General features: G+C 39.0%; 3 protein-coding genes across 11 annotated transcripts; 2 read left to right on the top strand and 1 right to left on the bottom strand.

Moving 5' to 3' along the window:
* The first annotated feature begins 13,202 nt into the window (after window positions 1-13,202).
* On the top strand, window positions 13,203-30,341 carry C5H4orf54 (chromosome 5 C4orf54 homolog). The gene is given in 4 exon segments (XM_036852982.1): window positions 13,203-13,738; window positions 13,740-19,116; window positions 26,633-26,760; window positions 29,856-30,341. Coding segments are annotated over 2 exon segments (5,373 nt in total). The 5' UTR covers window positions 13,203-13,705; the 3' UTR covers window positions 19,080-19,116; window positions 26,633-26,760; window positions 29,856-30,341.
* Window positions 30,342-44,373: 14,032 nt separating this feature from the next.
* Window positions 44,374-101,140, bottom strand: LOC118895527 (microsomal triglyceride transfer protein). 2 transcript variants are annotated; one of them, XM_036852724.1, is made up of 18 exons: window positions 90,948-91,105; window positions 85,006-85,193; window positions 83,353-83,496; window positions 77,637-77,744; window positions 76,324-76,440; window positions 75,908-76,047; window positions 74,052-74,202; window positions 71,746-71,903; window positions 68,589-68,757; window positions 67,590-67,697; window positions 62,395-62,607; window positions 60,687-60,898; window positions 58,438-58,535; window positions 58,210-58,331; window positions 56,602-56,829; window positions 49,642-49,766; window positions 47,219-47,389; window positions 44,374-45,707 (listed from the first exon to the last, which is right to left on the bottom strand). In XM_036852724.1, exons 1-18 carry the CDS (start codon window positions 91,006-91,008, stop codon window positions 45,536-45,538), a joined length of 2,685 nt encoding a protein of 894 aa, XP_036708619.1. In that variant the 5' UTR covers window positions 91,009-91,105; the 3' UTR covers window positions 44,374-45,535. The 2 variants fall into 2 exon arrangements, with proteins under 2 accessions (XP_036708619.1, XP_036708621.1); XM_036852726.1 differs by lacking the exon at window positions 90,948-91,105 and adding an exon at window positions 101,044-101,140 and having other exon boundaries at window positions 44,384-45,707.
* TRMT10A (tRNA methyltransferase 10A) lies at window positions 100,870-126,631 on the top strand. Of its 8 annotated transcripts, none has more exons than XM_036852730.1 (9): window positions 101,255-102,190; window positions 106,088-106,157; window positions 106,393-106,589; window positions 109,720-109,882; window positions 119,542-119,613; window positions 120,683-120,757; window positions 122,678-122,827; window positions 123,714-123,819; window positions 125,345-126,631. In XM_036852730.1, the coding sequence occupies exons 3-9, from the start codon at window positions 106,405-106,407 to the stop codon at window positions 125,608-125,610; spliced, it is 1,017 nt and encodes a 338-aa protein (XP_036708625.1). In that variant the 5' UTR covers window positions 101,255-102,190; window positions 106,088-106,157; window positions 106,393-106,404; the 3' UTR covers window positions 125,611-126,631. The 8 variants fall into 8 exon arrangements, with proteins under 8 accessions (XP_036708626.1, XP_036708629.1, XP_036708625.1 ...); XM_036852728.1 differs by having other exon boundaries at window positions 106,385-106,589; XM_036852731.1 differs by lacking the exons at window positions 101,255-102,190; window positions 106,088-106,157 and adding an exon at window positions 100,870-101,007.
* The last annotated feature ends 17,548 nt before the right edge of the window (window positions 126,632-144,179 follow it).

Here is a 144,179-nt window from a genome sequence, read left to right as displayed (position 1 = left end):
GCCTGCCTCCAAGATGGCCCCCAGTGATCACTCCCTTCTAGACTTCACACTCTTGTGTAGTCCCCTCCCACATCGTGATCAAGAGAATGAGGCAGAAGTACGTGACTTCCAAAGCTAGATCATAAAAGGCGTCCTGTCTTCTGTCTTGTTCTCTTACTCTTGGATCACTCGCTCTGGGGTAGCCAGATTTTGTGTTAGGAAGATGCTCAAGCAGCCCTATGGAGAGGCCCATATAGTCAGGAACTGAGGCCTCCTACCAACTGCTGGTGAGGAACTGGATTTCCTTGCCGATGTGTGAGTAAGCCATCTTGGAAGTGGATGCTCCAGGCCCAGCTAAGCCTTCATGCATCTTCAGCCCTCTCTGACATCTTCACTACAACCTCACAAGAGATCCTGAGCCAGAACACTTCAGCTAAGCAACTCCCAAATTCCAGACCCACAGAAATTGTGTGAAATAATAACCACATGTTGGTTTAAGCCCTTAAGTTGTAGCAGAATATGTTGGTCAGCAAATGATAATGAATACAGTGTCTCATAGAACTTGAAGGTACGATCCTCCCTCAAATCCTAGAGTGCTAATAAATCATCAACTTTATCTGGTTTCTCATGTACAGTTTAATTTCCATTTGAAAATGTTTTCAGAGTTTTGGACTTTCTACCCCTTTCTTTGAGATTTACCAAATTTTAGCAATAAAGTTTAGTGATTCAGAAGTTAGGCTTTGGAAATAGTTAAATCACTGCTCTGCCACCACTTACTAGCAGTATGACCTTAGGAAAGATGTGCCTCAGTTGTCCTGTCAGGTTCATGATTATAAAAAGAACCTAACCCAGAAGACTGATGTAAGGATTACTTAGATAATATATGTAAAACACTTAGCATATTGCTGGCTCATAAAAACTACTCATTAAAAGATATTGATGGTAATGATGACAATGTGATGATGAGGATTATGGAGAAGGCAAAAATCTCCTTGTTTTCAACTTGCAGGTAAATTCATTACAAGGTAAAAGATAAAAAATTTTCATTTCTATATTAGAGCAGTCTCAGTTATTACCCTGTATTTCTTGCACACATGTAATTACATCTATAATAATCATTATTTTATTTTACAACATACCTATTTTTCTAGTCTCTTCACTCCTTTCTATAACTCACAATATAGCAAGTAAGTTGCAGGTATTCTCATGATAGAAGCACGTATTACTGAACCAAGGCAAAATTATAACAATAAATCTAATTTTGGTGTTTATTTATATTCTGATTGATTACTCTTTTTACAGGTAGGTTACCTATTATAGATAATGAAAATGCATAAATTGTTCAACTATTCAACTCTTCATAGAGATTTATAACTATAGCTTTGGTCAAGTGTCTGAAAATTTTGTGGGTTTAGTTAAATCTTCATAGTAGGACTAATTTAAAAAGACACATTAGAGTTCACGTCCTTTAAAGAAGATTGGGCTGTGTTTCAATCTCATGGTTAAATGTGATTTTGGTTTTCCTTTCCCCATAGAATTGGACAAATGCAGAAAGAAGACCTACTTGTAGTGTAGACACTGGTAGTGACAAGTGTCTGTTGCCTTGGTGCCTGTCTTATTCTCAATTTTATCAGCTTTACACTAACTAGGTTGAACTAAACAACCTATAGAGTCACTCTTCCTCCAGATTTCTACTCATTCTCCAACAGAGAAATCACAGCCTACTTTTTTCCCCCCACAAAGGCTATAAAAGATGAAAGGCTTGGCTGAGTCTTTGTTTCAAATGGATATCTAGTATTAAAAGTGACCTCTACCAGCCTTTTATATATCTTTGTGGTATCTTGGGTCAGTGAGTTATAAAACCTTCACTAGATGGTTCAAAAGCATCTGAACTCATTCCCAGGATGCCTGTTATCATGAGAGCAGCAACAGAAGCAACACAAACAACAATGGAGGACTCCTTGTATGCTGGGCAATATTTTAAGTACTTCACACGTTCATGCTTTACCTACTTTAATCCTCACCCTCAACATGTTAGCTATGGTTATCCCAGTTTTCAGAGTTGCCTGGTTTCTCATTGAGAGTATTCTACATTCCACACTCATCAGACACTGGGGAGAGGAGAGCATTCTTATTTTTTCTGTGGAGTCCTCAGCATGGTCTTCTTTATGCTAGTAGCAATGAGAGCTGAACTTTAAAAAGTGCAGCTCTGCAAAGTAAGAACTGAGTAAAACACATCCATTCACAGCAAAAGGGTAAACATGTGCTCTAGAAGTCCATTCTGAGAGGTATAACTGTGCTTAGAGGTTGTGAAATGCAGTCCTCCTCACCCGCCACTTCCACACACACACACACACGCACACACACACACACATACGCACAAATATACACATCCACAAAGCATTCACTTCAGCCATTTCAAATAATTTAGATTTGATTGCATACTACAATATTAGAAATGGAACATGTTTTACATTTAATGGCTTTTTTAAAACTCAAGTACAACATCAAAAGTCCATCAAGTGAATGAATCACTTGATGAATGAATAAAATGAATCATTTTATGGAAGAAAGGCAGCAAATAACAGATAGGAATTTGAAAAGATCAGGGCTCTCTCTGGCTTAGAAAGAAAAACTACCTGCCTTTCTAGATAATCAGATGACCCAAATATGAGTTTCTTGTGACTGTTTTGTTTGTCTAAGTAAGGTTGTTGATATTTATTAAAGTTTTTCCATGGGAATAATATCTAAGGTACACAACTGGTTCCTAATGGGCTTGTTTCAAGCACAGAATGGAAATCAAGGCTTCAGGATAGAACTCAGAGCCCAAATGGTATCTCTGATTGCTGAAGTAGAGAACCATCTTCAATTCAAGTAAATTTGATTTATGCAAATTCAGCCACTCTGTTTGTGGGGCGTGGGAGGCTGGAAATAAAATGTTGTCAAGTGTTCTTCTGCATATATGTTTTTTATTATATACTGAAGAAACATGTGCACTTATAAATTATCTATTGTACATAATCATACAGATTCACAAATTATGTTATACAGGGTTGTACACTCAAAAGCCTGAAATCAGAATTTATGGGCAATTTAAGGGATTTCCAAGGGTAATTTTGACCTTACCTGTCTTTTTACCTTAAGCACAGTCTTAGAAACCCATAGAAGTCCAACCAGCCTGTGGCTCCACTGTGAATTAAAATTGCCGTTTAGTGAGTGAAAAGGCCCAAGGGAAGGATGTCTCCCCAAGTACCAATCCAAATCTCTCTTTGTGTTTTTGATCAGTCTGTGAGGTCTCTTCCAGAATTGTATAGAGGTTGCTTTAGTTACACTAAGACAGTTGGGAGGAAACTCAGGTGAGAAGAACTTTCAAAACTAGGAGAACATGTGTCAAAGTCAGTGAAAAAATGTTTTGTGAGCTCTCATATTAAAAGTGTGTTTTGTTGACACATGAACTTATCTACTGAACAGAAACAGACTCACAGATACAGAGAACAGACTTGTGGTTGCCAAGGTGGGGTCAGGGAGGGATGGAGGGGGAGTTTGGGATTAGCAGATGCAAACTATTATATATAGAATGGACAAACAAGGTCCTACCATATAGCACAGGGAACTATATTCAATATCCTGTGAGAAACCATAATGGAAAAGAATACGAAAAAGAATATATATATATTTATATATCCGAATCACTTTGCTGTACAGCAGAAATGAAACACAACACTGTAAAGCAACTATACTTCAATAAAATATATATATATTTAAAGTGTGTTGTGTTGAGTTAGAAATGGTATTCTTTCCCATGAGTTTGCTTCCCTGGCTGCTAAGGGCTTGAGAGAGGACAGTTCACCAGAGTTAGCCAGAAAAATCCTCTGCACCTATTTCTATTCTTAGGGGCTGTGAGCTTGGTGATTATACAGAGACCAACTTGAGTCTTTCGGAAGGCGGTATATGTTTCCAGGGACTAAAATAGTACCACATTAAAGTCAGGCAGGTGCTCCACTGGGGAATGTGAAGCCATCTCCTCCTAAGAGGCTCTGAACGTTTTTATTAAATGTTTGCAGCAAAATAAACTGTTACTAGGAAAACATGTTGTTATAAACATAAGAAGGGTCTGTGGGCCTGAAATGTAGCTGGCTGATTTCTCCTTCCTTTGTAATCCCACTAAGCCTAGATGCTCCGCAGTGAAAGTTAGATCTCCTTGCATCCTTCATCACCCGTGGCTGCTGGCAGAAAATGGTCAGCTTTTGGAGCTTAAAGGAAACAGTCGTTCTTGATGAATGACCCCTGAGCTGTTAAAGACTATGTTTTGAGAGATCTCTTTTGACCCAGGAAGCTCCTACTTGATATAATTGGCCGATGTACAGACAGCAGAGAATTTTGTTGGACGCAGTGACAGGTTTGATGAAGTGCTACAGCATACTCCAAAGAGGCCTCCTCTGAATTTACCTCATCAGCTGTTGAGCTGTATTATATACAAAAGTCATAATTTTAGGATTTATTCATTCTGAATATGTATTATTTGATAACCGTGTATTTAGAAGTTTATGTTTGCTTTATTTAAAACGGTTTTTTACTAAGCAAATTTTTAAGGTAAACAAGATAACGAGGCAATTGTTTGCTAACTTTTGAGCACTAAGTGTTTCTAAGGACTTTGGATGAAACCGTTTATAAACAATGTGTTAATAATTCCCAGAGATCACAGTGCTCTGATACGTTAGTTATAAATCATTTTTCACTAGTCATTTAAGGAGGATTTTCCCTAAATAATGTTGTTAGCTTTTCTCCAGTTATCCAAAAGTAATAATTAAACTATTGATTGACTGATTGATTCAATAAAGTAGACAAAATAGCATTTACTGAGTCCCTACTCTTCCTTCCGCAGGCAACAAAAGTTCATTGTGTGCCTACTAGTGGCACGACACTTTTTAGGTACTGGGGACAATATTAGAGAACAAAAGAAGCAAAAAAGAAAAGAAAAGAAAAAGAAAGGAAAGAAGGGAGGAAGGGAGGGGAGAAAGAAAGAAAAAGAAAAGAAAAGAAAAAGAAAATCTCTGCCCTGAGGGGCTTATATTTTCCTAGATGTTGGGATTGAAGTAATATACAAGTCAGACATGTTCCCTGCCTACAGAGAGTTTAAATTCTGGTGGAAAAGATGGGCAGTAAATAAAGACATACATTTTATTAAGGTAATTGGATTGGAATGGAATGGAATGGAATATACAAAGTGATGGGATACATGGTCATTCTGAGGCCCACTTTAAATATGATGGTCAGGGAAGATCTCATGAGGAAATGAAGATTAAGCTAAAATATGAAGGATAAGGAGAATCCAGGTATTCAAGAGCCCGGGGGAAAGAAGAAGGGTTTTTCAGACAGATTGATAACCCAAGGCAGGGAAGGGTTGGCTTCTGGAGGAACACTGAGGGAGCCCACCCTGGAAACACAGGTGAGAGCCAGGTTGTGCGCGGTTTGGACTTTATTCCAAGAGCAATGGAAAGGGTTTTTAAGAGAGGGAGTGGCAGCACTCCTTTGCATTTGTAAAAAATCATTTTAGCAGCTGAAGAATGAATTTGAGGGGAAAAGAGGGAGAGCAGTTTGGGGGCCATGTGAGACCTGTGAGGGCTTGGGCCATGCTGGCAGCTCTGGAGATGGAGGGTAGGGAATGGCTTTGGCATATATTTTGGAGATTGATTTAAGATGACTTACCATAGAATGGGATGGGGATGAGCAGAGTAAAAGGCAGGACCAGCTTCTCTACTGATGGAAGTACCACTGTTGAGATGGAAAAGCCTGGGATAGAAATAAGATTGTCTGGGGAAGGGGAAGTGTGGTGCGAACAACCACGAGTTCCCTTCTTGACACGTTATACCTGTGATGCCTATTGGACATTCAAGTGAAAACGTCAAGTAGCCTATGGGGTATAAGAATCTGGAATTGAGGAACAACGGCTAGGCTGAAGGCATAATATTGGCAGGCACCAGCAAATGTAAAGCATTTAAAACCATGGGCCAGGAGGAGATCACCTGAGGAGAGAAGACAGATGATAAGTGAACAGTTAGTCAACACATTTTTACTCCGGACTCACTATGTTCAAGGCATACTGCCTAGTCATTGTGGGCCAACAGATGTGTGAGACAAAGCCTTTATCCTCAAGAAAATTACATTCTGGGTATGAGAAAAAACACAAAAAAGTGAAAATAAATGTCAAAAGAAGGGACAATGTATTAGTCCAGAGAGGGATTTACTATGGGCATTGAGAATAAGAGTCACTTTATAATGGTGATAGTAGTCTAAGGACCACAGGTGGGGGACTGGACCAGGGCTCAGAGGGATTGTGAAACCTCCAGAACCGGGTGGTTTGTACGTGTGTACATATTTTTTCTAAGAAAGAGAATTGTCGAATTGCAATTGTCAAATTCTCAAAGAGTTTTGTAAGTCAAAAAAGATCAGAAGCATTGCTATGGGAGATCAATTTAATCTCGGTTTTAAAAGATTGGTTAAATTATAGAAAGGAACAGAGAAGGAGGAAGGATATTATGGGAAGTGGGGACAGTGCAAGACATAAGCAATGAAACATTCTGAGATACAAAAGTGCAAGGCATGCCTGGAAATTGTTTTAGACTTGCATGATTGGGACAGGGGATTAATATGGAAGAGTGAAGAAACTGAAGCTGGAAAATAGATGGGGATGAAATGAGGGAAAACCTTAAATGAAAACTAGGAGATTGGACTTTCTCCTATAGACCATGGGGAAGCATTGGATTCAATTCAATTAAAAAATATTGAACATTTGATACGTATAAAGCAACATGTGGTGTTCTGGTTGGGAGGCGGAGATGGGAGATACACATGTAGGTAGAGAAGGGTTAAAATTTCCACACAGCATAACAAGAGTTAGCAATAATTAACATTTATTCCATGTCTACTATGGGCGAGGCCCTGTGCTAAGTGCTTTAAGTGGATTATCCAGTTTTAATCCTCACAGCTCTATTGACATGTACCCTATCGGGGTAAAGGGAAATTAAATTACTTGTTCTCAGTTGTACGGCTAGGAGAGGTGGAGTCATTATTCAGACTCAGGCAGTGTAACTCCAGTGCCCAAGCTCTGGAACACTCTGTTGATTGGCCCAAAATATCCTGACTTCTGCTGCAGCCAAGGATGGCCATGACTCCTCGCTTCTCATCAATACCAGGGGTACTGGTGCATCTGGAGACACCCTGGAGTTTGCCCAGGGGGATGTGAAGTGACAAATACTGCACATTTTAACAAACTATCAACTTTATTTCAAGATTTGAAAAAAATATATGAAATTAGATATGGGTATATTACGGTTGTAAACATCACATTAATTTTTTAATGAACGTGTTGTGTTAACGTGTGTACAGAAAAGTGAACAATCGTAAGCATATAGCTCAATATACTTTCACAAAGTAAACACATCCATGTAACCAGCACCGGATGGAGAAATAGAACTTACAGCACTCCAGAGGCCCCACTGGCCCTTCTCTGACACTACCCCCAAAGGTCACCACCATCCTGATAGACTTCAAACGCCAGTGATTCGTTTGTCCTGTTTCAGATTTTTATATAAATAGAATCATTTAGTATGTTCTCTTTGCAGCTGGCTTCTTCCTAACATTACATTTGTGAGATTCATTTATATTGCTGCATGTGGCAATAGTTTGTTTATTTAATCGACATTACTTCTTAAGGTAAAACGTAACTCCACAATAAAATTATTTGCTTTTTTAGGGATCATACCCCAAGTTTTTGAGAATGCAATTTGATCTCCTATTCCCTTTGGTCACTTCGATGACTAAGTTTGAGCAACACAGGAACAAGCACTGAATTTGGAGTCAGGAGAAATGGATTCTACTCCTCCTCCACTATTCATTGCCGCTGTGTGACCTTGGGCAAGTCACTTACAGTCTCTGAACTTCATTTCCTACATTAATGAAAGAAGAAAGTAAACTTAAAAAGTCTCTTTGGTCTTCTGCAGTGAGTTGTCTTTGTTTCCACTCTAAACTGCATTGGCTTAACTTAAGGAAAGTTTACAGAGAAATGAAATTTTTCCAAAATAAATTTTTTTTATTATAAAAGAAAAACTTGTTTGCTGTAACAGTTCAAACAACACTGAGCTGCATAAAGGAAAATTTAATAATAATTGTTCAATCTTACCTTCTTACATATACAAAAACAATGTCAGTTTGGTGTTATACTTCTACATGGTAAGTAATGTTCACTAAGTTTTATTATTGTTTTTGAAGTAGAATCATACTAATAGATTTTTATTCTGTAATTTTCTTTTCATGGAAATTCTTCCAAGATTGGAATGTATGTTTCTCTTCATTTAGTGTCTGAAGAATGGATGTCTGCACAATGAGCTATAGCATGCATGCTCTGTAATCAATCAACCGTCCTCTACTGGTTGATATTCACATGGTTTCCAATTTATTTTTGCTATCACAACACATTGCAATAAACATCCCTGTACATATGGGACCATCCCTGTACTAATGGTCTTATTATGTATGATAGAAACTGTCAGATTGTTTTCTAAAAAGTTGCTTAATTTGCATCTCAGTACTTGAATCTTGAGCAGATTTAAATGTGAGATATGAAGCAAGGAAAGAAATGAGCTCTTAATTTTCATAATGATTCCAAATATTCATAGAAAATAGAAAGCTGAAAAATAAAATACTGAGTATATCTTTAAAGGCTCCGGTTTGAAATTGCTGCAGTCTGAAATCAGAAATGTGGGGAGAAGAAATATTTTCCAAAGTAACACAAAACAGAAACATGATTTTAGCCCCCAAAATGCAATATCAGGAATTAAAAGGCAAAAAGAAATTCCTTTCTAAAGTCTCAGAAATAAGTCATTGATGTTACTCCGTAGACAGACAGCTGAGTTGATTGATGTTTTAAATTCTGTTTCAACACCAACCAGAAAAAATTTACAGTAACTTGTGAAACCCTAAGAAGGCACCTTCCCTGACCTGCTCTCCCAGACCAAGGAGGCAACCTTAGCAACTGCTCTCTCAGGCTCCCGCCTCCTACAGGCTAGGATAACAGACAGCCTTGGGTGAGAAGGACAAACATTTAGAGTTAGGCTCTTCAAAGTGGTCTGTATGCCTAGAAGAAAACTTATTTGTCCTGTCCAAGTTTCACTTTGAGATTGGTCTGGAAGGGATAATTTTTCTTTATCCAGTAAGATCTGAAACACCCAAAACTCCACTACTCCCTCAAGAGAGAACGAGATGGAGACTATTGTCAGGGGCCAAGAGGAAGAAGAAGGGGCATGGGTCTGGGGAAAGGGGGGCACATGTGTAGGGGGCCACTGAGACAGGCGGTGGGCTGGGAGGGACCAGAGAGGAGTAACACCCAATACACTTCCTGACTCAAGGGGAAAAGTAGAGGACTTCTCGCACCACCTCTGCCCTCTGCGTGCCCTGTGTCTGTGAACATTTTATTTCTCGTGGTGAACTGTTCCTTCTTGTCTTTCCAAGTTTTAAGGGCATAGCTAAGAGGTTGCATCTCCAATGTGCACGGCACGCTTCTACGATAACGTGCTCTTCTTTGCACAAGAAGATGGGGCTACTTATTCATCCTCACGGGACATGCTGTTTTCTATTCACAGGGATAGTTTTACACTAATCCTGCCACTCCGTTTCCTTGGTCTCCATGGTGACCAGCTCTCCCGTGTGCAGGCAGCTGGTGCAGGCTGCGGAACAGCTAACTGGCCAGCACTGGGAAAGAGCCTGTGACCCCCACCTCATGGGCTGAAAGCCCAGCCATCAGCTGAGTGTGGGCTTGAGCCACTCGGAGCCAGGTAGTGAGGGCTCCAGCACTTACTAGTTGTGAAAAGTCATCCAGGTTACATGTCTTCACTCAATTCTTTATCCATAAAATGGGAATAATAATTGCCCTTGCATGGTGTTTTTGAGAAGATTTAAAGAGTTAAAGTGTGTAAAACATTTATATCAGTAACTAAATAATAGACACTCTGGCACAACCAGCCAAAAAACCAACCAAACAAACAAACGAAAATGGTGCCTTTCCTTCAGATGTAATTCTTACAGGTGTCAACCTGGGCCAGGAAGAGAAACAGCTGGCTACACTCTGGGCATTAAGCAGTGGCCTGAAGAAAAGAAAAGCCTGTGAAATCAGTGTGCGCGGATAGGCGTGCAGGTGTTTATGGAAAGCCTTACACAAAATTTAAAGTAATCAGTCTCTCTCTCTCTCTCTCTCTCCCTTTCTCTCTCCTGTTGCACCCCAGAGAATCCTGAGAATGTTTCTGTTTGGAAAATCTTTTGTCCAACTCCTAGTTTGAGTCAGAGTTTAAACCTACCTCTTCATTTCTGCTCTTCCAGTCTACCTCTGATAAACTGTTCTTCCTTTCAAATGAGATGTTTGTCTATCATACTATGCCACTGTCAGAGACCTGAAACATAACCATACCCTTTTACCAGTTGCTGGATAGCCTGGCCTTCATTCTTCGCTTCTTTAATCATGTTAAAGGTTTCCCTGCTATGATACATTTCACAAGACTTTCAGGACATGCTAAGAAACTTTCTCTGCAGAGATAAAAATAATGACACGAGTCATTTCCTTTTTGTTGCTCTTTGAATTCCCATATAAAGTTGTCTGCCGAGTATACCTTGCCTCGTCTAGCAAGTATGCTTGCTTAACGTGGGTTAACGCTGGTGGCATTAGTCACTGCTAATTGCTCAAGAGCTGAGATCAGGTAGGCAACCACTGAGTTCATCTGCAAAAAAAAAAAGATGACTGTAGTCATGTTAGGAAATAAAAGGCTCTATGGCTAATGAATGACAAAAATTTTTTTCAACAGAATTGAGAGTATTACATAGTAACATATACTGATCCAGAGCTCTGAAAATGCCAGAGGGCCGAAGTTTGGTGTTCTTAATTGTTTTACTTTACCCTACAATTGGTCTTTGTTTTTCCATGTATGAGTTTCTTTTCTTAAAATCTTTTAATAGAATCTGTCGTACTCCAAATTCTCTGCTTTTTTGATTTTTAAATCGAATTTGTGGTTTGAATTAAACCCCACTTTTCGGAAATTGACCTTATCTAAAAAAGGTTTTTCTACAGATTTTTTCCTACACTGGCATTCACTTAGACAAAAAAGAGAAAAGGAGCCACACCGATATTTTGGAGGTAAGTACCTCTTTTAGGATAACCCTCTCTCTTTGTTGGGGGGCTTTGGCTAGGGGTGCACTCTCTGGAGGAAGCAAAACTCTGGAAGTAAGTTTCCAGAACTCAGGGCATTAGACAATTATGCTTTAACCTACATCCAGGGCATCTGACCTTCCAATTTTGTACTTTGCCAACTGCAAGGCAAAACTGCTAAAATCTGCTGAGTTGTCATGACAGACAGGGCCATATGGAAAGTGCTGGAAAAATTTCTTCTTAGACTATAATTGCCTTGATGGGCAGAAACTCCATCTTCTATTCAGCTGTGGAGTGTGCATGGCCCACAGTGCTTGAGAAAGTGTTCAGGGTTTCTCGTCCAAGGCTTCAAAGCAAAATTAAAATGGGGCATTGAAAACGCTCTACTTGCCTGGAGGAGCCAATTATATTTCATTTCATTTTATGTATACGCTCATCTTCCTTAATCCCTGAATACATAATGTGTACACAGGTTGATGATATAAACAAAACAAAACAAAACCAAGAAACGGTTATGTGGTTTATTTGTGGTCATGCAGGTGAAATTGCCTAGGATGCATTGCTCCCGTCTAATTGAGCATCTGGGTGCCCTAGAGAGTATTTGAGCGTGGAAGTCAGCAAGGCTCTGCAGCATCACGGTTGAGGGTCAAACTCTGGAACTAGACAGCCCGGGTTTGAATTCTGCTCCACAATTTCTTAACAACTCTGTGTTTCAGCTTTCCCATCTGTAAAATCACTACAATACTTGTACCTAACTCACCAAATTGTAATGAGAATTAAATAAATTAATACAGACACATTTAAAAGTGCTTCAGATAGCGTCTCACACATAGTAAACACTTTGTAACTCATATTGTAATTATTAAGGTTTAAAATTTTTATTATCATTAAGAATCCAGGATTTTGTGCCATTACACACAGTTCTCCATAATCAAAACAGTTGATTGCAAATTTAGCAAATCCTCTCTCTCCTTCTAGTTCTTTCGTTCCCTTCCTCTCTCCCCCTCTCTGTTTCTTTCTGTTTCCTTTTCTCTTTTACTCTCTTCATCTAGCGCTCTGGCTTTATATCCACATTGTGATACTTGATATTTCCAGCCTTCCCTATGTCACGTTTTTAATGGCAGTGATGTGGGCAGAAGGGAGTTGTCCTGGGGAGAATGGCGGGGCTGTGCCGTCCACATCCCAAGGATGGGAAGGTGGATGCTTCAGTTGCTAGGGGCTCCCACTCCATACCTCCTCCCACGCCCATCCAGAGGAAGGAACATTTTTCTGTGTGAGGGTTGCCTTCATGTTGGAAGGGGATGGTTGATGGTGTTATTTTTGTTCCCCACAAATGTGAATGTTTAAAATAGTGCTTTATTCAATCGGCATAAGTGACAAATAGACTATGTATAGTGGTGGAATCGGGCCTGGCAGACGATGAGGGCCAGATCTCACCAAACCAAGAGTCGTGGTTCTCCACGGATAGCACCCAAGGGATCTGCTCTGAGGATGGCCAGTACAGAGCCCCCGTTTGGGTTGCCTGGCAAATTCACTTGTACAACTACTGAACTGTTTGAAATGGAAGGATCTCAGAGCCAGTGAACTGGGATTTGGGCTTCGTTGCCATGGGGCATGCCAGTGGGTCACATTTCCTCTCTGAACCTCCCTCCAAGCCGCACTGTACTCATGAAGGGTAAGTGTATTTGCTGTTCTTCTGTGCCTTTTGACTTGGTGCCCTGCAGGTCTGGAATTCAGCCAGTGTAACTGAACCATGAGGCTGCAGCCCAGGCTATATTTAATTGGAGATTTATTGTCTTGCCATGGTTTTGGAAGTTTAAGGAACTTGTTTGAGCTGGTAGGGATTTGAAGTCGTGTCAGTTTTAACCCACGTGCTCCTTTTTAGTGACTATAATTAAAAGTTTATTTGAAGTGTTAAGTTCTAAGTCTTTAAAAATTGCCCCTGTACACTTCGAGTCCACAGTAAAGATTCTAGAAGGGATTCTTCCTATTTTTAAACAAACAGATTATGTTTCATAAAGTAGGACTTTGGGGAAGGAAGGACAGAGTGTTTTATTCCTGTGAAAAGTTTTATTACCAGAACTTGATTGATTTGAGATGAAAGAGAAAGGAAATGCATAGATTTTGAGACAAACTTAAAGTTACCATATGTTCAAGGGAGATTTTGAAGTCTTTCGGAGCTGTCCGTAATTGATTTGAAATGCAATGCTGAATTTGGGTTTTATTTAAGAACAAGGGGGAAAAAAAACATTTAATCAGACTTGGGAGTGAAAGATGGCAGTCAGTAAAGAACAATTTCATACTTGCTAGACATCCCTGTAATAGATTACATAGGACATTTGGTCGATTTCAATTAGAACCCACATGCCTCCTCCACCCCCAACACTCTCTCTTCATCTTAGAGCCTCTTCTCTCTACCCTCAAGTGTGGTTTCAGTATGACTAGGGAATAGATACTAAAAATATTTCTGGAATGACGTGACCCACTCTTACCCCATCCAGGAAAGGAACAAGGCTGCACAAGAAACAGCACATGCTTTCCTTTCATTTCTGGGAGTCCCGGGGTTCGACCTACAGATGCTGCTTCTTCCGTGGCCGATGGCATTCAGACTCCTAGCTGCCGATGGTGCCAGGCAAACAACTGGACAGAAGAGCTCAGCTACGGGAAGCTGGCCACGGTCTCGGCCAGAGCAGCAGCCCCCTGGCCACAGACCACCTCTGCCACCCCATCCAGGAGCCTTCCTTCCTCCCTCAGCCTTGCCTGGGCCCCGCCACAGGGGCTGAAGAACTGGGAGGCGGTGGCAGCAGCGGCAGTGGTGCCTACAGCCTTGGGGCCAATCCAGGCACGAGGGACCCTGCTTTGGGCTACTCTGCAGCCCCTCCGGGGCCAGGGAGGGGCCCAGGACCGCCCCGGTGCTCACCACTGTGTTTTCCTGTCGCTGACACCGAGGCGAGGGCTCAGAATGGAAGGCGTCCCTCCTGAGCTGAATCTGCAGGCCAGGCTGAAGGAGGTCAGGGAGGGGGTGAGCGGAGCTCAAGATAGCCAGGAGCTCAAGCAGCAGCTGCAGCCACTTCTCAAGCCACTGGCCCCCTCCCAGCGAGAAGCGAAATATGTGGAGATATGCACTTCAGCTGGAGTCCAGAGGGACAGTCCCCGGACCATGAGACTTACTCTGGAGCAGCGCCCGGGCGATCAGAGGGGCTCTAGGAGCCCCCAGGAGAAAGCCCAAGACGAACCCGGCAGCCGAGAGTGCGAGGCTCCAACCCCCCAGAAGACTCCTGCCTGCTTGGAACTCTCCAGATCCCAGTTCTCCCGCACTGATGAGGGCAGCACCCTCTCCTCTCCCTCCTCCTCCTCCTCCCTGGTGGACAAAGCAGAAGAAGGTGGCCTTTCCAAGATGGGTGATAGCACCACATCCACGGGGGCTCTGGCCACCTCGTCCTCATCGTTAGACTTTGAGAGTGACAGTGGTGAGAACGCAGTGAGCTGCCAGCCCCAGGGAGGAGAAGAAGGGGGAAACGCAGGAGGAGGAGGAGGAGGAGGAGAGGGAGGAAGAGGAGGAGATGGAACCGAGTGCAGAGACATGATTGCCAAATCTCAGGGCAGCAGGGACCCCCCCCAAAACCAGGAGGCTCACTACATCACCACCCACGAGATCCAGCTGAGCGAGGTAGAGCAGGACACGGATTTCGACGTGGGCCTGGCCTCCCGCTGGGATTTCGAGGACAACAACGTCATCTACTCATTCGTGGACTACGCTTCCTTTGGTGGCAGCGACGAGACCCCAGAGGACGTCACCACGCCGAGCGAAGAGGACGATGACAACAGCTGCTACCTCAGCACCACTCCCAGCACCAACGCCACCCGGACACCCAGCCCCACCGGCAGTGACCCCGCCCGCCCCAGCGCGGGCAGCAGCGGTGGCGACACCAGCAGCACGGAAGTGGGCAGCGGCCCCTCGGACAGCGACCCCACTCCCCCAGCCACGGGGCCTGGCACTGCCACCCCGTGTGAGCCCTTGCTGCAGCCGCTGGAGGCAGCCTCAGCCGCCGCAAGCAGCTGCGGGAGTGCAGCAAGCCAGATCCTCCTATCAATCAAACCGACTTCCCGGGCTATAAATGAGCCTAGCAACGTGTGTGCAAAGCAAAACATTATTTATGCTGCCAAGCATGAAGGCGACATGAGCCTCCGCGTCTCTACAGCTGCTGAACACAATTCAAGTTCACTGAAGCAAGACCCGGCTGCAGCCGTGGCTCAGGACCATGCAAAGAAATTCATCGCCGTCCCTGCTCGCCTGCAGACGCGGTGCGGGGCCATCCGGGCGAAGGAGCTGGTGGATTACTCCAGCGGAGCCTCCAGTGCCGTGAGCGAGCTGGACGACGCCGACAAAGAGGTGCGTAACCTGACCTCCCGGGCCTTCCGGAGCCTCGCTTACCCCTACTTTGAGGCCCTGAACCTCAGTTCCCGGGAGTCCTCCTCGCTCTCCGAAGTCGGCTTTGGGCGTTGGTCGGCCTTCCTGGACTTGAAATGTGGCGGTGTTGGAGCCAGGGTGGAGCAGAGCCTCCTCCGGAGCAGCGCGGCCTCTATGGCTGCGGGTCTGAGGAAGGGCAGCGGGGCCAGGACGACCGCAGACCAGCTCTACATCCAGTCCAAGAAGTCCCAGACCAAGGCCTTGGAGTTCGTCGTCAGCAAAGTCGAGGGGGAGATCAAACACGTGGAGACGCCTCTGTGTTTCCAGAAGCAGGTCCAGTCGGGCTCCCGCGTGGTCACCCTTCTCGAGCCTCTGAATTTACGCAGTGAGAGCAAAGCCAGCTCCGCCGCAGGGCCCTGCAGGGCCACCAAAGGCCCCAGCAAGGGCCCCGAGTCCGTGGACACGGATGATGGCTCCGAGGCCTCCGAGGGCAGCAGGCTTGTCTCCCGAGCTGGCGGCCCCCAGAAGAAGTCCAAGTTCGCTTCCAGTCTGCTCAAAAATGTCATCTCCAAGAAGATGCAGCGGGAACACGAGTTCAGAATGGAGAGGGGAGAAGTCAGTGACACATCCCACCATCACCTCTCCAGCGCCTCCAAGGAGACGGAGGGCCCTCCCCCCGGGGGTGAGAGGCAGCGGGAGAGGGGCCTGCAGAGGCAGAGTTCTCGCCACTCGGAGGCCGGCTCTGAGTACACGGTGGTCAGCGTGTCTGATGCAGGTGGGGAGGGGTCCGCAGCTGGGTCTAAATCCCCAGTTTTCAAAGCCAGTGCCCCTCGGGAGAGCCATGCGGGCTCCGGCCGTGATTTCGCTGATGGACACCCAGTAGAGGTGTGTGAAATTAGAAAGAGTGCGTCAGAGACTGTCAAGAGCACCTTCCTCCGCAGTCAGAACAGCGCATTCCGGTCGTGGAAGGAGAAGGAGGCTGAGAAGCGGCAAGAAAAGGCCCCCGTTGGGAAGCTGAAACTCCCCAAAGGGGGCGACTGGAGGGCTGATCTCGGGGAGATCTCTGCCAGTAAGTCCACCATCATGTCTCGCCTCTTTGTCCCCAACATCCAGCAGACACCCAAGGACAAGCAGCCGGGGAAGCAGGCCACCAAGCACCCTGCTGCCCAGGCCACCTCCACGGCAGTGATCAGGCCCAAGGTTCCCGAAATCAAGATCCGGCTGGGGAGCGTGCAACAGCCAGGCTCGGACTTCAACATTGCCAAGTTGCTCACACCCAAACTGGCCAGTGGCAGCGCCTCGAACCTCCTCAAGACCACTGAGGACAACAGCAGGGCACAGCAGAAACTCTTCCGGGGGGACAGCCTGGAAAAAGTGCCCCAGTTCCAGGTGAGAGATGTCAGGGACAAGTCCAAGGCCCAAGGCCCCCTCCACCAGGTGAGAGACGTCCGGAAACTAATCAAAGCGTCAGGGGACAGCAGTGACAAGGGCAGCGTCACCCCAGAGCAGGGGCTGACCGGGCCCAAACCCAGGCAGCTGGCTCCTGCAGCTGGTGGGTCGGGATCCCTGTCCCCCATGGTGATTACGTGCCAGGCCGTGGTGAACCAGAGGGAAGACAGCACAGACCGAGAGCCCAGGGAGAACGTGGGCAAGGGGGGCAGCAGCAGGGTCTTGAATTCCTCCTCGCCAGAAGGGACAGTCTTGGTTCACAGGGCATCTGGCAGGCTGCCCGTGGCCACCATCGCCCCCAATAAGCCTGAGCAGGGCTCGTACCTGCCCGTGCTCAAGATCGTCTCCAAGGCTCAGAAGACCCCAGAGAAGGTCAAGGAGGAGGAGGTCAAGGAGGAAGGAAAAGGCCCCAAGACATCCCGCAATGCTCTGGAGAAGCTGACGGCGGCCGTGAGGTCCATGGAAGAGCTGTACAGCTTCAACAGGAACGAGTGGAAGCGGAAAAGCGACCCCTTGCCCCTGATGACCGACAGCCACGTCCTGTCGCTCATCGCCAGTGAGGAGCGAGAAGGGGCCGGGGCTGCTGAGCGGGACCCCGACAAGTTGGCCAAACGGCTGGGTGGGGCGGAGGAGCGGGGCGCCGGGCACAAAGGCGCAGGGGTGGTCCTGCGAGGGGGCCCCGTAGAGCGTCTGCAGCGGAGGAACTCCAACCCGAGCGCCGAGAGTGTGTCCGCCCGCGCGGCTGCCTTTGAGAACCTGGCCAGGGAGAGGCCCAGGTCCCTTTATATCCCCCCGGTGCACAAGGATGTGGACAGAGCCCAGCCCCTGCCCCCACTGCCCGGCCACCGGAACGTGTTCACGGTGAGCGCCAGCAGCACCCAGAAAACGGGGGGTGTCGCTGGCAAGTTCCCACAAGGCCCCGCTCCAGAGAGTCCTTCGGCGGCAAAGGGCATCAAATCGCAGGGACTCCGGTCTCTCAAGATCTCTCCGGCCACTCGGGCATCTCTCGAAGAGGCGACCAACAGGAAAAATGGCAGCCATCTGGAAAAGAGCCGCAGCGACTGCGAGAATTACCTGACCATCCCCCTTAAAGGGAGCTCTGCAGCTGAGGAGCTTCCAGGCAGGCCTGGGGCAGGGAGGGAGGGGCCCCCGCGCTCCTCAGCCACCACTCTCTGCAGCTTGCCCCCAATGAGTGCCCGCAGTCAGGTCCCCAGCAGCCCCAAAGGCTCTCAGGTCAGCGGAACCAGCCGGCCAGCTTGGTGCACCAAGCCCGACGACCCCCGGGGGACGGTAGCTGCCCCCGCAGGGCCGCAGAGCCCCGAGCAGCCCCCCACCGCGATCTACCACCAGCAGCTGCTGCCCTTCGCCCTCCAGGGGGCCCAGCCCCAGGTCCTCTGCTTCTCCCCTCCAGGCATGCCTGCCCCGGCGCCTGTGGGCCCAGCTCCGGTCCCCGCAGACCCCTTCCAGCAGCCGCAGCCTCCGCAGACCCAGCGCAAGATGCTCCTGGATGTGACAACCGGCCAGTACTATCTGGTGGACACGCCAGTTCAGCCCATGACCCGGAGACTGTTTGACCCCGAGACGGGGCAGTATGTGGACGTGCCCATGACCTCCCAGCAGCAGCCTGTGGCTCCCATGTCCCTCCCCGGGCCTCCCTTGGCCCTGAGTCCCGGGGCCTACGGCCCCGCCTACATGATCTACCCCGGGTTTCTGCCCACGGTGCTGCCCGCCAACGCCCTGCAGCCCACCCCAATTGCTCACACTCCAAGGGGCGCCGAGCTCTCCCCCGTGGCAGCAGAGCCCCCCAGCAAAGAGGCAGCTGCATCTTTCACCGAGGCCCCTTACTTCATGGCCTCCGGTCAGTCTCCCACCTCCTCCTCCGCCTCCGCCCCAGCGGCCACATACCAGCTCGTGGGGGCCAAGGGCTTTGCCCAGCTGCATGGCAAGCCTGTCATCAGCATCACTTCGCAGCCCCTGGGGCCGCGGATCATCGCCCCCCCCTCCTTTGACGGCACCACCATGAGCTTCGTGGTGGAACACAGATGACGAGCGGTCACCAGAAAGCAGAAGGGCGCAGCTGCTGGTGAGTGGACATCACTTTGATAATCAGGTTTAAGGGATTAACAGCAATCCTATTTCTTTGTGTTTGAAGGGGCAGACTTAACAGCAGCGGAGGCTGTCTCTAGAAATGGGCATTTCGGAAGAATAGAACAAAAACTGCATCCATATTATGAAGGAGCTAATTTTCTTGACAAGCCTCCTTCTCTCCCCACTCCTCAGTCCCACAGCTGGCCTTTCCCCTCTGACCTTTTCAAATTGCCTGAGTGTTTTTCCCACAATGAGTGGGAGGGAAGGGAACCCTGGATCTATCAGGTTAGCCTTGGGTGAAGATTGGCAGGGGGAAGAAATAAAAACCCGGTCTGGATTTTCCGGAGCGAGCTTCACTCTATTCTTAGCAGCCCCAGTGACAGGCACGAAAATCCCTGGGGACACCGTTACTCTGGTTACTCCTCAGAGTAAAGAGAGTCAAAGACTGACATTTTCTTGTTAGGAGGTTTTCTAAAATCCACAGAAAGCCTTCTCTCCCTCCACCACATCTTCCTCTTGAAGCTTCTTATACAAAAAGGCTGTATTTTTAAGCTCTTGTTTTTCTGTTTTCAGACAATCAGAATACTTTTTCTTAGGTGAGTCCAGTCTTTAAGGTATTTTACACACACACACACACACACACACACACACACACACACACTCGGCTTGACCTCCAGGAGAGGAGGAGATTCCGGGCCTGCAGTGACTCCTCAAATGGAGCTGCTGTGTTTGATCCAGTTCGTTCAGACTGAATCCACTACGCTCTGCTGCCGACCCCTACAAGGCACTCATTTTCCTATCTGCATTCTCTCCCTTCATAAAAGATCAACTCCCCCTCGCCCCCTCAAAAGGAAATCAGATGAAGTAGATGTAGATCCTGACACCCAAGTTAATTCAGATTCACAGACAGGAGTCCTGGCTGTAACTACAGTCCGTGGAACTTGATAGGAAAGGTGAGCTTGGGTTTTCTGAACCAGGACACTTCAGGTCAAAAACATAAGACAGGGGCAACCTTCAGATACAGCACAAAGCTGCCAGCACTGTGGGGAGAAATTTGCCCTCTCATTCTCCTGCCCCCTTCACACGAGGAAGGGCTGACATAAATGCTTCTAAGGAGTTTCACTCCTTGGTAAGATCATACTGAACCAAGAAAGGAGAGGAACCCTTTCTATGCTTATATGAAAGAAATAAGCCATTCCTCTCTCTTCTGTACTTAAAAGAAACAGGAACATTGTTTCTTTCTTCAAGGAAAGAGCCTTAAATTAGGAAGTAGGATCATTAGATCAGAGTCCCAGCCTCTTCTCACCAGCTGTGTGTTCTTAGACATGCAAACTATGTAGCACCCATGACACTTGTGTGTCAATAATTTCTACTCCTCAGAATGTATCTGAATGTCAGATGATACAACAGTGTATTGCAAAATATAAAACCTTTCCAAATTAAGGGATTGTTACTATGCATTACATTTCTTGGACTGCAAGACATTAGGCCACTGTTCAAAAATCCTTGGGTCTTTCTGTAAGAATTCAGGTGAAAGCACCTGAAGCCTCATTTTACTTGCAGTCTAGAAACAGATGGTTTCCTTTCCAAGAATTTGCAACAGGCCCTATGTAATGACCACAAATACAGAGGGGGGGGGGGGAAGATTAAAGATAAATAATGTATCTATTGTTCAGTGTAGAAAATAAAGAAATATGCATGTGGAAGAGGCGCAGATTTAGAGAATTCATTTTGTAGAAGGAAAAGAGTAGCCTCTAGATAAAAGCATTTTCATCTTCTGGACAGGTGGTATGTTTACCTAGGGCTCTCTGGGAGCAGCTAATCCTGCGAGGCCTTTGTGTGAGCTGTGCAGGTGCAGAGCAAGGGGAAGGGAGGACAGGAACCAGAGGAGGGAGGAACCGGGCACACGCTCGAATCGTGTCCCTGTAGCAGCTGCCTTTGGCCTTTCTCCTGTCTGCTGAGTCTGGAGAGATTAGGCCTGGAGTTGTTTCCATCAGACACAAATACAAATCAGAGTTTTCTGTACTGGAGATTTGAACAGTGATTTCTTTGAAAGCTTTCCCTTCTTTAACCTTTATTTTAGTCCACAGCCCTAAAGATAGAAAGCGAAAGACTAGTCAGGAGCGAATTATTAGCTTTTTGTGTACAGGCAAAAATCTAATTACCCAAATTCAGGTAATAACTGAAATCCTTATAAAAATCCTTCGAAACTCACCATCCTGAAAGTTCTATGCCACTTTCCAAAGAAAAGTCAGATACATAAAAGAGAAGTGTATAGTTCTTTTCCTTGTGTGAAAAAAATTTAAACATGGTTCAGATATACCAAAAATTACATTGTACACCCCCATCCATCAGTTGATGTTCATACGGATGGTCAGTGGGAGAAGGCTTGGAAGCTGGTTTCAGTTTAAGATTTCCTTTGAAAACCAGACTTATTCCAGACTTTTTCCTTGCGGTAGGGTAGGGTTTTATGTGCCCCTTTCAGCTAGAAGTCACATAAATGGTTTGATCCAAGCACAGCATTTCACAGAGAAGAAAACTGGGGCTTAGAAAGAAACGGTTTTGCTGAGGTCCCCAGAGAGTGAGAGAGCCAGGATGAGCCTGGCTCCCAGCTCCCCGACCACGCCATGCGCTGTTTCTTTGTTGGTAAGAGGCATGAAACACAAGAAGGATGGCAGAGAAGTGCAATGAGCCCCGAACTGGCAGCCAGGACACCTTGGATCTGCTCTGCCTCTCCAGACATTTGTGAAATGAATGTTTGAACGAAAAGCACTAATTCCATCATTCATTCAACAAATGTGAATTACATGTTTACACTCCGCCAGGCACGGTGTACTCTGCAGTGAGGCTATAAACCCACACGTGACCTGGTACCGTCCCACAGTCCAGGAGCCTGCACTCCAGCTGGAGGACACGGACCGTACATGCAGAACTGCAAAACCAGTGTTCAAGTCCTGTCTTAACCTTTAAGATTCCTTCCAGCTCAAATAATAAGTATTTCATCATCTATTTTTAGCTGCACATTGTAACAGGGAGCCTTGCTTTCTCCCCTGTATAGATTTGAGCATAGCTAGCTGCTGCTACTATCGGATTATTCTGTTATGAATTTTCCTCTAGTTTTGCTTTCATAGGTAGGGTCTTTCCTGCTTCTCTTCTTCCTGTGGTGAAAATTGCAGTGCTCCTCAAACTTTGCCAGGTCACAACCCATCTCAGAAGATAAGTAGTAATATTACGTATTTTATTTGAATTTAGTAATGACATCACACATTGTGATAAATGGACCAGGCCGTTCCCAGCCGGTGGCCCAGTGGCCGGTGAGTCACAACTGGAACCCACTGGTAACGCACCAGTGTGCTGAGCACAACGGTTCAAAACTTCACAACTCTCTCCTTTTTTGTTAGGCCTTTTCTGTTTTAGGCCTTTGTTGTTTGTTCATTTTAGTTTTGAAAGTTCCTTCTCCACGGGACCTTTGATGCCTTTTCTGATGAGATTATTTTTGTTTTAGTTTTCTGTCATTCGAGGCATGTAGCTATGTTTTTCCTTCCCTAACATATTCACTTTCATGCTTTCTCCTGCCCAGCCACTTAGATACCATGTTTTTGTTTTAAAATTTGAGACTTGATACTAAATACCGTTTACAAGGGCATAAAGATAAATGTGTAATAATAACAACAGAAAACTTAAATTGGCACCATGCCTGCTACCCAGTGAGTATTACAATTATTTTGTGTCCTTTGAATGTCTCTTCTTTTTTCTGTAAAACTTTACCCATTTGTTTCTTCTTTTCTGAGTGTGCTTTATGTTGTTCCTACATTGTTGGTCTTTCTTTTCTCGCCACCTCCTCAGAGTTATTTCTACCCCCTGAGCAGAGCCCCAAAGATCAGCAACTGAAGTGGAAAGAAAAAGGGGGCTTCAGAGGGAGCTATTTTCGGAGAGTTTTCTAAAGGGGCCCACAGGGTACTTAGATCCTTGAACGCCGTCCCCTTATGTTAAAATTGTAGGAGGAAATTGAGTCTCAGAGAGGTTAAGTGACCCTTCTTAAGTCACAGTGTCCCTCTGGGGCAGAGTTGGGACTCAAAACCTAAATCATCCCAGACCAGAGTCTATTTTCCATTTGCTTCTTTCTGACTGCTTCCCAGTCCCCTTGTCTTTTTCTCCCCAGGGCCACTCTTCTTTCTGGTCCTCCATCTTGGGGTCGGGCCCACAGTTTACTTCCCCTCTTTTCTTCCCTTCCCTTTTATTTGAGAATTTACTTTCTGTACTTTGCTATTTTTTTTTTTTTAATTCCTTATTGTGGTTTCTGCTTTCCCATTCACTTGAAGTTGATTTAGTTTAAAGCCCCACCTTGCTTTTTCCCTTCTCCTCCCTTTTCTGTTTGGAGTCTGTTGTCATCACAGACTGGTCAGCTTCAAGGGCAGGCTTGAAGCTGCGGCTCCTTCACCTGCATTCTCTGCAGCCTTGTGCACGAGACCGGGTGACGAGGCTGCAGGCTGCAAGCTTGACATTTCATTTCCAGCTCATCCCATGATTACATTCTTGAATCAATTCATTTATATCTATTTTTTCCCCTAACTCAATGGTGGCTTCCTCTCCTGATTATTATATATAGCTGCTGTTTTATTTTATTATCTTCCTCATGTCTTTTTTTTTTTGCCATTTCTTTTCTCCCTTTCTCTTTTCTTGGATGGTAGCTTTCCCCATTCTTATTATTTTGTGCCTTTCTCTACAATTTTATTGCCTCATATTTTCTTCTCAACTCTCTACAAAATTAATAAAAAATGAAAAGTAACGTGTATTAATCATTTAGTATATACTAAGATTTAACATGGTACTACTTGATTCTTTAAACGAGTGGGTACTATTCTTATCCCTATTTGACAAATGAAAAAATAACTTGTCCCAGATTAAGAGATCAGCTGAAATCCAGGCCCTTCAAGCTTGGGGGCCCACGTTCTTATTGATGACCCCTAGTTTGCCCACTTTCTCCCTCTCTGCCCTCCCCGTCTCAGTTCCTTGTTGTGAATTGTCCTTCTTCCCTTATTTGGGAAAAAAAGGGAGGGAATAAGGTACGAAATTGACCCTGAATCTGGCGATGTCTAGCGTATACTAAGCCTCCATATGTGTTTTTCTTTTGATTAAAATTTAGCTCTCCTATGTCCCAAAGAGAAACAGTTCCGGAACTTCTAGGGGCTGTGGCTCCCAGTGTGTGTGTGGAGGAGGGGATAATTTTGCGTGTATGTGGGGAGGGGCGAGTGTGGTCTGTCACCTGAGCGTGGGATCCCACTGGATACTGATGGGCTCATGCCTTTCAGTCTAAGAGAAACTGTGTGGCTTTGCCTAAAACCCAGGTATCTGCACCATGAAGTCAGGCAGCCCTGGCCCAAAATCTTCCTCCTCTGGATAAGTGACTTGCCCTCTCTGGACCTCAGTTTCCTCACCTGTAAAATGGGGATACCTCTCGGGAGCGTCGTGAAGATTGAATCGTAAAATCACTGCAAAGGACGTGGCACACGGTCCACGGCATGTAGTAAGAGTTCTATCTCCCTTGGAGACTAGAAGCTCATCAATGCCTCAGAAGCCCCTCATCTCTCAGGGGCCTCCACCAAGGCAGAAAGTCAGCCCTTATTCCTGTAGACTCTCAGGACAGCACCAGGGACCCGTACCCAGGATTGCTTGATATTTCCCCAAACCAGAGGTCATGCCCCCAGCTCTGCAGTCCCCTTTGGGCTGCCTGATCCCCTGGGTCAGGCCAGTTGGCTGTGGTCGGGGTCCTCTAGTATGCCCCACGGCTTTCCAGCATGTTACACAACTCTGGGCATAGTTGGCCAGCTGCATGTGGTGATTTTCCTCTCAGTCTGGGCACAGACCTCTGTGGAGCAAGGGAAAATCTGACCCAACATCCCTGCTGAACTCTGTCATGTGTTCCGGTCCTAAAATCATGGGAAGTCATCCAGGCCAAACTGCCCGGTGACACCGTGCAGTCACTCCTCTCCCTTTACTGACTTCTTCGTGACCCTCTGCTAGGTTGAACCGGCAATTTTTATTATTTCATCCTTAATAGGAATTGGAGCATTTTATTACTTTCAGAGTTTCAAACAAAATCCCTCTAAAGTTAATATAAGTGGAAGCAGTATCCTGCAAAAGAATGAAAAGGCCGTATCTGGACTATGGATCCCCAAAAATGATCCCAGCAGCTGGTAGAAACAGATTTCTCCTCCCTTCCTCAGACTGCTCTCCCCATCCTGTAGTGTTTTCTCTCTCTCCCTCTCTCTCTCTCTCACTGTTTCTCTCTCTCTCTCTCTCTGTCCCCTTTCTGCTCAGAGAGCCCTTGCAAACCTTGCTTCACAATGGGATTCAGCTTGAGTTTTCATTAGATCCTTGCATCCACATTAAAATTTTTCTTTTTAGTCTTCTATTTTCTTCTCCTCCCCCTTGTAATTATATATTTTTGTTCCCGTTGCTACTCCATGTGTCCTAAGGTAAAAAAAACTTTTAAACTTTTTTAGCAAATGAGAAGTTTCCAAACCCACAACTGTCCCTTTCCTCTTGAAAGTCATTTCTCGATATAAAACACGAAAGAGTAAAATCAACGAACCTGAAATATATACACATGAGCTATTCTCTAAACCCATAATTATTCTTATAGACTTCTTTTTCCTTAAGTATATACTTAACACAGGTCAGTTTCTAGATGACAGGATTAAAATATCCTTTGCCACACTACTCTGCATGTAATTGATTAGATAGCTGTTATTTGATACTTCTTAGAAGTTACTTTTCACATGATAGAGTCTTCTAATCCCTAACAAATACTGCCTGTAGGCCACTCTATTTCTGTCTTCATAATATTACGTTCAAATATCAACTCCCAAAGGTTAATTTAAAAATGTTCTTTAGGCAAAGTTCTAATAGATATATATAGAGAAAGAGATTAACAGAAAGAAAGGGCTAATTTTCAGTAAGGTTTTGAACATGTCAATGCTTGTCTTAGAATGGATTTAACTAAGTTATAGGCTCTAACCAGTATATCTCATTTTAAACAAAATGCGCAATATGAAGTTCCACGTAATTTAGGTAGTGACCATTCACTGTAGAGTATAGAGTTTATTCATTTAACTAGATTAACAACTCATGGTGAATTTCAAATGTTTCAATTTAGTTTAAATATCATTTTTGTATATTTTAGGAACATATCTGTTATACTATTTTATCTCTGTTATGGATGGTTTCAGTAAAACTAAATATTTAACTCTAAAATCATTTTTGAATGGTTGACTGTATTTAATTCAAGTTTCAAAGAGAGGGTGCCATTTGGGGCAATTTCTTAAAGTCAGTAGGATGTCTAGTAGGTTCAGAAACACACTCACGAAACACATTTTAAAATGTGAATTTCATCATTATTCACACTGAAATTAGCCAAATAGTTAAATAAAATGTATTTTGTCATTTTTCTTCCCTCTTTAAGAGCGAGATTTACTAACAATCTTTTCCTTGATCATGTTTCTTTATAGGAGCAAGACAGAAAGACGGACGAATCTTCTTGAATCTGAAGGCTGCATTGTAACAGCACTAAGAATTCATCTGGAAACCTTCCTCTACATATGTTATTCTTAGTTTTTGCTTCTTATAAACCAAGTGTGTAAGTTTCTATATTTTTCTGAATAACCCTGTTAAGACAGCTTGTGTTATTTTAGTTTTACGAAGCTGATTGAATGGTTGCATTTTTCCTGCGTAAAACTATTTCTTTTTATACTTTAATACAGAATATAAGCTTTCCCTTCATCTTTCCCTCCTGCATTTGTGACTAGGCAAACAATCTCTTACATGTTCTCATAGTTCAGTCAAAACATACAACAGAGTAGGATTGGTTCTGTTGTAAACCAAATGAGCAAATCAGTAATTTGGATCACAAATCTCCCTGCAGATTCTCGGAATATATCAGGGCTGGCTGGCAGAGTTGTAGCACTTGTTTGGATTTAAATGTGATGGGTCTGCATTTTGGATCATGCCTAGTCATTCTCTTGGTTATGTTTTACATGTTCTTTTATTGGGTTTAGCATGATTTCAAATGTGATTGTGAAAAAGTGGTTTTAACTTTTGTGCCTTGTTTTAACTTTTCCATTGATACAATGCCATGACACTATTTGTTGCCTTAAAATAGAATGGCTTGGAAGACTAGAGAGCCAGTGGTTGCATTTAAAGTTAAGTTCTTAGTTTCAGAAAGGTATAAAATATCTACTTCCCTCAGAATCCAACCTCTGCTATGAGTGTATAGGATTATTTTTCTTCTTCAATGATCCCTCCTTAGTTGTACACTCCTGTCTCTCACGGATTATTTGGAGTCTGAAGAGTGACCTGTTTGGGGCAGTGGAGTAGAAAGTAAACTCTGATTTGGTGGCTCTGATTATCTCCAGCCCTAGCCATACCCATAGCAGTGACCTCGGTTTATATCACTTGCTTCTTATGGTTTTAAGAGATGTCGAGAATCCAAATCACAGAATCTTTCATTGACATTCAATACTGCCTCAGTTGTAGCCCAATTCTGAAGGTTATTTTAGTGAGTGTTCATGGTGAGTTTTGAAGAGTTGATTGAACAGATAAATATTTAGCTCGTCATAATAATGAGTCAATATATATTCAACAAATGTTACATTGGAATATTTCTTTACTTTTTAAAACAATAACTTGAAGGTTCTCCCAGGCTTTTTTTTTTTAAAAGGAATCTCCTCTTATTTACTTATTTGTTCAAAGATAAAGCATTCTGGTAATTTTTTAAAGCCTTTTAAAGCCTATTTTGATTTTAATGATCATCAATATTGGTTTCTGCTTAAAACAGCTTCTTGAAACCACAGAATTTTATACTACTCATAACTGAAGGTGTGAGTAGAAAAACTAAGAGACTGATTTTTGTATGATTTATGTAATCTCATTACTTTGTATTTATGCTTTCCATCTTAGTTGGACTCTTTAAAAAAAAAAAAAAACTCAATTTCACATTCAGGAACTTCCTTAAAGGGATCTTACTCTGAAAAGAAGTTCTGTTGGGTAAAAGGAAGGGTTTGAGGCAGGAATAGTCAGCTCTGGTCACAGTTCAATCAATCATTGGGCTGATGAGCTATGACATGAAGCGATAGCCTCTCTGAGACATGGAACATGAAATATGAAACAATCTCTGTGTTTGGAAAAGATGCCCTTGTGCCATATTGGGGAAAGCGTTATTCCTTTGTCATAGAGGTCTTCTTACCCAAGTACGTCAACAGATTCACCCCAGAACTTGCTTAATTTTTCACCACTGGGAAACTTCTCTTACAGCATCAGCCCTTCCTCATTTTCAGTAGAGATGTGCTGGGTAAGAGGTCACTTAATATTGAAACAAGAAAGTAGACTCAGTCAAAGATCTTAAACTTATAATACTTAAAGCAGCACCATGAAATCTCAAGTATTTGAACACATCTTGTGAAACTCAGATAGGATTTGGTAGGTAGAACCAGAATTGAAAAGACTGTTTTAAAATGACATGTGACTTTTAGGCAAACCCAGTGCTCGTGTCAAGTAGTCAATGGCTTGCCAGGTCTTCAAAAAAAGAGAAATCTCCTTTCCTAGAACATGTGGTAGAGTTCTTACCTACCAAGGGTCTGGGAGGCCCGTGAGCTATTTATCACTATTTATCATTATTTATCACCAGCAGATCTGAGCCTTAAATTCTCACATTGAGGTAAACTAGGACAGAAACTTGGAAAGAAAGGAGAACTTTTCATTTGTCGGTTCTATCAGAGAGGCCGTGTCCTCTGAGAAGCTGCTGTGGATGTAGCAAATGGCCAAGTGGTTAAAATGTGACTTTAAAATAGTATTCTATGAACGCCATATCATCTACTGTTAATTTTATGGTTTTCCATTTCATCAAGCCATAAAAAACCAAATCAAACCTGCCGGGCCATTTACTACCTCTGGTGATAGGGAGGAACATTTTTAAAAACATGAGGTAAATCTAAATCCTCATTTTCGTTGTTTTATTATTTCTTGAGGTTGAATTGATATTTGAATAAAACAGTTGTACCCTTCCTTTTTCAACCAAAGTTAAGTAGAAAAAACCAAGAGTCTATGAAGCCTTCTGACCCATAAAACCATTACCCTACCAGTGTCCTTTTAGCTACTGAACTACTCTTTTATGGCTCATGTACACAAGACCATTACTAAAGCATGTAGCGTTTCCTATATAGTGCCTGGAGCTTGAATCTAATTAGCATTGCAGAGTCTGGCTTTTGCCATTTTTTCTCAGGGTTACATGTGTGACTCAGTTTTCCAGATGAATCACAGGGCATTGTGTGTAGAAATCTTGACCCATTTCCTGTTTTTCCCTGTTGGTTAAATGGTAAGGTTGAAATATGCTCCATTTGAATTGTTTTTGGAAAACTGAACAAATTTGTAACCCGTACGAAAATTTAATTCACCAGAATGTATTTTCTTAAAAAGCACTCACTGAAATTGCCCTCAGGATGAAATGAAGCCCAAATATGCAGTTAGTGACTTAACATATAGGCTCTCTGTATGTCTGCCTGTGTCTCCGTATGTCTGTATGTGTATGGCTCTCTGGATATCATTGAGTAAATAAGCTAAAACAAATTACACTCTGACATCTTTATGATAAATCTTAAATGTTAACACACATTTCAAACCCATCCTTATATCACTAGGAAATATCTAACGATATAAATTTCTTTTTCTTAATTTCAGATTTGACTTCATCATTCTAGCCTCTTAAAGAGATTTAATGCATTTTAATTCTTTTCATATTTCATAGAAATGGAAATCAGTGTTTGCTACAAATTGAATGCTCATGCTACCTGAAATAATACTTTGGAGTGCAGGACAGTGTTGATTCTTAAGTAGATTGACTATAATCTCATGATAAGTATATATTATATGTGCATGAGAAAACACATTCAGTAATAGTCTCTGTTTAAAAACTATCACGGTATATACATTTTCCAATGTGGTGCTTGAGGAGTTTCATTCTACAGTTTACAAGGTGTAGGTTTGCACCCCAAATTCTCAGGGTATGCTGTTTTACCCAAATACTTGAAAGAAAAAGGTGCCCTGTATTTTATCAGTACTGTTGAGGGGAAAAATTATGTGTAGGTTTGTTTTACAAAACTACTTATAAAAATCAACTTCACAAATTATGTTAGGCTTTTACATAATTCCTAAGGAAGTATACATATAGATATGATACATATTTTCAAGAGACTGTTTCTATATTCTTAACTAACTTCTGGGTACTAAGGAGACCTCACAGGTGCATAAAATCATTAATAAAGCATGTAGCATTTGCTAAATCGTACCTTGAGCTTGAATCTAATCGGAATTGCAGACTCTGGTCCTTGGGGAAAAAAAAAAAAACCAAATGTGTCCATCTGTGTCACATGTCATTACAAGGCCCAGGGGAGGATTCTGAAAATTGGACTCATTTGTATGCCCCGTGTCTCAGAAGAGAACTAAATGTTCACAGTAGCATTTGTAAGCTGTTAACATTCTTGTTTTATGTTGCAGCTAGAGCATATTATTAGTTATTTTCCTATTTGATTCATAATGGTGCAGAATAAAACACACACACACACACAAAACACATCGAATTTGATTTCTTTTTTAAAGTTTCCTACTTGCTTTTTATAAGCTGGTATTAATGGCAAAAAGTGCTATCCAGGGCTCCCTGAAATTACTTGTCATCCCTGTATCTTTTTCTAGCAGGTGGTTTTTTCTTTTTCTCCCCCTTTGAAGATGTAGGTTTCTATATTTACATTGAAGTCATCTTATTGTACAGTAAAGACAGTGATGGTTGAAAAGAATGTGAAGACTGAGGAAGTTAGGTCCCAAACAGAGGAGAGTAAATTGTGTGGTAAATGGAGAAAGACATTGGCTAACGCTGAATTATACCCCTGACTATGAAAAAAGCCAGTGGGAAATGGAAAGAACACGGACATTTAAACTGCTCTCAAGATAGAAATCTTGGTGGAAGAGTTCCTGCTTGAGGTCTGATGTGATTCAATTATGGAATGCAGTGAGCATGGCCCCTGGGACTGTGAATCCAGCCCAACAGCTCTGAGAATTACTGTGTCAGTGGATTGCATATGGAGAAAACTACTTAGACAAGGACTCTCTGAGACTGACTAGCTTACTTACCTTTAATTGCCAGCGTTTGTGATTGTGCGATCTTGTGTAATGGTCTTTTATTTTGACTCTTTTTGAAAAAAAAAAAAATGTGTTGTTGGTTTTTTTTTTTTTTTCCAGTAAAAGTAAATGCAAAGAAAACATGCATTCTTTCTCTTTATTTTAACTCAAAAAAACAAGCTTTGGACGTTTTCATTTTCTTCAGTCTTCTAACTTAAATCCTTCCTTTAACGAAAATACTCTATTATAATGTTTCACATCCAGGTTGTATTAGTTTTCCCTTGCTGTGGTAACCACAAACTTAGTGGCTTAAGACAACACAAATTTATTATTTTATAGTTCTGGAGGTCAGAGGCTGGTATGGTCTTTCCCTGTACCCAGAGTATTTCACCTGATCGACCGAAGGCATCTAACTGCTTCCATTTTTAAGTAGCATTGTGAGGGGCACCTACCAGGTTGTGGGATGCTCCATGGACACCAAAGAGCAACCCAGACAACGAGTGTCCCTGAGGGTCCACACTGAGGCCCCCTCAGCCCCCTTCCGAACCTAAATATCTGAAGCACACATTTGGAGACCCACTGCACAGGGGCGATCAGTACTGTAAAATGTCAAGCACTAGTTGAAGTCACTATAAACCTGAAGATCCCCAAAAGACTTGAAACCACATTCCACAAGAACATACATCCAGAATCCCTTACATATGTCCAGGGTTTGGGGGAAATTAAGTTGAGGGCTGTTCTAGGCCTTGTATTTTCCTGACTCACCTCTGGCTTCCAGCTCTTGTTTCCAGTGAATTCTCAAATTCCATTCTTCCATTTTGCCTCAGGTGTGCATTGCTTTACTCTGCATTGCATTACCCCACCAGGCTTCATTGCAGGACACCCATCCCGTCCTGAGTATTCCAGACTTGAGACTGTATATGTGTGGCAGGGTTTTGCCGAAGGCTTAGGGTACATGGGATGGAGATTAGCAGGTGCTCCACCCCACGGGCAGCCAGCTGCATTAGCAAACTCCTTAAACCTGAGCCCTGGCATCTCTGTTCTTATACAGTCCCCTGCCATCTCTGGCACGTGGTAATTTTGCTGGTGGTTGAGTTCATTTGTGCTTTAGCCATCCTGCCTATGGCTAGAGCCCTCTCCCTCTCTTCATCCTCTGCTTCCTCTGCTCCTTAGCTTGCTGGCTCAGAATCCTCTAATTTCCTATTATTTCTTATACAGAGCAATTTAACCACCTAACAAAGCCATACTAAAGCAGATCCACTGCCCTATGTCCAGAACCATCGTTCTAGTTATTGCTGAGTAACAATCCACCCCAAAACTTAATGGCTTAAAAAACACAAAAATCATTTGTTTAACTTGTGAGTCTGCAATTTGGGCAGAGCTCGGCATGGACGTTTTGGCTCTGCTTCAGACAGCAGCGTGGCTTCCAGGGAGAATCTCCTCACGTGACTAGAGAGCTGATGATAGCTATCAGCCGAGAGTTCAGTTGGAGCCAGCCAAGGGCCTCAGTTCCTCTTCAGCTGGGCCTCTCCTTGGGCTGCTTGGGCTTCCTCAAAACATGGTGGCTGGGTTCCAACAATGAGTATCCAAGAGACAGGAGCAGATGCTGCCCATTTCTCACGGCCTAGTTCAGGAAGGGACACGGCATCATTTTTAGCGTACTCTATTTGACAAGCAATCCCAGAAACCAGATTCAGTGGGCAGGGACACAGCCGCAGCTCTCAATGGAAAGAGTGTCAAATAATTCGGAAACTTGTTTTAACCACCATCCTCATTAAGGAGTGTGTTTCAACAGACACTTTTTTAAAAAGGAATTTTAAAGTTAGTTCTTAGATTACTGTAGTCTCAGAGTTTAGAAAAAATCTGGAATGAGAATGGTCTATACAAGATTTGTTGGGTATGCTCTGTGTGTGTGTTGGGAGTATGCTGGAATCTCAGAGGGCAGAATTTCACTGCTGTATTTGCAGCATGGAGGGAATCAATGTTGTTTAGGAATGAATGAATGCCTGCTATATGCCAGGTGCTCTGATTCATGAAGGGGTTCGGATTTCAGGAAGCCTTTAAACATGGTGAGAATGCCTGATACGCTGATGAAGCTCTCCAGTCTAAGCCTTGTCAAATGCACAGAGATTGAAAGAGGAAACTGGCCAGCAGCCACAAAGAGGAGAATCCATGCCAGCGACCCAGCATGGGCCAGGCAGGGAGCAAAGAGGGCTAGGTGTGAAGAGAACCAGAACACCAGCGCAATAGCGAGAGACTGAAAAAGAAAAAGCTGTTTAGTTGTGTAGGGGGCAGGGAGCTGCTGAAGGGCAATAAGGGGAGGGCTGTATGGAGAAGTAGCATGGACTAAACCCTTTGATAGCAAGTTTATCCAACAGAAGTGGTGTGAAAAGATAGTCATCAAAGACACAGCAAAAACGTATATATTATGCTCCTTGAAGGTACAACCCAATCAACAGACTGTCCCTTGAGTGTAATCTTCCCTGAAGGCTTATATACCTTCAGTACTACTGGATAGAGAGGGAAAACAGGTTTTATTATACACATATGTTTATTCCACACAAACACACATTAGATACAGTATTGCAGAATAACATTATTATATATAATAAGTGACATATTATATATTATTATAAAGAGAGAATTGTGAGATAATATATATTACCCCTAGCATGTAGTTGTATTCAAGAAATATTAACTACTACAATATACCTCTCCATTATAACATTTCTGCTCCTGAAAAATTCAAGTTCACTCCTATACAGGTTGTTTAAAAATACTCAAACCATTTATTGGGTTATCTCCTGTTTATAAAAATAGTGAATGTTCTTTGAAGGATATTAGAAAATGTTAAAATTTCTAAAAACTGAAAAGTAGGGAAAATTCTTAATCACTAAACAAAATGCCTCCAGAAATAAATACTTGCAAGTGTATTTGATACTTTACCTGCTATTTTGTAGTCTATTTTTTTCTTCATAAATTTATAAACCTAACTCCTTATCTGCCAGTATTCTTAAAGGAATGATTTTTAGCAGCTATATCTTAAATTTCTTTATATGGCTGTATCATAACAAGTTTAAACAATCTCATATTTTTAAGTACTTAGTTTTTATGGTTTGGGGCTATGAAAATAAATGCTGCAATGAACATCTTTGAACACAAATCTTTCCAAGCATCTCTGATGATTTCCTTGAGATAAAGTCCTCTGGGTAGAATTACTGAATAAAAGGACATAAACATTCTTAAAACTTTTCACACAGATGTCTCCCCACCATCCACCCCGAAACATGCAAACACCTCATTTAGAAACTTTATATTTTAGCACTTTTATAAAATTATCCTGACGATTGAGGGATGAGAAGCTCCTTGTGATTTGCTGAAATACATATTTCCCTGCCGAAAATACAAACTCTTACTTTCAACCCCCCAACAATCCCCCCAAATACATACACACACACACACACACACACACACACACACACAGCTTGCAAACTTTAGGAGAGACCGGTGGTCTTCTTGTGACTTTAAGTGTCTTCCTTTTTCTCAAGAGCAAGGCTCTCAAAGTGTGGCCGCCATCAACAGCGTGCGCTTTACTTGGGAAACCTCACCTGTTTCAATGCAAATCCTCAGCACACTTCAGGCCAATTGAATCCAAAATGGGGAGGAGGGGCAGCAATCTGTGCTTTAACAAGCCCTCCAGGTGATTCTTCTGCACACAATTTTGAGACCCACTGCTCTGGACCACAGGGCACTGGTAACCACCAGCTGACCTCTTTCTTGGAGGGAAGCCAGAAGGCTGAGGTCCTGAGCGGAGAACTATGCACTTCATCCATCACGTTCCTGTGCTCATCCCCAGAGAGATATTCCCCTCCCCATCCTCATTTTCCTCGATGATTTTTTTTAATTAATTAATTTATTTATTTATTTATTTTTGGCTGTGTTGGGTCTTCGTTTCTGTGCCAGGGCTTTCTCCAGTTGCGGCAAGCGGGGGCCACTCTTCATCGCGGTGCGCGGGCCTCTCACTATCGCGGCCTCTCTTGTTGCGGAGCACGGGCTCCAGACGCGCAGGCTCAGTAGTTGTGGCTCACGGGTCTAGTTGCTCCACGGCATGTGGGATCGTCCCAGACCAGGGCTCGAACCCGTGTCCCCTGCATTAGCAGGCAGATTCTCAACCATCGCGCCACCAGGGAAGCCCCCCTCAATGATTTTTTTAACAATAAATGCCTGTTTCAGGGTTTTTGGGAACATTAAAAAAAATAGTGCTTAAGAAATAAAGCAAAGGTACACATACAAACATACACAAAAACAAGAAAAGCAAAAACTAGTGTCTTTGGGCTGCTTTTTTTGAAATAACAAAACATTGGAAACAATTTCAATACCTATAAATAAGAGAATAGGTAAATAAAATGAGGCTTATTAGTACAGTGGAACAGAATGATGTCATTTAATGAATGAATGGGAACCACCTGCATCTGCATGAATAAATCTGAGGAGCAATGCTGAGGGACAAAATCAAGTTGCAAAATGACAGGTGCAGTGTGATACCATTTATATAAACTCCCAAGTATATCAAACAAAAATGTCTATTTTATGACTACACAGAAACTTCCTAAGAACCAAAAGTCTGGATAGAAAGATACTTACCAACTTGAGGAGAGCGGCTAGTTCTATGGAGGGAGGAAGGGAGATCAGGGAAAGACAAAAAAGGGGCTTTAACTATACCTGTCTATTTTTTAAAAATATCTGAAGTCAAGAAGGACTTCTCTGTTGGTGCAGTGGTTAAGAATCAAGGGACCACAACAAGCTCAGTAGTTGTGGCTTTCAAGCTCTAGAGCGCAGGCTCAGTAGTTGTGGTGCATGGGCTTGGTTGCTCCGTGGAATGTGGGATCTTCCTGGACCAGGGCTCGAACCCATGCCCCCCTGCATTGGCAGGCGGATTCTTAACCACTGCACCACCAGGGAAGTGCCAAATCTGGATCTTAAATGCATAGATGTTTTGCCCTCTATTTTCCATCTGAAGTATTTTGTAATTAAGAAAAATATTTTATAAAAAAAATTGTGTTTTGACCAGGAGCTTTTGTGAAATCATGTTTATTTTATTAAATTGCTTATCATAAAAAAAGAAATATTGCTTTTCTTCCTTTTTGGCAAAGTTAATCTAGCCCTTATTGTTTGTTCCTTTATTTTTTTCTTTTGAGGAAAACGTTAGAACACTGGGCCGTGAGGGACATTGCTTCACTATGGAGGCTCTGACAGACAGCAGGCTCTGTCTGCCTCAGATGTCTCCTTGGCCACTCTGAAGGCAGTCGGAGCATCCTGAAAGTTACAAACGTACTGACATCCCTGGGGAATAGCTCAGTAGTTACTGAACACCGGCTGTGCTATGTGAAGGATACTAAGGACAGATACGTGGCCCTGAGCTTGAGAAGCTCACCCTTCATTTGGGAAAATAGGATATTTACATAATAAAAGAACATTTTAATGACATAAGGAAAGAGAGAAGAGCAGGTTGGTATGGTTAATTCACAAGCGGTGGTATATGTAATAAGTGTACCTGGGAAGCAGGTGGCTCAGTGGCTGGCGGTTTCTATGCATAGGAAGTGCAGCGGAAGCTGGGCTTGGGAAGATTCATTTGGGCAGAAGGGCAGGTGGAAGGATGAGAGCCAAGGAACCGGAACAGCCGAATGTTGGTGTGTTTGGAGAATGCACGTGGCAGGAACAGGAGGGGTGCTGTTCGTGAAGACTGGTGCACGTGAGGCTGGAATAAAATGTCGAACTTGAGTGGGGAGAAGAAATTGACTTCCAGGCTTAGGAGCTTAGACTGGATCCCGGGTAGGTAGCATAGTACAACGGTTACATGCTTAAACTCTAGAGGGAGACTCCAGGGTTAAACCCTGACTCTGCTCTCCACCAGCTGTGCGATCTTAAACAAGTCACTGAATATCTCTGTTCTTCAGTTCTCCATACACAAAAGGTGTATAATAACAGTTTCTACCTTATAGGGTTGTTTTGAGAATGAAACGATTGGATACCTATGAAGTGCCTAGAGCAGTACATGTCGCCTAACAGGTGTAATATAAAATGTTGAGTAATAAGGGTAGAGGGAGACTGTGGAAAGCTTTGGTTAAGCACAAATAATTCTAATTTTTTAGGAATTGTCTTCTCATCCCATAAATGTTTTGTATTCACCAAGGCCCCTCAGATTTTATTAAAGAGCTGACGACTTCTTCCCTAATTGGGGAATATGTTAGAACGTGTCCACTCTTAAGCATCTCTTTGTTTCTCAATAATATGATTCATCTCACACTGAAATCTTACTCACGACTGTGTTTACATGGTTGATCTTCAGGCAGATTGAGTGGAAGAAGTATAAAAAAGTGGGGATAGGTACCTCAAAACAGAATGAAGGTGACTCACTTTCACCAACAAAAGAATCAGGTAATTTAAACCTAAAGCCTATTCTGAAAAGAGAACATCCAAACTTTTACATGTAATCCTAGAAGATTATGGCAGGAATCTTTCTAATAAAAATAGAAGGATGAAAATAGCATACAGGTTTATGTGATGTTCCAAGTCAACTGTGAATAAATTAAACTTTTATTAATAGGAGGGTAGCAAAGGATTACTAACTCATTCTAGCTTAACTGTAATCCCGTTATGGAAGGTAAATGATTACCTAATGTACCTCCAGTGGTGGACTTTTTATTGATATCAATTTTTATGTTCTTCTCTAATCTCATCAAATAGCATATGCAATTGTGCGGTAGGCTCTCTGAGAATGTGAACTGTCTGCACACTCAAGCTGAAGACAAACAGACCTGACTCCATTTGGGGGTCTGAGATGTCCTGGAGAGTAAAGGAAACGGATGCACAAAGAAGCCAATTCTGGTGAAGCGGTAGATGAAGAGAGGTAAAGGAATCATATGGCCTCCTTCAAATTTCACCTCCTTGATGATTTTTTCTTTATCTTTCTCCTCTTTATGCTCTCTTAGGATTGTGAACACGTTTCTTTTACAACATTTATTCATTGTACTAAAATTATTTGTAGTTGTATTGTTTTCCCTAATTCACTGAGTTTCTTGAGTTGAGGCAACCCATCTAAATTTTTTTAACCTAGTACATTTCTTGATCCTAATAGACTCTCCACGTTGTAAGATGATTAATTAAAGAAATTAATAAATTGTAGAGGAGAACCCGTCATATAAACTGGGGCTAGATTTCTTCCATTTTCTCCTCCAAACCCCTCTCTACCCTTTCCATCTTTGTCGACAGTCTGGGTTCATAGAAACTCTTGCCCTCTGCCTTGTGGCTGGTCTCAGCCAGTGGGTACCATAGGCAGGAGATCCAAGGGAGAAAAGAAAGTGAAGTCAGGATGTTTGTTTCCCTGGTTCCCTCCGGTGGAGGTGGTGAGGGCTGCTTGTGTGCCTTAATCCAAGGCCATAGGTCCGCATGGCTTAGGCTCTTTGGGTTCCAGTGATCTCCCTTGACCTTTCCTGCTCCCTGTTGTTATGAGCCTGGAGGTGCTGTATCACCCTTGAGGTTTCCTTATATCCTGCCCTTATCTTTCTAAGGTTTATTAAGCTCTTCTCAAGTTACCCAGTTTGGATGTGCCATCAGTTTTATGCAGTGACCCTGTTTCCTACAGGGATCCTGACAGAGAAAAAGAAAGTGACAGTGAGGGTGAAGGTGACTAAGAATACGCAGAAGTTTAGACACAGAGATGATATCCTGCTCAAGTCCTGAAGAAGGATAATGAGTGAGTTGAGATGCAATCTTCTTCCCATATTTTCTTCGTTCTCAAAAATGTTGTACATGTCACTTATGATATGGAGTCCTTCTTACTATTTTCTAGAAGAACTTTCTACTGAAACCTGCTTATTTTAAGGCTGAATTTTTGATTCATTCCATGCTTCCTCATGGAAATACTTATTCTTTTTTCTTGGTAATTATCACATTCACAGAGAACAAAGGCGAAGGAATTTGGTAAAGAAAGGATCGGTGAAATCTGAAGTCAATTTAGGCAAGTAGAGAAATGGATGAAAGTAATGTTTTTACAAAATATGAGAATAATCTTACAATGTGAAAGTAGTGTTTTCATGATAAGCAAATAAATAAGTCTGGTAATCTTCCTAAAACCCATTTTCCTCATGGATGAAAGTCCAGAAAATAGATTCACTCCGTGGAGTAGTCATAACGTAACACGTTGTTTTTTGTCAGGAGTTCTATCGGACCACATATTGAAAGTGAATATTAGTGAACACTTATTAAGTTCTTGCTGTGTACCAGGCGCTGGCGCATAACCTCACCTCATCCTCACAACACCCCATGAGGAGAGGCTCATTTCACAGATGTGAAAGCCAAGAGGCTTGGCAGTTTATATAGCAGGACTATGTGGAAGAGGTGAGATTTCAGATATACAGGAGTGTCTTACTCAGAATCGCCCTCACTACTGTCCTCTCCTGCTTCCCACTTTCCTGGATGCTGCATGGGAGAGGTTCAGATATCCCAGCCATACTGCACCAAGCCCTGAGAGTTAGAGAAGCATGACCACTGTGCTGTCTGACTAGTTGGAAGGTAGAGGTAGAAAGAACACGTAAACAAGCCCCATTTTATTGAAACCGATCATTGGTAAATAAGAACATTGCGCACCACATCTCTCACGTTAAAAACAACATTGATGAAAGTGGAAAATAACATTTATCAAATGCTACTGTGTGCTCAACACTATACTTTACATGCATTATCTCAATGAATCCTTAAACCAACCCAGTGAAATAGGGATTATCATACCTATTTTAGAGATGACAGATAGAGTCATATACCCAAAATCATTCAACCAATAAGTAGTAGAACTGGAATTCCAAGCCAGGCCTCCCTGCCCCACTCCCCTGCTGGACCCACTGTCTCAGCTGACAACCAAATTAATGCAGAAGAAGCAACAAAGCTGTGATCAGTCTGAGTCTGGAACAGACTCTTAATGTCGGGACAGACATCTCGAATTCTGTTCCTCCTCCCTGTACAGGAGTGCATTTAGGCTATTTTGAATGTGTTTTAAGGTTTCAAATAAGTTTTTATGAATTTTAAAATATATTACTTAGTGAAAATAGAACCAGATCATTGCCAAGTGATTTGAGCCTTCCTTTCAGGTTTGGGGGTTATTATTATCCCTCATTACTATCACCCTCACCACCATCTTCACTAGCACCATCATCTTGGCTATGTCCACACTTACCACTTCCATTCAACCTTCAACCTCCAAGTTCGAACCAGGGCAATTAAGAAATAAAAAGAAATTAAAGGTATTCAGATTGGAAAGGAAAAAGTAAAACAATCTCTATTTACAGTTGATGTGATCTTTTATATGGAAAATCCTTCTATCATAAGATATTAGAATAAGTGAGTTCAGCAGGGTTGCAGGATACATGATCAAATACAAAAAAAAATAGTATTTCTATATACTTGCAATGAACAATCTGAAACTGAAAGTAAGAAAACGATTCCATTTATAATAGCATCAAAAATAATAAAACACTTGGAATAAATTTAACAAAAGAAGTGCAAAACTTATACTCTAAAAATTACAAAATGTTGAGAGAAATTTTAAAAGATTTAAGTAAGTGGAAGGGTGTCTCACATTCATGGGTCAGGAGACTTAATATGGTTAATATGGTAATAGTTCTGAAACTGATGCACAGGTTGAATATAATCCTTGTCAGAATCCCAGCTGGCTTTGTAGAAAGTGACAAGCTGATCCTAAAATTCATATGGTAACTCAGGAGACTCAGGATAGCCACAACAATCTTGAAAAAGAACAAAGTAGGTAGACTCACAAGTCCCAATTTCAAAACTTACTACAAAGCAACAACAATCAAGAGAGTGGAGTACTGGGATAAAGATAACATGCAGATTAATGGAATAAAACTGACAATCCAGAAATGAGCATTTACATTTATAGTCAACTGATTTTCAACAAAGGTGCCAAGACAATTTAGTGGGGAAAAAAATCATCTTTCAACAAATGCTGCTGGGACAGCCAGGTATCCTCATACAAAAGAATGAATTTGGGCCCCTACCACACATCATATAAAAAGATTAACTCAATATAGACCAAATACTTAACTTAAAGCTAAAACTATGAAACTATTAGAAGAAAACATAGGGGTAAATCTTTGTGACCTTGGATTTGGCAGTGGTTGCTTGGATATGACCAAAAGTACAAGCAACAAAAGAAAAAATAGATTACTTGGATTTCACCAAAATTTAAAACTCTTGTGCTTCAGAGGACATTATCAAGAAAGTGAGGGCTTCCCTGGTGGCGCAGTGGTTGAGAATCTGCCTGCCAATGCAGGGGACACGGGTTCAAGCTCTGGTCTGGGAAGATCCCACATGCCGCGGAGCAACTAAGCCCGTGAGCCACAACTACTGAGCCTGCGTGTCTGGAGCCTGTGCCCCGCAACAAGAGAGGCCCCCACAGTGAAAGGCCCGCGCACCGCGATGAAGAGTGGCCCCCGCTTGCCTCAACTAGAGAAAGCCCTCGCACAGAAACGAAGACCCAACACAACCATAAATAAATTAATTAATTAATTAAAAAAAAAAAAAAAAAAAAAGAAAGTGAAAAGACATCACACAGAATGAAAAAAAATATTCGCAAATCATATATCTGATAAGGGACTTACACCCCAAGTATATAAGGAACTCTTACCACTCAATAATAAAAACAAATAATCCAATTTTTAAAAGGGCAAAGGATCTGAATAAACATTTCTCCAAAAAAGATGTAATAATATGTAATGGCTAATAAGTACATTGAAGGATGCTCAACGTCATTAGTCATCAGGGAAATGCAGATCAAAACCATAGTGAGATACAACTTCACATCCACTAGGCTGGTTATAATCAAAAAGAAAGATAATAAAATTGTAGTTGAGGATGTGGAGACATCAGAACCCTCATATACTGCTGATGGGAGTATAAAATGGTGTAGTCACTTCAGAAAACAACCTGGCAATTCTTAAACAGCTAAACATAAAGTTGCCATTTGACCCAGCAATCCTACTCCTGGGTATATACCCAAGAGAAATGAAAGCATATGTCCACACAAAAATTTGTACACAAAAGTTCATAACAGAATTATTCATAATAGCCAAAGGTGAAAACTACCCAAATGTCCATCAGCTGGACCCTTGGCAAAGAAAAATGTCGAGACCTGTGAGTGTACAAGGACTTCTGTTGCTGTCAGAGAAAGAGACCTAGAACTACAGAGAAAGGGCAATGACTCTCAGAACTTTGTAGCATAGCTTAAAGCTTTGTAGCCACTGTTCCAGGCTTGTCATTTTCATAACTACTATTTGTATTCTTTTAGCAGCAAATTTTAAAAACCCAAACAATCTGGGAAATATAATGGATTCAGAGAGCAGATTCTGGGGTAAGACTGCTTATATTTGAATTCTAGTTTTACCATTTCCTAGCTGAGAAAAGGTCTCCTGTGGGGTAAGTTAAATGTCTTCTGTGCCCTGGTTTCTCCATCTGTAATTGTGCTGTCCAATTCAGTAGCCATTAGCCACATGTGGCTATTGAACACTTGAAATGAGCTAATCCAAATTGAGATGTGCTATAGGTGCAAATTATATATCACATTTCCAAGACCTAATCCTCTCCCCCAAAATAGAATATCCCATTTGATATGATAATACTTTGGATATAGTGGGTTAAAAATAAATTATTAAAGTTCATGTCACCTGTTTCTGTTTACTTTTTGAATATGGCCACTAGCAATTTAAAGTTGCTTATGTTTATATTTATTAACATTTATATTACAAACCTACATTTGTATTTATGGTTATTTTTAAACAGGTTTATATTTATAAACAGAAGTCAAAATTATCTGTGTTTACATTATATTTCTATTGGACAGTGCCAGTCTACAACATGGACATAATAACGCTCCCTGTTAAATGTGGTGGTTGTGAAAGTTAAATAATTTTTAATATACTTAAAATGCTTAAAAATACCTGACCCTTACAAGCGCTAAATAAGTGTTAGCTTTAAAAATGTATTTGAAGGTGGTCAGGTTCAAAGAAGCAGAGAGCAACTTGCCATGGGCAGTGCCTCTGTGAGAGACAGAGCATGACAGTAGCGCTTTGTAGAAGACCAGCGAGGCTAAATCCTTCAGGTCTGCAAGAAGAGGCTGACTGAGCACAGGGGCTCATGCCAGAGGGTCGTGCAGTTCCCACACAGCCATCTCTGCAAAAGTCAGCCGTCTGGACACTGGTGTTTGAAACAGGTCAACACCTGTTGAAGAGGTCAACAATAAGGATGCCAAGTAAGCCTTTCTGGCTCCAATATGTCATATAAAATGTGAAATATCACCCTGCTCCTCTTAAATTTCTGTCTCATTTATCTAGAAAGGAGTTAATGTTTGTTCTATGCTTCAGGTTTCTTTTTTCTTTGGAGCACGTTAGAGTTGGTAAGTACCATCCATTCTCCAAATAAGTGGCCACATTCGACTCAGCCAGGCAGATAAGCAGTTGGGAAATAGCATAACAGTAATATCCAGGACACTGCACTCATCACTCTTAAGGAAGCTATTATTTTACGTAATAAGTTAAGTTATTATCACAGAAGCAGCTGTGATTTACTAAGTGTCACATGGATGAGGTTCCTTAGCCCACAGCATCTTCAGCTCAGTGCCCTGGATCAACTTGCTTTTGCTGTAGCATGAGTATCTCTACAGAACACTTCCTCCAAGGCCAATGCCACCACCACCAAGAGGACCCCCGAAACCCTCCTGTTTTTATTCCTTTTTCTCTTCTCAATAACATAACAATACATGTGCAGGTCCAGAGTTTTATAAAAACTGGGCTTAGAGCTTGTTTTTAAGCTTGCTGGTCCTTAAGAGCTTCTGACTGCTTCTGCTGCTATTTTCAATAGCGTATTTTCCAAAGGGTTCTGACCACCTATTAGAGCATCTGGCCTGTTCTATAGAGCTTCAGAGGCTTAGCTGTATATGTGTCTGGGCTCAGAAAGTGGCAGGAACATAGAAATATGGTGCTTGAAGTAATGGAAGACAAAAGCAATTCAATAGGAATTCCACATATTTATTTCATCACACATCATTTTAAATTTACAACTAGTGGCGGGCTAGCTAAACTTCCCGTGTGTGTGTGTGTGTGTGTGTGTGTAACGGACAAGTGAGCACCTGTTATCTGTTTTGGGCCTGTCGCTATCAAAACATGTATCTGTTTTATTAGTAAATATTTGAAAATGGTTAACATGGCTCTTTTAATTTGTACAAATAGAGACACTCTTTTCTTGGTTTCATTTTTTAGAAGTCCAAATCCATCAGGTTCTCAAAGCATTATTGAATTCTCTCAGCCATTCTGGCTTTTGTAGACTGCAGTCCAACAGACTGGAACTTCCACCACAAAACAATTGAGTGAAAAATAAAATGATGAACATTTGGGGATGTCCCTTATAAAGGACAGTGGACCACATTATAGTCTCAAAGAGATAAAGCACAAGAAAAAATCAAATAGAGTTCCTGATATTAATATTTCTAATTCTGATATGCTGAGTCTGACATTTTTGTAGGGCAGAAGGGCAGAGGACTGATTAGCTTTCTTCTAGCGATCTGACTACACGGCCAGCAGAAAGAAGAGACAGTACGGTTCATTCTGTGTGCCTCCTACCTCAATACTCAATACAACTAACAGAAGAGATAAATATTAATTCTTGAAGATGGCTGACAAAAGCCATTAAAGGGATAATCCCTTTCCTCCATGCTCCCCCCTCCAAAAAAAAAAAGGTCTGTTTTTTCCTGATTGGGCATGTTTCGTAGAAAAAAGCTGTGTAAGGTTCTACCAAGGGCTTCATATACATTGATTGAAAATTGTTGAAACAAAATTGTGCTCTCCCGAATGTGTGTCTCTGTGTCTTGTTTTTTTACAAACAACAGTTTCTTCTTAGGGCAGAACTATTTTCATAGTACTAAATGTGATTTGAGAGAGATACAATAAAACTAAGAATGCTACTAAAAGTGTCACATAGGTTGGCTCAAAATGACACTGTAGGTAGTACCGAATGATTCAGGCCCAAGCTTAATTATGTGAGGTTTTTCACTGCTTTTTACAAAACTCTTAAATACAGGTAAATATGTAAACACTGTGCTCTCAGAGGGCAAGTACTTAGGCAGGTCACATCGTATCCCTGCCGGGGAGATGGATTCCAGTGAAACGGCGCCATCAGGTTCAAAACCAACCGCTGGAACTACTCTCTGGTTGAGGAGGAAACACCGCCTTGCACATCTCAGAGTTCTCCTGGTGCAGTGGGAATTCAGATCCCGCTACTAGGCTTTCTTTTCTCTTCCGAGAGACATAACCTCTGCCTGTGGACAGCCTTTCATACTTTGTCTCAAATTGCCTGCATAAGAACAATAATAACAAAATTACACACATGTTAAAGTCACCCCACACCCGTCAGAGCCAAGTTATTGAGCGAACACTTGAAGCTTCTGTTTCAAAGCCATTTGAGAAAGGATGTGAGTACCAAAGACGACTAGCTTTCGTTCCCACGAATGGGGTGATTTTTTTCTTCGCATTTCTTTTTACACCAGCAGATACACTTCACATGCCTGGGATATGGGAGTGCTGCTACTCATTCTTCTGGAATGAAGGACCAAATGTCTCTCAGCTTTCTGCAGATGCTGCTAAGCTTTGTAGGCCTTGCTATGTCCCCCACCCTCATTCCAGGAGCCCCACCTTTGGAGTATTCCCCTTTTGAGAAAGGAGCAAATCCAACTGGATTTAAGCTGAGAATGCTGACAGGGAAAGAAACATCCCCAGAGCCCTGGCCCAAGTGAAATGTGGAACCTAACCAGTTAGCCTTGTGCCTGGGCTGCTGGTCACTGCATTTTGACCATTGGAAGGTTGATTTTCTAAAATGTATTAATGGAGGTTTATTCTAGACATGAGTTAATAAATTAGCAACAGCTTAATGTACTATAATCTACAGTCTTTTCTTCTGTAAAAACGTAACCTGCTCATATTTGTACTTACATCATCTAGCATTCCTTACATGGATCATGAAATAAAAAAATAAATAAAGAAGGTGCTTAACTCTGGCCTACTTATCAAAGGAGATAATGTAAAACATGGCTCTCTGTTTTAAGTATACAGATTCCCTTCATGGTTAAGCGTGCACGTCAAGGCGACCTCTACACCCACTACAGAAAAGTCAGTGCTCCCTAGACCCAAAGCACCCTACTTCCTCACTATAGTATTATTACAATAATTGTTACAAAATTCAAAGGGCACAGTGTAAATGAAAAGCTCTGGAGTGGATAAGGTGTTGGGAAAACTACATGGACAGTTATATATTTAGTTTCTGGGACACTAAGTCCTCTACTAAAAGCCTTTTTTTTATAAATTCAAAATCCCAAAATCTTAAGCTTGAGCCAAAACTTAAACCAGGTCAAGTTGCTGTTGTCTGGATTACCTAAAAATTGTGATTCATTTGGGCTCTTAAACCATGGTAAATGATTGTCAGATGTTCTGTTTCGAACTTTCTGTCCAAGAGACAACTGTGAAGATAGCTGATAGTAAATATGCATCTAGTGTTTTTGCTGAAACTGTGTGGCAATTCTTATGGTAAATCAAATCCCTTTGTTGCCTTGATAAATTATTTCTGGGCTAGAATATGATATTATCTCCAGAATCAAATGAACTAGTCATTACAGTTTCTTGGTATCCTAGAAACTAACTTTTTTTTTTTTAGTCTTATCAATTATTCTTTTACTCATTTAAAGAAAAGTCATGTTTCACTGGGTTTTTACCATTTTCCTTTAATTTCTGTAATGGAATGCTCAAAACTGGGAGCAAGTTCCTGGTGAACTGGGGCTGGCCCTGGAACATTCCATAAGCACTGCTTCTCACCTGTACGGAACTCCATCCCTGTCCATCTGCAGGCACACTAAGAAAGGGTACTGAGAAAACTGCACCGTGGAGATAAACTCGAAGCCTCCTTCCGTTTCTGCACCAATTTCCAGGCCAGCTTTCACAAAAGAGGAGTCCACTGTGATGTCACCCGTTATCACCACAGCTACCCTAAGAATTGAGCAAAATAAGCTGTTAATCACATTTAACTGAGCTGAACTAACAGACCACAGGGTCTGAATTTCTCATGCTAATAAATGGAAAGAAACACTTAAGGGACTAATAGGTGACCTAAATGTGCTTAGAATTCTGTTGGTAACCAGGAACTGGTTTATCCCAGCAACTGGGCAGTGAAGTTTTGCCCTACTCCTGAGTCCTCCCCCAGCCTTCAGTTCTAGATGTGGGAATGAAATGTCTATCAGGCATTAATGTTTGGTATGGGCATACCAAGAGCCATGATGAAAACATGCCTGGGACCTGGTCCTGTCAGGAAGTCAGAAATATCTGTGTTAGCTTAAAACAAAGTCTAAGCTCACCCAGAAGACAGTTGATGTTTATAATAATTTTCTTGGTAACTATCTCTCTGTTGGCTTCTATGTAGCTACCTCAATTCCATTTCATTACTTTCTCCAAACGGTCTCTGATGACAGAAGTCTATGGTTGCCAAGATATTTTAAAAATACAGTATCACAAAGAACCATTCCTACAGCATGTATATTGGGTGCCCCAGGAAGGACAGATATCGTAGGTTCTCCAGTGATCACCTAGACAGATTGGACTGACTAAGATAGAGGCTTGGATGAAAATGAAGAGGATAACAATCCTAGTAGAAGACTTACCTCTAGGACTACTCTAATTTAATTGTAGGCTTTAGATGAAATCAGAGTTGTACGTTCGTGCTCTTTTAATAGGCTACTAATTTTTGCTCTGCTTCTCACAGCACACCTGCTGCTATTGCCAGTGTAAAAGTAGGTCAGAGGTGGTATCATTTAAATCCCTGAATCCTTTTCCCTGAATTCATTAAATCCCTGAATACCTTCTCATATCTTACACTCAACAGAGGCTTAAGAGATACTTTTTAAATGAACAAATGGAAAATTGAAGATGAATTGGCTATAATGTGGACACTGGCAGATACTTAGGGATACCGTGTCTCTTTTAAAAAGCCAGAAATTTTTGTTGTAGCTGTTGTTGATTTCCTTCTGAAAATAATTCAGTTCAGTTTAATTTGGGTAAACTTCTGTCTAGAAAATACATCAAAAAGATGACCAAGATGACTGATGCAGTGGGAAGCCCTAAATTATATTGTTTATCACTCTGAAAGCCTCTCCCATTTCTCATTCTTTGGTTCCTTTTAGTAACACTGAGGGTCACCTTTCATGTTAAATGTGCCACCTTTTGATTTTTCTCAATTCCTTCATCCATTGTTCAAAATAAACTAAAAATCTAATTGTAGCACTCCTATCTCACTTCTGCCCCACTGTATTTTTAAATATCCCAAAAGGTAAAAATCGATTGCATTTTCATGTTCTTTTCTTCAGTATTACAACAAACAGAAGAATAATTCTTTTGATTATCACATTGGTTCAAAGACATTGTTTTAAGTTCAAAATAAAACACTTTCATTTGATCTGATGGGTCAATTAGAAAAACTAAAGGAGCAGAGAAAATTCTGTTTAGAAAAATGAACACTAATAAAAACACTTAAGGACTCAATGTTTAAGACTTAGATTCTCACAAAAGTGATCATCTTTTTATTTTTCTCCACTGAAGACAGCAAAAGAGGAAAGATTTTAAATCCCAACAAGAGGGATAAGCTAAAAAAATTTTCTTAAAAGTAAAGTCTTCTGACAGGATTGTCAACTAGTAAAGTGGAATACCAAGAGAAGATGAACATTTCATCCACTATGCAAGCTGTCCAGGGATGTCTTTAAAAGCGAAAAGATCCTTGGCTGAGTCATATTAGGTACCTACCTGCTCATAAGAAGCTATGGAAAGAATGACTTCCCATGGTTACTCCCTACTCTACGATTTAATGATTACAAACAGAAAGCATAGATTTCAAGAAGTCGGAAAGTTAATTCCAAAAACATATCTCTGCATATAGAGAACAGACTTGTGGTTGCCAAGAGGGAGAGGGGGTGGGGGAGGGGCGGACTGGGAGTTTGGGGTTAGCAGATGCAGACTATTATATAGAGAATGGATAAACAACAAGGTCCTACTGCATAGCACAGTATATTCAATATCTTGTGATAAACCATAATGGAAAAGAATATGGAAAAGAACTATATATATGTATAACTGAATCACTTTGCTGTACAGCAGAAATTAACACAACATTGTAAATCAACTATATTTCGATAATATTTTTTAAAAACCTTATCTCTGTGGTTCTTTGCATAGAGTACTATACATATGCTTACCGATTTTTCACTCGGGTTTTAGACTCACGATACCACAGACTAAACTCCATTGAACCTGAAATATCAATAGCCAGACCACCCTGGACATCCATATTTGCCTTAAGTCCAGATTGCAACTGAAGCTCCTAGAAACAAAAATATAGAATAATAGTTAGAAGAAGAAGAATTACAAGAAGGAGGAGGAGGAGGAGGGGAGGGGAAGGGGCACAATTTAGCCAGCCCCTTTCCAAAGGCACATTCAACCTCCGGCTGTAGGTAATACCATTTGAGTTGTGTTAACATTGAAGTCTTTCCCTAGGCTTGGAAACACATTCTAACCTTGATCATGGAAGTAGATTATTGATTTGCTAAATTATTTAGTCAATTAAAATACTAAAGAAGTGAAGTGTCAATTGACAAGGGTGCTTTCTTTCAATCTTTGCCTCACTTTGGGAGGGGCAATGATTCTCAAAGTGTGCTTCCCTGACAAATAACATGAGCATCCGGGGAACTTGTTAGGAATGGAAGCCCCATACCTACTGAATTAGAAACCCTGAGGGTGGTGCCCAGAACACTGTGTTTTAATAAGCCCTCATGTGCTTCTGATGCACCTAAATTTGAGAACCACAAGACTAGGGAAAATGAAAGCATATCCATCAGAAATCCAGTGTGGCTTTGGGATGGGGGTGAGGGTTTGGGATAGATGATCTCTTGAAGTCCTTTACCACTTCTGTAGTTATGTGCTGTGTCAAATATAGTAAACTGCATCCTGCTGGTAAATGAAAGGCAGGATAAAAACTGCCGGTGCAGTATACTACTTCCAGGAATTGCCTAGGAAAGGAATGCTAGGAAAGTAAGGTAAGGAAACTTAACTAAGCCATAATATCCTATTGTTTGACATTTGGAATGACATCAAAATAACAAACAAGACCAACATGAACTCCACGGCATACTCCAGAGGGACAGTACCCATTTACAAACGTAGTCCCTCCTCAGGAATTTTGTAGTTGTCTGAAACTCATTGTTTTATGCTGTTTGCCAGCATTTACCCTTTAAGTCTTGCAATTCTTCGTACATTAGGTGGGGTGATGTTGGCTGAAAAATTCTCCAGCTGGATTGGAATCAGAATACCTTGGGACAGTGTTTGAAATGATAACAGTTCTGGGAAAAAGGCTCAGTACCTTTAATTTTGATATTCCTCCAAAGATCTTAGGTCCACAGCAACTGGCAGCATGACTAACTTCTTTACATAACTGCCCTATTCAGACCAAATAAGCCATGCTTTCACCAACTATTAATGCCGCAATTTCACTTCCTAGAAAGTATTGTGTTGATCATTGATCTCCCTGAATTTTCTCCAACTTTCAAAAAAATGTGGCAAGAAATCTCTATCATAGAACTTGGTTTACTAGAAAAATCTGACTGTGGTATGAAACTACCTTCAGTCTGAAAGACACTTGGATGAAAGCATGAGATTCTCAACGCAGAGCTTGGACCGCATTAGGAGACAGCCCTAAGGATACTTACTGCTACATTAGGTCCAGAACAAAATGTGGTGGTAGTGGGATGCAGGGGTTACCTCAGGCGTCATAACTGATATGAAGGAAGACAAATTATCCTGAGAAAACCACGATAATCATGTCCCAATTGTAACCTATGCCCATGAACTGCAGAACCAAGATGTGAGTTCTGCGTTTGCACTGTTATTCTCATTGTTTCCAAATTGGCCCTATCGTATGCCCTGCCTCAAAAGTACTTCCTTATTTGGATCATATTCTCTATTCCCCATTTGAAAACTATAATCTTGTTAGTCCACCTAACTCGGCAGAGGTCTGTGATGCGGACTTTAGCCTTCCCACTGGCCATACATTACGTGGATGTCAAAACACACCAACTGCCATGGAAAAGAACATTTCACGGCTATTAAACAAGGTGGCTTTTGTGGGGAGAGAGCATTTCCACTGCAGTGTGGGTTTTGAGGAGTGCCTTGGCTTTCCGGGAATATTCCATTTCTCTCCTGCAAAGGGATCGTGGAAGAATTCTTATGCATAGTCACAGAGGAATTTGTTTGCCCCCCCCCCCAATAGAAGGACAGACCACTGACCCCTGTAGAAGGACAAACCACTCTTTCCTTCGTGAAAGGGACTAAACCACATAGTACAGTGGTTCTAAATTTTGAGGGGTGTAAAATAAGTAGAACTAACAGTTTTTGAGCACCTACTGTGCCCCCAAAGCTCTACATTTTGTATCTCATTTAATTCCCATACGAATCTTCCATGGTGGGCATTATATCTGAAGACTGAAAAGAAAAATTAGGCTTGGAGGCTGCATGTGGAGCTAGAATGAATACCCAGACTGTCTCTCGTGGGGAGACTTTTCTACTACCATACATGCACGGCTAGCAGGAAATCATAACTGTCATTTGTCTCCTAGTGTGCAAGGAAGCCTGTTCTGAGAAATACTGCAAAAAAGATAAAGCATAGGCTTATGTCCTTGATTCACCAAGAGGACATATTTATTTAAATTCTTGTCTATGAACTAGAAGAACAAGATACCGGAGCTTTGTATTTGTAGCTAATGTGACCCCTTTGATCTTTTACTTTTGGTCCTAAAGGTGTTTCTTAGAGCTCAGACACTGATATTTTGACAACTCATCCCATTGCTCCCATTCAGGAAAATATGTTCTTCGCTGGCTAAGGAGGATCCCCCTGTTAATCTGACTTTATCAGTCATCCTTCTCTGAAGAGTAATCCAGTTAGCTGCAAAAAGAGAGCGAGAGAGTAAGCACAGAGTAATTCCATCTGCCCTGGTGTTTGTGACAGGTCATCCACTGCCAAAATTTCCTTCAATGTCAGCACTTGACCTAGAGTGGTATGTGCCCCTGAAGCTAGGATGGCATTACTGGAGTGCTCTGCAGAGCTAGGGAGACTCAAACAGCATATTTGTTTAATAAACCCAGATCTGCCAAATACTGCAATCTAAATTACACTGGCATTGGGCTATGTTCAATAGCTAAGGGAAGATCTTTCTCTTAGAATATGCCTGCAGTGCCCTAGCTTAATGAAGACAAAAATCATACAAGATAATCTAGATCAGGGGTTGGCAAACTATGGCCTGCAGGCAAATCTGGCCCACTGGCTATTTTTGTAAATAAAATTTTATTGGAACACTGCCACGCTCATATGTTAATATATCACTTATGGCTATTTTCACTCTACAATGGCAGAGTTGAGTAGCTGCAATGGAGACCATATGTCTCACAGAGCCTGAACTATTTACTTTCTGCCCTTTACATAAAAGTTTGCCAACCCTGACCTAGGTTATTACTTATCTTTGCATCAAGATTTATACTCCGATTCAGACTATTAGGCGTTGCTGTTGGGTAGGTGAGTACATACAGGTGGTACTGAACTGTTATTATTCCTGCATCTTAAAATGTGGACTACTTTCTCAGCACTCTTATGCCTTCTTCAGAGATTCTTTCATTAAGAATACATCTCTCCAGAGGTAATACTTCAATAGAAAAATGCAGTGTAAAATTCTAATATAATTTGAGAACAATTTTTCTTCTGTGACTTTGAGGATTAAGGGGCATGAAACGCATTGCTGGTTGTCCTTCTTTTCATTCATATTAACAGAAACACAGTTTTGTTCAGAGTGTCAATACAACCATGGAAAAACCATATTCACCAGCTTCTCTTGCAGCTAGAGATATCCATATGGCACAGTTTGGGTCAATAAAAGAGGACTTCTTTTTGTAGATGCTTATCTTTTGTAGAAATAGATAGTACTTGCAGGACAGTTCTTGAAAGAGAGTCTCAGACCCTGCTGCACCTTACCCTTCTCTCTTCCTTCCTGGAATGAGGAGTTAGTGCTGGAAGTGCAGCAGCCATCTGATAATCATGAGGTGACAAGCATGAGGTTAAAAACCACAAGTAAAGATGGCCAACCTGAGGAAAAAGAGTCTGGATCCTAACAATATCTTAGGGTTTCCATATCAACCCTGGACTACCTGCTTCCAAATACTTGCTACATGATAAAAATCAAACTATTTGGTTAAGCTACACCAAATTGGCTTTTTTTGTTATACACAGCTATCCTGAACTGTTAGGAGGAATAATAAAGATAGGGAATTAGCATCTAGTTTCAACCAATGACGTTTTGGTGGAGTTTTAGTAAATCTGATATTTAAGGTCACTCCCGGATCTGAAAATCTATGATTTCATAACCAGAATCCAACAAAGCAAGATCCTCAAATTATCCGGCAAAGAACAAAGCTGATAAAAACTGTGAATCATCTGTTCCAGATGCCTCACTTTATGAGTAGCAAATCCTGGTTTAAAGCTATTAAGTAACCGCCCAAGAGCACACAGAAAGTAACTAGTGAAGGCAAAAGTCAAAACTAGGTTATTAGAGATAAACCCATGCACATATGGTCACCTTATCTTTGATAAAGGAGGCAAGCATATACAGTGGAGAAAAGACAGCCTCTTCAATAAGTGGTGCTGGGAAAACTGGACAGGTACATGTAAAAGTATGAAATTAGAACACTCCCTAACACCATACACAAAAATAAACTCAAAATGGATTAAAGGCCTAAATATAAGGCCAGACACTATCAAACTCTTAGAGGAAAACATAGGCAGAACACTCTATGACATAAATCACAGCAAGATCCTTTTTGACCCAGTTCCTAGAGAAATGGAAATAAAAACACAAATAAACAAATGGGACCTAATGAAACTTAAAAGCTTTTGCACAGCAAAGGAAACCATAAACAAGACCAAAAGACAACCCTCAGAATGGGAGAAAATATTTGCAAATGAAGCAACTGACAAAGGATTCATCTCCAAAATTTACAAGCAGCTCATGCAGCTCAATTACAAAAAAACAAACAACCCAATCCAAAAATGGGCAGAAGACCTAGACATTTCTCCAAAGAAGATATACAGATTTCCAACAAACACATGAAAGAATGCTCAACATCATTAATCATTAGAGAAATGCAAATCAAAACTACAATGAGGTATCACCTCACACCAGTCAGAATGGTCATCATCAAAAAATCTAGAAACAATAAATGCTGGAGAGGGTGTGGAGAAAAGGGAACACTATTGCACTGTTGGTGGGAATGTAAATTGATACAGCCACTATGGAGAACAGTATGGAGATTCCTTAAAAAACTAAAAATAGAACTACCATACGACCCAGCAATCCCACTACTGGGCATATACCCTGAGAAAACCATAATTCAAAAAGAGTCATGTACCAAAATATTCATTGCAGCTCTATTTACAATAGCCAGGACATGGAAGCAACCTAAGTGTCCATCATTGGATGAATGGATAAAGAAGATGTGGCACATATATACAATGGAATATTACTCAGCCATAAAAAGAAACGAAATGGAGTTATCTGTAGTGAGGTGGATGGACCTAGAGTCTGTCATACAGAGTGAAGTAAGTCAGAAAGAGAAAAACAAATACAGTATGCTAACACATATATATGGAATCTAAAGAAAAAAAAAAAGAAAGGTCATGAAGAACCTAGTGGCAAGACGGGAATAAAGACACAGACCTACTAGAGAATGGACTTGAGGATATGGGGAGGGGGAAGGGTAAGATGTGACAAAGAAAGAGAGTGGCATGGACATATATTCACTACCAAATGTAAAATAGCTAGTGGGAAGCAACTGCATAGCACAGGGAGATCAGCTGGGTGCTTTGTGACCACCTAGAGGGGTGGGATAGGGAGGGCGGGAGGGAGGGAGATGCAAGAGGGAGGGGATATGGGAACATATGTATATGTATAGCTGATTCACTTTGTTATAAAGCAGAAACTAACACACCATTGTAAAGCAATTATACTCCAATAAAGATGTTAAAAAAAAAAAACTAGGCTATTACTTATGAATTTATTAAACCACAAAAGCAAACTTCCCAAACAAGTCCTATAGTCTGTAAATTTTAATCCAATCCCCTCATATATCCTCAATATCATAAATATAAATCAGAGTGCAAGTGACCACTTTAAGGATTTCCCATAAGATCCTTTTTTAGCAAATATTCCGTTTTTATATTGCTATGCTTAGTGAGGCAGGAAATGTCAAGCCACTAAAGAAAAAAATTTTAAGAATCAAACACTCAAACTCAAAGGTTATTCAGATTAACCCTTTTCTGTTTCTCAAAAAATTCCATGAGGCAGCCCACTCCCATCTCACAGTAACCTGGTCACCTAAATCTTACCACACAGAATATAGTATTGTCGTACCTTAGTACAGTAATGTAAGATTTAGGGGTGAAGCAAACTGAAAACTATTCTGAAGAATGCAGGTCAAGTGAATGAAAGTAATCCTATTCTTTAACAATGAGTGAACCTTTGTAAGGTTCTGTGAACATGAGAATTTGGGGCAAAGAGTCTCCATTAAACGTGTGGTTGGCGTCAGTGGTTGCTTGTGTCTCTACGAATTTGGCAGGGATGATGCACTATTCGGATCTTACCATTGTTGTCATGATGAATGTCATCAGTAACTTGTGAAGCCATGTAGTTCAGCTATTGCCTTCAGAAAAAAATATCATCTAAGCCCTTGTGCCCAGGAAAGCCAAGTGAAGAGATAAGGCCATCTCTTCTCTGTTGAATCCTAGGTTATTTTCTCCATAATTTCTTGTCTCTGTTCACATCGGTACCCCCACCGCCTTTTAGTTTTATTGAGATATAAATGACATTATATTATCCTCATATTATGTTGAGTATTCTTTCTTTTGCCTCAACAGTGAAAAGATGTCTTAATCAGATAATACAGACAAAAGAAAACACATTTACCTGTAGCAAAAGAGAAGAGAAAGGGCAATAATACCAAGAGGGTCAAATGCTTTGAATGTGAGTTCCAAGGTGGGTGGAACTTTGTCTTGTATCCTCCAAGCATGGAGTACATTTAAAGCATGCCTGGTACATTCAGTAAACAGTTGCAGAATGAATTACCTGGGAATGATCTATTAGCAGAATAAGTCCTTTCACCACACTCATAGGGTCGCTAGATGCTGACAGCATTTTGGACATCAAATCACTGTATCCGTTGAAAAAAGTGACAGGTCTGAGCTGAACATCAAAGAGGAGGGCTGACAAGCCAGCATAGGAGTCAAGGTTCTCCTCTCCTTCATCGGGAGTGGCTGCAATTAAGGTCTCCAGTCCTTGGGCTTCAATGACCACCTAGAGAAAATGGATATAGCATTCATGACATTAGCTCCCTGCCTGTTCTGTACGTGATGATGAGCTACAACTAGAACTTTCCCGGGGGTCAAAAACTCAAATATTTGCAGTTGCTAGGCAAAAACAAAACAAAAACAACTCTAGGCCTGAATATGAGTTCGTTTTCTTCATTTAATCCTCACAGCCACCCTTTGAGGTTCATATGATTGTATCCATTTTGCAGATGAGGCCAAAAAAAAAGCTCAAATGGCAGAGGTAAGTCTCAAACCCCTTCTGTCTGACCGCAAAGACCATGAGCTTTCCATTTAATGGCGTCGTCCTAGAGACTCAGTCTCTGCAGAACTGTCATACGTAGTGGATGGGCTATCTTGTAGAGCCCCCAAAAAGAGGTGGAGAAGTGTTGGGACAGTCTGCCCTATGAGAGGGTGTGGAGCTCTCTAAGCCATGACTCACACCTTTCCACATGAAACTTTCTCCAGTAAAAGAAAAGATGATGAACACCATGAGGAGACTCACATCCAGATCTCTACTGCACTCAGGAGTCCTACATACTCTCTGTCCTCCAGACCCAGCACCTGAGCCACTGGGCATTTGGCATTTCAGAATGCGTTATCAGAAAACAGATGGTGATTCCTCAGGACAGAAAGCGTGGTATCCTAACTAGAGTCCTATCAAAGGTGCAGTAATACAATATTGATAAGAACTCAAGTTTATATACATTGCATCATTTTTAAAGCTTAAACAAGCTTATTGAGAAGGCTATAGTTTGATATGCATAAAAACTAAAAAGAAAGTATATTTCACAATTAGGAAGCCTTTAGAGATTGTCACCACGTTTGGGGTAAAACTAAAGGGATGGAAGTCAGCTAGTTGTCAAATGCCTACACTTTATTCTTTTCTCTCTTAGCAATATTGAAAAAATATAGATTGACTCTTTGGAGAACCATATTCTATTATGAAAGCTTCTATTATGGGGAATCAGTCTCTTCATAGAAACACCAAAAGAAGGAAATATATTCTATAAATAAATATCTGGAGCTCCAAGGAATATATCTATGGATAAAAATAAAATATTTTTTAAAACATACATGAGAAATACTGGCATGACTTCAATTTTGTGACTATGTGTACCTTTGAAAAAACTATGGATGTTTGGCAAGTTCAGTGACTCAAAACACATAAGTTTTCAAGTTCATGTTTGAAACTCTCTCTGGGACTGTAAACCATACAGCCTCTTGCAGATGATGGAATCATGGGCGACATGATAGATCCACCATTAATTTACACGTTCTATAGTGTTATCATTAGTATATATTTTATTTTACTGCACACTAACCTCTTACATACTTTAATAAGCAAAATTAATGAAAAATGAGATACCTGGATACTATGAAGAGGATTTTTCCTAACGTACTTAAAGATGTTCAGGTTACTTCTCCTTAGAATGCCAGAACCAGAGTAAAGAATGTCAAGGCTGTAAGTAGATGCCGAATGGGGACTACCTAAGGACAAAAAAAAAAAAAAAACAACCTATAATTTAACAACAGTTCCAGCAATACCGAGCAGGGGATGGAGCAGGGAGGGAGAACCCCTTTTTGGGTTACGTACGTTCTATGTAGCCAGTATAGGCAGAAGAGGATCCACTCTTGGAGAAACGGTCATAATTATGAGCAAACATTTCCTTCAGAACTCGACGGACCATTTTGCTGTAACACGTAAAAGGAAAAAGCTGCACATTCATGGTAATGGCTGTTTCCTAAGTCAGATTTGGAAAGAACTCAAATCCTCAGTGGAAAAAAGAGGGGGGCCAAATTTTCCTCATGCCACTCCAAAACTGGGGAGGTGCCAGCTGGAGTGCCAGCATCAGGATGAGGGCTTTCCCCTTCATTCCTCGGATATTTGAAATTCAGTTTGGTATCAAAATGACAGCAAGGCGAGGACAGCCAGCTATGAGATGGCTTAAGCTGACTGATGGACACACCTCAGGAGTGGAAAACACATGTTCTTTGAATCATCGTGGTTCTACTGTTAAATAGTATATACTTTTAAGGAAAGTTGTACCAAACTGGAGAGGTTGCCCAATATTTCTTTAAAATATTTCCTACACCCTCTAATGTTATCACTGGCTAATGATATATAACAGCAAATTCCCAGGAATTTCTTCTATATTTGTGTAGTTTTCAGTTAAAGAAACATCTCAGTAAAACCCAATAGTCTCCTCTAAAGTAAGTCTTAAACCTGACCCCATACCTCTATTTTATCTACTTAACTAATTAGTGTTGAGATATTTCCATTCCTGACTACTTAACACTAATCATATCAGTAATAATAAAATTATAACAACTCAGCAAAAAAGAAATAAAAAAATCAACCAAAGAAATCTGGACCTAGTTCTGAGGTAGAACATCACTGAGAGGAAGAATGGTTATCTTATAGGTTTTTCCCCCAGTATCACTAGATTATAAGATTTTAGCCTAAAAAAGGAAAGATGAAGACTAGTCCTCAAATATTCAAAGGGCCTGCATGTGGGTGAATGATTAGATCTCTTCCACTTTGCTTCGGGAATAAAATCTGGGCCAATAGATTTCAGTTATGCAAAGCAGTAATGGAGAGCGTCTCTAAATGATGACACAAGTTCCCTCAGAGGTGGTGAACCTCCCACCACTGGAGAGGTGCAAGCAAAGTCTGGACACCACCTGCCAGGAGACTAGACCCCCACACTGGAGAGAGATAGCAAGCGAGGGGGTCTTTCACGTCCCTTCCAACTCTGATTCTTTCAGTTTTGAGAATCTGACCTGCAGTGTTCGCGACGGCTTCCTCATGTTTCCCAGGCTGCTCTCTACCCCACTGCTTCCTCTTTACTGTCCCCTGAATCACTAGGTTCACAAGACAATGGCAGCAAATACACCCAGGATCTCCCCCACAGAGTCTCAAAAAAGCAAAGCAATAGAAGGAGAAATCAAATCCATTTGACCGGGCACACATGGCTGCAGAGAGAATTTGTTTCTCTTCTGCATCTCTGATCTGCTTCCCCCTCCTTCCTTACTTGCCCTGCTCCTTTGTCTGTACTTACTCCTCCTGTTTCTTTTCCCTTCAGTCTTACTCCTTGTTTCTTTCCTTCGATCTTTACTGCCTTTTTTCCCATTTCCTTTCTCCTTACCTATTTCCCACCCTTCCCCCATGTCTGTTTCCCTTTTCAACTGGGAACACTCAAACATGATCCTTCCTGAAGGCAGTGTGCGGCATGTAACTCAGGGGAAATGGAGATTCCTTCCCTGGCCCTCTGATTTCAGTGAGGAAAAGGGACAGCAGTGAATTTGGGAGAAGAGACTTGGGAACTGGAAGGAAGAGGATTCCAATAAGTAACTGAGAGCAATGAAGTCTGCTGATTCCATTCTTCGTACTTTGAATAGTCCTAAAACATGGGTCATGTCTAAGGTTTTAAACTCAAATGGTAAATTCATTTAACCTGTGATAAATGAGGCTTCAAAGATTCCTAACATTTGGAAAGTTAAGATGAAAGACCATTTGGTGGGAACCTACCTCATTTTATGATGCTAGTTATAAAAATAGTCCTACTGAAAACACAGTTGGATTTTAAAACATTGCTAACATTTGGCAATATGATGTTACCAGACCGAACGGGAGACCTAGAGTAAAAAAATCATACCCAGAGTTCCAAATCACAGTGCCAAAGTGAAGTTGTTTAATCTGGCCCTCCAAATAGTTTTGGCAAACTCTTTGGTTTTATGCAACATAACCCAGCATAAAGACCACACCATTATTATTAGCCACACATGTACCACATCAACATACAAATAAGTTCGGATAAGCAGAGACGGGGCACTGCTTCATACCTTGCAGGCATTTCAAAACGTAGGATGTCTTGGACCATGGAGAGCATGTATTTATTCATTTCTTTGGGAAGCTCCCCAATAGAGAGGAGGATGTTTTTTACCTCCATGTAGGATGGATTGTTATTTAAAATGATGGTAGCTGCAGTAGTGCGCACGGTCTTTTCGTGAACTTTATGATTCTGGTGGTATATCCTGTTCATAGTCTTCTTCACCTGTTTGTAAGATGTTCAGGCTTAGTTAGTGCGCATCTAGATTTTTAAAATTGATATCGTGCAGGAAGAGTTAATGCTCATAAAATAGACATGTGTTCCAATATTTCCCATATTCCTTTGCAATTATGTTGGGGTCATAGTTCTGGCTAATGGACCATGAAAAGAATCACTGTGGGTAACTTCTGGGCCAAGGCAGTTAAGAGCTGGTGTATCTTATCCCTCTCTTTCTCCTACTATGGTAGTGAGCTCAGGGCCACATTTTCCTTTACCTACTTTAGCCATAGAGTGGATGAGAGGCTGAGATTTTTGAGTCTTGTTTGTTATTGCAGCATATCATGGTATTCCCTAACAACCACAGAATTTTCAAAGATGTTACTGCCACATGGCAAAGGGGCTCTGGAGAGAGATGGCTATATGAACCTACATTTCCTTACAATGAGGTACCTCAGAATCTTCCCTTCTTTTTTTAAATTAATAGACTTTATTTTTTAGAGCAATTTTAGGTTCACAGCAAAATCAAGCTGAAAGTATAGAATTCCTATATACCTCGTGCTCCCCATCCCTCCCCTCTCCCCCCCGACATACAACCTCCTCCTCTATCAACATCCTGCATCTCAGTGGTACATTTGTTACATTTGATGAATCTATACTGATACATCATTAACACCCAAAGTCCATAGGTCATATTAGAGGATTTTCTTTTTTCAACAAAACATTAACACAAAAGAAAATTTGCCAAAATAATTACATTCTGTGGCAACAAATAATTTCATTGGTCACTAGCATTGCCTAACAATATGCAGTGCTTGGGGTTCTGTACTAGGCATTTATAAATATTTCTTTCAGTTCTACTTTCCTCTGCCTTTTTCTATCTCCCGCAAATGTTGACCTTGTTCTCAGGTATATAGGAATTAAGAATCACCGAAGCAAAAACAACTAGGAAGGGACAGAGCCAGAATGCATGTGTAGGTCTGTCTATCTCAAAAACTCGAGACCCTAATTACCACACTTTGCAGCTTATCAACTTTGACACAAAACATAGTTGCAAACTGGGAACATCATTCTCAGCAGGCAGTTTATCTTACACTTTATAAACATTCTCTGCCCTAAAAAAAAGTTTAGTTGGGATGGCTTCCTGAAAATGCAGCTGTAGGAACCAACATGGTAATACTTAAGCCAGGTTATTCCAGTGTCAAAAAATTTAAGAGCATCTTAAAACTTGTGGAAGTAAAGATATTTCAGAAAAGAATTTGTTTCTTAAAACAAGAGAATGTGCTTCAATATTTATGCTTCAGAATATAGCACAGTATCTATTCAAAATGTGAGGCTGCTTCAGAATAGCCTTAAATCCAATTTAAGAGTTATTTCTAACAGGAAAGAGAGATTGTTAGTTTGGAAAAAAAAATAGGGTGACTTCAGAGAAGTTTGCATTTGACTTGTGATTAGGCACGCTTTTTTCCTTTTGTGAATGTTGCACATATTCTTGGAGAATTTACCTCATCAGTTATGAAAGGGGCATCATATCTCTGGAGAGTGGTGGTGGCGAGGTGGCTGATAGACCCCTCTCCTGTCTCCGCGTACTTCAGAAGGAGTGGGATGCCTTCCGGAAGCCGGGCATTCTTCAGAGCCAGCAGGTACATCGTTATGTCCTCCTTTTTTTCTGCTTTTTCAAGTCCTCCCAAGATTAACTTCTTGGCTTCTACCACTCCCTAAAAAATCACATTCTACATCAGACATATGCATAACCATATACTAAACAAAGCTTGGGTAAGATCACCTTCACTCTTGTGTCCAAGATAACAGCCTAAAGTTTTAGAAAGTTTTACACTGGTTGCCTGACTGAGGCACACAATGAAAATGAACAAGTAAAGCTTGATAAAGGTGTTGTTGTTGTTTTTTTAAAAAGTACATACATTAACATATTAAGAAGCAATGAGTGTAATTAATAATGGGCACACTTACTTTTAAACACATTCTGAATGTATAAAGTTATTTTTAAAATTCCCTTGTGATTGATTATTCCTAAAACTGCCCATTCATTGAAATTCTAAAATAATGGTTAGATGGTGCCTAAATGGTGGCACACACCTTTTCCTTAGTAACAACTTCGGTGAAAGCACTTAGCACTCAACTGTAAGGTCTTGTTCTAAATGTTTAAAAAGTGCTTGTTTCCACTTGATTCCAAATTTGATTAATGCTGACATACTGTTCAGAAAACATTCCTTGAATGCCTTTTATGTAGCATGTACTTTGCTAGGTACTTTTCAAACATATTCTTTAATCAAAAAAGGCCTTTTAGGTTTCTGGTCTAGAAACTATGAACTAGCAAGTTAATAGTTTAATGGAAAAGCAAATTAGAAATAGGGACATCTAGGCTCTTATTTTACCTTTGCTGCTACGTACGTTTTAGGGGCTTCAGTATCATCTGTAAAATAAAGGTTCCTAAGATCTAATTTATCTATAGGATTTATAAACTCTGAAATCAGGCTGCAGGTACACACACACGTGCACACACACGCACACACACACACGCACACACACACACACACACACACACCATGGGAGAGAGGGGGGGGTAGGGAAGATATAAAAGGCCCCCAAAGAGAACGAAGATGCTAAACTTCAAATGTAATTAAAGAAATACCATTTCTCAACTACCAGATTGATCTTTAAAAATACAAAAGTTTGATAACATACGTTGTTATTGAGCCTACAGGGAAATAGGCATTCAGGTGGAAGCATAAAATGCTACAATTCCCATGGAAGATAATTTGGCAAAAGCTAACAAATCTGCATTTTGATCCAATACCCTGGCCCTGAAGCTATATCTCCAAAATTAAGAGAAAGTGTGCCTAAGATTATTCGTTTAAGCATTATTTGTAATAGTAAAAATAGTGGAAACTACCTAATGACCATACATGGGAGAACAAACTGTGGTGCCTCAGTTTAACACACAATAGAGTACTAGGCAGTTGTAAAAGGAAGAAGGAAGATCTCTGTGAACCAGTATGGGGTGATTTCCAAGGTATGTTGTTAAGTGGAAAAAAGAAGATACAAGAGAGTGTATATAGAAGGCTATATTTTGTTCAAGAAAAAAGAAATAAAATGTGTGTGTACATCTGCTTACCGTTGCAAAAAGAAACAGAAAGGAGAACCTAAAACTAATGATACCGCTTACATAGAAAAGGTAGGTGAGAATGGGTGGAAGGGTAGGAAAGGGAATGAGACCTCTTTGAGAATACTTTTAAAATAAAGTCTTGACTTTTGAATCATGTTACTATTTCATATGTTCAAGAAATAAAATGAAGTCAACAAGGATGAAAGGTGGCTAAAATTGATTTCAAACAGAAACAAATGAACATGAATGTATATCAGAGTAATAACATAACGAAACAGAAGAGAATGAAAAAGAATTAATCCAAACAATGTTTGAACATAGTCCTCTGACTGTAAACCTTTAGTGAAATATATTCGAAGGTCAAAAAGACTGTGATGAAGTCTTGAACTTTATTTAAGTCAGTTTGGTTTTTGTAATGACATTGGTGTAACAATTCCAAGATTATTTTGTACATGTTTTAGGATTGAGCAAATGAATCATGATATTAATGTTCTTGAGAACCAGCGTTCTCACTGTGGGAGAAGGAAGGTATAATTACGGAATGACGGAAGGAGAGAAAGAACCCTGTAGAATTAGAGGTAGCAGTATGAACTCGCAATTTAATAAATGTAAGTATATGTATTTTGTCCATTATAAGAGCCTAGATGCAATGGCACTCAAGTAATAAGAAGTAAGAGTCTTTAGGGGTAAAATGTCAGATGCATGCAACTTACTCTCAAAGGGTTCAACCAGAATAATATAAAATGAAATAAAACAGAATGAGATAATGCAAATATGACAATACGTTAACAATTGGCAAATCTAGATGAAGCAGGTATACAAATATTAATGGAATTGTGCTATGCTTACAACTTTTCCATAGGTTTGAATTTTTTCAAATATAAATTTGGTGAAAAAAGAAATTAGGATGCAGGGAGATCAAAATGTAAGCAAAAACAAATAGAAAAAAGAAATAGAGGTTTAGTACTCATTGTGACCTGTCTAGCTGCCATTTAGACTGTCATAGGGCAGTAGCTTTCATGCCAGTAAATGCTGAAAAGCTATAGCACTCGATAGCTTCACAGGTACCTTTTGGACAGTAAGGTATTGTGGACTGTGTGCCCAGCAGATGCCTTAAATTTGTATGTAGAATACATCGTTTTCTTTCTATCCAGATGTCTTTGATATGGGCAAAAGGTAGATGCGTATTCCACAGCAGAAAGTTGAAAAGAAAATTTGAACATTTGCTATGGTCCATTTGGTAGCCAAGTCTCATTATCTTCAAAGATGCATTTTTTTAAAAGTTGCTCAAAAACATTAACAAAACTGAATGACAGTGATAGTGGATAGTTTACAGCTTTACCCATAAGGTAACTTCAAAGATGCGATAACTAAGCTGTCCCATTATCAGAAGAACTTTAAATGTAATCCTTTGGGTTTCATCTTCAAGAAATTCATGGAGAAGACTCTGACAAGTACAGGTTTCTGGTAACTGACTGTACTGCTGAACTGAATTTTCAGAACTCTAATGAAAAACTGATGAACTCATAAAAGTGCTAACAAAAGATCAAGATAAAAAAAAATTAATTACATGGGACTGAGTGAACTGATGAGGATGAGTATAATTTTTGTGACTTTCTGTTTGAATTAAAAGAAAAAAATCCCACAAGGACTCAGAGGCAAAGAATATACAAATCAATTTTCACCGCAAAGTAAAGGAGCTGTTACAGTGGAGGATTACTGGACTGAATGTCAATATTATGACATAGTATGAGTGTGTTTCATGTTTGGTAATTGCAATCATTGTTGCTTTTGTTGTGGTCATCCATGTACAATGCTTGGTGTCAGTCTATTTATCTCTTGTTAAAATAAAATACAGTGTGTGTGTGTGAAAAAAAAAATGTAATCCTTTGTTTTGCTTCCTTCTCACTCTATATGCCTCCCTTGGGTAATCCCATTGACTCCTAAGGTTTCAGTCACTCTCTATTCCTGGTCCTAACTCCTTTTCTGGGCTACGGATGAATGTGGCCAGCTGCCTACTGGAAAACTCAGCCTGGTGTCCCAAAGGATTCAAACATAGCCAAAACAAATTAATAGCTCTACCCTCCTCCCACCCCCAAACCAGGTTCTATAATAAATTTTGCTTAAGTGGTTCACATCACCATACATCTAGTATCCTAACCTGGAAGCTTAACAGTCACCTGGATTCTCACCTCTTTCTCATGCCCCACATCCCATCAGTCACTAAATACTATGAATTCTATCTCCTAAAGGGCTCTTGAATCTGTCTCCTTCTCTCACCGTACAGCACCTACGTTAATTCAGACCTTTATTAATTCGTGCCCAGGTTGTTGCAAACATTTCTGATCAGATCGTACTGGCCCTAACGCAGCTGACACCCAGTCTATATACCATTTTGCTTCTTCCTAGGTTAAGAAAATCGGCGTGTGTCATTTACCACCTAAAAACCACATTATTCTCACTTTTCTCTACAGAATGAAGTCGAGACTCCTTAACTTGCCATTAATAGAGATCCAGCCTACCTCTCTTCTCTCTTCCCTTCTTTCCTTCGTCAGCACTCCCACCTGTCTGCCCCACAAACACACATATTTTTGCTCCAGCCCCACAGAATTTCTCACTGTTCTCAAGCGTACCAGGCTCATTTTGAGTTTGGGTTTTTTATACATTATTGTATCTCTCCTAGAATGTCCTTTATTCCACAAAACTATCTCTTCACCTAAAAAGCTCTTCTAGGCTAAGCTATTTGATATTATCATTTTGGTGACAGCTTCGCCAGCACTCCCAAACAGAATAGTTTGGTGCATCTTCTGTAGTATTCGCAAAGCACTCTTTTTTTTTTTTTTTTTTTTTAATTTATTTTTGGCTGTGTTGGGTGTTTGTTGCTGCGTGCGGGCTTTCTCTAGCTGCGGCTAGTGGGGGCTACTCTTCATTGCGGTGCTTCTCATTGCGGTGGCTTCTCTTGTTGCAGAGCACAGGCTCTAGGCACGCGGGCTTCAGTAGCTGTGGCACATGGGCTCAGTAGTTGTGGCTTGCGGGCTCTAGAGCGCAGGCTCAGTAGTTGTGGCGCATGGGCCTAGTTGCTCTGGGGCATGTGGGATCTTCCCAGACCAGGGCTCGAACCCATGTCCCCTGCATTGGCAGGCAGATTCTCAACCACTGCGCCACCAGGGAAGCCCCAGAGCACTCTCTTTATATTTCAATATTATTATTTATCTGTTTGCATTTGATAAACAGACTAGGAGTTCTCTGAGGATGGTAGAATGTTTTATGGATCTTTATATTAATGCATTAGCAACATGCCTAGCACAGACTAAACACACATTAAATACTACTGAATGCATGTTTTTATATGTGAGTTTTGTGTTTAGCCAAGATATTTGATATATGATTGCTGAAGTAAACCAGCCAACTCAAATAATTATGGAAATTGAAAAATGTAAGAAGCCATAGTCCTTTGATGTCATAAAAACCATACAACTTTGATTTCTGCCCCAATGGTGGGCAGCACGGTAAATGTTAAATAGATTGGTCCAGAACTATAGATACGGTAAATGAGATTGGATTTGCACTTACTTTGAGTTTGCAGCCTTCATTCTGACACAGCTTCCTGACAAGGGCCCCAATGATGATCATAACGGATTCTCTGATGTCATTGCTCCCAAAGGAACCTCTGAACTTACTCTATTAGCCAAACAAGGATAAAATAGGTTACCAAAACATTTAAACATTTCCAAGGGATATTTTAAGGAAAGAAACAAAGTAGGCAAAGCCTGAGGAAATTGTTTTTATGTTCCTAGGTTGCAAACTCTGAATTTTGCTTTGGGGACACCTACAAATTCACTATCTAGCTTTGGGTTGAAGAGTCTTAGAGTCCTTCCAGGTATTTTTAACGTGGGTCTGTGAAGTCCTGAGAGGTTTATGGACTGGGCTCATTGGGTCAGTGAATCCAAAAAATGGTCTGTAAAATTTTATGTATGGGTAATGAGGGGCTTCACTGATTTTTCAGATTTTTCAAACAAACCCATTTTCTAAAAAGATTATGAACTATTCCCCTAAATCATAAGTGAATAAGTGCACTTTTTGTTTTTAAACCTTGGATCCAAGAGAACTCTAGCTTTTGCTTCCAACATAATTTTTAATATCAGAAGAATTATAGCTTATATATATATAACATGTATAAGATTATACATTATACAATGTACTGTACGTCAAATACCATGAAGATTTTTGAAGTCAAAATAAGTCTTTTAAAATCAAATTTTGAAGCATAATCAAGGCTTCTCCCCTCTGAATTTTGTCCTATGTTACATTATATGATAGGTGAACACAATCTTTAAATTTCCATAAAGTATAGTTCAAGTTATTTAGAGGAATTACAAAGAAGACACTATGTGAAATAATCTACTGTACAGTTAATGATTAACAGAAAGAAAATAGTCCAAAGGAATTTGAATATGAATAATCAGAAGGCTCTAGTTTCAGCCTGTATTCTGATGCTAGCAAATTTAATTACTGCCTAGGTTCCTAAGAGCAGCCCAGAGCCTTTATTTGTGCAGTTTCCATTTGACTTACAATGAGGGCTCTCAGGAGTTCTTCATCAGGATGGGAGGCAAATCCACAGGCATAGAGAAACCTCTCCTGGAGGATAATGCTACTGTCACTTTTGAAATCCAAAAAGTCCAGAATGGCATCTAATGAGTCTGGGGTCTGAGCGGAGGTGACAGCATCCACCAGCTGGGGTCTACGGAAAAGGCATAGTCATGGATATCAAGGTTTAGGGTGCTTAAGAAATTATTTTGAATCGCTACCATTCATAGACCCCATTGGTTTACATTTCCTAAAGAAGTGAAAAATTTTTTATTTAAACAAAAGAAAAATGAATGACTTTCTCCAAAGACCCTTCCCCATTCTATTTGAAATCTCTCCCTTAACTCCCTTCTTTCTCCTCAACGTATACTCAGAATATACAAATTAATTTTACTGTATTAGCCTAAGCCAAATATAATTTGGAGATTTATAAATAAAATCATATAAATAATATTGTAAATTAGGTTCAAACTCTTTTCTATATGGGTCATATATAAAAGCTATGGTCCCCCAAATCAATTCTTTCTCTAATTAGCTTTGCAAATATACACATTTCTCAAATGCATAACTTAACTAGGGCAGTATCATTTAATGGAAAGATGGGACATTCTTTTAACTTTCATTTATATCCAAGAGAGAAGTTTTTGCTCATTTTTTAAAAAATAAAAAGCACCATGGTATAGTTCAAGTTCAACCACAATGATTAGTTGTGAGCAGAGCGAAACTCCTGCAGGAAAGTGCTAGTTACATATTCTACTCATCAAGAATCTTTGGTTGGCTGAGTCTTGGGATGGTAAAATTTCTGAAACTAGTTGCCATACTAATGAACATATTAGGTATGTATTGATATATATTTTATTCCACATTCACATAACATACCATACATGTATTTAATATGTTATACTTTTTTAAAAAGATATTCTTGCACTATATCATTTTGATCCTAACAAAAACCCTAGTGAATGAAGCAAACTGAGAGAGAGATAACACTTATTAAGTGTCTATTACTGCACTAGAAATTTTAGGTGTGCAACCTCTTTTTGCTTTAACTTCTTTATCCGTAACATGGGGCTAAAAACAGTAGTTATTTTAGGATTGCTGGGAGGATTAAATTACATGATCTATGTAAAACACTTAGAATAGTGCTTGGCACATTGTAAATGTTCAATAAATATATGCTGGTATTAATACCATCACCTCACTGAACATCTCTATCAGTTTAATACTAATATTCTCCCTTATATATAAAGAAACAGAGATATCAAGTCATTTGTTCAAGGTCCCATAGCTGGTAAAAATATAGCTAGGATTGGAACTCAGGTTTTTCTGACTGAAGCACACGGTCTTTAATTACAGTGTTTCCTAAAGTGTTTTTCATGCAATACTAGTCCTACCAAATGCTTTAAGAAAAGGGATTTTCAAAGTCGTGTAAGTTTGGAATATGTTTAAGGAAACTTATACATAATATTATCAGATTAAAGATGCTGGATATTTCTGTAGCAGAGAACTGTTTAACTTGGTTTCTCCCAGTGTTCTTCAAACTCAGTTGCTCACAGAAGCCTTTCCTCTTGGCATACTTGTTAATATTCTATAAGTTATAAGATACACATAACAAAAACTTCAGGAAATGTTACATTCCACCACCCTGACTTTCACTATCCTACACTAAATAGAAGGAATTATTCTCTGTATTTTACGGATGTTGAAAGTGAGGCTCAGGGAAGCTAAATGTAAATGACCTACTTAAAGGTTGTATACTATTGGAAGTCAGAATTTAAAACTAGGTCTTCTGATATTAGTGCATCCTAGTATCTTTTCTACTGTACTACGTTACGTGTGTGTTACCTATGATATGGTACAATATTGTGTAAATAACCTGATTTAGAAACTACATCATGCAATCATACAAATTATTGCCACCTTAAAATTTTTAGGATACAAATAGGCTAAGGCTTAGTGTAATCTCTGTTCTAAATAGCTAATTTTTGCACTATTCTTGTCATATTTTTGTTTTTGATAAAAAGATAAGTCACTCTAAAATATATTTTTCCTAAGTTCTATGATTAAAACAGTCTGATAATTTATGATTTTGCATATATTTAACTTCTGGTTTAAATATTTATTTTTGAAGATAGTACCCAACTAACTTGTGGTTTGTCATATGGAATTCATATCAATTTTTTTAATGTCTTCAAGGCGAGTAAATAACAAATACAGTCTAGAATAAACAGACTTCTCAGAAAAAAAACTAAATTCTCTTATTCTTGGGTAATTGAGTCCCTTGAACTCATGACTACTGCTGCTCTGTGTGTGTGTGTGTGTGTGTGTGTGTGTGTACATCTGCGTGTGTAACTTGGCCACTTTCTATTTTTTATTATGTTCATGGCTAGTTTCCACTGTTTGTCAAATGAATTGAGCCATGTTCTATATCATTAGTTAGGATAATTAGTGTCATATGGTTGAATTTGTAGTTATAGACAAATTTTATATTACAAGACCAAAACACTTTTACTTAGAAAGCGTATTTGTATTTACAAAGTAAATTTGGGAATTAAGTCAGCTCTCTTTACTGTGCATGTCAAATAAAGCACTCTCTCATCGAATATTCAAATGATGTACATATTTCTTTTCTCTGGATTCTTTTGGCTGTTTACCTCAGTACTCAATTTTCTTTTTAAAACACGGCTTCAATGGGGATGATCACATAAAAATGAAAGCACATTTTCAACTGAAAAGATCATATTCGTTTTTTGTTTTTATAATCAACTCTGAAATCTTTTCCAGTGTAAATAAATAGCTAGGGAACACAATTTCACAACAGTGAGGCAGCACGGGCACCATGGTGTCACAATGAAGCCCTGCCCCACCATCTATGTACCAATCCAGACTTGATGTAAATTCATGAATACTCAAAAAACAATGTTCACTCTGAGTCACTACTGAAAACTTGTTATTGCACGTCTGGTCAATTAACCACTGCATTACCGCACTGAGGTATAACTGTTCAATGAAAACGCAAAACAACAAAACAATTGATTGGAAGGTGAGGCAGTTGGTTAGAAAGGGATCTTACTTGCTTAATAAACAATAACCCAGTAATGCTTTCCCACAGACAACCCCACACAATGTTCAGGGCACCTACAGTACTTCCTTGTTTTCAGCCTTTAGGATTTGGAGGATCTCTTCTTTCTTTGCAGTCCTGAGGTGCTTGATAAAGGTCAGGAAGCTTCTGACAGCCTCAGCCTTGGAGAGGTTGTCAGGCTGCAGGTGTTTTCTGATGGACTGCCAGTGCTCCGAGAGCTGCAAAACATGGCCACAGGCCCATACCACATTCATAATTCTGAACATCCACATTTACAAAGGATGTTCTTTCTGGAAATAAACTTTCCTTTGTATCTGACAAGCCAAAGAAGCTTTTTGTGTCTTACCTCAATATATCTGATCGCCCCCTGTCCGTACCACACTCCTGTGGCTCTCAGAGGCTAACACAGAGGCCTGCTGACTCTGTGCACAATTCCCCTGTAGGAGGACTGTTTTTGTCTATTAGCACTTAGCTCAAAGGACCTCAGACTTCTGGGCATATGGGTCATTCCATGGTTACAACAAGGGAATTCTATCTGAGGCCAGACTTTGACTACCATAGTGAAATGATGCCAAAATTTCATTAACAACAGGATATTTTGGAGGGGAAAAAAATCAGAACTGCTGAAGAATTGTATCAGGTTTCTTACGTACTGGAACCTTACTGAAAACCAGTTTCTGTAATAATTTGAGCTCCCTATTCTCTTTATTTTACTGCTGTATGAAACGCAAACAATAGTAAATAGTTTGCAAACAATAGTAAAACATATTGCTGGGGTCTGAACTGTTCATTTCATATATCCATGTTAAGTAGAGTATTATTTAGATAAAGGTAATTCTCACATACACCATTGTTATGCTGCTGTGGTTTTAAAAATAGTAAATAGTTCTAATTAATGACATCTTTTGGCTTAGAAATAAGCTAAAAACTTATTTTTCGTAGTTTACCACTTTTCCCCAGTTGTAAAAAAATGTATTAAATCTCATCAGTGACCTCTAACTCTGAATAATGTCCATGCTGCCAGTTTTTAAATTACTCATTCCTTCCAATAAGCAACAGATATATATTTTGCTCTTTTTCCAAGTCCCTTTTGGTTACCTAATCTTAAGAGGATATTCCAAAACAAAATTCCAGTTGTACTTAGCTAAAGATTTACTGGGTCATTTCTGAGGGCAGGGAGCATATCAATGTGAAGTCAGATTTTTTTTTTTTCTTTAAAGGGTTGCACTGGTGACATTATACTGAAGTTGGAAAACAAATTCCTCAAAGACATAAACCTTTCCCACAGTAATGAAGAAATAGTTATGAAAAATCTTAGATGGCTCATAATGTTGGATAACTGTGTGGGGGAGAAACTAACAGCATAAGAAAAGATGATTGGTTTCATTAGTCACCCTTCTAAATAATTTCCATCTCATATGACATTAGAAAATTACACCAGAACATGAGATGATTTATGGAAGAAAAACAAAAGAAAAAACCAAGTGTGAGAACAATTATTTTTTGGTCTCATTTTGTTTTTCCCTTAATTCAATTTTGGTATATTTGAGAAACTAGCAAGGAATTAGTGCCTCACACTTTAAGCAAATTATGGTATTAGTCCTTGATGTGTCTACTTTTCTCAACATTAATAATAGCCAAGGGTAGAGCATCTTCTGGTAGCTACAAACAGAGCCTGAAGCCAAGGGTCTGCTCTCCTGACAAGAGGTGAAGTATTAGGAAATGCTGGAACCCAGTGTCATATCTGTGGCCATACATCACAACTGATTCATACAATAAATGAAATTTCTCTTTGTTGGATTAAAAATGTTACGAGATGATCTACACTTTGCCTTGGGGATGTGCTATCTCACTTCTGGCTGTAACTGTAGGGGAGGTTGGGGCATGGTAAATAAGTGTTCCCAATTTAGGCAAAGAGTTTGGTATCCTTTTTTAGTCCTCACAGCAATTCTCAGAACACTGAGGTCAGTAAAACATTTCACCTGTGGACATATTACTACCAAATGGCAGAACTTTCAGGATTCAGACCCCTGTCTGTGCTCTTGATGCCATGCTTCCCCTTAACTTCATGAGGCCCTTATCCCCACTGCATTCTAAGTGCTGCTTTGAGGAAGCTCTCCTTAAGTCATAACATTTTTTATTTGAAATGAGTGGATGGTAATCACTGGTTAATTATTGTTGTATTATGCATCACCTTAGGTGCATATTATTAGGCTACTGCCAGTATAACTCAGTGGTGGCTGGTAGTTCTTTGTAAACTTTCTTTACAAATTAACTGAAGCTTCCATTGGAGACAAAAGGAAAACAGAACTTTAAGCCATGATTATTCCATGATCTGGCCACACAAGGCAGTTGCTCACACTTACAGAAGGGCATCCTTTGCACTCGCTCTCAAAGACCTGGCCCACAATGGGAATGGCCGTGTATTTCGAATCAACTGCTTTAATGATGGCTGCAACCTGTTTCCCAGGCATCAGTCTTGGGCCTGCTTCCGTTGTCTTCAGCTCTAATTTCTGCCTGCATAACCAAGGAAGAGAAATATCACATTAGCAGCATTCTTTTGAGTGAACAAGCTACTAATTGTCATTCTTTTGGCAAACAAGATACTAATTTATTCAAATTCTGTAAGGCCATGTCTTTCAAACTGTGCTATCTCCGGCAGTAACAGAAACCTCAAGATAATTATGAAATTTTTCTGGAGCAACAATTTTACTCAAAGATTTGAAAATTTAAGTCTGCAATTTAAAAACATTATGACAAGAGACTATAGGAAAGAAAATTTGCCTGGATATGTGATGTCACCTCTTTTGGATTTAGCCCAGCTCTCTGAAAATGATGTCTTCAGTACAACCACGTTTCACTTATTAACTAAGACAATTAGGAAATCTTGTTTTCCAAAACTGGCTTCAATAATATTTTTATCTGATATGCTCTTTCAGAAGCTTGCCTCTCTCCCTTCAAGAGGTGGAATCTACATCCCTCCCCTTGAACATGGGCAGGACTCTGTGACTGCCCCGACTCACAGAGAACAGCAGAAGTTTCAATATGTGGCTTGTAAGGCTAAGTCATAACAGGGAATTCAGCTTTCATCTGGCATGCTAGCAGCACATACCTCGAGAGAACTGAGCTGCCATGTAAGAAGTCTGGTTACCCAAACCTGCTGTGTTGAGAGGCCACATGGAAATAAAGAGAGATGCATAAGGACCCTCAGTAGTGTGAGTCTCCCAGCCCAGACACCAGATGGGTGAGGGAGCAGCCTTTGAAGCAGCTCTGGTCATGCCTAGCAGGACCAAGGCAAGTGCCAGGATTATGAGCGAGAATAATCAAGCGATTGCTGTTTTTTTATACCACTAAGTTTGGAGTGGTGTGTTATAGAGCAATGGAAACCTGATAAACCTAAGTAATTAAAAATATTAATTTTATATGAAAATATATGAAAACAATATGGATCTAGTACAAAGTAGAATGCAAGGTTCTAATCCAGAGGAGACTTCAATAAAATTTCACGCATTTATGGTTTGAAGCATTTCTCCCAAGATTTTGCAACCATGTACCTCTGACATTAGGGCTATTTCAGAAGAAACATTTGAGAAACAATGACATAAGATAAAATTTACATTTAATGCTAGAGATGTTCTTCTGAGTTAAAATTTGAAAATAATACATACTCTTAGATTTGAAATTCTAGTTCTTTAGCCTGCGAGAACTATTCTGACCAGAGAAATTTTCTCCAATTGAAATAATAGGCTTGAATATGTAAGTACTATAAATCACATCAAAAATTCTGTCACATCACTTTACTATGGAACTTTTCTGTGCTTATTAACAACAATAACAAAAAATAATCCTGAGGCGAGAACACACAAATGCCACCATTTTTTAACTCTTAACATTAAAAACATTTGACAGAGAAATTAGAAAATAAATGAGAATGAATCAAGTAGTTTGCCTTTTCAAAATTTAAATTCTATTCAATAAACAATTTATTTTTAATGAAATTCTATTTTAAAACATTAAGTATTTATTACATGCCATATATTATTGTAGATAATATGAAAAATAAAGATGAACAGACAATCACTGTTTTAAAGGAACTCAGTCAAAATGAGGAAGCACGACATATACATGTGCATGTATATATACACATATATATATTTTAAAACCAAGTATAATAATATATCAAAGAACAGTAAAGAAAACTTAAATTCTAACATTATCTTACTTCGATAATATTTTGCCTGCAATTGTTTGTAGAAAATTCAGCTTCAAAGCATGTATCTCTTCTGCGAACACAGCTACAACAAAGCTGTCTTCTATCTTATAGGTAGTGACAGATGTGGCTTTCGAAGTGACACCCAAGACCTAAATAAATAAATATACGTGGTTGTAACAAGTAATTAGCTTTTTATCTTTGAATCAAGCCAAATAGTGAATTATCTTTTAATCTTCACAAGAACTTCCCCCTCACCCAAACCTACAATATATTAAGATAAACCTATTTCTATAAAACTAATACCCTAAACTAAAAATTATAAGTGTTCCCAAATTATATTGTTACCTTATTCACCTATTATTTTTAAATAATCTCTACAAAAGGTAATTACTTGGTTGCCTCAAAGAAAGTGATAGCAAGCATACCGGATTTAGGGTTGTAAATCCAGACCTCTCTGTTTTGCATGAATCCAAGGCCTTAATTTTGATCACCTTGTCCTGATGAGCCTGGTAGGTCACTTTACAATCTCCAGAGATATCTACCTAAAAAGAAAAGCAAAAATACAATGTTTGGCATTCTCACATGGACCATTTGAATTCCAGTGGGAAGTGGCTTGAAAATTGGGGTTCTCATATGTCATGGGGGACTGCCTTTCTGCCCAGGCTGACAAGCTAGGAAGGCAGAAGAATTCAATGTTTCCTGCAGCATGTGGACTCTTTTCCATTCCTTTTGTTTGAGTCTTATGAGTGCCTTCATATTGCCCCAGGAATAATAAAGGATTTCCTACTTCTCTCTAATGTCTAATAGGAATTGGACAAATGGCCTGGTCATAATCAAAACCTCTCGTAAATGGGTAATTATGTGGCAAGGGGAATTGACTTTTAATGCTGTATGTATGCTGTGTGTGCGTGTGTGCGTGCGTGCGTGCACATGCTTTGATGAGTATGACTCAAAATCCTTAAAAACCTGTGGGATTAATTCAGCTCATTATAAGTCACATCAACAATTTGAATGTAGGCAAATGTATCTCAATACAGACTCAGTTTAGTGTCTCTGAGTCTTCCCTCTGGCCTCTACAAGCACCACCCCCAGTCTTCATTCTAGAAAGCTAACCAGCATTCCCTTGGCCCAGCCTTGCCATCAGATTTTCTCACCCACTGATGGACTGGCTGAATTCAGACAAGAAAAGTTGGACTCAGCTTTGCTTTTGACTCCAGGTATGGTACTGAAGGAGTCACTAAACTTCCCTAGTTCAACCTCGGTTTCTTCGTCTATAAAATGAAGAGGGTTTGTATAGACCAGTGGTTCCTCAAACTGACAGTGCATCTACATTAGCTGAGAAACTGTTAAAATACAGATGCTAATCTACTTAATCAGAATCTCTGCAGTGAATCCAGGGAATCTATATTTTTAATAAGCTCCCCGTGGGATAGTGATGCACAGGGATGCCACTGGAATATTCTCCAAGGTTTTTTGCATCTCTATCATTCAGTCATTCTATAGGTCTCCTTAGTATGACTGATTCTAATTCCTTCTACCTTGTATTCAAATACAAATTGGGGTAAACGGCAATTCGTTTCGTATGTAAATGAGATAACCACCCAAGTCACCTTTTCTAAGCATTACCACAGCAGTAACATTTTTTACTGAATTTCTGCAGATAGAAACCCATATAAACAATTTTGGTAACTTTATTGACAAATACGTTTCTGGATCCTTAATAATATTAGTTAAGTACCTCATTGGTAGTTCCAGAGCTTAACTGCATCTGAAATAGACTAGCCAGGCCTCTCTTGAGATTTTCTATGGCTACTGGTTCATTTTGATATGAGTAGAACTCTTTGACCTAGGCAAAAAAAAAAAAGGACAAACATAAATAGAGCAAAAATGCATCATTTACCAGATTTGGTTAAATAAATAGCAGGGAAGGTTAGATTCTCACCCCCTATCAATTCTGGGAGAAAGAGATCTGTTAGTCCAAAGCTGGGACTTCTTTTTTTGTGAAAAGAAGCTATTTACATTTCTAAGAAGCTAGACCGTCCAAATACGACATTTCAGGAGACTGTTAATGAAGGCTCTGAATATGATGAGCATAACATAGGGAAGGAAAGAGAGCGCCGATACGGCGTGGGATTTCTGTGAAAACAAGAAGGATTGCCCAAGGAAGAGAAATCAGAAACATTCTCTTCAAACATGTCAATGCAATCTCTACCTGTGATTCTGCTTGAAACAAAAACTAACCAAGGTTTAAAATAACATCAAAGAAATAGATTCTTGGAAGAGAATGGCAGTCTCCATGCTTGAGACCCCTGAGGCAGCATAGCCTCTAAGGGCTATGATAAGGGCCCACACGTGGCCAAAATGCCCATGGACAAAATTCCACAGGATTGATGTTCTGCCCTCCACAGCATTCATGTTGGCCTTGGGTATAAGGAGACATACAAGGTTGGAAGACTTGAGGTTTAGGGTGCTAATCTTGTATGGCCTGCCCCACGCGCTGCTTTGAGTTTCTCTTTAGAAGGTGGGAAAAGGAGGTTGGAATGAGGAAGGTGACTGTGATTTGGCTGCACTAGTAAATAAATGGCTTATCTTAGCTTTGTTTCATCCTCGAGATTTATAGGCACAGAGGTAATAACGATGTCTCATACCATTTTGAACATTTAGCTCATGTTTAGGAAACAAGGATAAAAATACAAAGAATTTTCTGGAAAGCAGGCTGTCATTTTTTACTCTGTATTGACTCCAAACATGTCACATGATTTAGAAATGGAGAGGTTGGATATAGCTTCCCTGTAAAAATTCCCAAGGTCTATGATAATTATAGCTGGCATTTCTACCAGAAATATCCTGAATGCCTTCTTATTTCTCTTTAAAACCAACCATGACTTCTCAAGTAAAACTGAAAGCTCAGTCATTATGCAATAAATTCAATTAATACCAATCTGAACAATTTAGTGTACATGAAAACTCCCTCATCCCTTAGAAGAAGAAAATACTTTACCTGAATTATCCTAACAAGTGCCTCAAGTTTTCTATTTTTATTTTCTACATATACTCTGCCTAGTGATAGATTTATTAGGTACTTTATCTGGCAATTAATTTTAGTCATTACAGTGGATGAACCTATAAATGTTGGAATTGTGTTTGTCCAGCTTAAAAAGGAACTGGAATAGTGATCTCAGTGTCTGAAAATCCATGGGATCATATTCTCAAACAAATCACTGGCAATTTCTCAGAACCAAGGCTGAGTTTCTGATGTTCTATTTTGTAAACTAGGTCTTCTTTCCTTTTAGGAATTATAGTGTAACTTTCTTTTCAAATATTTGGGAGTATGGAATCTGCAAATATCAGGACTAATAGAGCTTTATAACTGGATCGCTTGAGCCCATACACAGTCAGAAGGGCTTACTGGTAGCAATACACACATGCCTAAGGCCTGTGACTTTTTTGGTCTGAGCCTTAAATACTTCAGAAAGTGAGAGGAGCCATTAAGTGGGAAAAATGCTTGTACTATCATCAGTATCCTCACTTTGCTGCCAAGCTACAAAATATGCCTGAACTATTTATAAAGTTTTACCTAAAATTTCAGGAAACCCAGGTCTCAGATTTAATCTTTGGACTATGCATAAGGTTAAATGCTCTCCTGTTACTCCTACTTCTTTTGATCTTGACTGCTAGATACCTAAGAAAATGGTATGCTGATTTTTTTCCTGGAAGGCTGAGCAACGTAAACTGTGAGACAGAAAAAATTTTTTTCATTCCTTCTATTAGCTTTTATTGTTTCCCTGGAACTAGAAAAGTGGACAAGTCTCTTTTTCCTTTGTCTGCCTGCTACATTTGGGGCCTAAATTCTCTTCCTTTAGTGCAGAGCAATGAGATCCAAAGTGAAGACAGCACTGGTATCCATATTAGCTAAATGTCAAAACTGTTAGAATCGAGTAGGGTTTTGATAATTAAGAAAATAATAAATAAAAAATCAGAACTTGGAAGTTTAATCCACACGGCTGACACAACCATAATCTTAAATTCATTATTTCACAACAGGAACTAAGTAAGTTTTATTATATTCAGGCCATAAAGCTGATTACTTCATTCAGTTCTGAAATGAGCTCTGAACATCCAAGAGCACAGGACTCTTATCTAAATTCACAGTCCCCAAAACTTCCAGAGACCGGCAGCATAGTAGACTAGTCACAAACTAAGACTTTAACCCAAGGAAACTAAACATGGTGGGGGGCGGGGGTTGTGGGGAAGGAGACTCAGTGCCTCTTCTGGGATAATTTTGAGGGCCAATCTCCCCTTGGAATCAGTAGGGATTATACATATTTCTTTTCCTTAGGAAAAAATTACTTCTATACATTCCCTTAATTTACACATTCGTTAAGAATAAGAGAAAGCAAATTTTCATTAACTGGTCAAAGAGCAAAAATAAACAAAAAGGATCTCAGCAAACAGAGATTAGTCATTTTATCTGGTCTACTTAGCTGAAGCTATGTCTCCTTCATATGTATCTAAGACAGAGCATAGCTAAGAAATGATACATTGGAAAACAGACAAGTGAAGAAATATATAAAGAATTAGAAGGTTTTCAAGGTGCCACATATCTTTGGGAGGTTTCGTGTGTGTACAGGAGCCACACTGCCAGATTCGGAGAGCAAATCAATGTCTAGGAACAACACAAAATAAGGGACAGACTTGGCAGCCACATGATTAATGTAATCAATCCTGAGCAAAAAGCAGAAATGGAAGTCTGGTAATATTCTAGTTAATTGGATTAGCATCCAGTACTGTAACTTGAGGCATCTTTTGCATGTCAGTCTTAACCAGAAAACTGTCATATTTCCAACTTCATCTATGATTTGTAGATAAAACTAGAGTCATACCCAAACATTTAAGTAGGGGAGATAAGTAGGCATGGAAAAAAATATGTGCAATAAATATGCATCTAAGTATTTCCATGAGATATCTTTTACAATGTAAATGTGGGAGCTTAAAACAGGGGGCTCTGGGAGGACAAAAATACATGCTGATGAGTATCCTTGAAATCACAGAAATTTCTTAAATTGAGCCTGGGATAGAAAATACTCTTTGAGAAAACAGCAGTACAGTCTTCCCTTTCACAAGTTCTCTCATAGTAAAATGAAGTGATAGTTTAAATAATGATCTTTCTGACAGTGATGTGGCTAAAAAGTTCAAGTGGCTTCTTAGTCTCCAGGGTCATGTTTTTTCCAACAAGTACTTTATTGTGTAATTGAAAGATACCACAATGTACTTTGACCTGTAGCTACAGTAAATCATCACAAGTAATAGCTCCTGTAGAAATGGCACGTTGGAGTCACTGAAATAATGATGTGGCAGCTCCATCCCAGCCTTTGAACAGGGAGGGCACTGAGTCCTTTTGTATGTGTAACGAAAGACTTTGTACTCAACCGCTACCCAAGGGGCTATAAAATGATTGATTTGTCGTTAAGATTATAAATGCAATTAATATTTTAGAAATCAAGCATCTTGCCACATTGGAAGGCCAGAGATGAAAATAACAGTAATTCATGTTGTTAATAAAGTTGTGCCATATGAAAATCAAGTCAGTTATAGATACAGTGAAGAATAAAAAGAAGATTACAAGGCAACCGGAGAGACTTTTTTTTTTCCCCCAAATACATTCCAGCTCGAAAACACAGTAAAATATAGAGGTTTCCGGCACAGACCCTCTGTTTTAAATACCAGCTCCACCACTTGCCAGTTGTGTGACCTTAGGCAAGTTTCTTTACTTCTCTTAACTTTGGTTTCCTCATCTATTACAAGAGGATGAAAAAGCAGCACCTGCTTCCTAGGGCTGTCATGAGGAAAAAGAGAGAATTCATGTAATGCCTTCAGTCAGTGCAGGCATTAAGCACTAAGTATGTTTTAGCTATTATTAAGCAAACAATAGGCACAGACTTCCTCACAGTCTGACTCATTTTAGCCCCATATAACCTTATTTGTTCATTCCTTTAATTTACAAACATTTATTGAGTTCCCACTATGAACAAGGTGCTGAATATACAAGATAAAGACACAACTGCCACCCAAGAGAAGCTTACTCTGAATGTGGATGGCAGACAAGTAAAGAGAGAATTGCAACACGCTGTGATAAATGCTTGGATAGAAATAAGCTCAGGGGAGTATGGGGTTTGGGAAAGGCTTTCAGAACACCAAGTTGGTCAGTGCAAGGCTTGGTTCTGGGTGCTTTGGGGAGGAAGGGAGTAAAAGGGCTGAAATATAAAGAGGAACAGCAATTTTCTCCACCAAAACCCATAATCTAGCAATGAACACAAATGACCAAAAGGAAAGTAATGAGGGGCATGAGTGAGCTATAAAGTGCTAAGAGGGTTCTGAAGAGGGATGGTTATTTCCAGCTGGCTAGAAGGGTGTGAACTTTATAAAAGAAAGGGCCTGCAAGCAAAGCCTGAAGCATGGTAAGTATTCTAACAAGTGGAGAAGGAAGAGAAGGATTCTTGAAATGGTGATTCATGTTTGGTTATAGGAGAGTGATGATATAATAATCCTTCTTGTGAGTCCCTTTTTAGTACTTTATTAAAAATGAGCATCATGAATAGCAAAATATTTCATGTCTGAAATATATATTTTAAAGTATTTGTTTTCACTTTTAGTTTGAATCTAGAAATTTTGGATCTAAAGAAATTTTAGAGATTTGTAGTTTTAACTATAATGATCCCTTTCTGTTTTTCTACTTTAGTTCCTAAAAGTAAGCTTTCATCTTATACTAATATGTTTTTATACATGTCAGTATAACATCTATACTTTTCATAAACCCACATATGTAATGCTTGATAATTCACAGATCAAAATTGCTTTTCAATTCCAAACATACTAAGACCATTTTAATAGACTAGACTCAAACCGTAAGAGATGCACAGTTACAGAATTTTCAAAGCAAACTTCCAATGTATATTATAGTGTTCATTCATTACTTTAACATATAAAATGCTTTTCAGTTGTAGCTATAAAATAATCTAAATGCTTTTCTAAAGAATCAACTCTATCTTAGAAATGCCATACCCCTTCAAAAGCTTCAATTTTGTACTTAATCCAGTTATTGATTTCTTATGACAAGTTAATATCACTTATCTAAGTTAGATCATTTCATTCTCATAATTTGTCTACTTTCCTGAATTTATCCAATCATCTCTGATGACCTATTGTGTTACAATATCTTTTGAATTCTTCCTAATTTAATAAGGAATGTACCTTTTAATTATAAAATATAAGTGAATCCAATGCCTTGATTTACTTCTGAAACATTTAATTTGCAACTTCTGTTTATTAGTTCTTGAAAAATTCCATTTTCCATAAAAGTAGCAATACCATGATCACCTAAAATAATATCTACTGAAGGAGAGAAAAATATGAAGTTGGAAAAAACAATGTGGAACTCCAAAAATCACTTTTACCTTTCCATGGACTAGGTGAAGGAGCACAGGTCTTTGAAGAGCTTCCAAGTTTTCCTTTCTTATGATTTGGGATGGCTTTTTTCCTTTGAAAATGCTCTTCTCTCCTCTCTGTTGATTCACATTTTCGACATTTACATCTTTTATCTGGAATCATGGAAAGAAACCTATTAGAAAAACTTCCTATGTCTGTTTCCATCAGAGTCTCCTAGAAAGCAAAATGGTAAAGCAATAAACGAGGTTGGTCATAATTTCTTCTGTCATTCTCAATTCATGATTCGTAGGACCTAACTATCAACTTTAAAAGAATGGAGAAGGTATTAAAAATTAGATTTTTGAATTAGGTAAAAATACTGACATCAAGGAAATCTGTGACTTCAACTCTACTCAATACTCTGTAATGGCCTATATGGGAAAAATTTTTTTTAAAAAGAGTAGATATATGTATATGTATAACTGATTCACTTTGCTGTACACCTGAAACTAATACAACATTTTAAATCAACTATACTCCAATAAAAATTTTTAAAAATTAAAAAAAAAAAGAAATCTTTGACTTCAGGTCTACAATAATTGTGGCTAGAAGATAGCTCTTTTATGTCATTGTCACTCTCCATTTGTTTTGAACTGCTGCTGTCTGCCTGCTCTCTTCACTTTCTGTACAATTTGTTTGAAAGGAATCCTGCCCACTGTACTTTATTTGTACATACAAAATTAAAATGAACAGTCTGATTACTGAACAAAGAGGTACAGAATGTTTTCTGCAAAATACTGTTCTATTGAGAAATGGCTTAGTGAGGTGGATGATAAAATTTTGATCCGACTTGGAAAACACACACAGCTGTTAGAGACAACCAAAGAAGCAAAGATCACTTGATAAACGTATTGCAGTGACACCTCATTATAAAGTATATCAGTAACTACTTATCAGTGACAATGAAGCAAATCTTGGTCCTGTGTACCTGTTTCACACTGACATGTAGAAGGAGAACTTACTATACTGGAGAAACTATTGCCTTTAGGTCCTTGAAAAGCAAGTGTGGGCTCACCATATATTGAAACTGGAACAGGCCAGTTTAATAATAATTCAATAATAATTCAATAATAATTCAATAATAATTTGAACCTCTTTGTCAACACATAAATCTAAAGCATCATAACTGACCAAACACTGCCATTCAGGGGAGCACCTCGTTCTGTCCTCAAGAAGAATGCAGAATAGGTTTACTCCCTCATTGGTAATTTTACCTGTTGGATCAAGGAACTCAGAAAAATTGGAAGGTCACAATTTATCTCCTCCTTCAGTTAGAGTGGTCTCGATTGCTTTACACATAACATGGATTCTAGACTCCTTAGTTTCAGAACACTTCAAATGGATTCTAGTTTAATGTGCTTATTAATATGACATATAGAACTGGACATCATACTTCAGTTACTCACCCGTATACACCTTCGTTTGCCTGCATCAACAATTTGGAAAGATCAGATCACTTTTGGTTAGCAAAAACTTCAAAATTGTACCTCTACTTATTTTAGTGATGGATAACAAATTCAATGACTATATGACCAAGAGTACAAACAAGTGCTGTTGAATGGTACACTTCTCAAAGACTGCTGACATCTAATCTTTGCATCTCTCTGGTAGAAAATGCCCACCATAATCTGGATCAGTTGGTCATCATCACCATCAGGACTCCTCCACAGTAAGACAACATCCACGTTGGATGAAATTCGGTAGCCCACGCTGTCTTGGAGGTTTCCTTTGCCCCGATCAAGAAAAACTTCAGTGGAGTATGTGAGTTTGTATAGTCGGTCATTATTTAATGAGAGACCAGTTGTGTGACCTGCATAAAGATAGTGACACAAGTCAAGTCTTAGTTGTAAGGCACCCATCAGGCCAGGGACTGTGCCATCTATCACAGTGGTACACAGTGGGAGCTTATGTTTGCTAATGGAAGTAAATTTTTGCTAAGTGAAACATGGTTCTACTTCTCCATCTGCTGAAATTATTGGCTTGAACAACAACAAAAACCACAACTAACAAAGAAATAAGCTTCCATTTCAGAAAACCTTAGTTTGTATTCTTAATCAGTAATCAGATTATCTAAATATTGCCCTGGTTGAACTAAATTTTTTAAAGAAATACCATTGTATTGCTTTAAATTATATGAATATGATTTCTTCCCTGCCCCCCACCCCAGCTTTACTGAGGTATAATGAATATGATTTCAAGTAGAGATTCAGCCAGAGATTGCTTTATAATTTAATAAAAAACATTTGTTATTAACATACCATTTAAATACAACAGATCAAAGCCAAAGTAATTTTAGTAGTTAGAAAGCAGTCCCTTACACTGGATATTCTGAGTATTTAAAGAATAACCCTCTAACGTAATTTATCCTATTAATTTAATTAGTAAACTTTTAGTATGAATGTACATTTCAAGGCTACACATATGTAAATTTAAATTAGCTATTCCTGAATAAAACAATGTTTTCCTACATAAAATCCTAGCACAGGCTTTAACCTGGCAGGGACAATTTAATGTCAAATAATATACAAGTCAGTATTATGACCAAAAAAAATTGATATATGGAGGAGTTCACATACTCTCCAAGTCAGTTTATCTTAACCCAAAGAAATGTAAAAGAGTAGGATCAAGTCTTTCCCAGAGATGACTTGCAGTTTATGGTCATACAAAGTCTTTGTATGTTTTCTATCCATAGCTCTCAGGAGATAGTAAAAAAACGATTTCAGTATACATTTTTCCTCAGTGCTAACAGGGTAGCATTGCCTAGTTAACTATAATAGGGAACCATAACTTTTTTTCCCTCAGGACTTATGCACGTGGGAGAGGGACAGGAAAGGAGGTTGAGATGACTAGGACAGAAGTGAGGCAGCTGAGACAGGAAGTGAAATTACTTGGAAAGCCAGAAATTAGAAAACCTCTGAAAAGTCTTTACTATTTACTGTCTCTATCATCTACTATGGCGCCTACTGTCCAGAGGAAAAAAAAGTCAAATACATTGTCTCTAATAAACTGTTCTAAGTGTTTTATACACATTAACTTATTTAATCTTCACAAAAACCTAATGGGGTAGGTACTATTATTAGCCTGATATTATAGATGAAGAAATCGAGGGACACAGAGATTATACAATTTACCCAGATCACCCAGGAAATCAGTGGCGGAGCCTCTAACACCCTGTCTGGATCTAGAGACCATGCTCTTACCTATACTATACACATATAAACCTTTAGGTTGAACTCTTCCATTCCTGGGGAGTGAGCTAGGAATTCATTCATTCATTCTTTCATTCACCAAGGATGTACTGAGCACCTACTGGGTAGTAGGCACTTTTCTAGGCTCTGGGGCTATACCAGTTAACAAGCAGACAAAATTTCTACCTTTGTGGAGTTTACCTTTAAATGAGGAAGGGATGGGAGATTAAAAAAGCAAGTACATAAACAAATTATAAAGTATGTTAGAAGTGCTAATGAAGACAAATGAAACAGGAAAGGGAACTGGGAAGCTAAGGGAAAGAGCTTTGTGAGAAGGTAATATTCCGGGCAAATACTTTAGGCTAGCCACATGGATATCTGTGGAAAGAGCATCCCCCTACCCTCTTTCCCCGCATTCCTACCCACCCCCCGCCCCTCCACAGAGGGAGTAACAAGTTCAAAGGCCCTGAGGAGAGTTCGTGCAGGTGTAATGGAGAAACAGCAAGGAGGCCAAAGAGGCTGGGATTGGCTAAGTGAAAGACATAGCAGAAGGAGATGAGGTCAAATAGGTACCCATGGGTGGCTGGGAGACTTGGGGGGACATTTGCATAGATTTAGAATTTGATTGAGTGAGATGGGGAGCCACTGGAGAGTTTCGCATGGTGAAGTTATACATGATCTGACAAACCTTCAAAGAAAGGGAATAAGGAGTTTAATAGGAATCAAGAAAAGCCAGGAGAAGGAAGTGTAGGAAGGGTCTCCAAGTGTGTACACAAAAGCAGGCTGTGTCCAAACACCAAGTCAGGCAGAACCTCAGGTATGACATACAGAAGGCAGACAAAGTCAGGAGAAACCTTGCAGGAGATGAAGTCTGGGACTCCCTCTAGCCTCCCCGATCTCCACCTCTTCTGCATTTTAACTAGGGACACTGCTGCAGGGTCAAACACTGGCTTTCCGACCAGGAAGATATTTTTGTCAAAGAGGCCTTCTTTTTATGACACCTATCAAATTCCACGTAGGGCAAAAAGGAAATACATGTTGTCTTATCTAATCCTCACAGCAAGTCTGAAAGGTAAGCAGTATATGGCAGCTGAAAAAAGCTGACTCCATGTTTAATCCAACATAGCAGATATAATGCAGAATTTGATGTTGGAATATGCTAAAATTCAAGTTTTGTGGACTACCTGAAGGTGTCTTCTGATTAAAATAGCTATGAAAAGTTTGCAGTAAAGTAGCCTCTCTTTAATTCCAAAGCTTTCCAAACTATCATGTTGTTCTTTTTTTTTTTTTCTTTTTTCTTTTACTTGACTGGTCAGAAGAATGTGAAAAGCGACAATATATATCAGTTCCTGACTATGATTTGGAAGTGATAAAGCACAGGAAAGACTGGGTTTTGTTCTCCTAGAACTTTTTCTTACCTCTTTCAACAGGAGATAAAGCCTAAAATGGTTTAAATAAGTGCTGACGGTGCTGAAGTGTTGTCCCTTTTATCCTTTCCTCTTTGATAATTATTGATATTTCTGTTTCTGTTATTCAGACACCCGGCAATACTGGGCAGTGGGGGCATGTCCCATTTATATTGGTGACTGAATTTCTGTCTTAGGGTGTTGCTCTGTAGAGTATGCAGAATGGCAACTGGAACTGATGGTAGATTAAACGAGAAATCAATTTTAGCCCCAAAAGGAGTCAGTACCTCTTCAAGGTGCCCCTTCAAGTGAAATTTTTAGTCATGTAAAAGGAACAAAACTCTTAATTTTGAACTTTTTAAGAAATATCTTCAAATATTCTTTAATTAAACTTAGATCAATATAATAGTTCATTGACTTAAGCAAAAAGACAAAATAGAGATAAGTTAATAAATGTGAGGCTTGAAGAGACCTGCGTTGGTGATAAGGAAGATAGGTAATGGGATTTACGAATCCAACAGAAGACTAGAAGGCCGGAAATAAACGAGTAGGATGAAGGATAAGGGAGAAAATATGGAAGATGATTATTGTGAATGAACTGAAAAGCATGGTAGGGCCAGAGACTGAGAGAAAGACTGGGAGTGAAGGAGCAGTTCAGGTTTAGAGGTAACAAGATTAAATAGAAAGTGTATGGGCGGGTTATCAAAAGGAAAATCACTATAAAGAAAACCCAAAGAAGGCACTGAGAATGGACCCACCATTACAAAATGTGATTCAGAAAAAGTAGGGGAAACCTGAGTCTTCCAAACATTCAGTCAGCATATCAGCATATCTCTTCTAAATAGACCCTTTTCCATTCTAATTCTAAACCCCTCCTCCATCCTCTTAATGGTCCAACCTCTCTCAACATCCACCCAGATCTGGGGATTTGCTAAATAGTTGCATTGAGAATTAAATTTGAGATGAGTTTTGAAGTGATGCATAACATCTCAAAATTTATAATGGCCTGATTTTAAAGTAAACTCTTCACATGTAGTTCGCTTATTAAATGTCAATCATTGCAAAGGGCAAGGAATCTATAATTAAACCATGGTACTATAATAAAAAAAGTTACTCCATCTGGGTAAGAGAGAGCTGTCAAGTCCTGTACTTTTTATTAATGGTATGTGGCATAAGCAGCTTATACCATGATGCTAATAACGCTTAAGCATTGGAGCCCTCACTTACCCAGGCTTCTTCCAAGATCTTGGAAGGGGACCCTAGCGTTGTGTACACATGCCATATCTTTTTTTCAGTAACATTTGCAAAAGTAGGATATTTTTGTAAAAAAGTAGGTATTTTTTTCTCAAAGATGGAGCCTAAATTGCATAAGCTTCAGGTTCTAAAATTCTGGATTTGCCACTGAACTTACACACAAAAAACTGTAGCTATCTGTTATGTTCTAAGTCATATTTCCCTGTATGTCATTGCTCTGTGTGTGTGTGTTTAAATCTTTATAAGTGCATGTATTTGAAAACATCAAGTTATCCAATGTTCTCATTTGTATTTGAAAACATCAAGTTATCCAATGTTCTCATTTGTAGGATGGGAGGAAAAAAGAGAAGCTCACAATAACTACCACACCTCAATTATTTTTCTCAAAATAATCATGGTATTGGTTTGATCTCATGGTGTATGAATCATTCATATTTCCAATATTCAACAGTTTATTTGACAGATAATAAAATGTAAGCTCTCTATATAGCAATTCTCTGTCAGATATGATTTACAAACCTTTACTTTTTTCTCATTAAAATTTCTTTTCATCCAAGTAAGGACTGTATCTTTAAATACTGAACATTTTAGAATCTGGTAAAAAAAATATATATTATCTTTAGTTCAAGAACCTAAAGTGTGATTTGCTTAGGTGAAATAATTTAACCCCCCCCCACCCCTTTTATTGCTCCAATAGCAAAGATTGTCTCTTTTCCTCATGTGGAAATTTTCTGTGCAAAAAATCTTGAGACAAACTTTACCTTATGAAAAAAAGCCATAGTTATCCCAAAAGGCTTTTAAAAGTTTACAGGTGAATTACTTTTTATCACTTACTAAGAGCACACAGTTATTAAAATTGGACCCTATCATGCTAAGTTTTTTCTTAGGCCAACTGGCTTTGACAGTGAGTCCTCTTAAGAGAGTCTAAAAAGTGATGATTCTACAGGTGCAACATCTAGAAATTCAAGGCATGCATAAACTAGCTGATTTAAAACAAGATTCCATATTCATACATTTCATACAGCTTTTTAAAATCATTACTCAAAATGTTTGCTCTGAAGGTTATCAATTCATGTGTTTTTTAATCAATTTTATCTTAAAATAGAAACTATAATGAGCAACACTATTTTTCCAAAGATAAGTGTTACTTCTTAAATCTATGTCATGTAGTTTTATTTTCTGTAATTCACCAAGTCTGATAGTCCTATCACTTCTGAATGGTAATGGAATTAAATACAGCCTTTACCATTTCATTCATAATCCTTTGGCAAGTCAAATGCCTTTTTCATTGGGTCTAATTCTTCTTGATACCACATTGCTAGGCAACTAGAAGGAAATTTAAGAACTGGTTTTTTAAAATCTACTTTTACAATTCAAATGAAGGCGCTGCATTCATTGAGTGACCAACAGCAGCAGGTAACAATAGTTGGCGTCTTTTTTCTCGCTTTTAAAAATAAACCATGAATGAGAGAATGAAGCAAGAAGCAAGCTAGTCTGAGGGACTGAAACTAAAAGGAACCTCTGTTTTCTTTATGTAGGAATTTGAATTTGCTTTTCATTCCAACCCAGTCATGCCTTCACCAACATTCCAAAGTTACATGGTTTTGAAGATCGCTTAGTTAGGAATTCTTTCACTACACACACACGCACACACACACACACTTTTCTCCCTCAACGATTAAAATTAAAGTTTAGCAGAAAGCAACACAAACTTACCTTTAACAGAAGCTGAATATGATGAAATGAAGCAGAGAAAAAACACAGCAAGAAGAATCATATTGACTAGCTACCCTCTAATGCATCCAGTTCCCAGTTAGGAGTCACTGAGAAGTGGACTCTTCCAGTGGCAGCGAGGGAGTGACCCTCCTCAGAACCTGCAACAATAATGGTTATCTTTGGGGGAAAGTTCAGATTCCAAACTCCGAAATCAGGACCTAAGTTCACAGAAGGGCTCACTATTAATGATTAAACTTAGGTGGGCTGTAGTTTTCAGTCTCTCACTCTTTTTATTTATTTTTTACTCAATAAGAAGAATCAAGAAAATTTTCACTTTTGAGAGCTAAACTAAACCAGTCTACCATCCTATAAATTTAGAAGTACTGAGGGGCATTCAAGGAAAACTGGTGGTGATACTTTTCTGCTCAGTACATAATTATCATCATGCCTATAACATTAAATGCCTGTCTTCACATTTACCACTTTATGTGGGACGGTGGTGAGGATTTGCAAACTCAGATAAATTTGAATTTTATTGTCTTGTATGGTCATCTGAATATTTTTATACCATGTGTATGCTATTATTAAAAAATCACTCTGAATTTTAGAATTTAAATTTTAAAATTTTAACTTGTACCACCACCAATCACTTCAAAATAATGTTAGATAAAACATTCAGTTCTGAAACCTAGATGGTTCTCCTTATGTGTGAGTCAGCATTGTCTACCATTAACTTACTAGCAGGTAACTGAGTTTATCATAATAGACCTCTAGCTATATTTATGACAAGAAACATTTGTCTGAGTCCCCAGAATGGTGGGATGGAGTCCCCTGTGCTCTCTGAATCCCATTTCTAAGAAGAAACTCAGAGGGGGGATTCCAGCCCTTAACACTTTTGCTACAGAAAATTAATTACGACGCTTCTCTAGAGTTAAAGTGAATACCCTAGTATGGCTAAGGCCACACTAACTAAACCGACTCTGTCCTTGTAAACTTGTGCAAGATAAACCTGATATGAATAAAACCTACTAAAATGAGGTGGTTTGCGGGGGCACGTGGGGATGTTTTGGCAAGGGAAGGAATAAAGTGCTGGCGAGGGCTTTTTTGAATGAACTTGAAAATACTTATGGCCGTGTTTAAGCATAAAATGGGTTCCTAAATCTACCCTCATCTCTCTCCAAACCCTTTTCTAGAATCCTAACCTTAAGCTTAAATCTTCTAGACAACCCAGGTAAAAGACAGTCAACTTTATAGACAGGGCCACAAGATGAAATCTAAAATTTAAAAATCTCACAGTTAAGCATATTTCCTCTTGAAATATATTTTTGTATAAAGAACTGAAATGTGAAAATTGTTTGTCTTTATCATCTATTGAGATTAGAACTTCATTTCTTATCATGTTTTATATATAAATCATGGCTAAAATACCTATACAAAAATAAAATATTTGGTTATGACAATTACTTTAAAGTTATATATAATAAGTTATCCTGGGGTAAATAGAAAAGGCTATTCTTAGAAAAATAACTGTTGAAGAAATATAAGTTTTTATGAATAGTAGGTATTATAAATACAAGATAATGTAAAAGTGCTTTGTTGCTTTACATTTGAATAGATTTCTATGTATTCCCACAATTTCTGCATTACATACATAGTGACATGAAGCCACTATAGTTACTTAAACTTTACATACTTATTTATTTGAATTAAGGACTAGTTTGAATCTTATGAGAACTTTGTATTTCCATTTGAGGCTCACAGCTACATGTTTGTGGTTAGACCATGTGGTGCATGATACATGTCTATTTGGGTAAAGGACTGTTCGTTGTCAGGTGTTTACCAGAATCCAACCAGTAAAAGGCATATCACTATTGCCTAACAAAATCTGTTTCACTGAGCATTCGCTTTTCACTAGGAAGCTCCTATGAGTCACTGTATTAAGTAGTCATTTCAACATAGAGTGTTCAAATATGGCTGCTTCTCTTGGTAATAAAAACCATCATCCTTTTATATTTTGCTTGTAACTTTTTACAAAGACATTTGAAAGACTTCTTAAGATTGTTTCACAGAGAAGAAATAAGAATGTCAAAGTCTTCATATTCAGTGAATTCTGGGTACCAAAGGAGAGGCATTCTCCTCGGTTGCTCTGTTAATCAAGCAGAGCAAACATTGTACAATATATGTGGGAGATACCTCCAAATCGCATCACAAGTAAATCAGCTATTTACATGGCATGTGAAGCAGGACAGAAGCACAGCACAATACAAAAATAAGAGCTGCCATCTATGGAACAATTACTATGTACAATACACTATGCTAAGCACTGAACATTTTGTAATATATCCTAACAACGATCATTTCACATGTTAGCAAAATGATATTCAGATTTATTTAGTAAAATGATTTAGGGACCATAGAAAAACAAGCCTTGAGACCTAGGTCCAATATTCTCCTTAAAAAATATTAGAGATAGGAGGTAGAAAAAATTGGTTTCTTATGGATGACATAGAATTATTAATTGGGGCTCTCTTTTAGAAAGTTCATCACACTTTTGTATGGAGGCTAAAAGAGCACTTGACTGCTGTGGTTAGATGTTCCAGGCTGAACAGATTGTTCCAGGGGAAAAAATTGATTTGTGCTAGCCAGGTCAAAATCAAATAACAGATTTTAAAACAATGCTCTTGCAATGAAATTCCGTTGGTAAGTACATGACACTGTGGAATATTTGCTATACTACTATTTTGCAGTAATAATAAGAGACTATGAAATAAAGACGGCTGACTGATTCCAAAGTACAGTAGTGTTTCTGTTGAGTATCAGAGGTTGTTAGGAGTTAACTCATTTCCTAGATTAGAAGATAAATGAACTTCACCCCACTAAAGGTTAGAAGGAAAGGTATTAACCTATTATATATAGTAAGTCAGAATGTACGATAGCTATAGACAAAAAAAAAAGTCTTTATAACATAAGAACACTTTACTCTGTTCCAGAAAGAAGCACATTAATGAAAAAAAAATTCTTAGAGGGACTCTTCAAGTTATCCCTAAGCGGTCATAATAAAGTCTAATAGTGTTTTCAATTCAATGAGGGAGTTAGCATTTTCAAGGAATCCTGAAAAAATATTTTTGGTAGGTTAAGAATACAGTCAGCCTTCTGTATCAGCAGATGCGGAACCAGGGGATACCCAGGAGGGGCAACTGTAAGGGACTTGAGCATCTGCAGTTTGGTAACAGCGGGGGTCCTGGAACCAGTCCCACATGGATACTGAGAGAGGGCTGTATTTTTTTTTTTTTTTTTTTTTTGCCTTTTGTCAGTTAACATTTTCTCAATTTATTTGTTTGTTTGGTTTTTTCTTAATTTTCATTGGAGTATAGTTGATTTACAATGTTGTGTTAGTTTCAGGTGTACAGCAAAGTGAATCAGTTACACATACACATATATCCACTCTTTTTTACATCCTTTTCCCATATAGGTCATTATAGAGTATTGCATAGAGTTCCCTGTGCTATGCAGTAGGTCTTTATTAGTTATCTATTTTATATATAATAATGTGTATATGTCAATCCCAATCTCCCAATTTATGGGACTGTATTCTTATGTGATGCTCTCTTTCATGCCAAGGCAAAAATTATAGAATACATATACTATTTTTTAAGGTATTGTTTAAGAATTCACTTTGAGAAAATACAAATGCACTAAGTGCCTTTCCTTAGAAAGAGTAAACAAGACTTAAGTTTGAAAAGTATGGAATCTAAGACTCTCCAAAAAGGACAGTCATTTTCCATAATGGAGTTATTAACCAAACTTTACCTCCACCTCCCACCCCTCCACACACATGTATTTGACAACAACAAAAAAAATCCTTATGGGTCAATAATAGTCACCCTAAAAGGAGTCTAACTTTACACTAATTTTGGCAGCATAAAACCGAATTTCTAGCATTTAAAGGAGAAAATTGATGGCTTTCTTTCAATGAACTATTGTAAAGAAAACAAACTTAAATTTTGATCAGAATCATTTTATTTACTAAGACATTCCAGAGGTTTCCCATATAGACTGCACCCAGTTGTCCTCATTATTAATATCTTACATTAGTGTGGTATATTTATTAATAATTCACATAGTAACTAAAATCCTTATTTTATTTAGATTTCCTTAGTTTTAATCTAATGCTTTTTTTTTCCTGTTCCAAGATCCCACCCAGGTTACATTAAAATTAGTTGTCATGACAGTTTCTCTGATTTCCCTCATTTAAAAAAATTTTTTTTATTGGAGTATAGTTGATTTACAATGTTGTCTTAATTTCAGGTGTACAGCAAAGTGAATCTGTTATACACATACATATATCCACTCTTTTTTAGATTCTTTTCCCATATAGGCTATTACAGAGTACTGAGTAGAGTTCCCTGTGCTATACAGTAGGCCCTTATTGGTTATCTATTTTATATATAGTAGTGTGTATATGTCAATCCCAATCTTCCAGTTTATCCCTCCCTGCCCCTTACCCCCTGATAACCATAAGTTTGTTTTCTATATCTGCAACTCTATTTCTGTTTTGTAGATAAGTTCATTTGTACTCTTTTTGTTTTTTTAAGATTCCACATATAAAGATTTTCCTCATTTTTGATGACATTGACAGCTTTGAAGTGTTCTGCAGTATCAGGTCAGGTGTTTTGCAGTATGCTCCTTTATTGGAGTTTGTGGAATGCTTTTCTCATGATTTGAGTGGGCTTGTAGGTTTGGAGGAAGACCCCAGAGGTCCCATTTTCATCACACTATATCAAAAGTACATACTATCAATGTGATTTATCATTGTTGATGTTGACCTTGATCACCTGGCTCACAAGTGTCATCAGGTTTCTCCACTGTAAACTTACTCTTTTTTTTACCTCCTTTTCCATACTGTACTCTTTGGAAGAAACTACTAGGAGCAGCCCGTACTTACGGAGTAGGGAATTATGTTGCTCCTCCTTGAAGGTGGAGCATCTATGTAAATTATTTGGAATTTCTCTGCATGAGAAGTTTGTCTCTTCTCCCCCATTTATTTATCATTTATAGCCATATAAGCACATGACTATTTATTTTATATTTGGGGTTATAATCTAATACTACTTTTAAATTTACATCTACAATTGTTCCAGCTTTAGCCATCAGGAGCTCTTTCATTTGGCTCCTGTGTTCCTTTGACATACCCCATCCGTGTGTGTGTGTCTGTTTAAGTATTTCCTTCATTTCTGGCACTACAAGATGCTCCAGGCTCATCTTGTATGTTTTCAACCCAATCCTAGAATCAGCCCTTTCTCCAAGTGGCTCCTTTTACTGAAGAATGGTATTAGAAACCAAGATCTGAGCACAAAGTGTGCTTGTCCATACAATATTGAGTCTTTTAATCCACGAACACAGAGTATCTTATATTTATTTAGATCTTTATTTCCTTCATCAGAGTTTTGTAGTTTCACTCATATAGATACTGTACATATTTTGTTAGACATATACCTTTCTTTTTGGTGCTAATGTTTTCTTGAATTTTAAGTTCCAATTGTTCATTGCTAGTAGATAGGAAATCAATTGACTTTTGTATGTTAACCTTGTCACCTGTGACCTTGCTATAATCACTTATTAATTCCATGAGGGGTTTTTTGGTTGATTTTGGGGGGATGTTTTTCATAGACAATCATGTCACCTGAGAACAGTTTTACTTCTTCCTTTTATTTCCTTTTCTTCTTATTGCACTAGCTCACACTTCCAGTATGATGTTAAATATATATGTGTACTTTTTATATTTCATATTCTTTTCTGAGTTGTTACTGCTATCCAAATCTTTTTTCCAGTCACTTTATTTCTGAGTTTTTCTGTTTTATGTTGTTCTATCTCCTAGCATTTAAAAAATTTCTCGTTTTGAAATATTGGGTTAGAGTTTTCATCTTTTTTTCTGCTTCATATTCTCTTTTTTATTATAACAGCTTTAAATAGGATTCAATTACGATTCTTTTCATGGCATGTTTTTAGGCTAAATAAGTTATTCTACACATGTAAGAGACAGAAGTGGGTAGAATAGCTTTTCTAGCTTCCAGAGCTTCGTTTTCTGATGTTTTCATAAAATGACACCTACATATCCTGGTCATTTCTTAGCTCCGTCTCTTCTTTTCTCCCACTTTTTTTTTAAATTTATTTATTTATTTATTTTTGGTTGTGTTGGGTCTTCGTTTCTGTGCGAGGGCTTTCTCTAGTTGCGGCGAGCGGGGGCCACTCTTCATCGCGGTGCGCGGGCCTCTCACCATCGCGGCCTCTCCTGTTGCGGAGCACAGGCTCCAGACACGCAGGCTCAGTAGTTGTGGCTCACGGGCCCAGTTGCTCCGCGGCATGTGGGATCTTCCCAGACCAGGGCTTGAACCCGTGTCCCCTGCATTGGCAGGCGGATTCTCAACCACTGCACCACCAGGGAAGCCCTCTCCCACTTTTATCTGGACCTTTTTTCTTTGCCTCTGTTGTCCCTGTCCTGTTCAATTTGGATTCTACTCCCATAAGTTTCTTCTTAGTGTTGGGCTTTTTTTCAGGTTCATTAAGTTTTGAGAGTTCTTGGACCCTCACACCCCACGAGCACTTCCAGACCTTCCTGTTCATACCTTTGTATTCACTCTGAAATTAGAGTCTGTCAGTTTTACTACTAATCTCACATCCATCTCCTTTGCTTTTCAGTGAATACCTGTTGGCAGTTTGAAGTCCTCCCATTCTCATGGCCTTCAGCTGCTCTGTTGTCTTCCCACTATTTCCTCTTACACAGATGCTGATACTAAGTTGGTGGTTTGCTCCCACCTGTTCACAGTTTGAGCTTTATAAGGATTCTTTCTTGTTGTAGCCATGATTTGGTCTTGTAATTAGCGTCGTTTTGCTATCCTAGATGTTCTACCTGTTTTATGAGGTGATTCAGACTACACTGTCTCCATAGTCATCTTCCTAGAGTCTTCAATAACTTAAGAGGGGGGAATAAGGCATTTTTAAAAACATTTTAAAAAACTTTTTCTATATTTTTGAAGGCAATCCAAATGCAAGTTGAAATTATTATAGATGATAGGTTGATTTTAGATACCTTTCACATCATTTAAAAGAAATTAGGTTCTTTTTGGCTTTCTTAGCCTCAGATTAATTACCCACAAGTGTAACTCTATTTCCAGACCTCCCCAACCTGCTGAAGAGTACTCTCAGACTTAATAAAACATCAGAACTCGGCTTAAAATAACTTGTGATGACTGCCCTATGTTTTCAGGCCAAGCATCTTAGAGGATCTCATATTTTATTTATTACCACATTTTTGTGTCCTAAAACTCTGTTTTTATCTGTACTACAATCTACAGTCTAATTTAACAAACTGGCTGCCAATTGTCTGATTGTGGTCCAAGACATGTTTTGTTTAGCCTGCTCCGTACTTAAAAACAAACAAGATAGTTGCCAACACTTAAAAATCAGATTTCACGTAAAAATCCAGATTTCTGGCTGCTGTTAAAAAAATTGAGATCTGATGTCATTAGGCTTACTACTTGGAACTTGTACCCTGATTAAACAGAGAATATGCTCTCAGGTTTGTGACACTGTTCTCCTAGATAGCTCCCCTCATTTACCTTCTAGTCCTAATTGATATGATAGGTTTGTAACCCATGGTCTAGCATCTCTGATCTCAACCTCTTGTGTTGGCTTAAAGTACTAAATATGTGCTGATAATTTCTAGATCTGTTTCTTCCTAGATGTTCTGCAGACTCCCCAGAACCCACATATTCAAAACCAAACTAATTTTTCCAAAACCTAATTTTCTTCCACTATTCTCCAAATGACCCAGTTAACAGAACTACATTCCTACAGTTGTCCAAATTAGAAAAACTCTTAGGGTTATTCTTTCCTCTTTCTTTCTCATCCTACCCACAGCTTATCAGTCATGTACCAAACTATGACATGTCTTTGCTTTCACTATTCCCAATATTTAATTTAATTTCCCAGTATATAAATTTTCCCTTCTTGATCTCTGGAAAACTCCTATTTACTTTCCAAGATGGAGCAAATTATTCAATTTCTGAAACTATGTCCCCCACCTCCAGGAACATTTAGTTGCTCCTTTCCATGTACAGGCATCTCAAGTACATTATATGTTGTATGATATGTAACACTGGCTCTCCCACTAGACTAGGGATTCCTCAAGAACAGAGATCATTATTTAGTTATCTTTGTATCAACAGTACTAAAACAAACAAAAAACATGGAACTCAATGAATATGTCAAATTAAACACGAATTTTACAAATCAAAGAAAATAAGATTATTTCATATTATGATTTTTACCTTCCTATATTTTCTGAATGCTTTCTATATCTTTGGTTAAATTGTCCATTTTTTGCTGGTGCTTGGTTTGGATTGATACTAGAATCATTTTAAATTTCGCACCCTATGATTATAAAGTTAAATGGCTATCTCAAAAGAAAACATTGACCCCACTGTTAAAATATGAGGGTTTTTAAAGTAACTTAAAATTTTTGTTTTAAATATCTAAGGATATCAGGTATTAACGCTGAAAAAAATATATAATTATTCATAAAACAGATCCCTGTGGGGCAACTGAACAGCTGTTGAAAGTTCTGGCACATCACTATGGCCAGCCTGAGTTTAATGACCTACATGTGAAGAGCTACATATCCAATTACTAATCCTCCCTCAGCTACTCGTTGGCCTGATATGGAGGCAGCTGAAAAAAGATGCCCTACTAACAGATCAGAAATGGATCCAGACTTCTCTGCCAATGCTTAGTTAAAAGACCTTTTGGACTGGAGATAATGAAGAAACAGACATGGCTTACAACCATGTTACAGCTGACATAGTTTTTCAAGTAAAATTTGATGGTTTAAAGCAAGAGTGACTTCCGTTTTGTAACTAAATTTAGGGAAACCTCAATTCTTTAAGAAAACTCAAATTCAGAATTTAATTTTCTGTTCACTGAAACCTTTAAACATGTTAAGATGTTTTCAAATATCAAGAATAATTTACTTCAGAGTTCTTTCCATACTGAGATGGCAGTCTTCTATTCACTGAGTCAAACAACATTCTTATCTTCAAATTCTGCAATAATCACCTTGTAGAAGTAGGAGCAGGGACTTCCCCGGTGGTCCACTGGCTAAGACTCTGCCCTTCCATTGCAGGGCCCGAGGGTTCGATCCCTTGTTGGGGAACTAGGCTCCCACATGCAGCAAGGCACAGCCAAAAAAATAAATAAATAAAACAAAACAAAACAAAACAAAACAAAGGAGGACCAAATTAAAAACTAAATAGAAAATGACAATATACCGGATTATGTTTCAGCCCTCCCTCAGTTGACTTGATCTATATATAGCAAAAAGATTTCATAAGGTCAGGTATTATAAACAATGAAATGTCACCTGATGTTTTGCAAAACAGCATATGAAAAACCGCTCAAGAAATGAATGGAGAGTAAGACTTGCGGTTGTAAGCAAGAAAAACCTTAAACATTCCAGGTTTACACGCATCTTATTGGGAGTTTGACTCACTTTTAAAATCTGATTTTCTATTTGAGTTGTGTGAAATCATGTGCTACTGACAACCTTCTTCTGTATTAGTTACAAATAGTTTAGGCAAGAGATGCTTTCATCTCCAACACAGAAGAATTAAGAACCCTTCATCAGTATCTCGCACTTGTAATTTTTAAGAGTAGTAATGTCTTAACATCCCCCGCCATCCCCACAGAAATATGAGTGAATATATGCCGCAGGTATAACCTTGCCTTTAAGTGGAAAAACAGACATCACGCAACTACCTCCCGCTCCAGAAACCCTAACTCCAGACCCCGCCCCACATAAACTCCCGCCCCTTTCTCCCACTGCGGGTACGGAGTTGGCGCAGTTAGCTGACGTAAGACGTAACCTCCGTAGCCTCCTACGCGTAGCTACCGTGTCTGCCTCTGGGAGTTGAAGTTTCCGAAAGAGGACCTTCTGGAGTGGTAAAGACCACTACAAAAAGCTTTCTGTGCGGGCTCTCAGGTTCCCCGACAACTCCTCCGTTCGGTAAGTCTCTTGGCATGGAGACTATCGCTCGCCTACCCTTTGATATAATCCGAGCGCGTGCCACTGCCGCCTTCCGCTAGCAGTAGGGCTTCCGAGGGAGAGGGGAGTGGGACATTAGAAGCAGCAGCCGAGACCCAGCTTCCGAAGGAAGTGTCGTCATAGAGAGCGCGCTCCCTCGCCTTGCCAAGCAGATTTTTGATTCGTCGGCTACAGTTTAATCCCGCCTCTGGAATGCGTCCGCCCGCGGGCGGCCTGGAGGGAAGAGTGGGGCGGGGCTCTGCCCACCAGCGTCGGGGCTGTGGTTGTCGATGTTTGCTTGGGGGTAGCGATATGGTCTCTAGCGTGTGAAGGGTGTGCGCTTCCCCAGAATGAAGGGAGAGGGAAATCTGGACTTTGAAGGGCCGGAAAACGAGTTGTGATTTGCCACTTGGTGACTAGAGAGCGTGAGCAAGTCGCTTCACCTGTTTAAACCTGCCTTACCTCAGTTTTCCAAAGAGGGCTGACGTCGCTGAGCGCTCTGCAATGTGGGGAGAGCCCAGGGCGAAGTTGCTGCAGGTGCTGTCAGCCCCACATTGGTGAGCTGAGGACGATTTTAAGAAGTCCGTGGTGTTACTGGATTTCACTGAAATATTTTGTGTTAAAATTCGGGACTTTTTCTAGAGATATAAAGAGGATAGCGACAGAAGACTTTCTCAATTTATTTTTCTTTGTTTTAAATCTTGCCCCGTCTCCCCAGCCCGGCCCAGCCCAGCCCTCTGCCTAAGGGCCTCATAGCTGAACCGAGCTATGCAAATTTGGCCCGCGCGTTTTAAAAAGGATATTCTTTCTCTATCACCGTGAGGTCGTTTAATTCCATTCTGCAGTTATTCCGACATTCATTTGGATCTTTCTGGAAGGGAGGCTGTGTCATAAATTATGAAGACTTTAGCCCAATCAGTAAAACCATGAAATTTTTTTTTTTTTTTTAACTTTTGGCCGGTCACTCATTATGATGTATGTCCTCCTTGCCGGCAGTTGTGCTAAGAAGTGGGAATACAAGGACGATTGAGATACTATTTTTTTAATGTATTTATCCCATACTAAATTGCCTTAGTCATCCTTATCCAGTTGTTAATTTTATAAGACCATCAGATAACCTGGATCTGCAACTAAATGAAACATTTTTAAAAAATTCAATGCCCAGGTAAACTAAATTTCACGCAGTTATTTCTATAATTGCTACAAAATTTGTTGAACGTGGTGAATGAATGAAAATGAGCTGTGAGTATCACTGCATGTGAGGGAGGAATGCAAAACTCCATGGAGTTTATATTTTGCTTAACAGGTTAATCCAAACAAGCTAATACATAGTGAAATGCTTATTGTATGTTGTAGGCAGTAGGAGTTGGTACGTATCTTTGTATGTAAAGTATGCTGCAAGCAATAATTTATGGGATCTCAAGCTAGCATCATTTTTGTTGTGCAATGTGCAATGTATCTAGCTTATTCAAAGCTTCAAAAAATTCTCTTACTACAGTGCATTTTCTTAATTGGGAATAAGTTTAAAAATAGTAGTGATAATGATGTTGACTAGCTCATGACCTTTCTCTGTATTTGACAGGCTGTTTAAAAACATTAGTGTGCAATGATAAGCAAATTAGATTTAACTTAGACTTCTTAGGTAGGAAAGGCGAAAGCTCCCCCTGGTGTGCATGAGCTGTAAAACATTGCTATACTTTTCTAAAATTTTCACATGATAAAGCAAATCAACACTTGCAGTTTGGAACAGAGTAGAGAACTAACAAAAAATGCCACTGATAATAGAAATATTCTCTCTTAGAATATTAATCACTGTTTCATGAAGAAAGCAGTTTGTCTCCTCTGAATTTTAATTGTGCCTTTAAGTTTGCACATTCAGCTTAATGGGCAGGTTTGGCTTATGTTTTCTCCACCCTATATTGTTTTGAATACATTCATTGCCCATTTTTATTAACGTACTATCTATGGAAAGGAAATAAAAGTGATCCTAGGGGTCACAATATATATTTAAATTTTTTTCTTCTGATCTTTTCAGGTTTACTGTGTTTCTCCTGTCTCCTGTTTCTTAAATTGAATGATAACCTTATTTTCCAGATTAAAAAAAATATTAGTGAATGCACTCAAGGTTATACATTTATCTTCAGTTACTTTTTTGGCCTGTAGTTCTCTCATCCTGTTATTTGTATCTAAATGCTCGGACATACTATTTTTTCATTCTATTTTTCTGTCTGAATTCTGAGTTAGAGTCTGAGGATGTCTTCTAATTCATCAATTACCTCTTGGACTCCAGGTAATCTGGAGTTTGTCTCATATGTTGAAATTTTTATATCTTCATTTCCTGGTTTCCAAATTGGTTCTTTTTTACAGATTCCTATTTTTATGCCTGCTTTTGTGTCCCAATTTCCTGTTTTCTTTTTATGGTTATTACTCCTCATGAGCTCTGAAAGATTTCAACCAAACTTATTTTAAAGTCATTTTCACATTGCTCTATTCAGTTTTTATAGAGTGAATTTATCTCCTGCTTGTTGATTTAGCTGGGGTTTTTTTTCATTTCTGTCTTTTTGTAATTTTGCTTTGCAGACTCATCTTGAATGGAATTATAACTTTCCTCTCCAAACTACTTCTCTCTGTACTACTGATTTTGTGGTTTCTCTCACCCATGACCCTTTTCAGTGCTTCAGCCCACAGCAGAGCTTATATATGTGGTTCAGAATTCTAATCATGTAATAATATAAGTTCATATGTCACCTCATGCTCGACCCAGGTTGTAGCCAAAAGGCTGTGTCTGTTTCCTTCAGGTTTCCCCCGAGTAGTCAGTTTTGTATAAGCTATAGTCTATAATTTTACCTGTTTTCAGGCTTTTTTCATGGAAGGAGGAGCCCCACCCGTAACACTAGTTTAAGGGTTTGTCTTAAACTGTCTCCCATCTTTCTCCCATCCTCTGTCTTGTATTATTCTTCTTCTCTTTACTTTAAAGCTAGGAAAACTTCTATCTGCCTTTACACAGAAGACCCAGTTCTTAACTTGGATTTTGAGAGAGGCTGTACCTTTTTTGTTTCCCCTTTTTATATTTTATCTAGATTGGGAGGCAGAGTGCATCAAAACATGAACTTTTGGCAGTGATCTCTAGGAAGTCTGTCCCAATTTTTTTGGTGCAGAAGCATAAGAATAGAACTGGAGCTATTTTTTTTTTCCGTATGTTTCAGTGACACAGGTCTTTTCAGAGCCCTCCAACAGCAGGGTTAAAGCAACACAACTCTTTAACATTCTTTGGAAATCCTCATTTTCTAAATAAGACTTTGGATTTCTGGGACATGGTAGAGTTAGATGTGGGTTGGAATCTTAGCTCCATCACTTCATTTGTCTATTCATTCAAGTATTTTGAGGACCTACTTTGTGTGACATTTGCTCTAGGTGCCTTGTTTCTTAGGAATTATTTAATAGCTTTCTAACTTTGGGCAAGTTATTTAACCTTTGTACCTCTTCCTTTGCAAAGTAGGTATATACTATCTACTTCATAGGGTTTTTATAAAGAGTAAATTAGATAATAAGTTTTATATTAAGCATAATAAGAATTAATAAATGTTTGCTCTTACTATTTTCATTACTTTAAAAAGTCCTTTGTAATATCATATTCACTCGTTTGTTTATTCTACCAGTGTATAATAAGCATCTACGAAGTGCCAAGCACTGTATTAGTATTGGCAATATAATGTTGGGCAAAATCAGACTTATCCCTTACCCAGTGGAGTTTCCAGTGTAGAGTCAAAGTTGAGTTGTCATTTCTAGGAGATGTTCTCCCTAAGGAGAACTGTTTGGTTGGTGGCATTAGGAAAACTTGTGAATTCTTACTTGTATTACTAAATGGTTTTTTTCCCCTCTTAGTAATTTTGTGACCTAGTAAAATGCCAGGGCTTTTGCTCCAGCCCCTAAAGCACGCATCTTAAAATTTCTTGTCTTTCAGTCAAAATTCGGTAAACTTTCTAAGTTTGCTTTGGTTATCCTCGTATGTCCTGTTATATCATTGCACTTTTAAAGAAAACAAGAACCATATAATAAAACTACTGCTCAAATTATGCTCTGCAAAGGTTTTTTCCTTCCACTATCTGAATTGTGGGGATTGTTCTTTTTTCTTTTAGATGCTAGCTTCTCTGCACAGACTTGTTAGCTACCTCTGTAAGAGGGAAGAATCATATATTTTTCTATAAGGCCAATAGAACATTTGCAAGCTTCGTGCTTAGTCTTTGGTAGGGATAAATAACATATATTCTTAAGCTTTGATGTTAAGAATCAATTAAAGAGAAAAGATATCTCACATTTCTAGCCCTTTCCGTAATCTGAAAGCAAGTTCAGTTCTAGGCAATGGATATGAAGATGTGGGTGTTTAAATCCAAATAAAGATGTTTGAGTTGGCCCTAAGTGTTCCACAGCTGATTACAGAGTCAACTTATGTATTTTGTTTTTCAGCTGTGACTTAAGTGGAAAATTTACAGTTACATATTTACAATGAAATATATTGGGGTGGGGGCAACCAAATTTGTTCTCTGCACTGGCCAAAAGATAGAAATATATAGCATGTCTGTTGTCAAGAGCCAATTGTTGAGGGTACGCCCAGATAGTGAAAGTAATATTTTTCTTGTATAGACAGCATTAAAGACAAGTACAAAAAGGTGTCTTCCATCTCTTTTTAAAAAATAGTATATATTTTTCTATAAAACTATATTTTCATTATATAAAATTTAGAAAATGCAGAAAGCCGTGGGTGGGTCAGAGTTAAAACGTGTGTATGTATTTTTTTAAAACAAAATTGGACATTATGTATTGTTTATTGCTTTGATTTTCTTATTTAACATAACCATTTCCCTTTATCATTAAATAATTTTGGGAAACATGATTTCTCTTGGCTGCTTAGTATTCCAAGCCAGTGTTACAGATGAACTTTAATTTATATTTAGTCCCCATTTGCTGACATTCAAGTAGTTTCTAATTTTTTATTGTTAAAAATAACAACAGTACATATCCTTTTGCATTAATTTTGTGTGTATTTCTAATTAATTTACAGGAATTTATTCTAAGGAAGTAAATTACTATGTGAAAGAGTATCACCATTTTAAAGCTCTTCAAACATACAGGTCTGAGTAGTCTTCTGGAAAAATTGTGCAATGGCCACCAGTACTGTATGAAAATATCCCATTTCATCAAATGATCTTTGCCAGTAAATGACAATTAATTGCCCAAATTTGCATTTTTATTCATTACTAATATGGTTTAATTTTAATCACATCCTTCAGTCTTTTTTTTTTTTTTTTACTTTTTTTGTGTTTGTAAGTCATCTGTTCATGTCAAAGTTGCTTTTCAGTTTTTCAGAGGCATCAAATAATGTCATCTGAAATATTGCCAGCATTTAGTGAGACTTCTAATGTTGAAAGAAAGCAAGACTTAAATGAAGACCAAGAGGAGAATCAGAAACCAGGATTAGGTGAAGGGTTTGAACCAATATCTAAACGGCAAATGAAGAAACTAATGAAACAGAAACAATGGGAAGAACAAAGAGAACTCCGCAAGTATGTATCAAAATGCATGTATTCTACCCCTATTCACAGGGGTATATTCCAATATACCCCTATTGGAATGTTGGGCCTTGCAGTAGCCCTTTGACACATTAAAAATAATTGTGTTAATTAAAATTCGGGCTATACATATTGTTAGCTAACATTGTCAATTGGCTACTAAAACTGTATGTGTTTTAAATTATTTTTTTAGCAGTGTTGATGAATTTACACCGTACACTTTTCTCACTCAGAACCTGTTGTGAGTAGCAGCACAATTTCTAAAATAACTGATTTACAAAAGGGATATAGTTAGCATCCATGGCCTAGATATGGAACAGAAATAACCACCTCAGAAAGATCAAATTTGGGCCTAACATTGATTTTGCTAGAAGAACGATTGCAGGTTTTGGTGAGAGCAGAACTAACATTGATTTTGCTAGAAGAACTATTGCAGGTTTTGGTGAGGCTGAAGCTGTCACTGTATAAAGACAAAATTTACTAGAAGAAAATAAATTTTTGTTGATGCAGATGAGAGAAAAAAATATGGCTTTCTTTTCACAAACAATTTTACTTTTTTTAAAATGAGAATAGTTTTTAAAAAAACATGTTATTTTTATTGAGGTATAGTTAATTTACAATGTTGTGTTAGCTTCAAGGTATACAGCAAAGTGATTCAGTTATATGTATATGTATAAGTATATACATGTATATATATTCTTTTTCAGATTTTTTCCATTATAGGTTATTACAAGACATAGAATATAGTTCCCTACGCTATACAGTAGGTCCTTGTTTATTTTATACATAAGTAGTATGTATATGTTAATCCCAAACTCCTAATTTATCTCCCCACTCCCCTGCTATCCACTCTTATAACCATAAGTTTGTTTTCTGTCTCTGAGTCTACTTCTGGTTTGTGAATAAGTTCATTTATATCATTTTTTTAGATTCCACATATAAGTGATATCATAAGATATTTGCCTTACTCTGACTCACTTCATTTAATATGATAATCTCTAGGTCCATCCATGTTGCTGCAAATGGCAATATTTCATTCTTGTTTATAGCTGAGGAATATTCCATTGTATATATATACCACATCTTCTTTATCCATTCATCTGTCGATGAACATTTAGGTTGCTTCTATGTCTTGGCTATTGTAAATAGTGCTGCTGTGAACATTGAGGTGCATGTATCTTTTTGAATTAGAGTTTCCTCTGGATATGTGCCCAGGAATGGGATTGCTGGACCTTATGGTAACTCTGTTTTTAGTTTTTTAAGGAACCTCCATACTGTTTTCCATAGTAGCTGCACCAATTTACATTCCCACCAGCAGTGTAAGAGGGTTTCCTTTCTCCACACCCTCTCCAGCATTTGTTTTTTGTAGACTTCTTAATGATGGCCATTCTAACTGGTGTAGGGTGATACCTCATTGTAGTTTTGATTTGCATTTCTCTAATAATTAGCGGTATTGAGCTTCTTTTCCTGTGCTTCTTGGCCATCTGTATGTCTTCTTTGAAGAAATGTCTATTTAGGTCTTCTGTCCATTTTTTGATTGGGTTGTTTGGTTTTTTTGATATTAAGCTGTATGAGCTTTTTGTTTATTTTGGAAATTATCCCTTGTCAGTCACATCGTTTGCAAATATTTTCTCCCACTCCATAAGTTGTCTTTTTATTTTGTTGATGGTTTCCTTTGCTGTGCAAAAGTTAGGTCCCATTTGTTTATTTTTGTTTTTATTTCAATTACTTTAGGAGATGGATTCAAAAAAATATTCCTTCTATTTATATCAAAGAGTGTTTTGCCTATATTTTCCTCTGGGAGTTTTATAGTATCTGGTCTTACATTTAGGTATTTAATCCATTTTGAATTTATTTTTGTATATGGTGTTAGAGAATGTTCTAATTTCATTCTTTTACATGTAGCTGTCCAGTTTTCCCAGCACCACTTATTGAAGAGACCATCTTTTCTCCATTGTATAGTCTCGCTATCTTTGTCATAGATTAGGTGACAATAGGTGCATGGGTTTATCTCTGGACTTTCTATCCTGTTCCATTAATCTATATTTCTGTTTTTGTGCCAGTACCATACTGTTTTCATGACTGTAGTTTTGTAGTATAGTCTGAAGTCAGGGAGGATGATTCCTCCAGCTTCATTCTTTTTTCTCAAGATTATTTTGGCTATCCAGGGTCTTTTGTGTTTCCATACAAATTAAAAAAATTTTTTCTAGTTCTGTGAAAAATGCCATTGATAATTTGATAACGATTGCACTGAATCTGTAGATTGCTTGCGTAGTATAGTCATTTTAACAGTATTGATTCTTCCAATCCAAGAATGAGGTATCTTTGCATCTACTGTGTCATCTTCAGTTTCTTTCATCAGTGTCTTAGAGTTTTCAGAGTACAGGTCTTTTGCCTCCTTAGGTAGGTTTATTCCTAGGTATTTTATTCTTTTTGATGAGATGGTAAATGGGATTGTTTCCTTAATTTCTCTTTCTGATATTTCATTCTTAGTGTATAGAAATGCAACAGATTTCTATGTATTAATTTTGTATCCTGCAACTTTACTGAATTCATTGTTGAGCTCTAGTAGTTTTCCGGTAGTACTTTAGGATTTTCTATGTATACAGAATTATGTCATCTGCAAAGAGTGACAGTTTTACTTTTTCTTTTCCAATTTGGATTCCTTTTATTTCTTTTTCTTTCTGCCTGCTGTGGCTTGGACTTAACAAAACTATGTTGAATAAAAATTTTACTTTTTTTATATGGTTATAAACGTAACTCAAAAATCATGTAGGAGAAGAATGATAAAAGTAAAATTTATCATAACTCTCAAACTCAGTATTTTAAAAGTTTTGTAAGTACGTCTAACATGCTACCAATAGTAAATAAAATTATTAGTATAGTTCGAATTTGTGTAAAAAGTACTGTACTGTTTTTGCAAACTCATTTATTAGATAAAGCTTTTAGATAGATTATATAAAATTGCTGATATCTGACAATTTTTGATCCATGGAAGTGGCAATTTTGTTATGGTTTAGTCTGCTAATTTTAAAAAGTAATTGTTTCTTTGTCTATTTAGAATAGTATTGTAAATGTATGAATATACAAATAATGAAAAGTTATTTTCAATTACTAATTTTAGACAAAAGAGGAAGGAAAAACGCAAGAGAAAGCAATTAGAGCGACAGTGTCAACTGGAATCAAACTCAGAAGGAAGTGACAGAAAACGTATTCGAAGAGATGTTGTTTACAGCCCACTCCGCCTTATCATTGACTGCAGTTTTGATAGCCTGATGGTATTAAAGGTATCATGAATCATTGTCAGAAAAATCCTGTAACTGAACTAGGCTGAATAATTTTTGCTTTAATACGTAATATGACTTTGATGTAACTTTATGTACTAAAATGCAGCTTTTTTTTTCTTTTTAATTGTGGTAAAATACACGTAATGTAAAATTTACCATCTTAACCATTTTTAAGTGGACAGTTCAGTAGTGCTAAGTACATTCATGTTGTTGTGCAGCCAGTCTCCAGAAGTCTTTTCATCTTGAAAAACTAAAACTCTATCCCCACTGAATGAACAACCATTTCCATTCCCCCTCCCTCAGCCCTTGGCACCACCATTCTGCTTTCTGTCTCTATGAATTTGACTACTCTGTGTACCTTATGTAAGTGGAATCCTCCAGTATTTGTCCTTTTGTGACTGGTTTATTTCACTGAGCATTATGTCTTCAAGGTTCACCCGCATTGTAGCGTGTGTCAGAATTCCCTAATGTTTTAAGGCAGAATAATATTCTAGTGTATGTATAGACCATGTTTTGTTTATTCATTCATCTGGTGTTGATGGACATTTGTGTTGCTTCCACCTCTTGGATATTTTGTTGTTTTTTTGTGTGTGTTTTAAATTTATTTTATTGAAGTATAGTTGATTTACAGTGCTGTCTTAGTTTCTGTTGGGCAGTAAAGTGACTCGGTTATACATTTATATATATTCTTTTTCATATTCTTTTCCATTATGGTTTATTACAGGATATTGAATATTGTTCCCTGTGCTATACAGTAGGACCTTGTTGTTTATCCATTCTATGTATAATAGTTTGCATCTGCTAATCCCAGACTCCCAATCCATCTCTCCCCCACCTCTCCTCCCCTTTGGCAACCACAAGTCTGTTCTCTGTGTCTGTGAGTCTGTTTCTGTTTCATGGATAAGTTCATTTATGTCATATTTTTAGATTCTACATGTAAGCGACATCATATGGTATTTGTCTTTCTCTGACTCACTTCACTTAGTATGATAATCTCTAAGTCCATCCATGTTGCTGCAAATGGCATTATTTCATTATTTTTTATGGCTGAGTAGTATTCCATTGTATAAATATACCACATCTTTATCTATTCACCTGTTGATGGACATTTAGGTTGCTTCCATGTCTTGGCTGTTGTAAATAGTGCTGCTATGAACATAGGGGTGCATGTTTTGTTTCGAATTATAGTTTTCTCTGGATATATGCCCAGGAATGGGACTGCTGGATCATATGGCAACTCTATTTCTAGTTTTTTGAGGAACCTCCATACTGTTCTCCGTAGTGGCTGTACCAATTTACATTCCCACCAACAGTGTAGGAGGGTTCCCTTTTCTCCACACCCTCTCCAGCATTTATTATTTGTAGATTTTTTGATGATGCTCATTCTGACTGATGTGAGGTGATATCTCATTGTAGTTTTGATTTCCATTTCTCTAATGATAAGCGATATTGAGCATCTTTTCATGTGCTTTTTAGCCATCTGTATGTCTTTGGAGAAATGTCTGTTTAGGTCTTCTGCCCATTTTCTGATTGGGTTATTTTTTTTTAATATTAAGGTGTATGAGCTTTTTGTTTATTTTGGAAATTAAGCCCTGGTTGGTCGCATCATTTGCAAATATTTTCTCCCAGTCCATATGTTGTATTTTCATTTTCTTCATGGCATCCTTTGCTGTGCAAAAGGTTATAAGTTTGATTAGGTCCCAATTGTTTATTTTTGCTTTTATTTCTATTGCCTTGGGAGACTGACCTAAGAAAACATTGGTAGGATTTATGTCACAGAATGTTTTGCCTATATTCTCTTCTAAGAGTTTTACGATGTCATGTATTGTATTTAAGTCTCTAAGACATTTTGAGTTTATTTTTGTGTATGGTGAGAGGGTGTGTTATAACTTCATTGGTTTACATGTGGCTATCCAACTTTCCCAACACCACTTGGTGAAAACACTTTGTTTTCCCATTGTATATTTTTGCCTCCTTTGTTGAAGATTAATTGACCATAGGTGCGTGGGTTTATTTCTGGGCTCTCTATTCTGTTCCAGTGACCCATATGTCTGTTTTTGTGCCAGTACCACACTGTTTTGATTACTGTAGTTTTGTAGTATTGTCTGAAGTCTGGGAGGGTTATGCTTCCTGTTTTGTTCTTTTCCTCAGGATTGCTTTGCAAATTCTGGGTCTTTTATGGTTCCATATAAATTTTAGGATTATTTGTTCTAGTTCTGTGAAAAATATCATGGGTGATTTGATAGGGATCACATTAAGTCTGTAGATTGCTTTGGGTAGTATGGCCATTTTAACAATATTAATTCGTCCAATCCAAGAGCATGGGATATCTTTCCATTTCTTTGAATCATCTTCAGTTTCCTCAGTTTCCTTTATCGATGTTTTATAGTTCTCAGCATATAAGTTTTTTACTTCCTTGGTCAGGTTTATTCCTAAGTATTTTTTTTTTTTGGATGCAATTTTAAAAGGGATTCTTTTTTTACATTCCCTTTCTGAAATTTATGGTTAGTGTAAAGAAATGCAACTGATTTCTGTATGTTAATCTTGTATCCCGCTACCTTGCTGAATTCATTTATCAGTTCTAGTAGTTTTTGTGTGGAGTCTTTAGGGTTTTCTATATATAGTATCATGTCATCTGAATATAATGACAATTTTACCTCCTCCTTTCCAATTTGGATACCTTTTATTTTTTTTCTTGTCTGATTGCTCTGGCTAGGATTTCCAATACTATGTTGAGTAGAAGTGATGAGAGTGGGCATCCTTGTCTTCTTCCAGTTTATAGCAGAAAGGCTTCCAGCTTTTCACCAGTGAGTATTATATTGGCTGTGGGTTTGTCATAAATAGCTTTTATTATGTTGAAATATTTTCCCTGTATACTCATTTTCATAAGAGTATTTATCATGAATGGATGTTGAATTTTATCAAATGCTTTTTCTGCATCTATTGAGATATCATGTGGTTTTTGTCTTTTCTTTTGTTGGTGTGGTGTATCACATTGATTGATTTGCATATGTTGAACCATCCTTGTGACCCTGGGATGAATTCCACTTGGTTATGGTGTATGATCTTTTTTATGTGTTCTTGGATTCAGTTTGCTAATATTTTGTTGAGAATTGTTGCATCTATTTTCATCAGAGATATTGGCCTGTAATTTTCTTTTTTGTTATGGTTTGTCTGGTTTTGGTATCAGGGTGATAATGGCTTCATAGAGTGTCTTTGGGAATGTTCCCTCCTCTTCAGACTTTTGAAAGAGTTTGAGAAGGACTGATAGAAGTTCTTCCTTGTATGTTTGGTTGTTATTTAAGTCTAACTGTTCTATTTTATCATTTACGATATCTGTTGCCTTACTGATTTTCTGTGTAGAAGATCTGTCCATTGCTGTGAGTAGGGTGTTAAAGTCTCCTGCTATTACTGTTTTCCCGTCAGTTTCTCCCTTAATGTCCATTAGTATTTGTTTTATGTATTTGGGTGCTCCTATATTGGGTGCATATATGTTGAGGAGTGTAATATCATCTTCTTGTATTGATCCTCTCATCATTGTATAGTGTCCTCCTTTATCTTTCTTTATGGCCTTTGTTTTAAAGTCTATTTTGTCTGATATGAGTATTGCAACCCCCGCTTTCTTGTCATTTCCGTTTGCATGAAATATCTTTTTTCATCCCCTCACGTTCAGTCTTTGTGTGTCCTTTGCCCTAAAGTGGGTCTCTTGTATGCAGCATATTGTAGGCGCTTGCTTTTTTATCTAGTCTGCCACTCTAGGTCTTTTGATTGGAGTACATTGACATTTAAGGTAATTATTGATAGGTACGTATTTATTGCCATTTTAAACCTTGTTTTCCACTTGATTTTGTATTTCTTCTTTGTTTATTTTTCCTTTTTGTATTTCCTTTTGTGATGTGATGATTTTTTTTGTATTATGCTTGTGTTCTTTTTGTTTTCTTGTGAATCTGTTGTATGTTTTTGATTTGTGGTTACCCTGTTTTTCAAGTGTGTTAACCTCTTCCTATATCTACTGCCTTTAAACTGGTAGTCATATAGGCTAAAACACATTCCAAAAAAAAACCCCCTACATTTTGTTACTCTCCTTCCCCACATTTTATGATTTCGATGTCCTCTTACATATTCATGTTCATCCTTTTGCTGTTCATTGTGGTTCTCTTGCTTTCACAGAAATTTTTTCTTTCTTTCTTTCTTTCTTTTTTTTTTTTTAATCTGTATACTGGCTTATTTAAGTGATTTACTTTCCAATTGTGATTTTATCTTTCGAATAGATTCTTACTTCTCTATTTAGACAAGACCTTTTAATATTTCTTTTAGGATATGTTTAGTATTGCTTTTTTCTTTTAGTTTTTGCTTGTCTGAGAAATTCTTTATCTCTTCTTCTATTCTAAATGATAATCTTGCTGGGTAGAGTATCCTAGGTTGCAGACTTTTCCCTTTCAGGACTTTGAATGTATCTTGCCATTCCCTTCTGGCCTGGAACATATCTGTAGAGAAATCAGCTGATAGCCTAATGGGGGGTTCCCTTGTAATTAACTCTTTGTTTTTCTCTTGCTGCCTTTAGAATACTCTATCTTTTACTTTTGCCACTTTTTAATTATAATACATCTTGGTGTAAGTCTGTTTGGGTTCATCTTGTTTGGGACACTCTGTGCTTCCTGTACCTGTATAACTGTTTACTTCTTTAGGTTTGGGGAGTTTTCAGCCGTAATTCCTTCAAATATATTTTCGATTCCCTTTTCTCTTTCTTCTCCTTCTGGGATCTCTATTATGTGTAGATTGGCGTGCTTTATATTACCCCATACGTATTATATTGCTTTAATTTTTTTCACTTGGCTTTCTGTTTGCTGTTCTGATTGTGTGATTTCCATTAGTCTGTCTTCCATATCGCTTACTTGTTCTTCTGCATTATTCGATTTGCTGTTCGTTGACTTTAGCTCAGCTTTTGTCTCAGCAAATGAGTTTTCTAATTTTTCTTGTCTCCTGTTTATATTTTCTAGTTCCTTTTCTTGGTAATCTGCATTTCTGTCAATAGCCTTCCTTACTTCCTTCAGTATTTTCATTATCTCCTTTTTGAACTTGATGTCTATTAGACTGAAGGAGTCTGTTTCATTGTCTTTGACTGGCAATCTCTTGATCTTTTCATTGGGAGTGGTTCCTCTGTTTTCTTCATTTTACTTATAGTTCTCTTACTCTATGACTTCAGGAGAAACAATTATTTCCTAAATAGTTGGAGATATTTTTATGTGGGAATGTCCTTGTGTAGCCTGCATGGGTTTAATATTTTTGGTGAGAGAGCTGTTTTTTGTATGGATGCCTGCTGTTATCTCCTCGATAGGGGGTGTGACTGGGGTTGTGGTGGCCAGAGCCTGCACTGAATATTGAGCAGGGCCTCCTCTTTGCTCTGTGGTTGTCAAAACCCTTTTGGAGGCAAGGTCTGCTCCCCAGTTGTTGGAGTAGAAGCCCCCAGATCCATTTCTGAGCTGTAGTGTGAGGTAAGCAGTATTGGAGCACTCCCACTGGGAGAGGAGCCACTGAGTATTCCTCTGCCAGACCTGTCCGCTGAGAAGTGTGCTCCGTCGTGTCATCTGTCACCCGTTGTGCAGGCTCACAAAGTACACTGTTGTTGGCACTGCCCTCAGCCTCACCTCAACCATGGGAATGCAGGCAATTGGCCCTGTTGTTCCTCAGGTGCTGGGTTCACAAAGCCACCAGCGCAGATCCGCTGGTGCAGATCCACTGAAGTCAGGTACCAGGACTGCAGTAGTTGCACACCTGGACCTGCCGTGGGAGCTATGGATGGAGCCCAGACCCTGGCCCAACTCCATATGCACGCACCCACAAAGCCCACAGCTGCTAAGGCCAGACCCACCCCAGCCATGGGAGCACCTGTAGCCCACTTGGATGTTCTGCAGGCACTGAGTTTACAAAGCTGGCAGCAGTGGCCTAAACCCACAGATCGCACAGCCACAGGGAGAGGGCTCAGATATCAGCCCTGCTTCCTAAGTCACATGGTCCCTGGGGATCAGCTCTGATTTCAGCCCCGCCTCTGTGTGTGGGCAATTCGCTGGCACTTGCGTGCTCCCAGAGCTCGTAGAGGCAGCGCTGAGCCTGCTGAGCTCACTGAGAAAGAGGCAGCTTTGGCAGGCACTGCCCCTTAACAGTGGGGTTTCAGTGGCAGCAGCACACCTGCTGTGAGTGCACCAAGAGTGAGGCTGCTATGGCGGGCCCTGCCCTTCCCTTTGTGCACCCCTTAACGATGGTGCTTCACTTCTGTGGCAGGCCTGAGCCACAGTCCAGCCCCTTCAGGCTGTCTCCGTGCAGCCAACCCCCGTCCTCTCCCTGGGTCTGTCCTCTGAAGCCCGAGCTTTAGCACCCAGCCACCGTACACAAAAGCAAAAGCACATCTCAGACTGGGGAGTGCAGGGCGGTGGCAGGGACCATTTGTGCAGGTCTCCATCTGTTCTGCCTGCTGCAAACCAGCTGCTGCGCTCTCCTCCAAGCCTCTGAAGCTCCCTTTCTGTCCCAGCTGATCTCCCTGCCAGTGAAGGGGCTTCCCAGGGTGCAGGAACCTTTCCTCTTTCACTCTTCCCACCCAGGGGCTCAAGTCTTGTCCCGATTCCTTTTTTTTCTTTCATCCTACCCAGTTACATGGAGATCTTTCCTGCAGTTTTGGGTGTCTGAGATCTGCCGGTGTTCAGCAGGTATTCTGTGAGAATTGTTCCACATGTAGATGTATTTTTGATGTATTTGTGGGAGGAGGTGAGCTATGTGTCCTTCTACTCTGCGATCTTGATTGGAGCCCTCTAAAATGCATCTTTTTTTTTTTTAATTTTTGTTGGAGTATAGTTGATTTATAATGTTGTGTTAGTTTCGGGTGTACAGCAAAGTAAATCAGTTATACATATACATATATCCACTCTTTTTCAGATTCTTTTCCCATATAAGCCATTACACAGTATTGACTAGAGTTCTCTGTGCTATACAGTAGATCCTTATTAGTTATCTATTTTATGTATAGTAGTGTGTATATGTCAGTCTCAGTCTTCCAATTTATCCCTCCCCCACCTTACCCTCTGGTAACCATAAGTTTGTTTTCTACATCTGTAACTCTATTTGTGTTTTGTAAATAAGTTCATTTGTACCCTTTTTTCAGATTCCACATATAAGCGATATCATATGATATTTATCTTTCTCTGTCTGACTTACTTCACTCAGTATGACAAACTCTAGGTGCATCGATGGTGCTGCAAATGGCATTATTTTATTCTTTTTTATGGCTCAGTATTATTTTATTGTATATATGTACCACATCTTCTTTATTCATTCCTCTGTCAGTGGACATATAGGTTGCTTCCATGTCCTGGCTATTGTAAATAGTGCTGCAATGAACATTGGGGTGCATGTATCTTTTTGAATTATGGTTTTCTCCAGATATATGCCCAGGAAAGGGATTGCTGGATCATATGGTAGCTCTATTTTTAGTTTTTTAAGGAACCTCCCTACTGTTCTCCATAGTGGCTATACCAGTTTACATCCCCACCAACAGTGCAGGAGGATTCGCTTTTCTCCACATCCTCTCCAGGATGCATTGTTTGTAGATTTTTTAATGATGGCCATTCTGACTGGTGTAAGATGATACCTCAGTATAGTTTTGATTTGAATTCCTCTAATAATTAGTGATGTTGAGCATCTTTTCACATGCTTTTTAGTCATCTGTATGTCTTTGGAGAAATGTCTATTTAGGTCTTCTTACCAATTTTTTGATTGGGTTGTTTGTTTTTCTGATATTGAGCTGCATGAGCTGTTTGTATATATTAGAGATTAATTCCTTGTCAGTTGCTTCATTTGCAAATATTTTCTCCCATTCTGAGGGTTGTCTTTTCATTTTGTTTATGGTTTCCTTTGCTGTGCAAAAGCTTTGAAGTTTAATTAAACTTAAAAGGTTAAGTTTTAATTAAACTTTAAGCTTAATTAAACTTAAAAAGTCCCATTCGGACTTCCCTGGTGGTCCAGTGGTTAAGACTCCACACTTCCAATGCAGGGGGCGTGGGTTTGATCCCTGATTGGGGAACTAAGATCCCATGTGCATGGCCAAAAAAAAAAACAAAAAACTGAAAACAAAAACAATAATTTGTTTGATTTTTGGTTTTATTTTCATTACTCTAGTTGGTGGATTGAAAAAGATCTTGCTGTGATTTATGTCAAAGAGTGTTCTGCTTATGTTTTCCTCTAAGAGTTTTATAGTGTCCAGCCTTACATTTAGGTCTTTAATCCATTTTGAGTTTATTTTTGTGTGTGGTGTTAGGGCGTGTTCTAATTTCATTCTTTTACATATAGCTGTCCAGTTTTCCCAGCACCACTTATTAAAGAGACTGTCTTTTCTCCGTTGTATATTCTTGCCTCCTTTAGGTAACCATAGGTGCATGGGTTTATCTCTGGACTTTCTATCCTGTTCCATTGATCTATATTTCTGTTTTTGTGCTAGTTACCATACTGTTTTCATGACTGTAGCTTTGTAGTATAGTCTGAAGTCAGGGAGCCTGATTCCTCCAGCTGCGTTTTTCTTTCTCAGGATTGCTTTGGCTATTCAGTCTTTTGTGTTTCCATACAAATTTTAAAATTATTTGTTCCTATTCTGTGAAAAATGCTATTGGTAATTTGATAGGGATTGCATTGAATCTGTAGATTGCTTTAGGTACTAATATTTTGACAATATTGATTCTTCCAATCCAAGAATATGGAATGTCTTAGATCTCTCTCCATATGTTTGATTTCTTTTATCAGTATCTTACAGTTTTCTGAGTACAGGTCTTTTGCCTCCTTAGATAGGTTTATTCCTAAGTATTTTTATTCTTTTTGATGTGATGGTAAATGGGATTGTTTCCTTGATTTCTCTTTCTGATCTTCTGTTGTTAGTGTGCAGGAATGTGTACTCCACCCAGCAAAGCTGTCATTCGTATTAGATGGAGAAATCAAAAGCTTTATAGACAAGCAAAAGCTAAGGGAATTCAGCACCACCAAATCAGCTTTAAAATGCATCTTAAATAAAGTTTTTCAAAATCTGTGACCCTAAATTAAAGTAGCTAATAAGTTGCTTTTATTTATATGTATATGTATAGACAGAGGGAAAGACAGATACCATAATAGATTATGAAACTCAGTAACTGCATATTAATCATAAAGAGCTGTGGGGGTGTTGTTATTTATCCTAATCAAAAGGAAGAAAATAAGAAATATGATTGGCTTAATAGAATTATTTCTTATTTAATAGTTTGAGAAATCTGGTTGTTTAAACAATGCTACTAAAAGGAATGTGTTTATAACCTTTGGTAGTTATAAAAATTGTAATAGCATGACTATAAGAGAGTGCTTTTTTTCTTTTGTTGTCTCTTAAGAAGAGTGAAAGTTTTCCTGAACTTGCATTTTAAGTGGCTACAAAATGTGAAATAATGGGTCACTTATAGAGTATTGACTTATGGTAATTATTTTATTAGTATGTAAGAAAACTGAATGGAAATTATCAGAAAGGACTTGTATTTCAAAAGAAAGAATGTCCCTATCTAGTCATGCCTTCTGCTTATTCTATTCCACTCGGATTGTGGAATGGCCATAGATAATTTTGAAAATATTGCTTTAAAAATTGCACTCTTTTATAGGACATTAAGAAACTTCATAAGCAGATTCAACGATGTTATGCAGAAAATCGACGAGCACTGCATCCTGTGCAGGTATGTTTGGGGAATTTAAAACAAACTTCCAGTTTCCTTTTATATCTTATTTCGGAAAAGGCGTAGATAATCCTCATTGCTTTTACAAGAAAGAGTCTTACAGGTAATCTTTCTTAGAGAACAAAATGCCTATTTGTAAAAATGTTTTATTTTTCTACAAAAATAAAATATTTTAAACATTTTTTCACCTCATTCTCAAACACATTGTGCCCATTCATCATTAGTCTTGTACACACTGACCTGTTCATTGCTGTGTAGTTGAACATCTTCATTAAAGGACATATGCGTATTTTCATACCAGTTTCTCAGCTCTCAATTCCTTCCTTTCTGGGGAATAGGGTAACTGCCCCTTGCTGATATGTGCCATTGTGTCTGTTGGCTAGATTTTTTCTACTTAAAGGATTTTGAGTCACTAATAATTTTGAAAGGTACTTTATTAGCTAGAATGAGGAAGTGATTTGTGAGACTAGTTGGCTGCCCTTAAGAGCAGGGTCATTTTTCTTACTGAATTTGTTTGAATTCTAGGTGACCTAAAAATTAACTCTGGCTCACTGATGTTAAAAACCAGAAAATCTTAATATACTTTTGGTTAGATATTTTCTTCTTATCAAGTGATAGCAATATTATATTTTTACATTCTATATTCGTCTCACCCTTGATTAGATTTGAAATAGGTTTCAGGGTTTAGAGTCAAAGCAAAATTATGAAGATTTTGGACTGGTAAAAAATAACTGTAGTGGCGAAAGAAGGGGAAGGGAAACTTCACATGGAAGCAGGAAGTTTATAGAAAAGTGATCATTAAACAAGAGGCAGATTATAACTGCTTAGAAAACAGGATGAAAATGTAGATGGAATACAGAAGTTAGTGGGTTAGGAGATACACAAAAATACACGTCGCTTGTACCACAAATTTATTCTTGCATGTTTAAAGCATGCCATAAATTTATTTTTTTCCAGAATGAAAATATTTTATGTTTCATTGATAATCAGATGAGTGTATGAGGGAATAAAATATTGACTTTAATAGTCATTTGCTCTCTCTTTCTATACCTGCCAATCTCTTTATCAGTTTTACTTGACAAGCCATGGAGGCCAGTTGAAAAAGAACATGGATGAAAATGACAAAGGATGGGTCAACTGGAAGGTAACTAAACTAGATTAACTCTCACATAATTCAAGGTATTTTTATGCTTAAAGGTCTACATTTTTTACCTAAGTTCTACACAATGCTAATAAATATAAGAGTCAGCAGCTACAAACCCTGCGTATCACTGTACCTAAGTTTACCAGTGGGAGAAGCAAGAGCCTTGAGATATAATCTGTACTTGCTTTCATGAAATCTCACTTCCTATTTTACTGCCAACTTTAAGACATATTTTTTAAAAAAGGAAAAAATTTAAAGGTCTGTATGCAGTCTCTACCTAGCAAACTGGCTATACATTATTTATAAGAGTGAAGTCACTCTAAAATTTGGAAATGTACTTGCATTCTCTTTCTTCTAAATCTGTGCTATACCATATGGTGTCCATTTCCACATGTGGCTATTGAACTCTTGAAATGTGACTGGTCTGAGTTGAGATGTACTATAAATGTCAAATAGACATTGCATTTCAAAGACTTAGTACCAAAAAAAAAAGAGAGAATGTAAAGTATCTCCTTAAAATTAAAAAAAAAACCCCACAGTTATTATAAGTTGAAATGATAACATTTCAGGTATATTGTGTTGAATACAATGTATTATTAAAATTAATTTCATCTATTTCTTTTCACTTTTTTTTAATGTGGCTATTAGAAGATTTCAAATTACATATGTGGTTCACATTTTTTTTCTTTTGGACTAAACTACTCTCAGTCATTTGCAAAGATGACTAATAGATTGGCTTTAGTACCAGTCCCTAAGGAACCTTAACCCTATTCTACTCAGAGAAGTAGTGGGTTATTCCTACACTTTTTTTCCTTTCTCCAAGCCAGTTCTCAACGTGACAGACTTTCCCTCTCTCACTCACTAATCCCATGACTGCATTTATTTTATTAATAGTCCATAGTATAAAACATTTTCAAAGGTTTTTTAAGTTTTAAAGTACAGTACATTTACCAAGTTTTATGTTCATGCCTATTTTCCTAAGAAATAATGTAATAAGTTAGAATAGGCATACTTTCAGTTATTTTGTGGCTTGTTAAATTTATTATTTCATACCACCAGTTTTCCAGAGAGATGTGAGTTCGCTGGTCTCTAATTATGCACATTCCTCTTGGGGCCCTTATTAAGCATAGGGACCAAGTTTATAATATACCATTTTCCAGAAAAATGGCTGTTTATTAATCAATAAGGTATACATCTTAGCTGAGAGGTCTCCCGCTTCATTTTTGATTTCCACAAAAATTATTGAGAAATGCCATCTGAGCCTGGTGATGCCTCTTCCTTTATTCTTTTGGTGCAATTTGCAAAATTCTGACTGCCAACTGTTGTTCAGTCTTGTACCTCTGACCTGACAGTTTTGGTGAAGAAGATTTCAAATGTGTATCTTTGTGGAAGCAGATGCACGGAATTTATTAAATCTGTAAGCCCTTTCCTTTAGATGATTCATGTAGATGGAGAAGGAAGTAATTGGAGAAGGCATTCTTTGGCTGGAGAACAATGTGAGCAAATACATGACAAAAATGCATTTGTTTTGTTGGAACAGAGAAAGTTAGATAGGTTAGTGCTATATTCAGGAAAGAATTACTAAGTTAAGGAGTTTGAATTTTATTCTACAGATAAAGATAAAACATGAGAGCAGTGTTTGCAGAAAATGAGTGCACCATCCATGTGTGGAAGTAAATTGGAGAGATCTGAGGCTAGAGACAGGGAAATAACATCAGGAGGCTACTTAAATAATTGAGATGTGAGGTGAAAAGATGCTGGGGTAGTAGATTCTAAATAAATAATACATTGTTATAATATTCTTTCAAACTTCCTTTCATGTATTTTTTGGATGGGTTTGTCTAGGGAAAAGAAAATAATCATTTTTAGCCAATTTTCACAAAATCCTATTAATAACATCTTTCCCCTTGTGTTTTAAAGGATATCCACATCAAACCAGAGCACTATAGTGAATTCATACAGAAAGAAGAACTGATTTATCTTACATCAGATTCACCTAATGTACTAAAGGAATTAGATGAATCAAAGGCCTATGTGATTGGAGGATTAGTAGATCACAACCATCACAAGGTACTATTAAGTTTTTATTTTTGCTTTTGCTCATACTTAAAATTGACATATCAGTTTCCTTGATAGTAATATCAATTTTCTTGATAGTAAATACTTTGATAGTTGATGTTTGAGTGCCTACACTATTTCAGTCACCTTTCTAGCTAAGCAAAGCATTTTGCATATATTAGTTTGCTTTATCTTCACTGCAACCCAGTGAGGTCAGTGCTATAAAAATTTAAAAAATCATGCAACCTGTTGGTTGAGAAGTTTAGCTCTTCTTCCTCCTTCACTCTGTCTTTTGGCTCTTTCAGTCCTGATTAGACCCAGGCTTTAAGGATTTTAATTTTGAGAAGAGAGAAAATTTATATTCAGCATTCTTTTAATTGACAGAATGGGAAAAATAAAATTTATAGGCAGTTGAACATTTTTTTCAATTCAGGTTTTTATTTAATTTGTGTTTGCCATTTGTGCCTCTTAGTGTTATGTAATTGAAACATAGTTTTATCCTTTAAATTCATGGGAAGAATGATGATGCTTCTCTAGGAATTCAGTTTGTGTACTTTAAGAGAGAAAGGCAGTGTGGAGTGAGTGAGGAGAAGCTATTTGAGTCAGGAGGCATGAGCCAGGTTTTTCCTTTGGTTCTGCCACTGAGGAACTTTGTGATGGGACAGAGAGCATAATGTCTTTGGTTTCCTCATTTGTAAATTGGTTAAGACAAATGCCAGCAACATTCTAACTATACTTATTGTCAAGAGAATGTTTCCAAATTAGTGGTTAAACGTACGCACACACTTTTTCAGATTATATTCTCTGAACTAAAGTCTTTCCTAAAAATTATTTATTCTTTCATAGACTTTAAGTTTAATGTAATGTTCTAGCCCAAGTTACAGTATCTTTGTTTTAGGGACTCACGTATAAACAAGCATCAGAACATGGAATTGATCATGCACAGCTCCCCCTTGGAAATTTCGTGAAGATGAATAGTAGAAAAGTTTTGGCAATTAATCATGGTAAGCTATAAGGGGATAAACTGAAAATGTACCTGAGTGAACACTGTGAAAAAATAACATTACATTTACATTTTGGACAAGTAGAAAACATACACCTTTGGAAAACACACAATTTGGGGTACAAAATTATAAAATGTAATCATTTATGATTTGTTTGAATAATACATGCATACTTTAGAAAATTTTGAAAATGTACACGAGTATAAAGAAAAATAAATAGGTGTAATTTCACTATGCAGAAATACTTTGTAGAAACTTTTTGGTCTGTTTTCTTCCAGTTCTTTTCCTATGCATATATAATATTATTTATTACATAATTGGATTCTTACTCTATTGCATAAAATGTTATAAATCCGGGGTGTTTCCCCCCCATTTATTATTATATTTATTGAATCATTGTTAGTGGCTATGTAATTTTCCATCATCTAAGTACACAATAATGTAACCATTCTCCTGTTGTTATTTTTTTTCTTTTTACTATTGTAAATATCATTGTAATAGACATCCTCAGACTTAAGTCTTTGCCTGGAGTTTTGCTTTTTAAAATTTTTTTAGTAGAGATTTTTGTTAGTACACAACTACTAATTGGGCTTTTAAAATTTCTCTATAGCAGGCTCTAGGGAGTTATAGAAACAAACTTATTGATTCAAGGAATGAACTTCTTCTAAGACTTTTGCTAAATTAGTGGAAATTACTTTTCTCTCATAAAGTAATCCAGATTTCCCCCCAGCAGTGTATTAAAGTGAAAGGACATTGGAGACAGTATGTATGTATGTATGTATGTATGTATGTATGTATGTATGTATGTATTTATTTATGGCTGTGTTGGGTCTTCGTTTCTGTGTGAGGGCTTTCTCCACTTGTGGTGAGCGGGGGCCACTCTTCATCGCGGTGCGCGGGCCTTTCACTGTCGCGGCCGCTCTTGTTGCGGAGCACAGGCTCCAGACGCGCAGGCTCAGTAGTCATGGCTCATGGGCCCAGTTGCTCCACGGCATGTGGGATCCTCCCAGACCAGGGCTCGAACCCGTGTCCCCTGCATTGGCAGGCAGATTCTCAACCACTGCACCACCAGGGAAGCCCTGGAGACAGTATTTTTTAAAAAAAAGCAGGCAAGACACTCCCCAGAGTGAGTGGCACTATATAGGAAAGATAGAAGAAATTTAGGTTAATGCTAACCCTTTTTTTCCCCTAGTTTTATGTTAGCACAATAAAGAATAAAGAAGTAGAAGGGAACAAAGAATAGGAAGGAAACAAAAAAGGTCTTCTGTCTATTATAATTGACAACAGATAATGGTAAACCTCTGAGTGCTTAAGAACTGAAATGAGAAAAAGCTACAAAAGAGGTAGCAGCCTTGAGAGCCTTAGGCATATTGGCTCTGACAGCTAATACAGGAGAAAGAAGTAATCAGAACAAAGTAGTTATTAGGACATACTAGCACTCTTAACACAAAAGCAATGTGTTTTAAAGTATGCACCATTGTGATGGACTAGGTTAAGAAACACATGGAGTTTGTCTTTGTTGCAGTGTTTGAGATTATTCTGGAATACCTAGAAACAAGAGACTGGCAAGAAGCATTTTTCACTATCTTACCCCAAAGAAAAGGAGCTGTTCCCACAGACAAAGCCTGTGAAAGTTCTTCACATGAGAAGAAGTTCGCCAGAGTTGAAGGTGGATTGAACAGTGATTCCAGTGAGGAGGAAAATAGAAATGAACTAGATTCACCACATAAGGAAGAAAAGCAGGATAAAGAAACTAGCACTGAATCTACAGTGACCTCTATACTACACTAATGTCATCTTTTTTTTTTTTCTTAAGTTTAAGGAAAATTAGGAGAAAATGAATATAGAATTTCATAGAATATTTTATAGAATATTTGAAATGGAAGAAACTTTCATTTTCTCTTATTTCTGTTGTGAATTTTTTAAACTTTTTTTAGAACTAAGTGATAAAAAGCACTAAAAAAGCATTCTTTTGTTTTTGCATAAGATTTAAATGTGTAATTTAAAAAATAATTTTCTAAACCTCAAATAAGCATTCCTTGAGAATTTTACCTTATTAGTAAACCTTCATTCTCTTTTATTTACAAGATTGTATTCTTCAGAATGTGCCTTCTGACCTTTCAGTTTTATTATTATATGTTTATATCAATGTCTTTCTGATTATGGAGGCAGATATCCTAAAACTCCTTTAAGTCTACCAAAATGTTCTGTATGGGTGGTTACCTTCTATTTGCAGCTTTTATATTCAATTTAGTTACTTCAGAGGAATATAGTGATTTTAGGAATAAGTATTGGATTGAGAAACTCAAGAATTGATTTCTGTTGGACTACGGAGCCCGTCTCTGTTCTTCCTTTGTAATGCTTTTGTGGTTCTAAAGCAATCACTGAAGAGTTAAGACTCTCTTTAATATATTTTCTTAATTTCAATAATGATGGTAAATTATTTCAATTACAAAATTTAATTTTTCAGGCTATATTATTTTAAAAGGCTGTTGAAGGATCAATTTTGTCATTACCCAAATTTAAAAAGAAACAGTTCTTAAAAAAAAAAAAAGTAGCTCTTAGCAGCTATTCTTTTCCTTCCATATGTACTTCTTTACAATAAAATATGTTGGTTCTTAAGCAAATAAGGTTAACTTTATATGTGCATCTGTCTACTATCATATAATAATATTCAAGCTAATGTAAATGTATGTTTCTATAAATAATGTAAGCGTATATGAAAATATGCATGTAATTGTATATACATCTGTTTGTCCATATCATGTATGATTCTCAGTTGTTAATCAATGATAATAGGATTGAGTTGCCATACATCTGTTTTATTTGTGTGAATGATTGTGCTGAAAATCACTAAGGAATTTCAATTTCATAAAGTGCAAAAATCCATAACTCAACATTTGTATGAGGGCATTGGCAAGGGAAGATGGGGCTCGAAAGAGATATTTTAGTTCCTATCAGTAAATGTAGAGCAATTACGTTTAAAGTGATTATTCTCTGTCACAGCTAAAGTAACATTTCAGAAGCCTTTTCTGAGTTTGCATAAATTAAGTTTCTATTCTTTTTACTCATTGGCATCTCAGATTATATATATATTTGGTAGAAATTTCATTGAATTTAACATTGATGTTCACTGTCTCTTACGTTGCTTTATTCTTAGTGATCTATTATAGTTATCCATCTAAGGTCTGTGAGCAACGTATGTAAACAAAGAAAAGCCCCCGCAATGGTAGGAGAACAAAGCTTAATGTCTTAAGTTGTATTTTTCAAAGTTCCAGGTTTTTCTGAGTAAATCTAGTTGGTGGCATGGAACATTATGCCTTTTCCTTAAATTACTCCATATGGAATAAGGCACAGTTTAATATTGAAAGGTGGAGAAAGATCATTACAAGCACTACACAGTTTAATTTTCACCGATTATAAAAGCCCTGTAATTGTTTCCTAGGGCTGCCATAACAAACTGTTGCAAACCAGTGGTTTAAAACAACAGAATTTGTTACTCTTTAAAAAAACAAAAACAAAAACAAAGGACATGGAAAAATGCTCAAAATCACGAATAATTAGAGACATGCAAATACAAACAACAAAGAGGCATCACCTCTCACCAGTCAGAATGGCCATCAGCAAAAAGTCTACAAACAACAAGAAATGCTGAAGGGGTGGTGGAGAAATGCATACCCTCCTATGCTGTCGGAGAGATGTAAACTGGTAACAGCCACTAAGGAGAACAGAACGGAGGTGCCTTTAAAAAGTAAAAATTCCATATGATCCTGCAGACCCACTACTGGGCCTATAACCTGAGAAGACCAGAATGGAAGAGACACAGGCGCCCAAACGTCCACTACAGCAAGATTTACAATAGCCAAGATATGGAAGCAACCAAAATGGCCATCAACAGATGAATGGATAAACAAGAAGTGGTACATGTAGCCAATGGAATATTAGCCATGGAAAAGAATGAAACAATGCTGTTTTCAGCACCGTAGATGAGCCTAGAGATAATCATATGTGAAGTAAGAACGAGAAAGACAAATATCCTATGATATCATGTATAGACCTTATCTAAAAATTGATACCAATGAATATATTTCCACAGAGAAAGATACAGACTTAGAAAACAAACTTATGGTTAACCAAAAGGAAAGGTGGGAGGAACAGATAAATTAGGATACGGGGGTTAACATACATATACTAAAACAAATAAAATATATAATCACCAAAGACCACCATATACAAGTGAGGTCTACTCAACACTCTGTAATAACCTATATGGGAGCAGGATTGAAGATGAATAGATATATGTATATGCATAAATGAACCAGATTCTGTACACCTACAACAAACACAACATTGTAATGGAATTTACTCCGATAGAAAATAAAAATTAAATTAAAAAAACAAGAAGTAATGAGACATAAGCTTTTGGGGGTTTGTCCTGGCACATTCCACTCTGATTTACAACCTAGGAGCATGTCTTCCAGGAAGGCTCTGTTGCCTTAGTAACCAGAGTTGGGGATGTAGATATTGTGCCGCCTTGTGGCCATTTCCTGCAACAGCAGCTTTAAACCTAGTGCTAATGATCACTTAACATTCACAAGGGACTGCAGGGCTGTAAATGACACCTGCCCTCCAAAAATGTCTGACAGTCTGAAATTGACAAAAAAATTCAACACGGGGCAAATTTTCAAGAAGAAAATTTCACAAGGTAAAGTTTACTCACTCTTTTTTTTATTAAAAAAAAAAAAGACATGGAAAAATGGTCAACATAATGAATAATTGGAGACATGCATATCCAAACGACAAAGAGGTATCACCTCACACCAGTTAGAACAGCAATCAGCAAAAAGTCGACAATAAATGCTTAAGGGGTTGTGGAGAAATGCATACCCTCTATACTGTTGGTGGGATGTATACTGGTGGCAGCCACTAACGAGAACTGAATGGAGGTGCCATTAAAAGGTAAAAATTGAGCTACCATATGATCTGGCTGACCCACTACTGGGCCTATCAACCGAGAAGACCAGAATCTAAAAGACACAATCACCCAAACGTCCACTGCAGCAAGATTTACAGTAGCCAAGAAATGGAAGCAACCAAAATGTCAACTGACACGTGAATGGACAGAAGTGGTACATGTACACAATGGAATATTAGCCACAAAAAAAGAATGAAACAGTGCCCTTTGCAGAACCATAGATGAGCCTAGAGATAATCATACTACGTGAAGTCAGAAAGAGAAAGACAAATATCCTATGATGTCATTTATAGGTGTTATCTAAAAACGGATACCAATGAACATAGTTCCACAGAGAAAGACACAGAAAACAAACTTATGGTTAACCAAATGGAAAGGTGGGAGGAATGGGTAAATTAGCATGTTGGGGTTAACATACATATACTAATACAGATAAAATAAATATATCAAAAAGGACCTACCTCATTGCAAGGGAGTTCTACTCAACCGTCTGTAATAATCTACACGGGAACAGGATCGGTAGATGAATAGAGATATGTATATGCATAAATGAACCAGTTTCTGTACACTGAGAACAAACACAACACTTGTAATCAATTTACTCTGATAGAAAATAAAAATTAAATTAAAAAAACAAGTAATGAGACATAAGCTTTTGGGGGTTTGTCCTGGCACATTCCACTCTAATTTACAACAAAGGAACAGGACTTCCAGGAAAGGCTCTGTTGCCCTAGTAACCAGAGTGGGGAATGGAGAAATCCTGCCGCCTTGTGGCCGTTTCCCGCAACAGCAGCTTTAAACCTAGTGCTAATGGTCACATAATATTCACAAGGACTGCAGGGCTGTAAATGACACCTGCCCTCAAAAAATGTCCTGCGGTCAGGAATGGAAAAGAAAATTCCACACAGGGCAAACTTTCAAGAAGACAATTTCAAGAGGTAAATTCTACTCACACCGTTTTTTTTTTCTTAAAGCACATGAAAAACTGCTCAGCATCAATAATTATTAGAGTCAGGCAAATCCAAAATACAAAGAGGTATCACCTCACACCAGTTAGAATGGCCATCAGCAAAATATCTACAAACAAGAAATGCTGAAGGGGTGGTGGAGAAATTGGTACCCTCTTATGCTGCTGGTGGGATGTAAACTGGTAGCAGCCACTAATGAGAACAGAATGGAGGCGGCTTTAAAAGGTAAAAATTGAGCTATCATATGATCTGGCAGTCCAATTGCTGGGTGTGTATCTAAAGACCAGAATTCGAAAAGATGCACCCAAACGTGCACTGTAGCAAGATTTACAATAGCCAAGACATGGAAGCAACCAAAATGTCCATTGAGCAATGAATGGATAAAGAAAAAGTGGCACATGTCCACAATGGAATATTTGTTCAGGCATGAGAAGAATGAAATAATGCCAATTGCAGCAACGTAGATGAACCTAGTTGTAATCATACTAAGTGAAGTAAGTCAGAAAGAAAAAGACAAATATTGTATGATACCACTTATAGGTGGAATCTAAAAATTAATACCAGTGAACCAATTGACAAAAGAGAAACAGAATCACGAAAGTAGAAAATAAAATTACGGTTACCAAAGGGGAAAGATGCGGGGAAGGGATAAATTAGGAAGTGGGGATTTACAGATAGAAACTATTACATATAAAATAGATAATCAACAAGGACCTACGTATAACAAGGTAGTTCTACTCAACATTCTGTAATAACCTATATGGGAAAAGAATCCGGAGATGAATAGATATATCTATATGTATAAATGAAAAAGATTCTGTACACCTTCAAAACACACAACACTGTATATCACCGTTACCCCAAGAAAAAATAAAAATTAAATAAAAAAAAAAAAGAAGTGATGAGACACAAGTTTTGGGAGTTTTTTCTGGCAGATTCCACTCTAATTTACAACCCCCAAACAGGACTTCCACAAAGGCTCTGGTTGCCAGAGTAACCAGAACTGGGCTTGGAAGAAATCCTGCCACTCTGTGGCCATTTCCACAGACAACAACTTGAAAACCAGTGCTTAGGGTCACTGCATATTCGCAAGACCCTCCAGCCTGTAAATAGCACCTGCGTCTTGGGCTAAGTAATGGAAAACGACTTCAAAACAAGGCAGAATTTCATGAGCTGGACTTGAAGAGGTAAATTTTACTCACACTGTTTTAAAAATGACAACATGGAAAAGTGCTCAACATTGCAAATTATGAGGGAAATGCAAATCAACACTACAACGAGGTATCACCTGTCACCAGTCAGAATGGCCATCTTCACAGTCTAAGACAAGAAATGCTGGAGAGGGCGTGGAGAACAGGGAACCCTGCTACACTGTTGGTGGGAATGTACATGGCTAACAGCCACTCTGGAGAACACTATGGAGGTTCCTTAAATATCTATAAATAGAGCTACCAGAGGATCCAGCAATTCCACTCCTGGGCATATATCTGGGGAAAACCATAAATCGACAAGACACATGCACCCCAACGCTTGTTGTAGCACTGTTTACAAGAGCCTAGACTTTGAATCAACCAAAGTGTCCATGGAAGGATGAATGGATAAAGAAGATGTGGTACATATATACAATGGAATATTACTCAGCCATGAAATGAATGAAATAAGGCTATTTGCATCAACTTGGATGGACCTAGATATGATCATGCTAAGTGACATAAGTCAGACAGAGAAAGATAAATATCATATGATATCACTAATAGGTGGAATCTAAAAATTGATACAAATGAACAAACTTACAAAACAGAAACAGAGTCAGAGACTTAGAAAACAAAGTTATGGTTACCAAAGGGGAAAGGTATGGGGGTGGCTTAAATTAGGAGGTTGGAATTGGTATATACAAACTTACATATAGAAAATAGATAATCGTCAAGAATCTGCTGTATAGCACATGGAACTCAACACACTGTAATAACCTCAATGGGAAAAGAATTCGAAAAAGAATATATAGACATCTCTGTATAAGTGAATCAAGTTGCTGTACACCAAAAAGAAACACAACATTGTAAATCAACCATACTCTGTTATAAAATTAAATTCAATTTAAAAAAAAGAGAGAGAGAAATGGTCAATAAATTCGTTCAGGTGTGGTGAAAGGGCTGGTGTCACATCCCTGGAGACAGACCCATTTGGGTCCCAGGGCTGGACTGCTGTGGAGCTGGGGGAGCCGGGGAGGATGTTCCAGCCAATGCAGCCCCCTGGGACCTGTACTGCCTGCTCCCCACTGCATGGGCCACAGTCTCCACGTACAGGTGAGTCCCCCTACAGCTAAAACATGCTTGGGGCACTCAAAGGATGGTGGCCCCCTGCTCTGGTTGAGTTTTGAAAAGTCACCTGGTCTCCACATATTCTGGTGGTGCGGTTCCCACCTCCAGCCTTTTTCCTAGGAGTTGCCCCACCTCCGGAAGACAGCACCCTCAATAGTCGGTTTGGCAAAGCTGGGATTTGTCCAGGGAATAATGGGTAAGTCGTGAGAAGGAATGAGACACCAGCCCTTGGGTTTTGGACACGCACATTCCACTGAAATTTACAGCCCAAGAACAAATCTTTCCAAAAGGCTCAGGTTGAAGAAATACTGCCCCCTTGTGGCTGTTTCCCAAAACAACAACATGAAAACCGGTGTTCAGGGGCGCTGCATATTCCCAGGGCCTGCAGCACTGTAAATGATTCCTGCTCTCAAAAAATGTCTTGTGGTAGGTAATCAAAACTGACTTCAAAATAGGGCAGAGTTTCAGGAACCGAATTTCAAAAGGTAAAGTTTACTCACACTGTTTTAAAAAGAGCACATGAAAAAGTGCTCAACAGCGCTAATACTTAGGAAGATGCAAATCAACACTGCAAGGAGCTATCACCTCGCACCATTCAGAATGGCCATCTTCATGAAGTCTAAGACAAGCAATGCTGGAGAAGGCGTGGAGAAAAAGGATCCCTGCTCCACTGTTGGTGGGAATGTAAATTGCTAACAGCCCCTGTGGGACAGTATGGAGGTTCCGTAAAAATCTAAAAATAGAGCTACCGGAGGATCCAGCAATTCCACTCCTGGGTGTATATCCAGGAAAAACCTTAAATCGACAAGACACATGCGCCCCAACGTTCATTGTAGCGCTGTTACCAAGAGCGAAGACTTGGAAGCAACGAAAGTGTCCATCGAAGGATGAATGTGTAAAGAAGACGTTGTACATACATACAAAGGAAGATTACTCAATCATGAAATGAATGAAATAAGTCCATTTGCTGCAACTCGCAGGGACCTAGATACGATCGTACAAACTGACACAAGTCACACAGAGGAAGATATGTCGTATGATATCACTTATAGGTGGAATCTAAAAATTGATACAAATGAACTAACTTGCAACACAGAAACAGAGTCACAGACTTAGAAAATAAACTTATGGGACCAAAGGGAAAGGTTGGGGGAGGCATAAATTAGGAGGTTTAAATTAGTATCGATACCCTTATATAGAGAAAATAGATAATCAATAAGGACCTACTGTAGAGAACAGGGAACTCGACTCAACACACTGTAATAACCACAATGGAAAAAGAGTCCGAAAAAGAATATATAGACGTCTCTGTATAAGTGATTCAAGTTGCTCTGCACCAAAAAGACACACAACACTGTAAATCAGCTTTACTCCATTATACAATTAAATTGCAAAAAAAAGAGAGAGATGGTTACTAAATGGCTTGTGGCGCAGTGATCCAACTTGGCGATACATCCCTGGAGCCAGAGCTGGCTTGGGTCCCAAGGCTGCACTGTCATGGGGTTGAGCGAGCCGGGGAGGATGTGCCAGCAATTGGAGCCCCCTTGGACTTGTACTGCCTGGTCCCACTACATGGGTCCAAAATCTCCAGGTCAGGTGGCCCGCCCACCAGCTAAAACATACCTCGGACACCCAAAGGATGGTGGACCTCTGGGCTGGAAGAGATTTGAAAAGATACATGGTTTCCACAACTCCTGGTAGTGGGGTTCCCAGCTCTGGCCTCTATTCCTGAGAGTTGCCCCACCTGCAGAAGACATCACCCTCAAAAGGCAGTTTTGCACGGCTTGGAATTCATCTGGGGCATGATGGGTTAGGGGGGAGAAGGAATGAGACACAAGCTCTTTGGTGTTTGGACAGTCACATTCCACTCTCATTTCCAGTCAGGAAGAGGATTTCCCCTAAGGCTCAGGTGGCCCCAATAACCAGAGTGGGGCTTGAAGAAATCCTGCCCCCTTGTGGCCGTTTCCCCAAACAACAACTTGAAAACTGGTGCTTGGGGGCACTGTGTAATCAAAAGGCCCTGGAGGCTGTAAATGACACCTGCGTCTTGGGGTTAGTAATCGAAAATGACTTGAAACAAGGCAGAATTTCGGGAACCGGCTTTCAAGGGGTAAATTTCACTCAGTGTTGCGTTTTGTTTTAAAGGAAAAAAAAAGGTCTATGAAAAGCTGCTCAAGATCCCAAATTAGAGGGAAATGCAAAAAACACAACAATGAGATATCACCTCTCACCATTCAGAATGGCCATCATAACAAAGCCTCAAAAGAAGAAATGCAGGAGAGGGCGTGGAGAAAAGGGAGCCCTGCTACGTGCTTGCTGGGAATGTAGATTGCTAACAGCCACTCTGAAGAAACCTAGGGAGGTTCCTTAAGAATCTAAAAATAGAGCTACCAGAGGATCCGGCAATTCCACTCCTGGTTTTATATACGGGGAAAGCTATAAATCGACAAGACACATGCACCCCCAGCAGTCACTGTCGCACTGTTTACAAGAGCCTAGACTTTTAAGCAACGAAATTGTCCATCAAAGGATGAATGGATAAAGAAGATGTGGTACATATATACAATAGAATATTAGCCATGAAATGAATGAAACAAGGCCAGTTGCAACAACTCCGATGGACCTAGATACGACCATACTAAGTGACATAAGTCAGACAGAGAAAGATAAATCATATAATATCATTTATAGGTGGAATCTAAAAATTGATACAAATGAACTAACTTACAAATCAGAAACAGAGTCACAGACTTAGTAAAGAAACTTATGGCTACCAGAAGGAAAGGTGTGGGTGAGGCATCAATTAGGCAGTTGAATAAGCACACATACCCTTATATAGAGAAAATAGATAATCAATAAGACCTATTCTGTAGCACACGGAACTTGACTTAACACATTGTAATAACCAAAAAAGAATATATAAGAATATGTAAGAATCCGAAAAAGAATATATAGACGTCTTTGTATAAGTGAATCAAATTGTTGTACACCAAAAAGAAACACAACATTGTACGTCAGCTATACTCCATTATATAATTATACATATACATATATATACATATACATATACTCCGTATACATACATACATATACATATATACAGCTATACTCCATTATATAATTAAAATTAAATTAGAAAAAGAAACAGGAAGGGTTACGAAATTTATTCAGGGGTGGTAACCCAAGCTGGTGTCCCATCCCTAGAGCTAGAGCTGTTTTGGGTCCAAAAGGCTGGACTGTTGTGGAGCTGGGGGTGCCGGGGAAGATGTTCCAGCAAATGCAGCCCCCTTGGACTTGTACTGCCTGCTCCCCACTGCATGGGGCCACAATCTCCAGATCCAGGCAAGGCCCGCTACAGCTAAAACATGCCTCGGACACCCAAAGTATGGTGGACCTTCTGGGCTGGAAGAGGTTTGAAAAGTCACCTAATCTCCACTCACCTGGTGGTGTGGTTCCCACTTCCAACGTCTTTCCTTAGAGTCTCCTCACCTCCAGAAGACAGCACACTCAACAGGCGGTTTTGCAAGCCTTGTGATTCGTCCGGGGGATGAAGGGTAAGGGGGGAGAAGGAATGAGACACAAGTCCTTGGGTGTTCGGACAGGCACATTTCACTCTAATTTCCAATCAGGAGCAGGACTTTCCCTAAGGCTCAGGTTGCCCCAGTAACCCAAGTGGGGCATGAAGAAATCCTGTCGCCTTGTGGCCCTTTCCTGAAACTACAATGTGAAAACCTGTGCTTAGAGGCACTGCATAATAACAAGGCCCTTGAGACTATAAATGACAGCTGGCCTAGAAATATGTCTTGGGGTAAGTAATTGAAGATGACTTCAAAACAAGGCAGAATTTCAGGACCCCGATTTTTTCAAAGGTCTTCTGAATTTATTGATATGATAAAACTTGTCTCCATTAGGGTGTTGTTAATGGATATAATTATTTGATTTTAGACTGCTGAACCAACCTTGCATATCTGGGATTAATCACTCTAAGTAATGATATACAATTCTCTCAAACATTGTTGGATTTGATTTGTTAGTATTTTGTTAAGGATTTTTGCATCAATGTTCCTGAGAGATATTGATTTACTCAATAGTAAATAGTTTATTTACTATTCATATTTTCCTCTCTGTTTTGATGTTGTGATTTTGGTGTCAGACCTTCATTTGAGGAAATTCTCAGTCATTATTTTTTTTTAATATTCTTTGTTGTTATCTTTTTTTCTAACATCTTTACTGGAGTATAATTGCTTTACAATGGTGGGTTAGTTTCTGCTGTATAACAAAGTGAATCAGCTATATGTATACATATATCCCCATATCCCCTCCCTCTTGCATCTCCCTCCCACCCTCCCTATCCCACCCCTCTAGGTGGTCACAAAGCACCAAGCTGATCTCCGTGTGCTATGCAGCTGCTTCCTACTAGCTATTTTACATTTGGTTGTGCATATATGTCAATGCTACTCTCTCATTTCATCCCAGCTTACTCTTCCCCCTCCCCAAGTCCTCAAGTCCATTTTCTACTTCTGCATCTTTATTCTTGTCCTGCCCCTAGGTTCATCAGAACCATTTTTTTTTTTAGAGTCCATATATCTGTGTTAGCATACAGTATTTGTTTTCCTCTTTCTGACTTACTTCACTCTTTATGATAGACTCCAGGTCCATCAAACTCACTACAAATAATTCAATTTCATTTCTTTTTATGGCTGAGTAATATTCCATTATATATATATATATACCACATCTTCTTTACCCATTCATCAGTCGATGGACACTTAGGTTGCTTCCATGTCCTGGTTATTGTAAATAGTGCTGCAATGAACATTGTGGTACATGTCGCTTTTTCAATTATGGTTTTCTCAGGGTATATGCCCAGTAGTGGGATTGCTGGGTAATATGGTAGTTCTATTTTTAGTTTTTTAAAGAACCTCCATACTGTTCTCCATAGTGGCTGTATCAATTTACACTCCCACCAACACTGCAAGAGGGTTCCCTTTTCTCCAGATCCTCTCCAGCATTTACTGTTTGTAGATTTTTTGATGATGGCCATTCTGACCAGTGTGAGGTGACACCTCATTGTGCTTTCAATTTGCATTTCTCTAATGATTAGTGATGTGGAGCATCCTTTCATGTGTTTGTTGGAAATCTGTATGTCTTTTTCGGAGAAATGTCTATTTAGGTCTTCCGCCCATTTTTGGATTGGGTTGTTTGTTTTTTTGATATTGAGCTGTATGACCTGCTTCTGTATTTTGGAGATTAATCCTTTATCAGTTGCTTCATTTGCAAATATTTTCTCCCATTCTGAGGGTTGTCTGTTCATCTTGTTTATGGTTTCCTTTGCTGTGCAAAAGCTTTTAAGTTTCATTAGGTCCCATTTGTTAATTTTTGTTTTTATTTCCATTTCTCTAGGAGGTGGGCCAAAAAGGATCTTGCTGTGATTTATGTCACAGAGTGTTCTGCCTATGTATTCCTCTAAGAGTTTTATAGTGTCTGGCCTTACATTTAGGTATTTAATCGATTTTGAGTTTATTTTTGTGTATGGTGTTAGGGAGTGTGCTAATTTCATTCTTTTACATGTAGCTGTCCAATTTTCCAAGCACCACATTTTGAAGAGACTGTCTTTTCTCCATTGTATATTCTTGCCTCCTTTATCAAAGATAAGGTGACCATATGTGTGTGGGTTTATCTCTGGGCTTTCTATCCTGTTCCATTGATCTATATTTCTGCTTTTGTGCCAGTACCATATTGCTTGGTTACTGGAGCTTTGTAGTATAGTCTGAAGTCAAGGATCCTGATTCCTCCAGCTCCATTTTTCTTTCCCAAGATTGCTTTGGCTCTTTGGGGTCTTTTCTGTTTCCATACAAATTGTAAAATGTTTTGTTGTAGTTCTGTGAAAAATGCCATTGGTAGTTTGATAGGGATTGCATTGAATCTATAGATTGCTTTGGGTAGTATAGTCATTTTCACAATGTTGATTCTTCCAATCCAAGAACATGGTATATCTCTCCATCTGTTTGTATTGTCTTTAATTTCTTTCATCATTCTTTCATCAGTGTCTTATAGTTTCAGGTCTTTTGTCTCCTTAGGTAGGTTTATCCCTAGGTATTTTATTCTTTTTGTTGCAAAGGTAAATTGAGTTTTTCCTCAACTTCTCTTTCAGATTTTTCATTGTTAGTGTATAGGAATGCAAGTGATTTCTCAGCATTAATTTTGTATCCTGCTACTTTACCAAATTGATTAGCTCTAGTAGTTTTCTGGTAGCATCTTTAGGATTCTCTATGTATACTATCATGTCATCTGCCAACAGTGACAGTTTAACTTCTACTTTTCTGATTTGGATTCCTTTTATTTCTTTTTCTTCTCTGATTGCCGTGGCTAAAACTTCAAAAACTATCTTGAATAATAGTGGTGAGAGTAGGCACCCTTGTCTTGTTCCTGATCTTAGAGGAAATGGTTTCAGTTTTTCACCATTGAGAACGATGTTGGCTGTGGGTTTGTCATAAACGGCTTTTATCATGTTGAGGTAGGTTCCCTGTATGCCCACTTTCTGGAGAGTTTTTTTTCTTTCTTTCTTTCTTTCTTTCTTTATTCATTTATTTATTTATTTATTTTTGGCTGTGTTGGGTCTTCATTTCTGTGCGAGGGCTTTCTCTAGTTGCGGCGAGCGGGGGCCACTCTTCATCGCGGTGCACAGGCCTCTCACTGTTGCGGCCTCTCCCGTTGTGGAGCACAGGCTCCAGACGCGCAGGCTCAGTAGTTGTGGCTCACGGGCTTAGTTGCTCCACGGCATGTGGGATCTTCCCAGACCAGGACTCAAACCCATGTCCCCTGCATTGGCAGGCAGATTCTTAACCACTGCGCCACCAGGGAAGCCCTCTGGAGAGTTTTTTATCATAAATGGGTGTTGAATTTTGTCAAAAGCTTTTTCTGCATCTATTGAGATGATCATTCTGTTTTTATCCTTCAATTTATTAACATGGTGTATCACATTGATTGATTTGCATATATTGAAGAATCCTTGCATTCCTGGGATAAACCCCACTTGATCATGGTGTTTGATCCTTTTAATGTGCTGTTGGATTCTGTTTGCTAGTATTTTGTTGAGGAACTTTGCATCTATGTTCATCAGTGATATTGGCCTGTAGTTTTCTTTTTTTGTGATGTCTTTGTTTGGTTTTGGTATCAGGGTGATGGTTGCCTCGTAGAATGAGTTTGGGAGTGTTCCTCCCTCTGCTATATTTTGGAAGAGTTTGAGAAGGATAGGTGTTAGCTCTTCTCTAAGTGCTTGATAGAATTCACCTGTGAAGGCATCTGGTCCTGAGCTTTGGTTTGTTGGAAGATTTTTAATCACAGTTTCAATTTCAGTGCTTGTGATTGATCTGTTCATATTTTCTATTTCTTCCTGGTTCAGGCTTGGAAGGTTGTACTTTTCTAAGAATTTGTCCATTTCTTCCAGGTTGTCCATTTTATTGGCATATAGTAGCTTGTAGATCCTTTATATTTCTGTAGTGTCAGTTGTTACGTCTCCTTTTTCATTTCTAATTCTGTTGATTTGAATCTTCTCCTTTTTTTTCTTGATGAGTCTGGCTAATGGTTTATCAATTTCATTTATCTTCTCAAAGAACAAGCTTTTAGCTTTATTGATCTTTACTATTGTTTCCTTCATTTCTTTTTCACTTATTTCTGATCTGATCTTTATGATTCCTTTCCTTCTGCTAACTTTGGGGATTTTTTTGTTCTTCTTTCTCTAATTGCTTTAGGTGCAAGGTTAGGTTGTTTATTTGAGATTTTTCTTGTTTCTTGAGGCAGGATTGTATTGCCATAAACTTGCCTCTTAGAACTGGGTCGTCATGTTTTCATTGTCATTTGCTTCTAGATATTTTTTTATTTCCTCTTTGATTTCTTCCATGATCTCTTGGTTGTTTAGTAGCATATTGTTTAGCCTCCATGTGTTTGTAGTTTTTACAGTTTTTTTCCTGTAATTGATATCTAGTGTCATAGCACTGTGCTCAGAAAAGATACTTGATATGATTTCAATTTTCTTAAATTTACCGAGGCTTGATTTGTGACCCAAGATATGATCTATCCTGGAGAATATTCCATGTGCACTTGAGAAGAATGTATTATGTTGTTTTTGTATGGAATGTCCTATAAATATCAATTAAGTCCATCTGGTCTAATGTGTCATTTAAAGCTTGTGTTTCCTTATTTATTTTCATTTTGGATGACCTGTCCGTTGGTGAAAGTGGGGTGTTAAAGTCCCCTACTATGATTGTGTTACTGTCGATTTCCCCTTTTATGGCTGATAGCATTTGCCTTATGTATTGAGGCACTCCTATGTTGGGTGCATAAGTATTTACAATCATTATATCTTCTTGGATTGATCCCTTGATCAGTATGTACTGTCCTTCTTTGTCTCTTGTAGTAGTCTTTATTTTAAAGTCTATTTTGTCTGATATGAGTATTGCTACTCCAGTTTTGATTTCCATTTGCATGGAATATCTTTTTCATCCCCTCACTTTCAGTCTGTATGTGTCCCTAGGTCTGAAGTGGGTCTCTTGTAGACAGCATATATATGGGTCTTGTTTTTGTATCCATTCAGCCAGTCTATGTCTTTTGGTTGGAGCATTTAATCCATTTACATTTAAGGTAATTATTGATATGTATGTTCCTATGACCATTTTCTTAATTGTTTTGGGTTTGTTTTTGTAGGTTTTCTCCTTCTCTCATGTTTCCTGCCTAGAGAGGTTCCTTTAGCATTTGTTGTAAAGCTGGTTTGGTGGTGCTGAATTCTCTTAACTTTTGATTATCTGTAAAGGTTTTAATTTGTCCATCAAGTCTGAATGAGATCCTTGCTGGGTAGAGTAATCTTGGTTGTAGGTCTTTCCCTTTCAACACTGAAAGTATATCCTGCCACTCCCTTCTGGCTTGCAGAGTTTCTCCTGAAAGATCAGCTGTTAATCTTATGGGGATTCCCTTGTATGTTATTTATTGCTTTTCCCTTGCTGCTTTTAATATTTTTTCTTTGTATTTAATTTTTGATAGTTTGATTAATATGTGTCTTGGCTTGTTTCTTCTTGGAGATACCCTTTATGGGACTCTCTGCACTTCCTGGAGTTGATTATTTCCTTTCCCATGTTAGGGAAGTTTTCAACTATAATCTCTTCAAATATTTTCTCACAGCCATTCTTTTTCTCTTCTTCTTCTGGACCCCTATAATTCGAATGTTGGTGTGTTTGATGTTGTCCCAGATGTCTCTGAGACTGTCCTCCATTCTTTTCCTTCTTTTTTCTTTATTCTGCTCTGCAGAAGTTATCTCCTCTTATTCTATCTTCCAGGTCACTTATCCGTTCTTCTGCCTCAGTTATTCTGCTATTGATTCCTTCTAGAGAATTTTTAATTTCATTTATTGTGTTGTTCATCATTGTTTGTTTGCTCTTTAGTTCTTCTAGGTCCTTATTAAACGTTTCTTGTATTTTCTCCATTCTATTTCTGAGATTTTGGATCATCTTTACTATCATTACTCTGAATTCTTTTTCAGGTAGACTGCCTATTTCCTCTTCGTTTGTTTAGTGTGGTGGGTTTTTACCTTGCTCCTTCATCTGCGGCTAATTTCTCTGTCTTCTGATTTTGTTGAACTTACTGTGTTTGGGGTCTCCTTTTGGCAGGCTGCATGTTCGTAGTTTCTGTTATTTTTGGAGTCTGCCCTCAGTGGGTGAGGTTGGGTCAGTGGCCTGTGTAGGCTTCCTGGTGGAGGGGACTTGTGCCTCTGTTCTGGTGGCTGGGGCTGGATCTTGTCCTTCTGGTGGGCAGGGCCACTTCCGGTGGTGTGTTTTGGGGTGTCTGTGAACTTAGTATGACTCTTAGTATGACTCTCTGCTAATGGGTGGGGCTGTGTTCCTGTCTTGCTAGTTGTTTGGCATGGGGCGTCCAGCACTGGAGCTTGCTGGCCATTGGGTGGAGCTGGGTCATAGTGTGAGACGGAGATCTCTGGGAGACCTCTCACTGATTAATGTTACGTGGGGCTGGGAGGCCTCTGGTGGTCCAATGTCCTGGACTCAACTCTCCCACCTCAGAGGCTCAGGCCTGACACCCCGCCTGAGCACCAAGACCCTGCCAGCCACACGGCTTGGAAGAAAAAGAAGAAAAAAAGAAAAGAAAATAAAAACAAACAGATAGAACCCCAAAACAGATGGTAAAAGCAAAACTGAAGAGACAAAATCAGACAAAGAAACATACACACACACACACACACTCATAAAAGGAAAAAAACAAAACAAGAAAACGAACAGACAGAACCCTAGGACAAATGGTAAGAGCAAACCTAAACAGACAAAAATCACACAAAGAAACATACACCCACACACTCACAAAAGAGAAAAAAGAAAAACAAAAAGGAAGAGAGCAACCAAACCAAAAAACAAATCCACCAATGATAACAAGCACTAAAAACTAAACTAAGATAAACATAAAACCCAAAACAAATCAGAAGCAGAAAGCAAACCCCAAGTCTACAGTTGCTCCCAAATCTACCACCTCAATTTGGGAACATTCGTGGTCTATCCAGGTATTCCACAGATGCAGGGTTTATCAAGTCAATTGTGGGGATTTAATCTGCTGCTCCTGAGGCTGCACTGAGAAATTTCCCTTTCTCTTGTTCGCACAGCTCATGGAGTTCAGCTTTGGTTTGGGCCCAACCTCTGCATGTAGGTCGCTCTCAGGCATCTGTTCCCACCCACACAGGACGGGGTTAAAGCAGCGGCTGATTAGGGGGCTCTTGCTCATTCAGGCAGGGGGGAGGGAGGGGTATGGTAATTATAATTGGAATGTGGGGTGAGCCTGCAGCGGCAGAGGCCAGTGTGACGTTGCAACAGCCTGAGGCATGCCATGTATTCTCCCAGGAAAGTTGTCCCTGGATCACGGGACCCTGGCAGTGGCGGGCTGCACAGGCTCCCGGGGGGGTGTGGGTAGTGACCTGTGCTTGCACACAGGATTCTTGGTGGCAGCAGCAGCAGTGTTAGCTGTCCATGCCCACCTCTGGGGCCTGAGATGATAGCCATGGCTCACGCCCATCTCTGGAGCTTGCTTAGGCAGTTCTCTGTCATCTGTGGGCACATGAAGCAGGAAGCCCCTCTCCTCATGCACCCCAAAACAGTGGTCCCTTGCCTCTTAGGCAGTTCCAGACTTTTTCCCGGACTCCCTCTGGCCAGCTGTGGCACACTAGCCCCCTTCAGGCTGTCTTCACGCAGCCAATCCCAGTCCTCTCCCTGGGATCCAATCGAAGCCCGAGCCTCAGCTCCCAGCCCCCACCCGCCCCGGCGGGTGAGCAGACAAACCTCTCAAGCTGGTGAGTGCGGGTCGGCACCGATCCTCTGTGCAGGAATCTCTCCACTTTGCCCTCTGCACCCCTGTTGCTGCGCTCTCCTCCGTGGCTCTGAAGCTTCCCCCCCTGCCCACACCCCCGTCTCTGCCAGTGAAGGGGCTTCCTAGTGTGTGGAAGCTTTTCCTCCTTCACAGCTCCCTCCCAGAGATGCAGGTCCCATCCCTATTCTTTGGTCTCTGTTTTTTCTTTTTTCTTTTGCCCTATCCAGGTACGTGGGGAGTTTCTTGCCTTTTGGGAAGTCTGAGGTCTTCTGCCAGCATTCAGTAGGTGTTCTGTAGGAGTTGTTCCACATGTAGATGTATTTTTGATGTATTTGTGGGGAGAAAGGTGATCTTCACGTCTTACTCTTCTACCATCTTGAAGGTCTCTCCCTGTCGTCATTATAATTACTATTATTATCCCAATTTCTTAAACAATATTTCAATACTTTATCTATTTGAAAAAATATTTTAATTTTTTTCCTTTGCCTTTTTGTGGTCTAATACATGGTAAATATTTAGGTGCTAACATAATCTAAAAATGCTTTTTTTTTTAACAGCCAACAAAAATGGAATCAAGAAGAAATAGATGACTTGAACAGCCTGATCATTAGAAGTGAAATAGAATCTGTAATAAAAAAAAAAACCTCCCTACCAACAAAAGTCCAGGATCAGATGGTTTCACAGGCAAATTCTACCAAACATACAAAGAAGAACTTATACTGATTCTTCTCAAACTCT

Source organism: Balaenoptera musculus, chromosome 5 (assembly GCF_009873245.2).
Source record: "Balaenoptera musculus isolate JJ_BM4_2016_0621 chromosome 5, mBalMus1.pri.v3, whole genome shotgun sequence".
Taxonomy (NCBI): Eukaryota; Metazoa; Chordata; class Mammalia; order Artiodactyla; family Balaenopteridae; genus Balaenoptera; species Balaenoptera musculus.
The sequence above is the reverse complement of the archived record's forward strand: the minus strand, read 5'-3'. Positions and strand labels throughout refer to the sequence as shown.

What these genes read in the sequence shown, in the direction of transcription:
- TRMT10A (XM_036852731.1), top strand. Translation starts at nt 106,405, where the DNA reads ATGTCATCTGAAATATTGCCAGCATTTAGTGAGACTTCTAATGTTGAA. An exon ending in GAACAAAGAGAACTCCGCAA is followed by an intron (nt 106,590 to 109,719) that starts GTATGTATCAAA and finishes TACTAATTTTAG; the next exon opens with ACAAAAGAGGAAGGAAAAAC. An exon ending in GAGCACTGCATCCTGTGCAG is followed by an intron (nt 119,614 to 120,682) that starts GTATGTTTGGGG and finishes TCTCTTTATCAG; the next exon opens with TTTTACTTGACAAGCCATGG.
- LOC118895527 (XM_036852724.1), bottom strand. Translation starts at nt 91,008, where the DNA reads ATGATTCTTCTTGCTGTGTTTTTTCTCTGCTTCATTTCATCATATTCA. An exon ending in GCTCTGGAACTACCAATGAG is followed by an intron (nt 76,441 to 77,636) that starts GTACTTAACTAA and finishes TTTTCTTTTTAG; the next exon opens with GTAGATATCTCTGGAGATTG. An exon ending in AGGGATGGAGTTCCGTACAG is followed by an intron (nt 45,708 to 47,218) that starts GTGAGAAGCAGT and finishes GTTCTTATGCAG; the next exon opens with GCAATTTGAGACAAAGTATG.